We start from the raw sequence: 144,179 nt of genomic DNA, 5'->3' as shown, positions 1-144,179 counted from the left end.
ACAGTTGCAGGACAACATATACTTTCCAAAGTAACCTCATGTAAGATTTTGGTATGTCAAATTAGAGCCAAAAGGGTGTATAGATATATGATTTTTCTGTTTAGTTGTTTGGAAAAGTTGAGTGGAAATAATTGATCTTCTTCGCTGGAGGGCTAATTGGGCAACTAGGCGTAGAAGACTAAAAAGAGGGTTTTGCATAGAGACAAGTTCTTAGAACCACAAAAATAGTTGAAACACCTTATTTGGGAGTTTTATAAACATTCCATACCTTTGGAATCATTTGGAGAAGTGTTGGTTTGCATTTGACCTATCTAAGCCATTTGGGTGCTAGTAGGCCTAGGGGTTTGAACCTTGTATTTCCCTTATAAATATTAAAGGCTCATTTATCACACCCTTCCTCTGCATCAGGTGGTATCAGAGCTTCCATTAGTAGATCTTTAATTAGGAAAACCATTAAACTAGAACATGGCACCTAAAAACCAAATGGCCAATGAAATTGAAGAGTTGAAGGCAACCCTAGAAAAGAAGGAAAGAGAGAATAGAGAGTTAGAGGAAACCAAGGAAAGAGAAGAAAGATGAATGAGAAGGGAGAGACTTCAATTGTTAGGAAGGATAGAAGCCTTAGAGAAATAAAGAAGAGGCCCTGGAAGAGAAGAGAATCATGAAGAAAACAATGAAGGAGAAGAGCAAGCACATGGGAGACATAGGGATGAAGAAGACCCTAAGGAGAGGAGATTCATAAGGTTGATTAAGGAAGTAAAAGGTACTGGTATGAAGACACAAGTTGATTTACCAATCTACCAAGGCAAGATGGAGAGTGAAGAAGTGATTGGTTGGATAGAGGCACTTGAGAACTATTTTGATCTAGAGGATATAGATGGAGACAAGAAGGTGAAAATAGAAAAAGAAAGGCTAAGGGGAACAAACCTTACATGGTGGACAAGTATTCAAAATGAGAGAGAGAACAGGGGATTGAATAAAATCTCAGATTGGGAGAGGATGAAGACTATGGCAAGGAATCAATTTTTGCCATCAGACTTGGCAATCCAAATAAAGATGAGGAGGAACAACTTTAAACAAAGGGACTTAGATGTAATGTCCTATACTGAACAATTTCACACCCTGAGAATTAGGGGAGGTGCAGAAGATGAAGATGAGAAGGTGGCTAGATACATCAATGGCCTCAAGTATAATATTCAGGATGAGATAGGGTTGAATATGCCAAGAACCCTTGGAGAATGTTTTCAGTTAGCAGTAAGAGTAGAAGAGAAGTTGAAGAGGAAGAATGAAAGACAAGGAAACAATAGAGGAGGTGGATTCATGAGAGGAAGAGGAGGAATAACAAATCAGACTTGGGAAGAAAAGGATAAAGATAAGGGGACTACTTTAGAACCAAGAGGAGGATACAACCATAGAGGTGGAAGATTTGGAGTACGAAGAGGAAGTGGAACCTTTCAAGGCAAGTGTTTTATTTGTAATGAGGTAGGTCATCAATCCTTTAGGTGTCCTAAGTGGATTGAATCAGATAAAGGAAAAGAGAAAAGAGTGGGTTTGACACAAGAAGAAGAGAAGAAGGAAGATGGTGGACCAGTACTAGTTGTTGGCATTTGGCATTATAATAGACAATGGGAGATTGTTGGAATTTCAATAAGGATATTGAGAAGGTTGTTGATGATTATGGATATAACTGATTAAGGATGATTTACTGTCTTAATATTATTATTTTGTCATTGATGTCAAGAAATTGATTTTCTAATTCAGTATGATGTTGCCATATCTTGAGAAGTATGATTTGATGAGTATAAAGATGTTGGTAAAAGACACAGAAAGAATATGATGAATAAGGGGATGAATAAGGTATTCAATGGGCAACTATTACCGAGTCAAACAATGATGAGATCATGATGTTTAGATTGTTTTAACATCATACATATGTTGTAAATTGTAAAGTTAATACTATACTATGTTACCGAGCAAAGAACCTAGTCGGTAAACCCTAAGGAACCTAGTTGGTAAACCCTAAGGTTATCGCTATCGGTTAATGAAGGCAAAATGTCTACTGAGTAAAGTTTAGTATTCACCGAGTTATTACTGAGTTGTAACCGAGCTGTAATAGAATACGTTAAATGGTTACATGCATTATTTAATGAAGGAAGTTGATGAGATGGAATTGATTAAATGATTGGTATGCCGTACATGAAGTTTGTTAAAGAATCTATAGCAAAGGAAAATCGACATGAAGATCTACAGCGCAGATTGAACTGCATTACCCTAGCACAAGTTCCAAGAAATGTATACAAGTTCCAAGGTAGGGTAAAACATTTTTCAGATCGAAGGATACATTGAACCTAGACAAGTTTGAAGATCTGATGGCTAGGATTGATCATGGGAAGTGTGATCAAGGAGATTAAGCAGTTGGCGAATTGTTTATAAATAGGGAACTGTTGATAAACAATGTATGTGGGCAAATGTATGCACAGGGATGCTACATAGTGATTACTGAACATAGAAGCTTGAAGACCTATTTGAATAATAGAGTATAGAAGCCTAGCAAATGGACAAGATTAGTTCTATGTCTAGATTGTATTGAGCAAATAAGAATCTGCTTTAGCATTTTAGATGTGAAGTTGCAGATAGATTTTTATTACTGTTATTTTGTGAAAGTGACAGAAAATCTCTTAACCGGGTGGACTTAACAGTCTTATTTGTGAAACCCTCTAGCAAGGTGACATTCTGATTGAGTGTTTGAAATCCTTTAACAAGGTGAAGATCCTAACAGATCTGAGGGAAATCCCTTAACCGGGTCACATCTAGCAATGTGTTTGTAATCTTTAACAAGATTTGCTTTTAACCAAGCATACTCTAGAAGAGTATATTTCTTAGTGGGTCCAAAATCCCACAGTGGCTTTTCCCTATTTGGGTTTCCATGTTAAATCTAGTGTTATGAGTGATATGATGTTTATATGCTTTTGAGTTTGCATGTTTAGCAGTTCTGGTTATATTACTGAAGAATATGTTATCGAGGTTGAATCTGATGTTTTTATGGAAGATTAAGTTTGTATGATTCACCCCCCCCCTCTCATCTTGTTGGCTATTGGATCTGTACTTACATTAAGTATCAGAACTATCAATTGGTATCAGAGCTTTGGACTCTGGAAGAAAATTTTTAAAGGTACTTGAGGCAAAGATCCAAAGATGTATAAGAGGGATGCATCAAAGCTGAACAAGTCAAGTTTCTCTACATGGAAGAAAAGGATGAAGCTACACCTATCAGGAGTTGGAGAATATGTTGTATATTATCTGGAAAATGATTTCATCACACCGAGCACCTATCCATTAACTATGGAAGAAATAAAGGCAAAGCAAGAACATATCCAAGCAATGATTGAAATAACATATGCATTGACCGACTCAGAGTTTAATGATCTAGAAGGCTGCAATGATGCAAAGGCAATGTGGGACAAGCTCATATCTGTATATGGCGGTGATGAACATGTTCAAAGAGAAAACGTAGATAGTCTAAGAGGACAAATTGAATCTATGAGGATGAATAAAGGTGAGAACATAACCCAGTACAGTACAAGCCTAAAGGAGATTGCCAATCAAATCAAAGGAGCAGGTGGAACTATTGAAGAAAAGGATATTACAAGTAAGTTGTTAAGAACCCTTCTACCAGCTTATGCAATCCGAGTCTCTGCAATCAATGAATTGAGGTCTGTACCTAATATGCCAGTTTCTTTAGATGCTACTATTGGTAAGCTACATGCATTTGAGTTAAGTAACTTTGATAACAGTGGGTCATCGGTAAATAAAGTTGAATCTGCATTTAGTTATTTTCATCTTGATGAATCTAATGATTACAATAAAAGAAAATACAAGTACTCTGAAGGAGATCACAGTGGAGCAAGTGAAAGATTTCATAAGAACATGGAAGAAGTACACAAACTATATGAGGAAATCAGAAAGCAGGAAGAGTTTGAAGCACTATTAGCCAGAAGGTTGCTAAGAGGCAAAAGTAAGTATAAAGGAAAACTACCTTTGAAATGTTTCAATTGTCATAAAATAGGACATATGGCTTCTAACTGTCCTGACAAAGATTCTACTGAAAAGAGAGATTATCGAGATGACAGACAGAAAGATAATCATTACAGAGGACACCGAGACTTCAGAAGAAGAGATAGAAAGACATGCTTAATAGCCGATGAGAATTCCAATGATGATAAATCAAATGAAACTGATACAGAGGAAGTAGTTTATGTGGCTATCAAAGATGGATCAGATGAAGAAAGGTATGAAGAAAAAGCCCTAATATCTCACATAAATACTAATGATTCTTGGATCATAGATAGTGGATGCTCACATCATATGACAGGTGATAAACACAAGTTTGTTATGTTAGAAGATTATGATGGAGGCTATGTAAGATTTGGTAATGATGCACCATGTCCAGTAAGAGGTAAAGGATCTATAACACTTCTTAACAATGCAAGATGCAATGATGTTTATTGGGTTGAAGGTTTGAAATACAATTTGTTGAGTGTAGCACAGCTAAACAATATAGGTTACTGAATAGAATTTCATAAAGGAATTGTCAGAGTTCATGACAAGTGTGGAAAGTTAGCTGCTATCGGGACACAAACAAAAGGTAATACATTTCACCTTGACTCAACTCAGAACAAGTGTTTGTATGCAAAGATAGATGATACCTGGTTATGGCATAAAAGGTTTTGTCATATAAATTTTGATAATCTGGTCAAAATAAGTAAGAAGCACCAAGTAAGAGGTCTACTGAGTCTTGAAAAACCTGAGAATGCTATGTGTCGAGGATGCCAGATAGGTAAGATGACAAGATCAAGCTTTACAAGTAAGTCTTACACTTCTAAGGGAATTTTAGATCTTATGCACATTGATCCTTGTGGTCCTATGAAAGTTCAAATTTATTATGGTGATAAATATTTCATATTATTTGTGGATGACTATTCAAGGATGATGTCGGTAATGTTTCTAAAAGAAAAATCAGAAGCCTTTCAAATGTATAAATGGTACAAGGCAAGAGTTGAAAATGAATCAGGAAGACAACTGAAATGTCTTAGATCAGTTAGAGGAGGAGAGTTCACATCTGATGAGTTCAACTTATTCTGCAATGATCATGGTATTAAAAGACAAGTCTCTACACCGAGAACTCCACAACAAAATGGAATAGCTGAGAGAAGAAACAGATATATTGTGGATTGTACTAGAAGCCTGATGATTGAAAAGAAAGTACCAAAAACATTTTGGAGGGAAGCAATAAGCACAACAGTTTACACCCTGAACCGAGTACAACTGAAGAAAGGTACTTTGAAGACACCATATGAAATCTTGTATGACAAGAAACCTAATGTAAGTTATTTTAAAATCTTTGGAAGTAGATGCTATGTACACAAAGATGATAGAAATAGCAAGTTTGATCAGAAAAGTGAAGAAGGAACATTTCTAGGTTATTCTTCTAGAAGCAAAGCATTTAAATGTCTGATCAAATCATCTAACAAAATAGTAGAAAGTGCAAATGTGAAAATTGATGAATTTGCAGAAAGAAATGATGAAGGAAATTCCAAAGAACTAGAAGATTATGATGAATTTGTCTATGTTCAACCGACAAGTCCTACCAAAAAAATTGTTGAAGAAAATGAAGAGAATATCCAGTTACTGAGTGATGAAGAAGGTCATACAGAGCCTACCGAGCCTGTATTAGCCAAATATGTCAGAAGACATCATGCACCAAGTCAGATTATAGGAGATAAGGATGATCCAATGATGACAAGGAACAAACTGAGACAGAACACATGTCTAATATCTGAATTTGAACTGAGAATAGTGAAAGAGGCATTTAACAGTGAAGATTGGATAAATGCTATGACAAAAGAGATTGATCAAATCAAGAAGAATGACACATGGACACTAATCCCAAGACCGAAGGACAAAATGTAATCGGTACAAAGTGGATTTTCAGAAACAAGCTAAATGAAAAAGGTGAAGTCATTCAAAATAAAGAAAGACTAGTATGCAAAGGTTATGCTCAAGAAGAAGGAATTGATTATGGTGAAACTTTTGCACCTGTGGCTAGACTTGAAGGAGTAAGAACACTGTTGGCATATGCTACTTTCAAAAACTTCAAGGTATATCAAATGGATGTCAAATCTGCATTTCTGAATGGAATATTAGAAGAAGAAGTTTTTATTGAACAACCTGAAGGATTTGTTGAAGACAAGAGTAAAGATCAGGTATGTAAATTGAACAAAGCATTATATGGTCTGAAACAAGCACCTAGAGCATGGTATGAAAGATTGCACTCTTATTTGATTAAGATTCATTTTATAAGGACAAGTGAGAATAGTAATATGTGCATGAAGAATGATGAAAATGGAATACTGATCTCAGCCATATTTGTTGATGATATTATATATTGTGGAAATGATTCTTTATGCAAGAACTTTGGAAATGAAATGAGCAAAGAATTTGAGATATCATTAATCGGTGAGATAAAGTATTTTATAGGTTTATAGATACTGCAAATGAAAGATAAAATTTTCATTACTCAATCCAAGTACATAAAGGAAATCTTGAAGAAATTTGGAATGGAGGATTCAAAACCAATAAGTACTCCTATGACTACCAACTGTAAACTATCAAAGAATGATGAATCTGCATCTGTTGATGAGACACTTTACTGATCCATGATTGGAAAGTTGCAATATGTTGTTCATAGCAGGCGAGACATAGCACATGTAGTAGGTATAGTTGCAAGATTCTCTGCAGATCCTAAGGAAACACACATGATAGAAATCAAAAGAATTTTTAGATACTTGAAAGGCACTGAGGATTATGGCTTAGTATATTAGAAAGGAAATGATTTTGATTTAAAATTTTATAGTGATGTTGATTGGGCAGGCAACATTGATGATAGGAAAAGCACAAGTGGAGGAGCTTTCTTTTTAGGAGAAAGACTAGTGAGTTGGCTTAGCAAGAAACAAGGATGTGTTTCACAGTCAACAACAAAAGCTGAATACATTGCTGCAACATTGAATTGTACCAACATAGCATGGATCAAACAACTGTTGGAAGGTATAAATGAGAAAGTTACCGAGCCAGTAACTATATTCTGTGACAATACTAGTGCCATTAACATTTTGAAGAATCCTGTTATGCACTCTAAGACAAAGCACATCTCTATCAAATATCATTATCTTAGAGAAGAAGCTCAAGAGAAGAAAGTGGTGTTGGAGTATGTTAGCACAAAGGAACAAATAGCAGATATCTTCACCAAGCCACTACCAAGGGACACTTTTGAGTATCTCAGAAGTAAGTTAGGGGTCCTACCCCTATCTTCTACTCACTGACCGAGTTCAGTGAAAGCATCAGTTCGATGACTCTACAGAATATCTTTTAGGAGTTGATGTTGACTTACACACTTTAGGATGTTTCCTAAAGGTGTGTAGGAAATAGTGCAGGATACAATACAGGAAACAGGAATTGAAGACAAAATGCTCTGACCAAGACTAAGTTGACACATTACAGTTGGAATTCACTTCATACAGGAAGAAATTATGCTTTAGTTCTTTACTTTGGCATTGTTGTCAAAGGGGGAGAAGACTGAAGAAGATTGAAGAAAAAGGGGGAGAAGACTGGAGAAAAGAGGAGAAGTCTAATGTATGGGGGAGAATTCTGATGACAGGAAGAGAGCATTTCAGAATCTCACAAACAACTCATAGCAATCTGAATCAATTAGGTCAAATCAATTGGTTTTGCCATCAACGCCAAAGGGGGAGATTGTTGGCATTTGGCATTATAACAGACAATGGGAGATTGTTGGCATTTCAATAAGGATATTGAGAAGGTTGTTGATGATTATGGATATAACTAAGGATGATTTACTGTCTTAATATTATTATTTTGTCATTGATGTCAAGAAATTGATTTTCTAATTCAGTATGATGTTGCCATATCTTGAGAAGTATGATTTGATGAGTATAAAGATGTTGGTAAAAGACACAGAAAGAATACGATGAATAAGGGGATGAATAAGGTATTCAATGGGCAACTATTACCAAGTCAGACAATGATGAGATCATGATGTTTAGATTGTTTTAACATCATACATATGTTGTAAATTGTAAGGTTAATACTATACTATGTTACCGAGCAAAGAACCTAGTCGGTAAACCCTAAGGAACCTAGTCAGTAAACCCTAAGGTTATCGCTATCGGTTAATGAAGGAAGAATGTCTACCGAGTAAAGTTTAGTATTCACCGAGTTGTAACCGAGCTGTAACAGAATACATTAAATGGTTACATGCGTTATTTAATGAAGGAAGCTGATGAGCTGGAACTAATTAAATGATTGGTATGCCGTACATGAATTTTTTTAAAGAATCTATGGCAAAAGAAAATTGGCATGAAGATCTACAGTGCAGATTGAACCACATTACCCTAGCACAAGTTCCAAGAAATGTATGCAAGTTCCCAGGCAGGGTAAAACATTTTTCAGATCAAAGGATACATTGAACCTGGACAAGTTTGAAGATCTGATGGCTATGATTGATCATGGGAAGTGTGATCAAGGAGATTAAGCAGTTGGTGAATTGTTTATAAATAGGGAATTGTTGATAAACAATGTATGCGGGCAAATGTATGCACAGGGATGCTACATAGTGATTACCGAGCACAGAAGCTTGAAGACCTATTTGAATAACAAAGTATAGAAGCCCAACAGATGGACAATATTAGTTCTATGTCTAGATTGTATTGAGAAAATAAGAATCTGCTTTAGCATTTTAGATGTGAAGTTGTAGATAGATTTTTATTACTATTATTTTGTGAAAGTGACAGAAAATCTCTTAACTGAGTGGACTTAACAGTCTTATTTGTAAAACCCTCTAGCAAGGTGACATTCTAATTGAGTGTTTGAAATCCTTTAGCAAGGTCACTTCTAACAAGGTGAAGATCCTAACAGATTTGAGGGAAATCCCTTAACCAAGTCACATCTAGCAATGTGTTTGTAATCTTTAACAGGATTTGCTTTTAACTGACCATACTCTAGAAGAGTATATTTCTTAGTGGGTCTAAAGTCCCACAGTGGTTTTTCCCTATTTGGGTTTCCACGTTAAATCTGGTGTTATGAGTGATATGATGTTTATATGCTTTTGAGTTTGCATGTTTAGCAGTTTTGGTTATATTACTGAAGTATATGTTACCGAGGTTGAATCTGATGTTTTTATGGAAGATTAAGTTTGTATGATTCACCCCCCCCCTCTCATCTTGTTGGCTATTGGATCTATACTTACATTAAGTATCAGAACTATCACTAGCATATTCAAAGGCAGAGGGAGAATTCCTTATGGTGAGACAAGGTGAGAAAATACAAGAACCAAAGGTGAACATTTTAAGAACATATTGTTTGAGAAAGGGTAAATTATGTCAATTGATCATAGATTCTAGTTCACATAACAATTTGGTTTCAGTTTATATGGTGACTAAGCTAGGATTGACAATAGTAGATCATCCTAACCCTTACAAGGCCACTTGGATTGATCAAGTGTTGAATGTGGAGGTTAGACAGAGAGCTCTTGTTAATTTTTCAATTGGTCCCTATCATGATTAGGTAATGTGTGATATCATACCTATGAGTTGTGGACATATAATTTTGGGTAGACCATGGCAATGGGCAAGAAGAACTCTTCATGATGGTTACTCAAATGCCTACATTGGGCATAAGGGTGGACAAAGATATAAGTTATAACCTCTGGATCATAGGAGTAATGACAAGATAGTGATGTGTTTTGGAAGCAACATTCCATTGAATGTGCAGGGTAGAGATGAGTATAATACTAGTTAGGGGCAGCAAACCCAAGGTGCTAAAAATTTGGTTATGACAGAGCAGCAGATCAGTCCTAAAAGAGCAGTCGATTGGGACTTAGAATATGTTCAAATAGGCACTATCAAATGTCCATTAGAAGGTCAAATGAAGGGAGAATAGGTTTAGGTGGTGCACCAAATAACAAATAACAAACCACTATAGAATGGAAAAATCAAATGGGATAGCAAGGCAACAGTCTAATCCTAAAACAAGACCTAATAAATTTTGTTTTCTTTCTAATATTTTTGGCAAAGTGAGTGCAGGTGATGGAAGGAAAAAGATCACATTGGGTGACCAACCAATGAGGAGGCATTGGCCAATTGATGGAGGAAAACTCAAACCAAACTCTTGGGACAAGAGTTTTTTCATTATTGGGGACCATGGTGTAGGAGCACCTAGAAGACCAAAGAACTCAATGAAGCCATTAAAGAATTTTGAAGGTCATGGGAGTGAAGAACCAATCAATTATGATGTATTGAGGCACATTATGTCCTTTAATGATGAAAAATGTAATAAGTTTGTAATTTGTCCTAAAGGGCCTGGTAAGGACCTTAGGACCAACAAAAAGATGTAATAGAAATTTATGGTTTAGAGAGTCTAGAAGGATTCAAGATAGTTTAATAAGACATTTCATGACCTTGAGTATGAGTAGCTAGGATTTTTTGATCAAATAATGTCATTTTCCATACTTGACAAATTTGAATATTTGAAAGGCAACGGCTAGGTAGTTTTGGGGGGAAATTAGTTTTTAGGAGTTAAATGCTTTAATCAAGAGATGTAACTGATGCCCTCCTAAATGGCACAATTGTTAGTTCTTGATCAAACAACACAAAATCACAAGATGTTAGAGTTAATCAATCAAAAACTGAAACAATGATGAAGGCATTCCAAGAGAGATACTAAAAACATATACTAATGAATCTAACTAAAGAAGTAAGACAATGAGACATCTCCAACTGTCTCTTAGCATGAGATTAGCTTCTTCTCCCTTGTTCCTCTCCTCTCCAAGTTCCAAAATAGTGTAGCTCTCAGCAGCTTTTTGCACTATGGATGCTTATGGAGGATTGAGATTGTAGAATAGCTCCAAACATGAAATGAAAAGCTATTTTAATGCTAAAATGACAATATTTAACCAAAAAGACAAGATTTAGTTATGCTATGCTAAATGCTCTCTAAAATGGCTATAGTCTAAATGCATACAAGTTTTCAGGATCTGGATTATGAAGGAATGGGCTCTATTTATAGGAAAAATGGAGCAATGGATGGCCAGGATTGAATGGTTTAATCAAGGGTCAAGCTTGAAAGTTGGGAATCCATGTGCACAATTGACACCAATGAAATGGTGACAAGTGTCAACATAGGATTGGGTTGAAAGAAGAGGTTGGAGGCATTAAAGGCCTGAGAAGACCTCATGGTTATCTAAAGGCTAAGAGTCAAGCCTAAATTAGGATTACCCACTGAATTAGGAATTAATCCAAGGATAAACCTTTGTGCAAATGATTAAGAGATAATCATGGTCAAAGCATTAAATGCTTGATGAGACCTTTGTGGTTGGATAGAGGTTGAGTCAAACAAATGTTTTAACCATGTGGGAGGGTTGAATTAACCATTAATGGTTATTGGAGACTTTGTGGATTAAATGGTTGAAAGTTGGAAGCCTTTAATGGTTTTCAAAGACTTTGGGGTTTTTGGTGGTTGAAGGTTGAAAACCTTCAATGGTTATCCAAGACTTTGGGCCATTTGAGAAGTGACTCCATTTTGCTTAGGAATGTGACAATAATTAGGGGATGGATTAGGCTAATTAGGAAGGGTTTAGAAGAATCTAGAAGGGGATTAGATTTTGCAAGTGGATTTGGTGGGTGAGGGAAAATAGGATTTTATTTAAAATAAAAATTCATTTATTTCAAATATGTGTGCAAGTTGCATTTGTAGGAAAATGCAAGTGGGGTGGGGATAATGATTTAAATAAATGTTTTATTTAATTTATTTAAAAGAGGAATAGGGGGATTTAATTAAATAAATAGATTTTATTTATTTAATTGATTGTGAATTTGATTTAATGAATTAATTAAAATAAATTGAATAATTTATTTAATTAATAGAAGAATGTTTGGGGATGAATTAATTAAATATTAATTTAATTAACTGGTGGCTAGTGGATTTTTAATCGAATAAATACGAAATATTCATTTAATTAAAATGGACATATTTATGTGACTACATTTGCCCCTCTTTGAGACGGTGCAGTTTATCGCATCGTTTCAAAGAAAGAAAAATTGGTGTGAAGAAATGCCCCATTAAAATGTTAATTTAATGGGTGGTATGCCCCCTCGAGAGATGGGCCGAAAAATTTTGAAAAATCGGGCGATCTCTCGAAAAAGAATGAAAATTGGCAGGGTGGTGGAATAGAAGAAATTAGGTATACTGGGAAAAAATAGAAGAAATTGGGGGAAACATGGAGAAATGGGGGGCTCGGGAAGTTCACAGGGACCACGGCGATGAGCGGGGCGAAGTTATGGTGACGGCGGGGGGTATAAATGGGGTGAAAGGGGTGAAAATAGGATCATTTGTGACCGCGACCAGTTGAAAACGAGAGCTCTGACAGTGACATTTGGAAGAGCAAGGAGGAGCGACGATGCCGTTTCCGATCACCGAGCACCGATTTGAGCGAGTCCGCCGGTACCAGCGCCCAGCCGACTATGGACCAGCGGTACGCAAATTCAAAAACTCACTTTTTATGCATTTTTGGTATGTTTTTAGCTAAGTCCAAGTCAAGTCAGAGCAAGAGCGCTGGAACTAGGTTTTTAGCGCTTTTGCTCCATGAATTAGCGCTATTGTGCCGCAATAGCACTTTTGTAGGCTAGTTTTAGCGTTTTTGCATGTATTTAGCGCTTTTGTAGGCAAGTTTGAGCGCTTTTGATAAATTAGCGCTACGGTATAGTTAATTGAGCGCTATTGTCTTGTAATAGCGCTATTGTAGAGTGGTTTTAGCGCTTTTGTTTGTGTAGCGCTATTGTAGGGCTGTTTGAGCGCTATTGATGTTGTTGTAGCGCTATTGTTCAGAATGAGCACTATTGTAGATTAAATAGCGCTTTTGCCTTAGGATAACAAGATGCCCCAGTTTCGGACAAAACAAATCTCCTGATGCCTAGCTATGGATGGATGGTGAGGTGAAGTGGGAGTTGTTTTGAACCATAGCAGCCCGATGAGACTTAGGTCATTTGTGAGGATAAATGTCTGTTGAAGTCTAGGCGGCCATGATTGCTTACCTGTTGAGACCCGAAGATACTTGATCAAAGTATCTGATGATAGTCTAGGTTTAAACTTAAGAAAGTTTGATAACAAAACAACTGATGGTGTTGGGATGAACGTCTATGTGCAGGAGGATCTGCGTGTGTTGCAGTTACGCGAGCGCCACCCCGCGACACAGGGGTTGCGAGATCGTTTGACTCAAATACAGATAGATTGCATTGCGGCGACTGGGCTCTATGAGGTGATGCATATGCCCGTGATTCGGATGAATCACGGCCTGATTACAGCTTTAGCAGAGCGATGGCACAGTGAGACATGCACGTTCCATCTAGCTCAGGGCGAGATGACGGTGACTTTGGAGGACGTGTGGCGTATTCTTCGGATTCCGATTCGAGGGCAGCTGGTGACATATGATCGATCTTGGGGGACGGTGTCCTGTCAGCAGATATTTGATGAGGATGTATACATCGATGATGGCTCGATCGCATGGGAGGATATAGCGGCACTATATGAGCCCCTTCCAGCAGTATTGTCAGGGATCGTGGGAGGGCTTCTGTGTCCAGACAGGCGGTCACATGGATTGGCGGTCGGATGGGGACAGGTGATTGAGATGATGGTGACAGAGGGGACCCGATATGCCTGGGGGCCGTGCGTGCTAGCGCACATGTACCAGGAGTTACACGAGGTAGTGTACCGGGGGAGAGGTTCGCTTGCAGTAGGCATGACGCTGCTGCATGTGTGGGCATGGGAGCATCTACCAGTGACTCGACCAGTGAGTCTGAGATTCCGAGCCATGGACCAGCCCTATATGTTTATGTATAGTGGTATGATGAGCCAGCCCCACTTGGGGAAGCTAGAGTGGTGGCGGCGGGCATTGGATGACCTAGATGCAGTGATCTGGCGGCCATACTTAGAGTGTGAGCCATGGGATGATGATGCTGAGGCACTACCGTATTGTTTTATGACCCGATTCCTCATTGGGAGGACCTCTTATCACGTAGAGAGACAGGTGCCAGGACGGGTTATGAGGCAGTTTGGACGGTAGCAGGGTCTGCCGAGCGGATCGGGAGAGTATGCTCGAGTTATTCGAGAGCGGTATGCATGGGGTCTAGTGCTACCGTATGATCAGGCATTGGCAGAGTTCCGGACACTGCAGGCGAGGCCATGGGATCTACGACCGAGGGTCGTTGATGCAGGGGTTACAGCAGAGTATACCCAGTATCGGGCGGCGCACCCGATTCGACGGATATCAGATCCAGCGGAGCCGATCCCAGCATTCGAGGATGAGAGGGGACGGGGACGGAGAGGGGGTGGTGGTGGAGGAGGTGGTGGAGGAGGTGGAGGAGGAGGAGGAGGTGGTGGTGGGTTACCACTGCAGATATCACAGGGACCTTTGATGCAGGGAGGAGTGCAGCTGAGTGGGAGGGGGATGGAGAGAGAGATCCCGATGGATACAGGTGCAGGCGAGGGTGGTGCAGGGGAGTGTGGGGCAGAGGAGGGACCGAGTGGAGGGGGTGATACAGGTGCAGCAGCCATGGACATGGGGGAGGGAGCTACTGGGGATCTGCGGGAGCACATGATAGGTTATTTGCAGGCCCGGGTAGAGAGATTAGAGGCGGAGGTAGCAGCTAGAGATGTGCAGCTATTTGCACGTGAGTCAGAGCTGACAGTGGTGCTGCGGGAGAGAGATACAGCAGTGGAGAGATTGGCGGAGGTGCAGGAGAGAGTCCGAGCAGGAGCACAGGGTCCGTCAGGGGAGACTATGAGGCAGTTTGGGCGAGCACAGGCCGAGATAGAGTACTGGCGAGGTTTATATGAGCAGGTTGTGCCATTCAGTCAGCGAGCTCTCAGTTATACCCAGATGCGGCAGACGAGATCCGAGCGATCACAGAGGATGCAGAGTAGTGGGGGAGTGATGGGTCCTTTGAGGCGGGATAGATCAGGAGATGCAGGAGGGAGTGGGGGTTCGATGAGGCCTCCACGGAGAGATGGATCAGGTGGTGCTGGGACCAGTGGTGGAGTAGGTAGGGGTGGTGCTGGTATAGCATCTAGCCAGAGCGGCATCTGAGAGAGCATTTTTGCATACATGTATTGTATCATTGTCTATTTTTGGACTGTATCTTGGATGGCTCTTGGTAGCCGATTTTTGTAGACTTCATTGTACTCTGATTTATGAGATGATATATATGAGGAGATCCCATATTGTGATGATTATGCATGTGATGATGTATGGATGTTTATGCATGATGATGATTTATTACTTAGAGGTATATGTGTTCATGGATGCATTTGATGAGATGTTTGTTTTATGCATGTTTTTATGATGAGTTATGATGTGAGATACTGACATATGAATGCAGGTTTATATGTGTATGATATATGTTTTTATGACGAGTTATGATGTGAGATACTGACATATGAATGCAGGATGATATGATTTTATGATGAGTTATGTGATGCTTCATGTATGGAATGCTATGATGATATATGCTTATGCTTTGATGTATGAACAGGATGTGATGATGTTTCCTATTGCAATGTAATGATGAGATGATTTAATGCAATGGTTGAATAAATGATGTTATGTATAAATATTCTAGGATGATATATGCTTATGTTTTTGATGGATGAACAAGATTGTATGATGTTTCCTTTTGCGATGTAATGATGAGATGATTTATGTGATGATGTCAATGCAATGGTTAGATGAATGATTTTATGTATGGATATGCATCTAGATGTGTTTAGATGAATGTAATATGGATAAACAAAATGTTAAGTGAATGCATATGGATAAACAAAATGTTAAGTGAATGCATATGGATAAACAAATGTAAAGTACAAGTGTTTATTTGATGATATTAAAATGAATGCAGATGGATAAACAAATGTAAAGTACAAGTGTTTATATGATAATGTGTTTTAAATGCATACGTAAAATGGATATATGAAATGGTATGAACCAATGTTTTGTAAACAAATGGTCTTATGAATCTAAAATGCATTAAATATGAAAGTGGGATGATACTATAACTAATATTTGTAATAACTGTACCTTAATACAATTAAAAAGAGGATAATGAATGCGATGTGAAATGAATCCTAAAATGAACATAATAAGATGTTTATTAATGAATGAATGAATGCACTTTGTAACTAAATGGATAAATGGATGTGTGTAATAATAAGTTGATAAGATGATAATGGATAATTTACACTGGATGAAATGTTGAGTAAATGATTTAAAACAACCAAAGACAATTTGATCATGAATGAATCTAATTATTTATGATTGATGCAATGATGAAAATGATTTTTAATGAAAACGAATGTCAATAATGAACTAGATGCAATGTTTTAAGTTTAAAAATGACATGAATGGACATAATGCAAGATGTACCTAAATGCAATGATGATATTGTCATGAGGAATGCAAGGTTTTTTTTGCATGATGCACTGATGATGTATCAGAGTACTCGGTCGTGATTGTATCCAAGACCAGCTTAATTTTCTCATTTTTGCATATAAAACCTCTATATGAATAAGTGAACGGATGGGTGATATGCAACGGAATGCAATATATAAACAGATGAGATGAAATGACGATCCATAGTGCTCTATTTTCATCATTGAGCTTTAAAATGTTGGAAGAGAATACAAGCATCTTGACACAATGATTCAAGATGACCTGAGTATTTCTTTCATGGATTTTAATATAGCAAGTTAATACAAACGACTTGATATAAGGGTCAAGTCGACCAGAGTATTGCTTGCGGAACAGACAAGGATTATCTCCTTTCGTGCATGACTTGGATCGTCCTCCTTGATCTTAGGCTTGATCAGATCCTGAGACAAGTTCATACCGTACTAAAAAATAAAACCTTTATCCAATTTGGAGGAAGAGGAACCAAAGAATGAGCATTGTACCTGCAACCAAACAGTATATATACATAAAGAATAAAGAATAAGGATCCTTGGTAATGGTTCATGTCCATATGGTCGAGGTATACGCTGTAGTCAGCAAGCCGTAGTGATCTATGATTGCTTTTTGCATAAGATCACGTAGCGTAGTGAACTTCCCACGTAGACACCAGTAGTACATGCCCCAAAACTTCATCGGAACTAATGTGCAAACAAAACAAAACAATGCTGAAAAGATCCCGATATAGATAAACAAACGATTGTACTCACAAATCAACCAAGTATTTGATAGCTTAACATAATTTTCTTGTCAAAGAAAACGTCATCTTGTCTTTGTTTTGGTAAGGAAGGATGCATCCTTATTTAAAGACAGGTTTGGATTGTTAATGTCGATTGTGTGGTTTGATTGGTAAATGGTCAGTGTGTGAGTAGTTGTCAATCTTTATTTTGTATCTGATCGGATAGATATGTACAAGGTGTTGCCATGTTTTTGTGTGATTTTTGATGGGTTTTCCGATGTTTTTTGGATTTTGAATTGTTTTGAATGTTTTGTTTTTTTTTGTTTTTTGGTATTTTCTTCAGGACATTTTCTGAATGTTTTTGGTATTTTGAGAGTCATTTTTGAATGTTTTTGGTATTTTGAGAGTCTTTTTTGAATGTTTTTGGTATTTTGAGAGTCATTTTTGAATGTTTTTGGTATTTTCTGATGATTGCCTGAATGAAGAGCGTAATGATATATAAGACAATGTAGAATCCACTTCCATCACTAGGGTAAGGGTATTGCCCCCAGTTTGTAGACCTGACTATGAAAAGATGGGATGCTAGACGCATGGAGTACTTTCTTAATTGCAGATCAAATAACAAGTCATGGTTGGGATGGATGGATGTGTGTATGTATGAATGTGATCGCAATGAGCCTGAAAGATACTGGAGCCATTGCCTTTACGAGTGGTGCCTGTTTGCCAGGTTTTCACCATCGCACTTACCCAAGGTGCCACCGGAGTGGTTGTTCACCGTTTGGATGCATGATTTTTCTTTACTTTTTTTTTTTCGAATGTTTTGGTATTTTCTTTAGGACATTTTCTGAATGTTTTTGGTATTGTTCTAATATGCAGGGGAGCCTGATGCCTTGTACACCTTAGGTATAAAACCGTTTGAGGTGCATACTATTGATTGGATCTGGGAGTGGTTCTCCATCTGATGTAGCCAACTGATATGCCCCGGAACCAAATACAGCAGTGACAACATATGGGCCCAACCAATTTGATTCAAACTTGCCTTGATGTTCTCTGTTTGGTTGGTTGCGAGGATTTTCTCGAAGAACAAGATCACCTACCTCAAATGTACGAGATCTAACTCGGTGATTGTAGCTTCTACTCATGCGCTGCTGATAGGCTTTGAGGTGATTGTATGCAGCTTGTCGCTTCTCATCTAGTAACTCTAAGTCCTGAAGACGAGATACTCTGTATGCTTCATCATCGATGAGATTGTGCAATGAAACTCGTAAGGATGGTATCTCGACCTCAATAGGTAAGATAGCTTCAGCACCATAGACTAATGAATAAGGAGTTGCACCTGTAGGGGTTCGAATGCTAGTTTGATATGCCCATAATGCTGGATTCAATTGAACATGCCAATCACGACCGGCATCATTAACTATTTTCTTGAGGATCCTTAATATGTTTTTATTGGATGCTTCGGCCTGACCATTGCCTTGTGGGTAATAGGGAGTGGAAAAGCGGTGTTGGATATGAAATTTCTCACAAAGTTCACGGACATCCTGATTTTTGAAAGGAAGACCGTTATCTGTGACGATGGACATGGGTACACCATACCGGCAGATGATGTAGTTGAGGATGAATGAGGCGATCTGCTTGCCGGTGACTTGGGTAAGTGGAACAACTTCGATCCACTTGGTGAAATATTCGGTGGCGGTAATAATGAATTTATGGCCATTGGATGAAGATGGATGAATCTTACCCACAAGGTCAAGGCCCCATTGACAGAAAGGCCATGGTGTCGTGATTGGTTGCAGTTCCTGGGCCGGTGCATGTATCAGGTCGCCATGAACTTGACATTTCTTGCATTTCCTGACAAAGTAGTAGGAATCCTTTTCCATAGATGGCCAATAGTATCCAGCTCGCATGATCTTTTTGGCTAGTGATGGACCACTTGAGTGAGTCCCGCAAATTCCTTCATGTACCTCTTCCAAAGCCTTTGTTATCTCACCTTGTTCCAGACATCGAAGGAGAGTACCATCAAGACTACGTCGGTATAGGGTTTCGGCAATAATGGTATATCGAGCAGTTTGGCGAATGAAGGTTTTTCGTTGGTTATTTGATTGGTTGGGAGGAAGGGTACGATCGTGAAGATAGGTGTAGAACTCACCGTACCATGGGGATTCAGAACCAACAAGGCGACATATCATTTCAGATTCAGGGATATCATAAGCGGGGATCCAAAGCTGTTCTACCAAGAACTCGTAGCGTGTTGAATTTTGTGGAAGATCTAGGAGAGATGCGATAGTAGCCATAGCGTCAGCAGCTCGATTCTGATCTCTTGGTATCTGCTCAAAAGTGATAGTAGTAAATGATGTCTTTAGAGTGTCCACCATTTGCTTGTATGGCATGAGTTTATCATCTTTGGTCTGATACTCATCGGTTGCTTGTCGAATGACTAGTTGGGAATCGCCATATACTTGCAATTCTTTTAATTGCCATTGTATGGCTAATCTGAGTCCTATGATCAAGGCCTCATACTCTGCTATGTTGTTTGTGCATGGAAATGTGAGCCTGTAAGACTTCGGGATGCTATCACCTTGAGGTGTGATAAACAGAATGCCTGCCCCCGAGCCGTGCCTAGTGTATGAACCATCAAAGTATAATTTCCATGACTGTGCTTCTGTAATCATGAATATCTCTTCATCTGGGAAATTGGAAATGAGAGGATGATCACCTATGAGTGGTGCATCGGCCAACTGATCTGCAATGACCTGCCCTTTGATAGCTTTACGGTCCACATACTCAATGTCAAATTCACTTAGAATCATTACCCATTTGGCCAAGCGACCTGTCAATGCTGCTTTGCTGAGTAAATACTTGAGTGGATCAATCTTTGCGATGAGTTGTACCTTGTGTGTTAACAGATAGTGTCTTAATTTTGTGGCTGCTAAGATTACTGCTAGGCAAGCTCGCTCAATAGGTGTGTAATTGAGTTCATAGCCAATCAGTGTACGAGAGATGTAGTATATAGCACACTCTTTTCCTTCTGCATTATGTTGTGCCAGTAGTACACCCAGTGCTGTACTTGTTGCTGAGATATAGAGTAACAACGGTCTACTTGGATCTGGTGGCATCAACAATGGTGGATTCATGAGATAGTCTTTAAGTTCCTGAAATGCTTGCTGGCATTTGTCATCCCATTGAAAGCGGATGTTCTTGTGTAGCAGGTGTGTGAATGGGTGACACTTATCAGCCAATTGTGCAATGAATCTTCGGATGGATTGAAGCCGTCCTTGTAGTGTCCTTAGCTGACTGATATTCTTTGGAGGTGGCATGTCCATGATTGCCTTAACCTTTGCTGGATCGACCTCAATGCCTTTGCTTGAGACAATGTATCCTAGAAGCTTCCCGGAGGTCACTCCGAAGACACATTTCTTTGGGTTGAGTCGAACATGGTATTGTTCCAGTCTATCAAAGATTTGATCTAAGATGTGGAGATGTCCTTCTCTAGTAAGTGATTTTGCTAGTAAATCATCCACATAATCTTCCATCATAGTATGCATCATGTCATGGAAGATGGTGGTCATTGCTCTTTGATAGGTCGCTCCTGCATTCTTGAGACCAAAAGGCATTACATTCCAGCAGTATGTGCCCCATGGACATGTGAAGGCTGTCTTATGTTGGTCCTCTGGTGCGATCTTTATTTGATTGTATCCTGAAAAGCCATCCATGAGTGAAAGCATGGCATGTCCTGCTGTTAGATCCACTATGATGTCAATATTTGGAAGGGGGAAGTCATCCTTAGGACATGCTTTATTCAAATCTCTGAAGTCTTTACAAATTCGGATGCCCCCTTTTGGTTTGCCAACTGGTACAATGTTGGAGATCCATTCTGCATAATCAATTGGTCTAATGAAACCAACATCCAGGAGTTTCTTGAGTTCTGTTTTGACTAGCACGGCAATCTGAGGATGCATCTTACGAAGCTTCTGCTTGACCGGTTTGGCTCCTTCTGCTACTGTGAGATGATGCATAACTAAATCCGGGTCAAGCCCAGGCATGTCTGCATATGACCATGCAAAGTTGATCTGACGCTTCTAGAAGAACTCTATAAACTTAGGCTGTTCCTCTGGAGTGAGAAGAGATGCCAGATGTATGATATGAGGGTTTTTAGGAGTCCCTACATTGTATTCTTTAGTCTCCTCAATGAGAATCGTCGATCGTTCCTGTTGTGTACTAGTAGGAAGAATGTCAAACCCTTCATCCTCAGGCGCCTCAGAGAGGTTTTCACCATTGGATACGCTCTTTCTTTTTACTTTTGTCGGATCAAACAGTGCCACAGTGTGGTTTTCACTGGAAGATCCATGTTTTATTGTTATATTTTTGCAGCTGAAGGGTTTGGCATCCGCCCCGAAGTATGCTGCGCTATTAAGTTAAATGGCGAATCCAGCTTTGTGATCCCCGCTTGGTAGATTATCCCTTAATTCCAAAAAGTCAATGATAGCCTCATCGTTTTGGAAGAGGTCAAGACATGGGGGATTTGGTTGGTTCCATTCGATGAGTTCAGGGTGGATAATGGGCATTACTTCATCGATTAAGTTAAGTGCGGGAGATGTATCAGTGAGGGTTAAGACAGTGTGGCGAAGGTCGTTGATGGTACTCTCCCTGTCAGAATCAGGCGTAGGATGAGACGTAGGGTCTGTGGAAGATGTTTCCAGCTCAGGTACCCAAGTGGTCTTTATCTGTGCTTCTCCGTAAACAGGAATGTCTTTGCGTGGCGGAGGTGGTGATGTGTCTTCCTCATCTGAAGTGTTAAGTTGCACTGAATCGAACTCCCACTCATGTGAGTCGGTCTCTGAATCACTCTCCAGCATCCGATTGCTATACCATACTGGGATGTCTTTGGAGTTAAACACGGCAGGTGTGATTGGTTTATGTACCCTTGTAGTGATCGGTGCTGCAGGAATCGTGATGGGGTTTAATGGATTTGTCACTGGAAGTATCGGCAGTGTTGATTTAGTGACTTCTGTTGGAATGGCTGGTGCCATAGATGCTGCTACAGGTTCTGATACAGTTGCTGCTGCTATTGGTGTTATTGACGGGATTACTGATTCGTTTGGTGGGATGATTGGCATTGTAGATGGTTGTGGTGGGTTTGTGAGCCTCGATGGGGCAGTGGGGATAGTGTTTGATGGTGCTTTGATTATAAAAGGTGTCCTCTTTGTAGTAGGTGGGCAAAATGGTTTGCTGGGTTTTCCTTTGAATCTGAGTTTAGGAAGGACTTCTTTTTCAAAGCCTAGGCCTGTATTACCTTTGGGCTTGAACTCTGGCAACAGCGGTTCATGTCGTCCTTGTTTGCAGGATCCCAAAGCACTCTGACCATCATATCCCATTCTTTGCATAATGAGGAGGCCTTTGCCATATTGTTCCGTAGGAAGTGTAACTCGCGGTATGTCAGTGGTGATGGGATCTTTGTAGATCCAGTCCGCTAGGTCCTCATCTTGTGTCTCTTCCTCTTGACTCTTTCCAAGGATGAAAGGCGTTAAGGCACATGCAGGCGTGATTAGTGGTTGCTGGAGTAACTGCTGTGGTTTACCATGTGTTCTAGGAGAAGTGGGCATTTGTCCCACACAAAAGAGCTGACTTAAGTTGTATTCTCCAGGACCTTCCTCTGCGACTTTCATCTTAAGCTTTTCTTGCTTGGGTATAGGGGTGTTTGAACTGGCAAGAGAGGCGGGATTTACATATGATGTGGAGGAAATGGCTTCCCTATTATTAGGAACAGTAATCTCTGGTTGATGGCTGATATTATGGCAAAAAGCAAAGGGATTTGCATCACCCAGGATTGTGATCTCTGCACCATTATGTGGGAACTTGATACATTGATGGTAGGTAGATGGAACGGCTTGCATGGCATGTATCCAAGGTCTCCCTAATAATAGATTATATGGCAGAGGAAGGTCCAGAACCTGACAAGTGATGTGCTTTACCACGGGGCCTACTCGGATTGGTAGTACCACCGCTCCTTTGGATGAACGCTCTGCATCATCATAGGCCTTGATGGTGATCTTCTTGCGAGGATCCACTGATTCTATTGCATATCCCAATGCTGTGACCAACTGTAGTGTGCAAATGTTCAGGCCTGCTCCATTATCAATGAAGACTCGCTTGATCCTGTGTTGGTTGACAAAGCCTTCAATGTGGAGTGAGGCGTTATGAGGTTGTTGGAACGAAGAGTTGTCACTTTCAGAAAAAGTGAGACAAGGTGATGACTTTAGATTTCCAACCATGGCTTGAAATTGGTCCGTATTTAGGTTTGCAGGGACTGACGCCTCTTGGAGTGCTTGATCCAAGATAGTTTTATGAGAGGGTGACAGACGCAAAAGCTCCAAAATGGATATAAGTGCAGGGGTTTTGTCTAATTGTTCCACAAGATTGTACTGCTTTGGGATGGAGGTGGTGCCTTGTGGAGCTGCCTTTATGGTGACCTTGCCGCGACGCGTAACAACATTGCAATTGGAGTTGGGATTTTTGAAGGTTATAGTTGCAATTTGTTCATTGGCATCATACAGATGATTTACAGTGTAGTTATATGCAGCCTGCGTATAATCAGTGGTATCAGTGCCTCGTCGGGAAGTGGAAGGAATCCTTTGATCTTGTGATGGAAGTGGATTCTTGAACATCTGATGATCATTATTGGTTGTTTTTGGGTCATGCCCTTCAATTTCAATTTCTCCTCGATCAATAAGATCCTGAATGAGATCTTTCAATCGATGACAATTACTTGTCTTGTGTCCTCTTCCTTGATGGAATTCACAATGTTCAGTATCTCTCCACCATGCCGGTTTGACCTGAGGCTCATAGTTTGATAGCTTAGGTAGAGTGATCAAATTTTGAGAAATGAGTTGTCGCATCACTGTTTCAATGGGTTCCCCTAAGGGAGTGTATGTACGTTTTTGTTTTTGTGGACGGGGTCTTGGTTCATCATGAGATGTGATGCGACCTTGATTAGGAGGAACATTTGTGTTGTTTTGAGGTGGAGGATTTTGTCCTGCAAATCGAACCACAGGTTGTGCATTTTGGATAGTTCGAGCATCCACAACCCCATCATTGACGATATTCTTATTCTTGTTCCAGAAGTTCGGTTTATCACTATTGAAACGCGGGCGAGGACCATCTTTGGGTTCATTAAAGATTTTGATGAGTCCTTTTTTGATGAGTGCCCTTTCACATTTTATACCCTTGGTGATCATATCGTTAAAAGAATCGGTATCTTTGACATCCAGGTGAAATTCCATTTCTTCGTTTAAGTTGGAAATGAAAATTTCCACTAGTTCTCGTTCAGGTAACTGAAGAGAACGTCTGCTAGACATTTGGCGCCATCGTTGCAGGAATACTGAGAATAATTCACCTGGTTTTTGTTTGGTGTTGCATAGATCAGCCATGGTGATGTCGCGTTCAATATTATAAGAGTAATGAGATAGGAACTTCTGGATGAGTTCCTCAAATGTTCTAATGCCACCTGGTAGTCGGGAAAACCATGATGTGGTTGTTCCTCCCAAGATTTGGGGAAAAAGGCGCATTAAGTATGTGTCTTCATATGCGACTTTGAGACAAGCGGAATGAAATTCTCGGACATGATCGCGGGGATCTCCCTTTCCTCTATATTTTTTGAATTTTGGTGTTTCGAACCCGCGTGGAAAGGGTGGCATATAAAGATTCCTATCAAACGGATAGGGACAGATGTCGTTAAGTGAGAATTGACTGGTCTTAACACCACTATGAAGTTGTTGGGCGAGATTCTCAACTTGTTGCCGCAACATCTCCATTTCATTTGGAGGAGGAGGTGGTGGGTTACCTCGAGGGATGTTATATCTGATGTGATTTCTACCTCTTTCCTCCTCATGGCGACTTTGTCTTTCTGATGCTTGTCTTAATTGGGCAAGATCAAAGTCCGAGGGGAGTTTGGCTCCTTCTTGAGCGAGTCTTAAAAAGTGAGCATCCGCATTGCTCCTTAATATTTCATCAAATAATCTGTTAAAATGAGGGTTATGCTGAACCCTTTTGATTGTTGAAGGAGTGGGAGTACTTGGGTTTTCGTCATTCACATTTCCTCCAAGTGCTTCTTGAAATTCATTGAGGTTGTCCTCTTCTTCCTCAATTTCTATTTCTCGTTGCCTTGATCGTGATCGGGTTTGAGCCATTTTGTTTGCAAGTTTGTTTTTGAAGTTGATTGAAGATGATGATGAGTTGTTTGATGAAGGATGGATGTTTTAGTGGATTGGTGGTATGTAGGTCTCTAACACTCTAAAGGTAAATGTAACCGAAATTCTTTCTTTGAATTGCTTGTTTGTTTTGATAAGTTTTGATGTGATAAGGTGTAGAGAAATCTGAGATGTGTTACAGATTTTGACTACCTAGCAATGAGAGGATTCACTCATGAACTAGTTTTAACCTGCGTAGATGTGTCTCTTAGGATGAGCTTATCCTAGATGTAGAAACAATCTAAAAAGTGATGTGATGTGTTTGATTTCAAGCAATATCTAAAAGAGAACTTGGGACAAGAACCTCTTAATGTTTTGAGAGTTTTGGGATGAATTGATGATGAAGTGATGATGTATGAGTGGGATGATGGATGAAAATGTTTTCAACTTTCAATAAAAACTTTGTGTCACAAATGGGACAAACTCTTCTTCTTCCCTTTCAGGGGTTGGTGGCACTTCTCGAGCTGTGTTGTAGGTGATACAGATGTTTGGGAAGAAATTGGGATCAATCTTTCCTCCTTGATTTTTGTGATAACTCAGAGCTCTATATTGCATAAAAGCTCTACTGTTCAATGATTCTGAATCAAACTCGTTTGTTTTACCTTGAAGGTATAGACGCATGCGATGTAGAAAGACTCTATGTGAGACAAAGATTTGTCTATTGATATAGAAGAATTTCCTCCTTTTGATTAAAGCCTTTGAGCTCAATGGTCTCCTTTTCAAGGTGATATTCTGATGACACTTCTTCTTTCGCAAGATGTGAAGAATGGTCATAAAATGTGATTCTTTGTTTGTTTGTACCTTGTTTTTGGTATTTTTTGGTTGTGTTGATAGATGTTGGATGAATAACTTTGTTTTTGGGATTGATTTTCTGATTTTTCTTTGACAAGAAAACAAAGCAAGCACACAAACACAAAATTGTAGCCTCAAAGGCACAAATGAATATGGGTCTAGATCAACCCAATCCTTGGACTTGTTTCTGACCCTTCCTTTAGATTTATTTTAAGGTGTAATTCCAAAGCCTGAAGTCGGCTCAATTTGCTCTAGGTCTGTAAAATGAACACACTTCAAACACTCTTTATCCCTATGGTCAAATGGCCAGTTGTGATAAATTTAGCCCACATCTTGATATTTCTTCGACTTTGGTACTACATACCTTATGAATCCCGCCGTGGCAGGTAAGGATGTGATATACTAAGTCTTGCACGAGCATAACAAATAGATGATCCCTATGATGGGGGAGTCACCACTTTTATCAAGCCACAAGTGACTTTTCAAAAAGCTATGTTTCTACTCAAGGAAATATGTATGGTGAGTATCTTGGGAGCAAAACCATCTATGCTCTTGCACTAAATTATACCTCAAATATCCTCAATCAATAGAACAGGTGGGCTACTACTTAAAGGTCTTTAGTCATGTTCGATGGCTTTGGACATAAGTTCATTCTGCAGTGACTCACTTAAGAGCCTTGTAACTGGTGGTGGGGCCCATTTGTCCTTTCGGCCAGTTACACTGTAGGAACAGCTATACCCAAGGCTACAGCTTTCGCTCTCACCTGATTTCTATAGCGGCTCGAAGGATTTACCGCTCGAGGTCGTTCCCAAGAGTATCGATCCCTTGGTAGGCCTCTCTTAAAAAGATAAAATTTGAGTGTTACTAACACTTTTCTCTTGCACCTAGGACCACGAGAGCCAAGGGAGAGGATAGTGTGTGTTAGAGGTAGGACCACTCGACTGACTTTTGTGCACAAGCGTGCCAGATACGTAAAACACTTGTTCTTTTTAATCCAGCATTTGCAAATGTGATCTAACTATTTGGAGATGTTGCTCCAACAGCCATGGTGTTCATTTTTAGCTTCAAAGCAATATGTTTTGTAATCTAGAAGTTGAAAGTCCTGGTCAACTTAAAAAACACGATTGCATGAAGGAAAATTTGTTTTTGCCAAAAAAAATAAAGACAAGTGGATTGTTCCTTTTACTGCACCAAAAATTTGAAGTGTGGATTGTGATTTTTAAGTCCCAATTGATGCAAGAAATAAAGTTTGTTTGGTTGATTTTAAGCACCAAAACAAAATGTATCCCTAACTAGAAAACAATGAAACTATTTTTTTTTTTTTTTTTTTTTTTGGTGTTTTTAAGTTCTTTTTAAGCACTTAAAATAAATTTTTTTGTGATTTTTGTTGTGTTGTTTAACCTGCACAAAGAAAAGAACCAGTTAAGAAAATTAATGCTCACAGGGGGGGCTTCCACAAGCCTAATTTTTTGATTTTTCGGTTACAAGTCCATTTGGGTGACACTCTATCGCAATAGCGCTATTCTGTGTTTTTGCAGAAGCGCTGATTAATACAAAAGCGCTAGTCTGCGTGAGCAGAAGCGCTAATTTAAACAGTAGCGCTTAAAGAAAAGAAAATCCCGAGAAGACAAAAGCGCTAGAATTGTGTCAATAGCACTGAAACAGTGACAATAGCGCTGGAATGTTGTCAATAGCGCTGAAACATTTTCAATAGCGCTACTTTATGGTCAATAGCGCTAAAAGAAATTTTTCAATAGCACTAAAACGCGTTCAATAGCGCCGAAGCGCGACCTGTGTGGCAATTTCAACAAGAAAAAATGTTAATTTAAAAAATGAAGATCAGAAGGTTGCGTGTTCGATTCACGTCGGGTTCACCAAATGATGCCCTCCTAAATGGCACAATTGTTAGTTCTTGATCAAACAACACAAAATCACAAGATGTTAGAGTTAATCAATCAAAAACTGAAACAATGATGAAGGCATTCCAAGAGAGATACTAAAAACACATACTAATGAATCTAACTAAAGAAGTAAGACAATGAGACATCTCCAACTGTCTCTTAGCATGAGATTAGCTTCTTCTCCCTTGTTCCTCTCCTCTCCAAGTTCCAAAATAGTGTAGCTCTCAGCAGCTTTTTGCACTATGGATGCTTATGGAGGATTGAGATTGTAGAATAGCTCCAAACATGAAATGAAAAGCTATTTTAATGCTAAAATGACAATATTTAACCAAAAAGACAAGATTTAGTTATGCTATGCTAAATGCTCTCTAAAATGGCTATAGTCTAAATGCATACAAGTTTTCAGGATCTGGATTATGAAGGAATGGGCTCTATTTATAGGAAAAATGGAGCAATGGATGGCCAGGATTGAATGGTTTAATCAAGGGTCAAGCTTGAAAGTTGGGAATCCATGTGCACAATTGACACCAATGAAATGGTGACAAGTGTCAACACAGGATTGGGTTGAAAGAAGAGGTTGGAGGCATTAAAGGCCTGAGAAGACCTCATGGTTATCTAAAGGCTAAGAGTCAAGCCTAAATTAGGATTACCCACTGAATTAGGAATTAATCCAAGGATAAACCTTTGTGCAAATGATTAAGAGATAATCATGGTCAAAACATTAAATGCTTGATGAGACCTTTGTGGTTGGATAGAGGTTGAGTCAAACAAATGTTTTAACCATGTGGGAGGGTTGAATTAACCATTAATGGTTATTGGAGACTTTGTGGATTAAGTGGTTGAAAGTTGGAAGCCTTTAATGGTTTTCAAAGACTTTGGGGTTTTTGGTGGTTGAAGGTTGAAAACCTTCAATGGTTATCCAAGACTTTGGGCCATTTGAGAAGTGACTCCATTTTGCTTAGGAATGTGACAATAATTAGGGGATGGATTAGGCTAATTAGGAAGGGTTTAGAAGAATCTAGAAGGGGATTAGATTTTGCAAGTGGATTTGGTGGGTGAGGGAAAATAGGATTTTATTTAAAATAAAAATTCATTTATTTCAAATATGTGTGCAAGTTGCATTTGTAGGAAAATGCAAGTGGGGTGGGGATAATGATTTAAATAAATGTTTTATTTAATTTATTTAAAAGAGGAATAGGGGGATTTAATTAAATAAATAGATTTTATTTATTTAATTGATTGTGAATTTGATTTAATGAATTAATTAAAATAAATTGAATAATTTATTTAATTAATAGAAGAATGTTTGGGGATGAATTAATTAAATATTAATTTAATTAACTGGTGGCTAGTGGATTTTTAATCGAATAAATACGAAATATTCATTTAATTAAAATGGACAGATTTATGTGACTACAGTAACCAATAAAAATTAGTTGGTATAGTTAGGGGGAAGTTATAAATAGTTTATGCAATGCCTTGTACGATAGATCATGCTGGTGTACGGATTGGGACAAGCAATAACAACAAATTCTTGTTTTCTTGCAACTTTTTGGTGTTTTGACTTATGGTAACTTTGTCTTAAGTGTGTATTCAAATTCCTAATACATTGAAGAGACCTTGAACATATTATTTTCAGGGAAGATGCACTGATAATCCATTTGTCTCAGACTTTAGACCAGTTGCATTGACTGTCCTAACATATTTGTGTAATTTGGCATTTGATTTGGTTGATTTGCAATGAGAATGGTCATTCCATAAATGTAAAAGGCCTAATATTCATTGGATGGAACTCCTCTAACATGTACAATAAATTACTAATAGATTGATGTGCAGATTGGGTGGAGAACTGGGGTGATCACCAAAACAGTGAATGTTAAAGTGGAGAAAATGCTTGCTAAGGAGAAGCAGTAGCAAATCTGCCTTAAGGAGAGGTATATTTTATGATTGAAAGTGTCAATACATGTCCTATTGAAGGTGAATCCATCATCAGTTGGGTGGAATAGTGTTTGGAAGAGGGGTATGTGTGAAACACTACTTTTAAGGGTTTGAGGAAGGCTAAATTTGGGATCTTGCAATTAGGAAGGTTAAACCTTTAAACTAATTTCACTTTCCTTGGTTTTGAACCATATTAGATGAATTTTGAAATTTTGGGAGTCGGGGAGTTAAGATATCATAGACCTCCTTTGTAAATTTACCATTTTTGGAGTCTCAAAACAGTGCATAGTTGGAAGACAACATATACTTTCCAAAGTAACCTCATGTAATATTTTTGTATGTAAAAGTAGAACCAAAAGGGTGTCTGGATATATGATTTTTTTTTTATTTGTTTGGAAAATTTGAGTGGAAACAATTGATCTTCTTCGCTGGAGGGCTAATTGGGCAACTAGGCCTAGAAGATTAAAAAGAGCATTTTGCATAGAGACAAGTTTTTAGAACCACAAAACTAGTTGAAACACCTTATTTGTGAGTTTTATAAATATTCTATACCTTTGGAATCATTTGGAGAAGTGATGGTTTGCATTTGACCTATCTAAGCCATTTGGGTGCTAGTAGGCCTAGGGGTTTGAACCTTGTATTTCCCTTATAAATATTAAAGGCTCATTTATCACACCCTTCCACTGCATCAATGAAAATGTTTTTAAATAGTGGTCATATATCCGTATATCACCAACTGGGGCTCAAGGAAGAAGATATTCATAAAACAATTTTTAGAACCAGGTGTTGTTCTAAAAAATGAGCAAACCAAGTTCACCTGCAATATATCTATGAAATAGCCAACTTCATACAATGAATAACTTTAGGACCTGGACAACATAACAAGGATATCAATCCTTCTACTCTTTAGGCTTTGCAAAACCTATGTGGGTGTACCTTTGATGCATTGAATCAGACCCATTACACACATGACAACATCAACCAAAGCTGATAGATCTCATAATGCTTAGCAACTAGGAGGTTACTATAGATGGGCTAGATCTACATTGACATCTCAACTAAGTTGAATCATGAGATAGGTGGAACAAACTAAACCTACAAACATAAAAGTAAATGGATATTTGATTTTTAAAAAAACTCTGAGAACCCCAAGAATCTGCAAGACCAATGCCTTATCCAAGGGCATGGAGTCATACATCAAACTATAAATGAAAACCTCCATTGCAAATCCACCTTCGTCATTAAATATCCTTGCATTAATGCCTTACAAAAATACATTACTTAGCTCACTCACAAAATCATCAAATCTTGAAAATATATCCCATTACCTATGATTTATTACAAAGTTTAAATTCTACCTTGAAGAATTCCTGCAAATAATCACAACAATCTCCTTGAGATTGACAAAATCCAAATTCCTTGAGGATTTAATTTGTAACAAAGAAATATACATTCAGAGACAAATTTGTGTGAATTTATGCATGCCTTACATACATATAAATCTGCAACAAGAAACACTTACAACAAGAAAATATATTCCATTACTTGGAAAAAACTCACAATTGGAAACCAAGATTAAGGAGCCTTGCTTACAAAAATTTGGAACCCCTACAAATGAGAAGACCCCTGAATAGAAAGTCAGAGAGAAGAATATTAGATCTCATTGATGATCCTTGCAACTACCAAAACTTTTGCATTAACTACCCACACACTCGGCCTGCAGAAAATCATCGCTTTCTTACTGAAAGAAAATTCTGAGATCCCGAGGTAACTGCCCCAAAAATATTTGTCATGGGTTACACTTGACTACAGAAATGGATTCCTCAAATTGAGAGCTTTCCAACAATATATAATATGTCTATATTTGGGAAAAAATTCACCCTCAGGCGAATTAACTTCTCAGGCCCTTCCAACCAACCATTCATTAATTTCTCTTTTTTCACTATAGTCTGAAACTATATTTTAAACTTTGAACTTCCCGTGCAGATCTCTAACACATGTCACCTTTGGATTGGCTCATGAGTCCCTCTGGACCTATCCTGCCACCTGAGCACGGCTGGACTCACCACTTCCTTGTCTCTTCCTTGTGTCTTCCTGAATTGCTCTCCTGTCAGGTCCCACCACTTGGTCGCCAAGTCACGCTGATTATCCATCAAGCTACTTTCCATCATGACATAGCGACCACCGTTGGATCATCCATCCAATCGTCAGATCTTCCTTGACTTGCCCACTTGTTAATTCACCTAGGCTATTCTCTCTTCTAGCGGGACCGCCACGTGTCACTTCCTTATTTGCATTGATCCCACCTGGACCGCCACCTCAACTTCCACCTCACCAGTCGCTATGTTGTGGGGAATAACCATCAAGCACCTTCATCTCATGGTATAGCAATGCTCGTTGATTTGCTTTCAACCTGCTCGATCCTTAACACCTGAGCCACTCACTTTTTCCACACATGCTTTGTTGCCAAGTCGTGGGGGATAGCTGGCGGGCATCTTTCTATCACGGTATAGCGACTGCCATTAGATCTCTTTTCCTGGCCGTCAGATCTGCTCAACTTGCTCAGCATTTATCTCTTCGTTCATTCGTGCCACATGTCAATCTTCAGTGTGCCACCTGATCCACCTGAGCATGGCCTCATCTGCCACTTCAGCGCCACCGGACCCACCTTTTCACTTTGGTTTGTTCGGCATCAGTCTTTCGGCCAAACTTCCTCCTTCAGCGAGTCATTCACATGTCTCATCGAACCTGCAGTTTCATCGATGCCTTAATTTTATAAGCGAGATGACTTCAGATTTCTTTGATGTACCTTATGTCGATGGAACCAATACCTTCGGTGAAACCACTTAGAGATCCATCATGGCCAAGGTTTGTTCGATAAGTCATTTTGATGACATGCCACCTATTCTGTCACATGTCACTTCCTGATTATTTTCTGCGCATCTGGCTGGCCACCATCTAACCTGCCACGTGACCGCCACCTCACCATTCGCCAAGTCGTGATGATATCTAGCAAGCATCTTTCTCTCGCAACATAGCGATAGCCATTGGATCTCTACGATCTGCATCCGATTTGTCCAACTTTCTCGACCTTTAGCCTCTTCCTGCCAGTCGGTCACAAAATTTTGATGCCTTGAGATACGTGCACACGCGGGGGCCCGCCACTTCCTTAATCGACCACTTGCCAAAAGCCCATAAGCTTTGACACTAAGGATATATGTGGCTTTGTATTTAAATATTAAAACTCTCTCTGCACTGCCAATGTGGGATAAATGGTTCCTCATGCCTGGCGACAAAAACTGCTTGGAAGTTTCAAAATCCTTACTCTGTCTGCAACCACACAACCCCATCTAGCTCACGTTAGGGAAGATTTTGGTTCTACACTTTCCAATTGGCTTTGCTTGGATTTTCTTCCGTTGATCGGATTTGCTAAGTATCATGACCCACATGACAGGCACGTGAGGGAAGGGTACTGGCTTCATTTTACCCTTTTTTTAAAAAAATGGACCACAAGTATTAACTCAAATTTTTATGAGTTCCAATAGTGGCTCTAACTCGGGATGGTTGATTGCAAGATCAACACATGTATTCATAAACTATGGTAGAGCAGACCACCCAAAAATAGGATCACATCTCTTCTTCTTAAAAAACAAGGGCTCCTTATTGAAAACCATAGAACTGAAGCAAAGCAACTGTATAATAGAAAATATTTACATGTGGCCCCAGGCCATCAAAACTGAAATCAATGCTTACCTTTGTCAAACAAATGATTTTCATTTCCATAAACTGAAGGTAAGCCTGAAATTTCACTGTCATCTGCCTGATCACAAACTCTACAACTTCTCATCAACTCATCACATAAAAGACAATCAGCATCTTCATAATCATTCAATATTTGAAAACCAAACCCAACTTCAAAATGTTGATCATCAAATGACACATAACTATCATATTGCTTACAATCATTTCCTGACTGAAAATAAAAGTAACCCAACTCCCTCTGAAATGTAGGAACATCGGGCACATCTTGGCCACTAGTTTGCACAAAAGGAAAAAACTTATCCTTAATACTGTCTTGCAAGCTAGAGAGGAACATTTCCTCATAAAAGGACAACATTTCAATATCTTGTTGATCATAATTTCTATCATCACTTTGAAAACATGGAAATACATCACCAAGTAATGGTTCATTTGCCACTTCCAAACCTGAGAGGACCACTTCAGATCTATCTTTCCTTTTAACAATAGAATCTGTTGTTCACCAAAACTGGTTCACCCAAGTACACCTACAATCCTTCTATGAAATGGCCAATTGTAGTCTATGAAACACATCAAGACTTGGACATCATAACATAGGACCCTAATTGATCCTCCTGAACTTTAGGTTCTTCTAGACCTAGGGGGGACACCCTTTTGATGCATGAAATTAACTCATTACACACTTATGACAGCATCAAACAATAAGCAGATAGATCATTCCACAAACCCACCCAATTAGAAACACACTACAGATTGGCTAAATATATATAAGTCATAGATGAAACAGAGCTTGGAATGAAAAGAACACAACCCCTAAACACAAAGGGAAATATATTTTCTTTAAATGTATAAATCTGAAACTATCCCCAAATCTTTCAAAGACTAGTGCCTTGTTCATTGGGCATGGAGTCACACATAGAACTATAAATGCAAATCATAGCTACAAATTTGTTTCCCTTACAAAATATTCTTGCATCAATACCTCATATCAATGCATTACTTAATTCATTCACAAAATTATCAGATCTTGAATACATATTCCATTGTTTATGACTAATTATAGAATTTAAACTCTTCACCAAAGAATGCCTACAAACAACCACACAATCTCCTTGAGATGACAAATGCTAGCCTCCTTGAGGATTCAATTTATAATAATGAAATACATGCCTAGAGAAAATATTGTGTGAAATTTACTCATGCCTGACACAAGTAAGACCCGCAACTAGAAAAAACATCTCCAATACTACAATGTAACCTCTATACCCTGAACAAGAACCATATAGTTTTACAAACTTGGGTCAAGAAATTTAGAACTAGAAGCCATGATATCTGGAGCACTTCCTCCAGAATTCTGGAACCCTTACAATTGAGAAGAAATGAGAATATGAAGGAGAGTGAAAAAGATCAGATTTCATCAGAACAAGTCATGTGTCTTCTTTCCCTAACTAAATTTCATTTCCTTCCCATGGAAACTGGTCTCAAAATATCTTTTTTTTGTTGAAACAAACTTCATGATTGCATTCATCATTCCGAGAGCTTTCCATTGATATACAATACTTGCATATTTGGCCAAAAAACAACCCCTGGGCGAATTAATCTCTCAATGCACCTCTGTCATTTAAATTTTTGAATTTCTTCTATAGTTGAAACTATGTCATTAACTTTGATTTTTCATCCATTTTACTCCTGACGCCCTACTACATGGTAGCCTGCAATTCATTGACGGGGTCCACCAAGATGACACCTTACTGATTCTCCACTTGAACTACCACATCACCACCACCTATACGCCACTAGACTGCTCCGTCATTGCCACCTGTATGCCACTGGACTGCTCCATCATCTTTCACCATTTTGTGATGGTTAATCCTCGAGCAACTTTGGCTTGTGAAACAACATCGATTGTCGGATCTTGATGAACCTGCATGATCTTTACCATCCCCTTTTCGCACGTGCTTTTCGCCATTTCACGATGGTTATTCTTCAAGCAACTTTGGCTTGCAAAACTGTGTGCACCATCAATTTGCTGCAAACTTGCTCACTAGTTAATCCATTCTTTCTCTGCAAAATTTGCCTCGGGAACTGTGCACATGGGGGGTGGGATCCACCTAGTTGCCACTTGTCTCTTCAGTCACCTCGGGATTCGCACCTGCACTCGTGGAGTCCGCCTGGTCACCCAGCCAACACTTTGTATCAAAAGCCTTCAAGGTTTTGACACTATGGATGTGTGGAGTGTTGTATTTAAATATTAAAATTTTCCCCTCCATAGCCAATGTGGGATAATGCATTTTAGCCTGGGAATGCATTTTTGAAAATTTCTGAGAGTTTTCAATGCCTTGCACGCTGCCAATACATTTGTTTTAAGGTTATAAACAACCTTTCTTACCAGCCACGAAGGGAGATTGACCAAGTTTCTAATGTTTACCCCTGCCAAAGGAAACTTGCATTGAAGTTTAAAATTACTGCTCAACCACCTCGCAAAAGCTCACGGCAGGGAGGAGAAGGTTGCCAATTTGCAATTTACTGAAGTTTCCTTGGTGCTGCTCACACGTGGCGTGAAGGAGGTTGGCTTCAAGCCTACCAATTGCACTTTCTCAGAGGTTAAAATGCTTTTCCAACACCACACCACACTTAGCAACATCTACGACATAAGGAGGGGAAAATTTAAACAGTTTACAACTTAATTGAAAGTGTCAGCAGCCTTTTCAACATTTCACATGGATGCTTCTTCTCTGATATTGAACCCACGTATGTCTATGCCAAAGTCTTCGTAGGAAGCAAAAAACTCCTCCTCACTATAAACAATGGCTTTTGACCATCTGATTTATCTTTCAAGAAAGCATGCCATTCACTGAATTGGCTTGAAAATTTTCTACAACCTTTTCACCAACCATCACGTGGAGGGGAAATGCTGGTCTACAACTTGCATTTGCTGTTGGTGTTTAATTACCCTCATGCCATCTGCCACTTTGCCTTTAGTGAAGGTTTAATGCCTCCTTAGTTAACTGCCATGTGTGCCATGCACCTGCCATTTGCATTTGGCTTAAAGTTTATAATACCCTTTGACATGCCACGCTGCCTTCTTCAAAAACACCATGTTGCCTTCATTTGCTTGAAAGCTTCCATTGCCTTTTCGACATGGGGAAGAATGCCTAGCAAAAGTTGTGGATTTTGGCAATACATCTACCAATTTCATTTTGGCATAGAAAGTCGAAACCAGTGCCAATTATGGGCAATTACAACTTTGGCACATGGATTGCAAAGAGGATTTGCTGAAGTAATTTGACCGATTGGATTTGCCGGCAGCCTTGGTTAATCAATTTCACCAGCATCAAGTTTCAGATTCCATTCTTGTACAACCTCAAATACTATCTTTCCTTGATCATGAATACACCTTCTTGTTATATCTTGCTCAATGGTATTGCCTCCATGGGTTTGCTCCCACAAACAATGAATACCTTCTCCAATAGAACCTTGAAAAGGAACACACTGTGGACATTGAGCTCCCATTTTCAAAGGCAATTTGTTCATCTTTTCTCAGCAATTTGCCCATCAATAAGCACCTCAAAAGGATTTAGATTTTGAAGCTTAACAATCCCTGAGGCCACATTTCTATATATTCAACAAGAATTTATAGTAACATTACTATGCAATCCCATATCTTTATGCATCATGAAGTCATGTACTAAGAACATTTTCACCATAAAATTAATGCACGGGCACGAGCCAGGTCAAGCCCCAAAGTGGGTCCGACTAAAAAAAAATTGTTTTTATGCAACTGACCTTTGAAATGCCTCACGAACCTTAAACATACCTCTGGAATCGATCGACACCATTTTCGGATCATCAAACTGAGTTTTGCAACTTTCAGGCGCCTGCGCCACATTTTCGCATTTAATCGCAAAGATGTAATTTTCAAACTAGTCAAAACACCGTTTTGGACTTTGTAAACTGACAGGCGTGTATTCTGATATACAAGCATAAACTCTGCCAAGTCGTTTCTCAAGATGAATCCCGAGTGAGGAAATATCAATGGTCAAAGATGACCAACTGGCTTTGTCAGCACTGCGGACTTGATGAAGTCGATGTGCAGGCAACTCATGATGCCTTTCTTAAAAATATCAAACGATCTTCGTAGACCCTCAAATATGAGGCATAGGTACCTTGGAGTACAGATCAAATCTTAGAATTCTCAGTTTGACCAAAAGTCTGACTGGGTGCAAATAGTGCGCTCATGAAAATAGCCACTTTAACTGATATAGCAATGAAAGTATGGAACACTGAAAAAGATGGCTCAAGAAACCCTTTTGAAAACCGATCAAACGGATTGGCAGGAGATTGAAACTGGAAACATAGCTTTTAATTTATACTAGAAGTATCTCGAAACAAACATTTTGGCATGAAATTCACTGGGGCAACTTTTACAGATGCGCAAAGTAAGGCTCTGACTAGTTGTCGAAACAGGGACTTGTGCAAACAGTAACCTACAAACGGATTAAGCTTACCAAACTGAACAAATGGATTCATAAAGACTTGAAATTTTTCATGCTGACTCACATTTATGCATAGAATTCAATCCACTTTGAATTTCATCATGATGATCAATAGGGCAGAAGTTATAGGCACTCAAAGTAGGCCACTTAATAAAATCTGCATTTGCACCTATGATGCACTTTCAACTCACCCCTTGAAATGGGTACCTAATAAACTGATCCAAACTCAATTCTAAAAGTTGAAGAACACTTCATAGGTCAAATGAAAGGTATAGGACATATTTCCCAAGCCTTACCCTTTAAAAATCAACTGGCTCCATTTTATTCTCTCTCTAACTAGGCCATTCAAACTGACTCATTTTACGATCATTTGGAAATGTAGAGCAAAATTTTGAAATGGGCCTCTCAAATTCATTCAAATTTAATGATTCCCAACAGAATCCACACAATGCATATCAAATTTTGAATTCATATATGAATCCACATTATCACATATATCAACCTTATATGCATTTTCACCTTGTCTACTATTCAAATCAATCGTAGGGAGAGAATCAATATCATATGTGTAATACCTCACACCCTCAAGAATATCATCAGTATCAAAACATATACTGGTTGGGTATGAGAGATTGGGGACACTTCTGGATGCATACCTCTGAAGATTAGCAGCTAAGAGTTCTGAGATTTGTTCACTACTTAGTGAACCTTCTCCTTTATTTTCATTTTCCTCAGTTTCATCTTCTGTGCTGTAAACTTTGTCCCAATCTAATGTAGGTATCAAATCTTTTGTTCTCATCTCTTTGTGTACATTTATCTTGTCATTAGAGCAACTTGCATCTGCATCATTACCTTTATCATGCTGATCATAAAGTGCTGCAATATGTTGCAACATGGTTTCATAACCCTGGTTGCAAAAACTTTGTGGATTGAACTTAACAACAAGATGATCTATATTATTCAAATCTGAAACCTCAATAAGCTTATAATTATTTGAACAACTTATGCTTTCACAATTTTCTTCTTGCTCTAAATACACATCTACATTGTCATGCTAAGAATAAGAGTCACCTTCAGCATCATAAGAGATATCTCCACTCATGGATTCATCTCCGTCATTGTATTCAATATCATGTGCATTTTCAGATTTATTCATTTCAATCTCATTTATCCACTCTTTAATATGTGCAGCACTTTCTTCCCTCAAGGTTGAAGACCAACTGACTGAGTCAGGCTCATCAAGCACTAAGAATAATTGAATCCAAACAGACTCATGGGGTCTAACATCAACTGGGAGCTCATTTAATGCAGCAATAAATCTTTCATAAAAAACATATGATGATTCTTCATTCCTCTTCCCTACTTTCTTTCTTGGATCTTTTGAAGATGTATTTCAATCTCCCCTATCAATGTCTTTCAAATTTGACAAAGGATTTTTAGACCCAGGAACCACACCTAGATCCATCAAATCTGAAACATCTACTGAACCATTACAAGGACAATGCATCTTATTGTTTTACAAACTTTTTTGCAAAACACATGCAGTCGTTAACTTAAAAAACTTGACATACTTCTCCAATATTTTTGAGATTTTTTTTCCTTTCTATGGTGACCTTTTCAACTTATAAGGAACAAATAATTATTTCATGAATACTTTGAGGAATACATGGAGTAAATTTGTTGCCGCTGTCCACTTCATCTCTGATTGAAAAATTTGAAGAGCACCTCCAAATCTCAGGTTCATTCTTACAGAGTTGCCACCTCCCTAAAGAGGAATAAAATTTCAACCACTGATCTTCACTCTGAAACACCTTCAGATTTCTAGGTCTCACACAACAGAGTCACATAATATTTTTTTTTTTAAATTTCTCAGCAACAAAATCTCCAGAACACACACTTTCAAATCTGAAAACAACTTTCAGATGTCTAAACTTGTGAGACTCTTCCCCAAATGAATTTTGGCCAGACTCATGGGTTCCCCAACAGAGTCGCCACTTTTATTGGTGACTCGGATGGGATAATCTCAACTACATATTAAACAATTTTTTCTTAACCAGAGATTCTCAACAGTTCATTCAGTCCCCAACAGAGTCACCATTTTTGTTGTTCTAAAAAATGAGAAAAACAAGTTCACCTGCAATCTATCTATGAAATAGCCAACTTCATACAATGAATAAATTTAGGACTTGGACAACGTAACAAGCATATGAATCCTTCTACTCTTCAGGCTCTGCAAAACCTAGGTGGGTGTACCTTTGATGCATAAAATCAGACCCATTACACACATGACAACATCAACCAAAGCTGATAGATCTCATAAGGCTTAACAACTAGGAGGTTACTATAGATGGGCTAGATCTACATTGACATCTCAACTAAGTTGAAGCATGAGATAGGTGGAACAAACTAAACCTACAAACATAAAATTAAATGGTATTTGATTTTAAAAACTCTGAGAACCCCCAAAATCTGCAAGACCAGTGCCTTATCCAAGGGCATGGAGTCATACATCAAACTGTAAATGAAAACCTCCATTGCAAATCCACCTTCATCATTAAATAACCCTACATTAATGCCTTACAAAAATGCATTACTCAGCTCACTCACAAAATCATCAAATCTTGAAAATATATCCCATTACCTATGATTGATTACAGAGTTTAAATTCTACCTTGAAGAATACCTGCAAACAATCACAACAATCTCCTTGAGATTGACAAACTCTAGCCTCCTTGAGGATTTAATTTGTAACAAAGAAATATACATTCAAAGACAACTTTGTATGAATTTATGCATGCCTTACATACATATACATCTGCAACAAGAAACACTTACAACAAGAAAATATATTCCATTACTTGGAAAAGGATATTATATTACAAACTTGGAAAAAACTCAGAATTGGAAACCAAGATTAAGGAGCTTTTCTCACAAAAATCTGGAACCCCTACAAATGAGAAGACCCATGAATAAAAAGGGAGAGAGAAGAATATCGGATCTCATTGATGACCCTTGCAACTGCTAAAACTTCTGCATTAACTGCCCACACACTCGGCCTACAGAAAATCATCACTTTCTAACTGAAAAATAAATTTTGAGATCCCGAGGTAACTGCCCCAAAATTATTTGTCGTGGATTACACTTGACTGCATAAATGATTCCTTGGATCGAGATCTTTCCAACGATATATAATATGTCTATATTTGGGCAAAAATTAACCCTCGGGCTAATTAACCTCTTACGCCATTCCAACCAACCAGTCATTAATTTCTCTTTTTTAACTATAGTCTGAAACTATATTTTAAACTTTGAACTTCCCACGTAGATCTCTAACACATGTCACCTCTGGATTGGCTCATGAGTCCCTCTAGACTCCACCTGTCCTGCCACCTGAGCACGATCGAACCCACCACTTCTTTGTCTCTTCTTTGTCTCTTCCTGAATTGCTGTCCTGTCGGGTCCCACCACTTGGTCGCCAAGTTGCACCGATTAGCCATCAATCTACTTTCCATCGCAACATAGAAACCACTATTGGATCATCCATCCGACCATCAGATCTTCCTTGACTTTCCCACCCATTAATTTGCCTAGGCTACTCTCTCTTCTAGTGGGCCCACCACATGTCACTTCCTAATTTGCATTGAGCCTACCTGGACCGCCACCTCAATTACCACCTCGCCAGTCTCTATGTCGCAGGGAATAACTATTGAGCACCTTCATCTCGCATTATAGTGATGGTTGTTGATCTGCTTTCAACCTGCTCGATCCTTAACACCTAAGCCACTCACTTTTTCCGCACGTGCTTTGTCGCCAAGTCACGGGGATAGCTGGCAGGCATCTTTCTATCGCGGTATAGCGATTGCCATTAGATCTCTTTGCCCGACTGTCAGATCTACTCAACTTGCTCAGCCTTTACCTCTTCGTCCATCCATGCCATGTGTCAATCTCCAGTTTGCCACCTAATCCACCTGAGCATGCCTCATCCGCCACTTCAACGCCACCGGATCCACCTTTTCACTTTGGTTTGTTTGGCATCAGTCTTTCGGCCAAACTTCCTCCTTCGACAAGCCGTTCACATGTCTCATTGAACTTGTAGTTTCATCGATGCCCTAATTTTATCGGTGGGAGCAATTTAGATTTCTTTGATGTACCTTATGTCGATGGAACCGATGTCTTTGGCGAAACCACTTAGAGATCCATCACGGCCAAGGTTTGTTCAATAAGTCATTTTGATGACATGCCACCTGTTCAGCCATGTGTCACTTCTTGAATTGTCTGTGCATTCAGTTGGCCACCATATAACCTACCACGTGACCGCCACCTCACCAATCACCAAGTCACGATGATATTTGGCAAGCATCTTTCTCTCGCAACATAGTGATAGCTATTGGATCTCTATGATCTGCATCTGATCTTCCCGACTTGCTCGACCTTTAGCCTCTTCTTGCCAGCCGGTCACAAAATTTGGACACCTTGAGATGTGCACGCACGCGGAGGCCCACCACTTCCTTAATTGGTCACTTGCCAAAAGCCTGTAATCTTTGACACTAAGGATATATGCGGCTTTGTATTTAAATATTAAAACTCTCTCTGCACTGCCAATGTGGGATAAATGGCTCCTCATGCCTAGTGACAGAAACTGCTTGGAAGTTTTGAAACCCTTACTCTATCTGCAACCAAGCGACCCCATCTAGCTCATGTCAGGGAAGATTTTTGTTCTACACTTGCCAATTGCCTTTTCTTATATTTTCTTCTGTTGATCGGATTTTCTATGAGTATCATGGCCCACATGACAGGCATGTGAGGGAAGTCTACTCGCTTCATTTTACCTTTTTTTTTAAAAATGGACCACAAGAATTAACTCAAATTTTTATGAGTTCCAACACCAGGTATGTGTATTATGAATTTATGGACATACCTTTTTAGATTGACCAATGCCATAGCTACATTTATGAATTTAATGAATAGTGTGTTTGGGGACTATCTAGACAAGTTTGCCTTGGTTTTCTTAGATGATATACTTATTTATTCCAAGAATGAGGAAGAACATGTTCAACATCTTAGAGAGCAAAAACTATATGCAAATCTCTCAAAATGCTATTTCTTTCAGAATGAGGTTAACTATTTGGGTCATATTATATCTGTTGAGTGGATTATAGTGGATCCACCAGAGATTAAAGCAATCAAGGAATGGCCCGCTCTGAGGAATGTGCATAAGGTTGGGAGCTTTATGGGATAAGAAAGTTATTATAGGAAGTTTCAGGCAAACTTTTCTAGAATTGCATAGCCTATTACCTCTCTTCAAATGATAGGTAAGAACTTCAAATGGACTGAGAAGTGCCAAAAAATAATTTGAGCTATTGAAATAATTGTTGACTATAACTCCGTTTTTAAAAGTTCCTGATCCAGGACATATTGTAGTAATAATTGATGCATCGGGAGAAGGTTTAGGAGGAGTACTCATGCAAGAGGGACGAGTTATAGCCTTTGCATCTCATAAAATCATGACATGAGAAAAATAATGCTCACCAAGATCTAGAACTAGCAGTTATGGTACATTCCTTGTAGATGTGGTGGCATTGCCTGCTAGGGAAAAAAAAATGAGTTGAAGACTGACCATCATGGTCTTAAGTATTTATTTATCTGGCCTCATCTTATTACTCAACAAAGGAGATGGTTAGAGCTGATTTTTTACTCTGACTTTGAGAGCAATTATATTATGAGGAAGGAAAGTAGAGTGGCAAATTCCCTAAGCGAAGGTGGAACATCTCATCTATGGTCTCTATTCATCTGGCCTTTGGGAGTTAGGTTATCCACAACTCTTAAGGTGATGAGTATAATGAGAAAGATAAGTAATCACTCTCAGTCACTCCTCTAGAGCCTAGATATGATGGATTTAGTTTTGATTTAGATGGATTGCTCAGGTATAAGGGGAGGATGTATGTTTTGATTAATTAAAAACTAGTTTTTGAAAGGAACCCGGAACCTTGTTACAAAGAAGGAGAAAGATAAAGCATAAAAGAGGCATAAAACAATAGTGCCTGATCACCCACACATAGAATAGTTCCTAGTCAAAACAAAAAGGGAACACAAGACAAAGGACGCAACACTAGACAACTAAAGGAAAGCACAAAGACAACACAGGGACAACTAAATGTTTCTCATAAGTTCTTCAGCATGAACCACCATCTGCTTCATATTGATCGCATAATTTTTCATTTCTTCCAGAACTTTTTCCTTGATATCAACCTGTTTCTGAGTGTTGGCCCTTGTTCTTTTTTCGTGACCCTTCTTCTCCATCTGATCCTTATCATCCTCCTTGCCTTTAATCTGTTCAAATTTGTTAATTAGGATGTTAACATGGTCAACAGTGGCCTTAAGTATCTGGAATTTTTGCTTGGCAATCCTCTTCACAGTAAGCTCCATCCTATCCACTCTGTTGACCAGATTGTTCAAGGTAGTTTCCAGGCCCTTGGCATCTTTGTTCCCTTCAAGCTCCTTCACCTTGTTTTCCATTTCCATAATTTTACTAACCATAGCCTCAATTGCTTCAGCCTTGTTAATAACAACCATTAATTCTTTTACGTTTTCAGAGAGAGGCTTCTCGCCCATAGTAGCCTTTTTTATCACATTGAGGTCAGTCTTCAAGTCATTAATCTCTTTCACCATTTTGCTAATGACATCACAAAAACCATTGATGTTGTCATTACAAATGTCACCATGACATTCATTTTGATTTCCCATGTTGTTCTCCTAACCCTCATTCTGCATTCTCTGTGTGCTCAGGTTCTCCTCATGATCACCATCCATCATTTCATCTTCCTCATTTTGAGGATGTATGTTATGAACTCAGGAGAGTAAAGAAATACTATATGAGAGAAAATTCACATTGCACCATATTCAAGACATCCTAGGGTGAAAAAAATCCTAACCAATGCCAAGCTGCTATATTTATAGAAAGGAAGGAAGCCAATTGCAACAAGATATGTGAGAGGGTGTCTAGAATGCCAGAGGGTGAAGGTGGAACATCGACACTTGGCAAGACTCTTATATAACAAAGAGATTATCGAAAGGAAGTGGCAAGTCATCTCTATGAATTTTGTGCAAGGACTTCCCATGTCAAGAAACAAACATAAATCTATTTTGGTTGTGGTGGATAGGTTCACCAAGGTAGCACATTTTTCCCATAAACTTGACTAATAAGTCATTTTTTATATCTCATAAGTTTGTCCAGGAGGTGTTCAAATTACAAAGAGTCCCTGAGAAGATAATCTCAGATAGATATTCTCATATAACATCAAGGTTTTACCAAGCCTTATTTACCTCTCAAGGGAGTCAACTTAACATAAGCTCAACATATCACCTAGAGATCGATGGACAAATAGAGAGAGTTAATCAAGTCATGGAGGATTTGTTAAGGGTTTACTGCATGGAACAACAGTTGAAGTAGGAGGATTAATTTTCATTTGTGGAATTTGCTCCATTTGAAGCATTATACAGAAGGAAATTCCAAACTTCTATAAGATGGGATAAGATAGAAGATAGGATTAGTATATTGGTTCAGACATGCTAGCAAAAATAAAAGAATAGATAAAATTAATTAAGAAAATATTAGTAGAAGTGAATGATAGGTAAAAGAGTTATGTTGATGCTAAGCGTATTCCAAGATGGTTCTTGATAGGGGAAAAAATGTCATTGAGAGTTAAACCCCACAAGAGCTCTAGAAATTTTGGAAAGTCCTCCAAACTGGCACATCTATATGTAGTCCCTTTCAAAGTTCTCAAAGTGGTTAACCTGGTTGCTTACATGATTACTTAGCCACCAACTCTAGCCCAATTACATAATGTTTGTCATGTTTGATATTTTAAAGAAAAGTACATTAATTAGTCGGTTTAAATGCATCTTGGATTGGAATGCATGGTAGGTGTAGGAATCCAGGGGTGGTCACAATCGAGCCTCTCAGAGTGCTCGACATGCATAAGCTTCACTTGTGTAATCGATAGATTTAACAATGTAAGGACTAGTGGGACCAATACTCTGAAGATAGTGCTACCTAGAAGCAATTTGATGAGATCCATTTGAAGTTTCCCCATTTGTCTTCATAATGTTGCATGTTGAGAAAAGACCGAGTTTAAATTTTATACTATACTTTATAAACTTGTTATATTGACTCCAGAGGATGTATGGCACATCCTCCGCATTCTGAAACAAGGAGAGAGGGTGATATACAATCCCTCAATAGGTAGAGATGCCTTGTGTAGACCTTTTGAGTGTGAGCTAGATGAATTAGAGGTTGTAGAGCATGAGGTTGTTAGACAGTTCAGATAACCGGAAGACAATTGAGAGGGGGGGTGAATCAGTTGTCATAGATTACAGGAACCATTATCAATTTAAACTTTAATACTGGAACCCAAAACATTAATACCAGAATAGCAGATAAACCAATTAAGAATAAACAATAATCACATAATAGAATCCATCCACATAACACCAAGATTTGTATGTGGAAAACTCGGTAAAGGGAAAAACCATGGTGGGAAGCCTACCCACAGTCAGATAATATTTTTGTAGTAAGTATGTGAATTACAATGAAGGGGCCTCCACTTGCAGGAAGACCAACAACCTAGAGCGTATTTCTCACCACAAAAAGAGCCTCATTGACTACATACAAATCTAGACTACAATCCAGAGAAGTGTTGAACTGCAAAAGATAGCATTTCCTATGCTTGAGTACAGTTCCGGTTAAGCTTAATATCGGAGGACTAAATCCTCTTACATAAACCCAATTTGATCTCCAATGATTGACCAACTCCTCTGCCTGAATGATATTACATTATTCGCACATTACATTCCTTGACCATGACCTCTTACATTAACCATGATGACCTACAATGAGATCTTACATCTATTTATACAAGACCCTCGACCATAAACAATCTGGTCAGCCACCAGACAATAAAACAATTACATTATTAAAAACCATGTTGGCCTTAGACCAAACAAATAATATCAACACATAAGACATACCGAAAATACATCAATAGGTCCTTTCCACACATTACATTACAGCCAATCCATAACTTAGATCAACCGAGACCCAATATAGGTCCATACACTTCAACAATGATCTACAACCACCAAGTCTCGAACATGATCACCAACAACATCTTGAAACTCCATCAGAAGCTGCACCAACACCACTTATGCAATTCATCAAAGATCTCTATCAGAAGCTCTACAAGTGAAACCCTCGTTGGAACCAAAAACCAATCTTCTAAGCAAGCAGGATAACATTCAATCTCTACACCAAAACCAACTAACCAAATATGAGTATAATTATCTTGAACAAGCCAATTCCATCATTAGACTATACCGGAGCCTCTCGGATCATGTCGGATCCAAGTTAACCAAAAACCACTCAACCTACTGGGACTGGAAGGGTGTTGGTTAAGCATCCAAATAGCGAAGGGTGCCGGTAAAGCATCCAAATAGCTAGTGTTGACATCAATGACAAAACATCAATGCAACACATAATCAATTCCACCAAATGGCAAATAATATCCCCCTTTGGCTTTGATGGAAATACTAGATGTGAAAAACATCTAAGTACCAATAAATGCCAAATAAGTCTCCCCCTGTGGAAGACAGCCAACAAACTCCCACATATAGCTCTGAATATCAATATCACCCCCCCGTTTTACTTTCTTTTTCACATCAATATCACTCCCCCTTTGACATCAATGCCAGAAATCTGACATATATATCAAAGAAAAAACATAAGTCTCTAAATCACAAAGCTGACTACTCCCCCTGAGCAGTATCATCCCACATCAGTGTCGAAATGAATAGTATCTCTCATAGTGTATGTCAGACAGATGCCAAGCCACATCAATTAAGTCTCTATTGGAGGGGCAGAAACTCCCAATCTGTCTCTCAAGTACTCAAATGATTCTTTGGACAAAGGTTTAGTGAAAATGTCTGCAATCTGTTCTTTATTGTTCATATAAACTAGTCTAACTTCATTTGCTTCCACCTTCTCCTTTAAAAAGTTATACTTGATAGATATGTGCTTTGTTTTGGAATGAATTATCGAATTCTTTGATATATCAATAGCAACAGAGTTATCACAATGAATAACTACCGGTGCAACACAATCCACCTTTATATCCTTCACCATTTTCTTCATCCATAAAACTTGTGTACAGTTAGTAGCAACAACAACATACTCAGCTTTAGCAGTAGATAAAGAAGTACATGACTGTTTCTTGCTGATCCATGAAACCAACTTATTTCCAAGAAAGAAAGCTCCACCGAGAGTACTTTTTCGTTCATCAACATCTCTAGCCCAGTCAGCATCTGTATATGCACATAAAGTAAAGTTATCATCCTTAGGGTACCATAAATCATATTCTGATGTACCTTGCAAGTATCTAAAAATCCTTTTCACCACCATCTCATTATTTTCTCTAGGATCACTCTGAAATCTTGAAACAATACAAACAACATTCATAATGTCAGGCCTAGTTTGAGTCAAATAAAGAAGACCTCCAATCATAGATTTGTATCTTGTAGGATTTATCAGTGCAGAAACATCTTTTCTTGTCAACTTCTCACTTGTAACCATAGGAGTACTTACCGGTTTAGAGTCTCCCATACCAAATTTCTTCAACAATTCCTTAGAATATTTAATTTGATAGATAAAAATACCTTTGTCAGTTTGAGTAATCTACAAACCTAAGAAAAATTTCATCTCACCAATCATAGACATCTCAAATTATTTCTCCACATTCTTAGAAAATTCTATGCATAACTTATCTTCACCTCCAAAAATAATGTCATCAACAAATACTTCAACAGTCAGTATATCATCATCAGTGATTTTATAATATAAATTACTATTAGCACTGCCTTTAGTAAAACCAAGCTTCAAAAGATATTTATTCTACCTTGCATACCAAGCTCTAGGTGCTTGTTTCAGTCCATATAAAGCTTTCCTTAACGTGCAAACCATATATGTATCATCTAATAGTGAAAAACCATCAAGTTTCTCAATATAAACTACCTCATCAAGATCCCCATTCATAAATGCACATTTTACATCCATCTGATAAACCTTGTAGTTTTTATAAGTAGCATAGGCAAGAAATAATCTCACAGCTTCAATCCTAGCTACAGGTGCAAAAGTCTCTCCATAATCAATTCCTTCCTTCTGAGAATATCCTTTACAAACCAATCTATCCTTATTCCTTATAAATTGACCATCCTCATTCAGTTTATTCCTAAAAACCCATGTAGTTAAAATAACATTTTTATTTTTAGGCTGGGGAACCAAGGTCCATGTGTTATTTTTCTCAATCTGATCTAATTCTTCTTCCATAGCTTTCAACCAATGTTCATCTTTACATGCCTCAATTACTGATACAGGTTCAATTTGTGAAATTAAACAACCTCATTAGTTTCCACTCTTCTTCTTGTCATCACTCCATTCCTCTTATCACCAATGATTTGATCTTCTAAATGATTCAATCTCACATACCTAGGAGTCTTCTGACTTTCTATTCCTCTTCCTCGTTCTTCAGTCACTTTAGAATTCTCTGATGTTGCTGGAGTAACTGGTTCAACTCTATTCCGGTAAAGGTGCTACAGGTTCAAATATAATCATTTCCACTACCGATTCCTTCTCATAAACTCTAATTTGACTTTTGTTTAGCTCATCTACTTTGACATTTTCACTCTCCACAATTATCTGCAATCTCTTGTTATAACATCTATATGCTTTGATTTCATTAGAATAACCAATAAATTTTCTTCATCACATCTAGGATCAAATTTCCCAATAATATCATCTCTCCTGATATAAGATTTACTACCAAAAATTCTGAAATAATTTAACTGTATGTGTATTGCCAAACCATAATTCATAAGGTGTCTTGCCAATTTCTCCTTTGATATGTACTTTGTTGAATGTATAAACTGCTGCACTCACTGCTTCTCTCTAGTAGATATGAGGTAGAATAGCTTCCATCATCATTGTTCTAGCAAAATGAAAGGTAGTTCTATTCTCCCTTTCCACAACTCCATTCTGCTGAGGTATCTAGGGAGTAGAAAATTGTCTTCTTATACCATGCTTGTCACAAAAGTTATTAAACTCACCAGATGTGAATTCACCAGCATGATTTGATCTCAAACATTTAATCTTCAATCCTATCTTAGTTTCCACTTTAGCCTTAAAGATTTTAAACTTTTCAAATGCTTCATATTTTTCTCTTAGAAAAGTAACCCACATCATTCTAGAATAATCATCAATGATTAGCATGAAATATCTATCACCTTGAAAACTTTTAACTCTAGTAGGGCCACACAAATAAGTATGAATAAGATCAAGAACATCATTTGATTTATCTTGTATACTCCTAAAAGAGGTTTTGACCTGTTTACCCATTTGACATTCTTTACATACTGGATTATAGGGCTTCATAATCTTAGTATATCCCTAACAGTCTTAGTTGAACTAATCTTCACAATGCAATTAAAATTCACATGACACAACCTTTTATACCATAGCCAACTCTCATCAATCTTTGTAATCAAATATGTCTTCTCACCAAATTTTAAGTGAAATATATTACCTTTTGTCTGTGTACTAGTTGTAATCTCTAAGCCAGATCTGTTAACAATTTTGCATTTCCCATCCTTGAATTGTAATTGAAATCCCTTGTCTACCAATTGTCCTACACTCAAAAGATTATGCCTCAAACCTTCAACAGAATAAACATTGTCAATATTGTCCTTATCATTGAATGATATAGTTTATTTTCCTTTGATCATACATGCCTTGTCATCTCCAAATCTAACTAGACCACCATCAAATTCTTGCAAAGATAGAAACTTCCCTTATCTCGAGTCATATGACATGAACAACCACTATCAATTACCCATTCATCCTTGTCTTCAATTTTAGCAGTAAGTGCCTTCTCTTTAGGTATATTCTCTTCCAGTGCTGGATCATCTTCCTTGATAGCCAGGAATACCCATTCCTTCCCATTGTTGGATCTACTAGTAGATTCTTCTATTGGTTCATCATCTGAATCAATAATGACTTCCTCATCCGCTATGTAGCATGATTTGTCTCTATTTTTCTTGTATTTATACTTATTTTGATATCCAGGGTTAAGCTTAAATGATCTTCTAATTCTTTCTTCAAATCTTGAATTCCTTTCAGGAAATCGATGCAAAACGACCAATCTTATTACATGCAAAACATTTAAAAGGTTCTTTTCCTTCATACTTACTTCCTATCAGTCCTTTAGGTACTCTTCTAGCAAATAGTGCTTCAATTTGGTCAAACTCATCATCTTCTCTCTTCATATCTTCCAACTCCTTTGCATATAAAGCTTTCTAGTCTTGCTTACCAGTTGTAGATGTAGATGCATGAAAAGCAGGTTCAGTCTTCACATCTCTAGAAGGTCCAAATTCCTCAAGCTCAAAATCAGATAGTTTCCCAACCAAAACATCTTTGTTGATAGATGTATTAGCCATTTTTATCAACTCATAAATAGCAGTAGCCTTCATTTTGTAAGCTAGTGGTAGGGCTCTTAGGACTTTAGAAACAATTTCATGTTCGCTCAAAGTTCCACCACCACATTGAATTCCCATAACAATCTCATTTACCCTTTCAATGAATGCAGTAATCATTTCATCTTCTTCCATCTTCAGGTTTTCATATCTCACCTGGTAACCATCAAGTTTAGCAATCTTCACTATAGGGTCACCTTCATTAAGAGTCTCCAACTTATCCCATATAGCCTTTCCAGATGATTTGTCCATTAATATCATTATTTGCTGATCAGAAAGTGCACACAAGAGGGCTTCTCTTGCTCTACAATTATTCTCAAGCTTCTTGTCCAGGTTTTCCAGAGGAGGATTGCTAGATCCTAGATTATTGGGTGTGACACCATTTTGTGTGATCTCTCAAATCTCCTTGACAAGACATCTCAGATGAGTCTCCATCTGAATCTTCCATATTGTGTAATTTGTTCCATCAAGCCTCAGAATATCCCTTCAAAAGATAGCTCCAGAAGAACTGGATGAATTTGAACTGCTAGTCACCATCCTCAAGTAGTTAATCTTTCTGCAAAGAGGACCAAATCTCTGATACCAATTGTTAGACAACTTAGATAATCGAAAGATAACTAAGAGGGGGTTGGGGTGAATTAGGTGTCACAGATTACAGGAACCATTAGCAATTTAAACTTTAATACCGAAACCCAAAACCTTAATACCAAAATAGCACATAAACCAATTAAGCATAAACAATAATCACATAATAAAAACCATCCACATAACACCAAGATTTGTACGTCAAAAACTCGGTAAAGGAAAAAACCACAGTGGGAAGCCTACCCATAGTCAGATAATACTACAGTAAATATGTGAATTACAATGAAGGGGCCTACAATTGCAGGAAGGCCAATATTCTAGAGCACATTGCTCATCACAAAAGGAGACTCACTGACTACATACAAATCCAGACTACAATCCGAAGAAGTGTTGAACTGCAAAAGATAGCATCTCCTATGCTTGAGTATAGTTCTGGTTAAGCTCAATACCGGAGGACTAAATCCTCTTACATAAACCCAATTCAATCTCCAATGATCGACCAACTCCTATGCTTGAATGATATTACATTATTTGGATATTACATTCCTTTATCATGACCTCTTACATTAACCATGATGATCTACAATGAGATCGTACATCTATTTATACAAGACCCTCAACCATAAACATTCAGGTCATCCACCAAATAATAAAGCAATCACATAATTACAAACCATGTCGGCCCTAGACCAAACAAATAATATCAACACATAAGACATCTTGGAAATACATCAATAGGTCCTATCTACACGTTACATTAAAGTTAGTCCATAACTTAGATCAACCAGGACCCAACATAAGTCCATATGCTTCAGCAATGATCTCCAACCACCAAGTCTCAAACACAATTACCAACAGCATCCTGAAACTCCATTAGAAGCTGCACCAACACCACTTATGCAATTCATAAAAGATCTTTATCAAAATATCTATAGATGAAACCTTCATTGGAACCAGAAACCAATCTTCTAAGAAAGCAAGATAGCATTTGATCTCCAGACCAAAACCAACTGACCAAATATGAGTATAAGTATCATGAACAAGACAATTCCATCATCAGACTATATCAGAGCCTATTGAATCATGTCGGATCCAAGTTAACCAAAAACCACTCAACCCACCAGGACCAGAAGGGTTCTGGTAAAGAATCCAAATAGTGAAGGGTGTCGGTAAAGCATCCAAATAGCTAGTATTGACATCAATGACAAAACATCAATGCAACACATAATCAATTCCACCAAATGGCCAATAGAGGTCTGATGGGATACGATGGTAATAGAGTTTGAGAGATTATATGTTGTGATTACAGTAGTGATAATGGGCTTAGTGATGCCAGATAGGCAAGGACATGGGTTCCCTATTGGATGGGGGAGAGCTCTTGAGGGTATGTGCACAAAGAGAATAGTTTTCACATGGGAACCATGTATGCTCTAGATGCTATACTTTTAGTTATACCATATTGCATATATAGGAGCACAAACACTCAGTTGTGGAATGACATTGCTCCAGGCATGGGCTTTCAAGCACATCATAGTGTTTAGGTGGATTCTAGATAAACAGGCCATCTCAGATAGATCATATTATATTGCTATAGAGGGGCAATAACTCAAGGTTCATATGGATAAGCATTGTATTGGTGCCATGATTTGGATAGGCTCAAAGAGTTCATATGGAGATCATATAGAGATTGCCACAAATGGCTAGAGGATGCAGAGCATTTGTCGTACTATCAACATGAGAGATATTTGATAGGGTGGTCAATGAACTACCAAAGAGTGATAGAGATACAATTGGCAAAGAGGTTCAGATGATAGTTTGGTGAGAAACATGATGTGCTCATAGGTACAACATACTTCACTCAGTCAATCAAAGAGGTTAGACGGTGGGGTAGAATAGTACAACCTCACATAGCTTATTTAGAGTTTGCACAGCTACAACCCAAATAGTGGGGATGGGATTCAGATATCATAGATGCAGGTAAAATAACAGAGTATGATAGATAGTTTGCACAACAATGACTGATACCACTTACTGATCCAAAGGTTCCTATACCTAGGTCACAATGAGAGTTCCTGAGGGAGAAGGGGATGGATGAGGAGGGAGAGGACGAAAAGGATGAGGATGAGGAGGATGAGGAGGATGAGGATGATGAGGAGGATGATGAGGGAGATGATGATGGAGATTATGGAGTCAGGAGTCACATGCATATGTAAATTGATCAGGTAGAGGATGAGCCATTACAGGATGTAGCTATTGGGGATGACATACATCAGATCAGGGATCTAGGGACATACAGGGCCATAGTGAGGAGTTAATGAGAGTTGATCATAGAACTAGAGTGATAGATATCAAACCTTCAAATAGAGAGAGATCAGTTTAGGATTGAGTGAGAATAGTTCAGGACTAGGCGAGAGAAGTGGGTAGTAGACAAAGATAGATTCATAGCTAAGAGGGGTAGATATACAACAAAGGTAGCTAGTCTGGTAGCTTCTCAAGACACAATGATATCCTAGGCTCAGAGAGTAGAAGTGGCCTTGCAGGATTTCATTATCTCCATCAAAGACACCAATATTCTAGACATGGGTCAATATGATATTTGATTCAGCAGAGAAGGTGAATTACTAGAGGTCATTATATGAGGGTGTAGTTCCACTAGAGTAGAGAGCACCATCTTATCGATCATGGTCGGGGATAGAGAGAAGATCACACTCCCAGAGGACACAAAGTAGCAGGGGAGTGATTGGGCTAGAAGGACCACTACAGGCAGGACCAGGGATGGGAGGAGCTTCATCTTTAGGATAGGATAGAGTTCAAGAGGACAGAGGGAGTACCCTATGATAGGGACATACTTGCCCATTGTGACATAGACACTTTTTGTTTATCATATACTTAGCCCGTGGGCCATACTAGACTTAGACAGTTTGATTTTGTACTCTGATACTTTTGATATAGATATATGATATGAAAATATGGTTATAATATGCATTGTGTTTATTTTCCAAATGGTGTCATGTATGAATGTGTTATATACACATCATATGATGTAATGCATGAAACATGCACTAATTTTTGTGTTTTTTTCTTTATGGAATGCAATGAGTAATGATGATATGCAACTATTTTAATTTTTTATGGTTTTATGAGATGCAATAAATGATTATGATGTGCAAACGTGCTAACCAATGAATGCAGGATGCAAAATGTTTTTGACTATACGAGAGTACTAGAGAAAACTGACTGTAAGGACTAATGGAAGAAATGTTAGTAAGAGGAAATTTGATGAGTAACAATTAGTAAAGAAGAAAAACTTACTTTCACAAATGCAAAATAGTAGGTAAGAACCTTTATTTAATGTGGCAAAATAGATGCAATACACAATGGAAATGAAGGCTAGGGCGATAATAAAATCCCTTTGCATAAAATAGAAATGTCAAAAACAAGGAATGATTCAACCATCCAAAGACATTTGGTGTGTCAAGGGTTGAGGTATGTGAGACAACCATGAGGGGAATGTGCCAACAAAGACACACAAGACATACATGCCCCAAAATTCGATGAAACACTTCACAAATAGAAGGAAAAAACAAACAAGGACCATGAGCTATCTGAGCCACTACAAATCACAAAGTGACATCATTGAGCGACATAGGAACATAGTCAAAGATAAATCAATGAAAAGATAAGACTCACAAATCAATTCAAGGAGCCATTTTGATCTTGTGGTCAAAAGTGAGAATGTTGATAAAAGATGGTAGGACATGTTGGCCTTATGCAGGAATTGATTATGTGTTGTCATTGATGTTAACACTATCCCTGTTGGTTGCTGACCTATTCTGGTTTTACTTGGTTTTGGCTAAGGTTTTCAAAGATTATGATATGGTATGATCAGAGTATTGGATTTAGTTTTGGATGGTTATTTAGGATGATTATATGCTTGTCATATTTAGTTGGTTCATGATTTGGTGCTCTGGAAGCTATCTTTTATGTTCTGGTTTGTGGGTTGATATTCTTGGTACCAGTTGGTGATATTTGATGAAATGGCTAAGTGGTTTTAGTCTGGGTTCTAGAAATAGTTCATAACATGATGAAGGTGTTCTTGATCATTTCCTAATTGTTTGGTGGCTTTGCATTGGCCGACGTGATTATTTGGTGATCCTATCTAGGTCCGGTTGGTTATTCTATGTTTTTGACATTGAGGGTTTCTACTAGTTGGAGTAACATGCTATATTTAGTCTTGACAGAATCTCTGATGGTTATAATTGTTTGAGAATTTGAGTTAGGTCCATTCTATGTAATGTAAATCATAATATCGGTGCAGTGGTATTGTGTGATGTAATTTATGCAATTATGAGTTATGGGTTTAGGGTTTAGCTGACCTTGTTTATCAAGGTTGATGATCTGTATATATAGGTGATATATTCATGTAATTTTTATGGTATGGTTATGTCTTCTTTATCAAAGAGTATTTATGTGCGAACAAGGTTATATCATTCAGCGAAGGTTTGAGGAGAGTTTGGTATTGCAGGCCAGACATCCATACTTAACTAGAACTCTATCAAGCATTAGGAGATGTTATTTCCATAGTTCCATTTCCTTCGGATTGTAGTCTGATGTTTATGTAAGTTAGTGAAACTTCCCTTTTGTGGTGAGCAGTGCACTCTAGGTGGTTGGCCTGATTGCAAGTGCAATCCCCATTGTAATATTTCACATACTACTAGAGAAGTATTATCTGACTGTGGGTAGGGTTTCCCACCATGGTTTTTCCCTTAACTGGGTTTTCCACGTCAAAAATATTGGTGTTGTGTGTTCTGTACTTTCATGCTTTATCTTTCACTATGTTGTTTTCTTTTTGCTTCGGTAGAAAGTTTAAAATCTACAATAATGGTTTAACTTGTGGAAAAATGATTCACTCCCCCTCTTAGTTTTCCTCCAGTTCATTCTAATAATTGGTATCAGAGCAAGGTCCTCTCTGTAGAATCTTAACCGCTTAAGAAGATCCGATGGCATCAAGTTCTACATTTAATCCCTACCGGAAGGAGAGTCCCAGATTTGATAGTACAAATTACAAATTATGGAAGGAGAGAATGAAGATTCATCTGAGATATCTTGGATCAGAATTTTGGGAGATAACAGAAAAAGCTTATACACCTCATGATCCTAGTTTTGGAACTCCGACACCTGCTGATGAGCAGAAGAATGTTGATAATGATGTCAGAGAAAAAGAAGCATTATTAAGTGCCCTATCTCATGAGAAATTGTTGAATGTCATAGAACTGGAAAATGCTAAGAAGATTTGGTTGAAGCTTGAAACTCTATATGAAGGTGACCAAGTAGTAAAAGATTGCAAAACTTGAAGGTTTTCAGGTGAGATATGAAAATTTGAAGATGGAAGAAGATGAGAAGATAATTTCTTTCATGGATAGACTGAATGAGATTGTCATGGGAATCAATTGTTGCAATGGAATAGTTAATGAAGATGAGACTATTTCAAAAATTATGAGAGTTCTTCCACTAGCTTACAAGATGAAGCCTACTAAAATAAATGAACTCTAGACAATGGCAAATACCTCTATTACCAAAGATACATTACTCGGGAAATTGACTGCTTTTGAACTTGAAGAGCTTGGAGATCAGAATGCTACTAAAACAAAGACTACATTTAAAGCATCTGCCTCTGGTAAGTAGAAGATAGATTGGAAGGAGTTATCTGCTAAGGAGTTGGAATAAATTGAAAGAGAAGATAAAGAACTTGAAGAATTGGAAGCCCTAATTGCCAGAAGAATCCCTAAAGGACCGGTTGGAAGTAAGTATGAAGGAAAAGTCCCCTTTAAATATTTTTCATGTAATAAGATTGGTCATTTTGCTTCTAGATGTCCTAAAAGAGATGCAAGGAATCATGAAAGATTTATGAGGAATTATAAACCTAATCCAGAATATCAGATCAAACCTAGATATATAAGTAATAAGGATAAAACATGTTATTATGTTGGTGATGATGATTTTGGTATTACTGATGATTCTGATGATGATGAACCTATAAGTGGATCCGTTAATGGAAGCTCAGGTAAATATTGGGTCTTTATTTCTATCAAGGATGAATCTCTGAAACTCGTCAATGATACAACTTATACTAAGGAGAAAGCTCTAGCTGCTAAAATTGAAGAGAAAGATGAATGGGTTATAGAAAGTTGTTTCTCACATCACATGATCGGTGATAAGAGGAAATTCCTAAGTCTGCAAGAATTTGATGGTGGACTAGTCAGATTTGGAGATAATAAGGAATGCAGAATCAAAGGCCAAGGAACAATATCCTTGGATAATAAGACTAATACTGAAAATGTTTATTATGTTGAAGGTTTGAAGCATAATCTCTTGAGTGTAGGTCAGATGGTGGATAGAGGATTTCATTTGCAATTCAAAGATGGAAAATGCAACATTATCAATAGATCTAGATTGGAAATTGCATCGGAAACATAGACTAGAGGGAATATCTTTCATTTGAACTCTAATCAGAAGGTTTTCTTGATTGCTCAAATTGATGAAAATTGGCTTTGGTATAAGAGGATGTGTCACATGAATTTTAATTGCATAGTAATGATCATTTCAATGCACGTTGTTAGATATTTTCCCAAAGATCATCAAGCCTCATAATTCGATATGTAGAGAATGTCAAATGGGTAAGCAAGTTAGAACATCTTTCAGAAGCATACATGATAGATCTAATGAAATTCTTGATCTTATTCATACTATTCTATGTGGACCGGCAAGGACTAAAAGTTTTCAAGGAGATAGACACTTTATGTTTCTTATTGATGGTTATTTGAAAATGATGGTTGCATTTTTGAAAGAAAAATCATAAGCTCTTGAGAAATTCAAAATTTTCAAAGCTATGGTTGACACAAAAATAGGATTGAAGATAAAATGCTCAAGATCATATCAAGGTGGTGAATTTACATCTAGTGAGTTCAACAATTTTTGTGAGATGCATGGAATCAGAAGATAATTATATGAACCTAGAACTCCACAACAGAATGGAGTAGTGGAAAGAAAGAACATAACTATCTTAGATGTTGCAAGGACAATGATGATGGAAGACAAATTACCTGATATTTATTGGAGAGAAGTTGTCAATATTGCGGTATACACTTTCAATAGAATACACATAAAAGGTGATACCAGTAAGACTCCTTATGAATTATGGTATGGTCATACTCCTACTGTCAGGTATTTCAAAAATTTTGGAAGTAAATGCTATATCAGAAGAGATGATGCATTATGGAAATTTGATCGTAGAAGTGATGAAGGAATATTTTTGGGTTATTGTACTAAGAGAAAATCATATAGATGTTATAACAAAAGATTGCAAAGGATAATGGAAAGCATAAATGTCAAAGTGGATGAGAAAAGAAATAGTTAGATCAGATCATATGACTATGGACCAGAAGATGAAATTGTCAGATCAGATTTGGTTGTGCAGGAATCCATTCAGAGAATTGATCCAATTGCTCTAGTAACATCAAAAAATTCCACAGTAACTATTGTAAAGCATAAAGAGTCAGAAAGTTAAGATAATCCAAAGACTCCCAGGTATGTAAAGCTGAATCATTCTGAAGATCATATCATTGGAGATAAGAAGAAAGGTGTGATGACAAGAAGAAGATTAGATGTTGAAGAGGTATATTTAATTTCTCAAATTGATCCGGAATCATTTATTGAAGCATGTAAAGATGAGAATTGGATGAAAGCAATGGAAGAGGAATTGAATCAGATAGAAAAGAATAACACATGGGAATTGGTTCCTAGGCCTGGATAAAAATGTTATTGGAACTAAATGGGTTTTCAAGAAAAAATTAAATGAGGAAGGTCAAGTTGTAAGAAACAAAGCCAGATTGGTTTTTAAAGGATACTCATAGCAAGAAGGAGTTGATTATGATGAAATTGTTGGTATTTTGATGATGTTTAGTTGTGATTATCATTGATGGGCACACACTTATTTTATGTATGAGTTATTCTCAACCGGTAATATGTGTTGTGTTGTTCACATCGGTATTATATTCCATTGTATGTATAGTCTTTATTTGTTGAAGACTATCGGTGTTTTGAAGAAGAAGCTTACTCGTCATAGCGGTATGAAGACCTCAAGTAGAACGAAGACCCCTAGCGGCAGTTAATATTTTGATCAGAACATTATGTTCCTATTTTCCAGTCTTATTCGTTAAACCAGTAATTGATATACTATGCCAAACTAGTATAATTGTAAAGTGTGATGAGTTATCATCCACTGACACTTTAGTTGTGATTCTATGTCGTGTTACCAAATATGTCTAGATGCACTATACCTAGGAAATTGTAGTCTAATCTTATTGGACTGACATGAAATTAGATTCCTATATGAGGACATCATGTCTAGGGTTTTGAAGGATTGATGTGTGCGAGTATTGTAGATAAGATTAGGTATGTGCAAAAAAGGTATCTCACTATAGAGATTGTGAGTGCAAAGGTTAGAAGACTGAAGTAATGCTACAATGCATTAACAAAGAACTATCGAGGATCTAATCAAGAATTTTGTGCTACTTTCTAGATCATTCACTTGTTGATTACTAATCTCTTCGACAAGTCTGACACCCTTAATCAGGTAGGCCCAACCAAGCCTATTGTATATCCTCTAACAAGGTGGTTCACAATTGTGGATCTGAAATCCTTTAACAGGGTAGTCTTTAACAGGACTTATCTCCTAACAGAGATCTGGATTCCTAACAGGATCTGTTCTGGTGAAGAACATTGTAAGGCCTTAACCAGTCTGGTTACTATTTTGCAGATAGTTGACTTGTGAGTTTTACTCACCATGGTTTTTCCCATTTGGGTTTCCACGTCAAAATATCTTGTGTTATGGTGATTGTGCTTTTGTGGGTGAATTCTCTATTTGCTATTTGTCTTGTTTATGTTTTAACTGGTTTGTTGTTTAAACTACTACACCAGTTTGCTGGAAAATTATTTAAGAATTTGATTAAGTTTTTAGGCATAGTAATTCACCCCCCCTCTTAGTATTCATCAATTGGTATCACAGCCAACCTTTCTATAAGTCCAACCACTTGGAAGGAGATATGGGGGAATACAGCATAAGGGAACTCACTCACCATCTTACTGAGTCTAAGAGAGCCTATGATGAACTCAAAATCAAGTATAAAGCCTCTTTAGCCAAGAGAAAAAACTTGCTGAGCAATTGATGGAATTTACTGAAAATAGCTCTTTCGATGAAGCAAACATGGAGGTCCTAGTCAGAGAAGTGGAGAAACTAAATGAATTCAAAACTAACCTAAGGAGGGATTTGGAAGGACTGACTATCAAGATAAGTCGAAAGCTAGAAAACAAAAGAAAAGTTGAAGATTTAGTGAAGGACAAGGAGCATGAGATCTCTAAGTTGAAACAAGAGATTGGTACCATCATCACTCATTTGCAAGAGGGTAATGAAGAGAAAGAAGAAATACAAGCAGACCTCAATGCTTCTATCTCTCAAAATGAAACCTTGATGAAAACCAATGATGCTCTTTCCAAGGAACTTGCTGAGTCAAAGGAGATACTTGCAAAGTTCAACTAGAGTGCTGCTAAACTGGAACAAAAGATGGAATCAGTGAAAGGATACCACTGGACTTGGTTTCTCTGCATATGAAGAAGGTGAAACCTCTGGAGCCAAGAGTGATGCACCAAAGGAGCAATCAGCACCTAAGAACAATAGCAAGAGCAAGGGTAAGTCAAAGTTTAAACCTGTATGCTTCAACTGTTACAAGGAAGGACATACTGCCAATGTATGTAGGAGCAAGGCTTACAATAATTTTCCTTACATACAAAATAATGTGGCTAGAACTGGTAGATTTAATGGTCACTGTTATACATGCATCAAGTTTGGGCATAGAGATTTTGAGTGCAGGTCAGTTATGAACAACTCTAGAAGTTATGCACCAAGATCTAAAGGAGTTGCCTCAGAACCTCCTATGAACCAGAACCCAAACCGGTACAAAACCTATGACCATGGCCAAATGGTTATGAAGCGGCAAACAGTTGGAGACCAACCTATTTGATCTGTCGTGGTAGCAGTCACATTGTTGCAACATGCAGAAGGAATAATGGAAATGTGAACATCGGACCATAGAGAACACCTGGAATGGTATGCTATCATTGCAAAATACTGGGACACACTGCCAGAGCATGTAGACTGAGAAAGAATCCATCGGGAGATATACCAATTGACCCAAAAGGGAAGATTGATGTTGAAACCATTCAGGTGGATATGGATAAAACTTGGGAAAAGAAATCTGAAGAGAAGCCACAAGATGTACCAATTTTCACACCTAGTGTGGAGACCTCTGAACTCACAAACTGAGCTTTGAAAAGCTTAGGAGGAACATATTGCTAAAAATGTTTCAAATCCCTAGAGTATATCGGTAAAGTGCCTTTATTGGTATTGGTTACCTGTCAACTGATAGAAGAAACGAAGTGGTAAAAGGTAAAGTTAGGGTTTGTGCCCTAATGGTGATGCATTTATTATAGTAGGTAGGAGCTTATTTAAAAGTGACTTTCGTCATTATTTTTACTTACCTATTTTCAAAGAAGAATTTTTCTAGCTTCAGCAGAGCAACAAGAGCGATTTATCTTGCATTCGAAAGAATTCAGAAAGAAATCTTGTACAAGATTTTGTAGCCATTTCAAGCTATCAGTGTGGAAGTCAGATCGGTAAAGTAATCTCCTAAAGAAGTGTGTTGTGCTCAACATCAGCAAATCCTAGTTCTAAGTGTGAAGGTATTTCTTGTTGAAACATTCTTATCATTTGGAATCTTCTAGATATGGCTTATGCATCTAAAATCCCTTCTAGTTCTACTGAACCTTAGGAATCACCTGAGTTTCTTAAAAGGAAGATGAAATATAATGCCCTATCTCAAATTCTCCCCAGAGTCATTGTCAAAGGGGATGTTTCAAGATATATTGATTGCAAACTAGAAGACCTAGGGTTTCTAGTGATTCACTCCCAGCTGAGTCTATTCTGTGGAGATGATAAGAAGATTAAACCTATATACAACATAATTGAGAAGAAGAATTTACACAATGCAGTATATTTTCTCAAAGAATTTACAGAAGAACACATTAGGATTATTCTAAGTAGGATTCATGGTGATAAGATGTACCTTGAGCGAACCCATGATATTACACCAGAGGCAATTCATGTCGTGATCGGTTTCTGCAATGTTGGGGAAGTCCCTATTCTTCGCAAGATCACCAAAACCAAAATGACAGAGCTCATTGGTTCTGTGAGTGACCAATGGGCAATGACTGTTAACACCATAAAAGATTACTTGGTGAAGTATGTGTGCATGGTAATTGGGTATAGAGTACTCTATGCTAGTAGAATTAATTATGTTCCTACAGTTGTGGTGCATGTCGCTTATAGGATGATCAAGGAGAATGCAGAATGTGACTTATGTACCTGCATGCAGAAACAACTCATGGAGAACCTAAAGTTGATCAAAGTAGACAAAACCTTGAGGTTTAAGTTTGGTCAACTGCTTGTCGGTTTATTTTTCTATTTTCAAGGATATTTTCCTAGATTTGGTGATGTTCAATGGTCGAGTGACCTACCGGTTTCTACAAAAATAAAGGAGAGCCTGCAAGTAGTGGGAACTACATATCCGGAGACTCTGAACAGGTATTTTGATGAGTTCAGACTAAAGATGAACCAGAGAATGAGAATATCTAGTGATCTAGTTAAAAAATATGAAGATGACATTTGTTTCACAATCAAAATAGATCATTGCATAATGCAAGCGATTGAGCCCAGAGAAGATGAAGTTGAGCCTATGGGCTATGAAGTGGTAAATGATATAGTAATAGGGTATGCCTCTACCCTACCTACTTCACCACTAGATCCCAAGAAGAAGAGGACCGATACTTACTTCGAGAGGATCAAACCTTTTGAGGTATCAAAGCAGAAAAAGAGTAAAGCAGTGCCATCGGCATCAACATCGGTTACATCTGCTGCTAGCCCTAAAGTGACCAAGAGGTCACCAGCTAAAAAGAAACCAGAGGCTATTCCTCCAAAGGTATTCGAAAGGAAGAGAAAAACCAAGAATAACTCACCAGATTCAGAAGGCACTAAACCAAAGGTAGAAATGAAGAAGACAAGGCAATCAAGCAAGAAGAAGAAGTCAACCGGTAATGTACCAGCAACCTCTGCATTGGTAAATATAGATATTTCCTCTTACAAGCCTATGACACATTGTCAAAGGACCATAAAGAATATTAGAAGGAAATTTCTTGATGATTTAAAAGAATATTTTGATGATTTCAATGATAGTGAAAAGGAGGATGTTGAAAAAGAACTTATTAAATATTTATGTAATAATGATCGGTCACCTACCAATATTAAATCAGTTACTTCTAAATCTTTGTATGATTCTTTGGACAATAAATGGTGCAGTGCAATTGAAAAGGAACAAAAAATCAAGGAGAAAATTTTTGCTCAATATTTTCCAGATGCCTCAAATTCAGAATTGTTTGAGATTATTGATAAGTACAATGGCATCTTCTTCATGTGAAGAAGAAGACTTCAACTACTCAGAGGAAAAACTTCTAAAGTGGAAAAAGACACCCATCTACAGGTTAAGGCAGCTGTCAAAATGCAAAAAGAATTTGAAGCTAATCAGCAGGCTGAGCAAGAGTCTGACCTATCCATAGCCAAACTGAATGAAATCTTCGACAATCTCAGTGAAAGAATAGTAGAACAAAATGACCCCATTGATGTTGATGCACTAGATATTGAGGATACCACTCCAGATAAGGAGAAAGCTGAAAAGGATAGAGTGGAGAAAGGAAAAGATGAGAACGCAACAAAAGAGAAACTAGAGAAAGAAAAACAAGAGAAAGAGCAAGCGGAGAAAGTGAGACAAGAGAAGGAGAAGAAGAAGGAAAAAGAGAAGAAGAGGAAGGAAGAAGAGAAGAAGAAGGAGGAAGCAAAGAAGAAAAAGGAAGAGGATGAAAAGAGGGAAGAAGAGAAAAAGAAAGAAGAAGAGAGGAGGAGAGTGGAAGAGGAGAAAGAGAAGGCCGCCAAGGTAGCCTAGGAAAAAGAAGAAGAGGAGAAGAAAAGACAAGAGGAGATCAAGGCAAAGGAAGGAGGATAGACACCTAAGGCAACCGAAGATCAAGCCAAGCAAGTTGATCTCAGTGGTCCCACTGATTTGACTCTTGCCTATCTAACTTAATCGGTTGATGAAAGTGGGCTACTAAGGAGCATTCAACTAGCGTAGGTCAGATTAGAAGAACTGAGGAAAAAGAAAGAACATGATGTCATTTAGTTTGTTGTTGACACTCTTTCCAATCTAATCCCCGGTACTAACCTTCCCAGTTCTGATTCCTCATTGGCTAAGCTAAAACTTCTTTGCACAGTAGTAGATGATCAAGTGCAATCTTTAGAAGATGTTGCCCAGATTTCTGCAAAGAAGAAGCATGAAAAAGATTTGAAAGTTTCATTAGTAAAACAAATGGATGTAGACAGAGAAAAACTGCTTAAGCAAAAGGATGATATAAGTTTAGCTATGGGTGAAGGTAACCTACTCTTGAGCAAAATTTGCCAACCTCACCTATTTTGTGAAGATGCTCTGAAATAGAAGAGTCAACTCCAATCGGAGTTACAGAAGTATATCGGCAACTTCAAATTGCCATATGATCTCTTCACAGTGTATGGACAAACTGTTCATACTCACCAACATCAAATTGCAAAGCTTGACTTAGAGATCTGCAATCAGACTTGAGATCTATAGAAGCTCCAGTTGCTTCTATTACCAAAATTGTAGGTTCTTCAAAAGTGCTTCCTGAACTTGGAAGCTATTACTATAACACAGAAGTTGAGAACTATTGATGCATTAGAAGAATTAGCCTTCCAGATGAAGACAATGAGTGAAATTGCTGCCTCACTTCTTGATTCATGGTCTTCAGACATGAAGAATTTTATACAAAACTTTAAATCTCTTTTTGAGAAGTTTTACTCTTTATTGTCATGAACATATACTCTATTTTTATATTATGCAAAAAGGGAATATTTTGCATTACTTTGTCATTGTTGGCAAAGGGGGAGTAGTATAAAATTTTATGGGGAGTAGTATTGAAAATTTCATGCACATACTTGTAATTTTTGCAAAGGGAGTAGTGTATATGCTTAGGGGGAGTAATTTTGATTATGGCATCTTTTTTTTAAGCACTTAGATGTAAAAATTTTCCTAAGTGTTTCCATCAATGCCAAAGGGGGAGATTGTTGATATTTTGATGATGTTTAGTTGTGAATGTCATTGATGGACACACACTTATTTTTTTCATGAGTTATTCTCAGCCGATAATATGTGTTGTGTGGTTCACACCGGTATTATATGCCATCATATGTATAGTGTTTATTTGTTGAAGACTATTAGTGTTTTGAAGAAGAAGCTTACCGGTCATAGCGGTAGGAAGACCTCAAGTGGTATGAAGACCTCAAGTGGAACGAAGACCCCTAGTGGTAGTTAATCTTTTGATCAGAACATTACGTTCCAATTTTCTAGACTTATTCGTTAAACCAGTAATCGATATACTGTGCCAAACTGGTATAATTGTAGTGTGATGAGTTATCATCCACCAACACTTTAGCGATGATTCTGTGTCATCTTACCAAATATGTCTAGATGCACTATACCTAGGAAATTGTAGTCTAATCTTATTGGACCGACATGAAATCAGATTCCTATATGAGGACATCATGTCTAGGGTTTTGAAGGATTGATGTGTGTGAATATTGTAGAGAAGATTAGGTCTGTGCGAAAAAGGTATCTCACTATAGAGATTGTGAGTGCAAAGGTTAGAAGACTGAAGTAATGTTGCAATGCATTAACAGAGAACTATCAAGGATCTAATCAAGCATTTTGTGCTACTTTCTAGATTATTCACTTGTTGATTACTAATCTCTTCGCTAAGTCTGAAACCCTTAACCGAGTAGGCCTAGCCAAGCCTATTGCAAATCCTCTAACAAGGTGGTTCACAGTTGTGGATCTGAAATCCTTTAACCAGGTAGTATTTAACATGACTTATCTCCTAACAGAGATCTAGATTCCTAATAGGATTTGTACTGGTGAAGAACATTGTAAGGCCTTAACCAGTCTGACCTTAACTGGTCTGGTTACTATTCTACAGATAGTTGACTTATGAGTTTTACTCATCGTGGTTTTTCCCATTTGGGTTTCCACATCAAAATATCTTGTGTTATGGTGATTGTGCTTTTGTGGGTGAATGATCTATTTTCTATTTGGCTTGTTTATGTTTTAACCGGTTTGTTGTTTAAACTACTACACTAGTCTGCTGGAAAATTGTTTAAGAATTTGATTAAGTTTTTAGGCATACTAATTCACCGCCCCCTCTTAGTATTCATTAGAAAATTATGCTCTAGTTGCAATAATTGAGGCAGATCAACTATTTCTTGCCTATGCTGCACATAAGAACTACAAGGTATATCAAATAGATGTCAAATGTGCATTTCTAAATGGAGATCTTGAAGAAGATGTCTACATTGAGCAACTTGATGGATTTTATTTATTAGAGGACAAGGACATGGTTTGCAAATTGAGGAAACCCTTTTAATGGATTGAAACTGTTGGCAATTTGGAGGAATTGATTATGTGTTGCATTGATATTTGTCATTGACGTCAACACTATATTGTTTAATTGTCTATCGAGTTCTGATAGAGTGGTTGGATTGTGATTTTAATATAGAGACTATATTTATTATTCTTGGATATGTTCAGATTGGTGGAATTGGTTTGGTTTGGTTATTCATGTCATTCATGTGTGTGTCATGTTTAGTTGGTTTGGGATTTGGTGATCTAGAAGCTATCATATGTTCTAGTATGCTTGTTGGTTACTGGTAAGGGTTTTACTGGCAGAGCTTTGTTTAAGATCTTTTGATGGATTCAATAAGTGGTATTGGTGCGACTTCTAGAAGGTTTTTGGGATGCTGAAGGTGTGTGGGGAAAAAGTGCGACTAGGTTAACATGCCCTAATCCTACCTTTTGACACACATTACGGAATACGAAAGAGCCTAGAGATATCGCACAATTGGCTACTTCTTTTGGTGAAAGAGAGAGCCACGGGATATCTATTAGGATTTCTATTCCCTTGTTGAAATTGTAAGATCAAGTAATGCAAGTTCAAACCCTAATCCCAAAATGCAAGTATGAGCTAATAACAAGATTGCAGAATTGAGATTAAACAATGAACAGCTATAAATACAAGGATGAAATAAGAATGCAGATGTGTACCCGGAGTCAAAATCGGACTGAAAATGTTCGGGACGCTGGCGCGGGCGCCACTGTCCTGAAAACTGCACTGGAAACTGCTGTTCTGCACTCTGGAACACTGTCGGAAAGCTGTCTGAAAGCTGTTTATCCGGAGGACCAGGGCGCCCAGCGCCTCTGTCCCAGGGACCAGGGCGCCCAGCGCCTCTGTCCCAGGGACCAGGGCACCCAGTGCCCCTGTCCTGGCAGGACCAGGGTGCCCAGTGCCCCTATCCCAGTCTTCTGCTCTGCAATTTGATACAGAGTGTTGTCTCGACCTTCTCTCTCTGGATCTGTATCCCGCGGCGTCCTCTAAATCCCGAAACCTACAATGATATCTGAAAAAGGGTGTATGGGTGGCTATATAGGGTTTTGCCTTAGTCAAACCCCCGCTTCGGTGATTTCCACCTCCACGAATAGCCAAGTTGTTTTGTAAAATGTATTGTGTGTGCAGACCTAGTGTGTGTGCAAGGTCCTAAAATGCAAGAAAGCAAACTAGAGCAACCTAGAAAGTAAACCCTAATTGCTTGTAAATGATAACGTAAATGCTCTAAATCAAGATGCAAAGTGATCTAAAGCATGAATAAATGATGTATTGAAGCTTATGTAAAGACATGAAAACAACATGAAATCATACCCAACCCTCAAGGGAGGAGTACAAGCCAATCTTCAGTCGGTAATCTCCTATTGTTCTTCAATGTCTTCCAAGCCCTAAATGGATGAATGGAATTGATAAATGCTTGATAGAGGGATGTTGTAAGATGTTGAAGTCTTCAAAGATCTGCTCTTTCGTTGCATATGAAGTTCCTGAAAACAAAAATCGGATCCTTTCAAATGAAGAAAGAGAGCTCTTATGTATGAAACCCTAGGTCGCAATTTCATCTTTTGGCCGACCTAGAGATTGAATATCCTGCCAATTTCTTGGGGTTAAGCTTTATTTTATGATTGGATCGCGCTCCTAAAGTTTCGAGAAAAATGTCTGGGACCATGTGCACTCCGGGCGCCATGGTCCCGACAACTTTTCACCAAATTTTCAGGACCGTCAGATATGATGATTTTAGAGAGAATCTCGAAGTTACAGCTGATTTCGAGATGTTTTGACCCCCGAAATTAAGCCCCCAAGCTCAGAATAGGGCCTAATTAGGGTTTTTGATTAAGTGATGTATTGGAGGAATAAAATGAAAGGGGCACACTTTAATGAAAGGGCCCAACTTTGTGATGTGGAAAATGGTGAAATAGAACCTTTAGACCTAATTAATTCGATTAATTAAGTGCTAAAGGGGAAATGCCATGCAAAGTGCAACTGCGCCAAGGCAGGTGCTAAACTAGGTGTTAAATTGTACTGCTTTAGCAAGTGCGTACAATTTATGATGCTACACTTAGCCCCCACTTTAGCGGTCATATGAGTACTAAATGCATATGCAAGCTAAAGTACAGAAAGTAAACATTATTTGAAAAAGGATATATCCATAAGTTGTCAGACGAAGCCCCCAACGGCATCTGCAGTACACAGTTAGGAACCGCACCCTACAAAACACACGTTAGATCACAAAAATCACCTAATGCTTACTAAGGAAAGTGATGAAATTTGTGAGTAGCTGTATGCCCCCCCCTGTTTCGACTTGCTTATTAGGGAGGTGAAACAGGGTAGCATGTTTACTTACGACAAATTGTGTAAGAGAGTATTGATGAGGGATGTTCACTGAAAAGGCTTCATCAGAGCACTTTTTGGAACATCCCAAGAGTAGGGGAATGAAAATACAATTCCTATGCAACAAACGGTTCGAAAATCGCATCTCCCAAACTCAAGTTATGATGAAATGAGTGAAAGAGGAAAATTAGGGTTTTGAAAATAAAGGTAAAGGAATGAACGTATATACCTTGAAAGAGACACTTGCATTTGTCACTTTGTTGATTCTGAGTACTGTTCATTGCAGCGGAGCCCACATAGCTATCATCATGCCTTCACGATGACCGGAGCATCCCACGAGGGTTGAGATCCTGCGCCAGGCCATGATTGACGACGAGCCACTGGACGAGGTGAGTTGACTGAACTTTGACTTTTGATTTTCTACATTTTGACTATTCTGTGATCGTATGCGGGCCCTGAAGGCTGACCCGAGGCCCACCCAGGGCGCCATGGTCCCTGTGGGGCACCGTGATCCCCCCAGGGCGCCATGGTCCCTGACAAGGGTGCCATGGTCCCTGATAGGGCACCATGGTCCCTGACAGGGCGCCATGGTCCCTGACAGGACACTATGGTCCCCAATTAGGGCTTGGCGAGGGGTTTCAGGACTAGCACATGATGTTCGACAGTTTGCATTAGCGATTTTGATGATTGAGTACTGATTACGGTTATGTTTTTGTGTTGTAGGGCCTTCCGTACATGAGAGAGCATACAGCGGGACATATTCTTCGCAGTTTACGAGATCAGATTCCGCGGCTTACTTAGTCAGAGAGAGACACACTGTCGATAGTAGGATTATGGTATGTGATCCTCATGCCAGCCATTCGGTTCCATCCTGCGATGCTGATGGCATTGATGGAGCGATGGGATCCTAACACATGCACATTTCATCTTCCAGTAGGGGAGCTGACGGTCACACTCGAGGATGTGTACCGTATACTTCATCTTCCTATCAGAGGAGCGACTGTTACATACGCGACTGATCGGTCAGCAGAGGATCATCAGAGAGAGCAGGTGTATTGCATAGGGAGAGTCATGCCGAGCGAGACGAGAGGTCGCATCATGGTCAGCTGGCTCTTACATCCTACAGGGGAGGTACCCCTTCTGAGATGCCTTATGATAGCCATCATAGCACTAGCTGTCTGCCCTAATGGGTGAGGGACACACATGCATGGGGGTCTCACATGGTGTATCAGAGCGATGGAGAGACACAGGAGAGTGTATGCTTGGGGTTGGAGTATGCTTGCACATCTCTATCACGACCTTGAGGAGTACGTATTTGGACAGGGGTTCAGTTTGATGACATGCACACTTTTGCAGGTGTGGATTTTAGAGCACTTCACATGCACCAGGCCCGTCGGCTTTTCGCTGAGTACAGCGAGCGAGCGACCTAGGGTGTTCGCTTATCCACTTACCAGCGAGTGGAGATTTGGAGATTTGTTATATTGGAGAGTGATTTTTGATAGACTGACAGCCGAGGTGACAGTGTGGAGACCTTACCTACGGATGCACAGATGGGATGGGATGGAGAGACAGTTAGCATGCCTACAGAGGAACCGCCTACTGCAGGGATGATATGCACACATCATAGTCCCTTTCTACTTCGACTGAGTACAGAGGCAGTTCGGGCTAGAGCAGTGTGTTCCAGCCGATGTGCCCATCTATACTCGACACTCGCGGGTCCTTCCCAAACCTAGAGCAGTAGCGAGACCGACGATAGATGACATCGAGACTACAGACTTAGAGGGATCTGATCAGGATGTAGTCATTGACTACTCTGCAGAGCCTGGAGCACAGCACAGGTACGTCTCATGGTTTATGAGATCATATCCAGATTTTATCTTTCCACCAGATCATCCGATAGGCTATCTAGGCCCATGGAGACATGGAGACCAAGACGAGGACTAGGGATCCAGGTCAGAGGAGCCAGAGGAGGGAGAGGGTCATGAGGAGGCGGGAGATCCTGATCCACCTATAGGCGATCAGCCCAGTGCTGAGGAGGAGGAGGAGGATACAAATAGAGAGGAGGACGAGGGAGATGCAGGTGATGATGCAGATGAGGATGAGGATGAGGATGATGAGGAGGACGACGAGGAGGAGGATAGAGATGATGAGGAGGAGTCGGATGCAGCTCCCCACCATTCAGGAGACGATACCATAGCTCTGGATCCACCTCTTATTCCCCAACAGGGGGAACATGAGGCGATACGGAGACCTGTTCCTAGTACTATCCAGCCCACACCCATCGTGCACAGATTATTCGAGCGAGGGGAGCCTAGCGGTGCCCAGGCACAGATGCTACCATATCATGATCCCTACTGGCGTGAGGGAGATCCAGGTATAGTAGTTTTATATTGATTGATTAATGTTTTGATGATATAGAATGGTACTAACAAAAAATCTATTCTACTGCCATAGCTAATGTGCAGGAGTGGCGTTCCTTAATTCAGCAGGCAATGACAGACATTTCCATGATAGCACAGATCCCCAGTTCCTCATAGATTGCCTATAGGCCTCAGGGGAACGCGGGTCGGCATGAGGACTTGTTTTCCCCATTCCGAGTACAGGTAGATATATGGAGGGAGAGAGAGAGAGTCCTATCAGAGGACCTCCAGCAGGCATGGCGAGATCTAGCAGCGGCTCAGGCCAAGGCTACCACCTATCGCGCGATCCTTATGGATAGGGATCGTAGGAGTTCCTCTCGGAGTCACTCACGGTCTGTATCTCGCTATACACCCATGGGTCCACCTTCACGGCCAGATCAGGAGGGAGCGTCCAGTCGACACTCTCCAGCCACCAGTCCTAGGGATAGGAGATGATTTTATGATGTAGGAGAGGTCACATTTTGGATATACAGTGACCTATATTTGTATACGATCCACACATATATATATGTATATATACATGCTTCTCTTTTGTCTCAAATGTGTTATCTTTAATGCTTAAAACAATGTATATTTTGTTTTGATTAAATCTAATACATCTGGTAAATGTACATGTATGTTCAGAATTTAATTTCCATGTGATTGATTTCTCAATGCTCCATGATTAAATTGATACATGTGTGACTTTATTAAATATGTAATCAAGTACTACATTGATGATAGGGAAGAGATATGCATTAAGTCTAAGAATCATATAACTAATGTGATTTAAATTTGAATTTAAACACAACATGATACGATTCTACTTAACACCTAAAGACACTGTATAATATGCTAGCATAATGGGAATGTAAATCTTTCACAATTTACATAAATGAATTCAAGACAAACCATAAAGTAAGAAGACACGTTTGTCAGGAATGAAGCAATATAGATTAAACAACATAACATTTAATTCTATTTTGCTTTAATTAAGAGACACTAACATATTATCCAATGTTTGAAGAATTGAAAAGAAGATAGATGAAGAACGAAGAATTAAGAATAATATCTACGCAAGTGCATAGCATTGATAGGTTCTTTAAGAGGCATACCATCTACATCCGCTATTTTGTAAGCACCTGATCCATAATCCTCAATAACGATATATGGTCCAAGCCAATTAGGACTAAATTTTCCCTTTTCTGCAGGTAAGGCATTCACATTACGCTGATTCTCATAAAGGACTAAGTCACCTACTGAGAAGGAACGTTGAATGACCCTATCATTATAGCTTCGTTGTAGGGTTTTGTGATACGCTTGAATATGCTCAAGAGCATTTATATGCTGTTCATCAAGCATCTCAAGCTATTGAAGTCGTTGTTCTCTATAAGAGTCATCATCTACTATACCTTTGAGAGAAACCCTAAGTGATGGAATCTCTAATTCTAAGGGCATAATAGCATCAGCACCATAAACAAGATTATAAGGAGTAGTTCCCGTAGCAATTCGTACACTCGTTCGGTAGGCCCAAAGAGCATAGATTAGCTGGTTACTCCAATCCTTACCATGCTTATTCATGGTTTTGTGAAGAATTTGTTCAATTATCTTATTGGATGATTCGGCTTGACCATTTGACTGAGGATAGTATGGTGTAGAAAATCGATGTTTGATATGATACTTCTCGAGGAATTTCTTCACGTCCTTGTTCTTAAATGATGTCCCATTATCTGAGATTATAGTAGAAGGTATCCCGAATCGAGAAATGATGTTTTCTAGAAGAAATTGACAAATCACTTCAGCAGTGGTAGAGCGAAGGGGAATAGCTTCTACCCACTTCGTAAAGTAATCTGTTGCGGTTATAATGAAGGTGTGTCCCTAAGATGAAGGAGGAGAGATTTTACCAATAAGATCCAAACCCCATGCGAAAAAAGGCCAAGAAGCTACTTGAGAACGGAGTTCTTGGGCAGGAGCATGAATTAGATTATTGTGTTGTTGACATTGATGACATTTTTTAACAAATGAAAAGGAATCCTTCTGCATAGTTTGCCAATAGTATCCCATACGAAGCAATCTATGAACCAAGGATTTGCCCCCAAAATGCCCCCCACAGGCACTTGAATGTGCCTCTTCAAGAGCAACAGGGATTTCTGACTTGTTAAGACAACGAAGGAGAAGACCATCATAACCCCTTCGGTAAAGGACATTAGAAAGAATGATATACCTAGCAGATAGCTTGCGGATTCTAGCCCTAGTGTTCCTATTAGTGGAATCAGGAAAGGTACCATTGGTCAAATATCTTACGATATGCGAGTACCATTCATCTGAGTCTATAAAATCACAACATGTTACCAAGCTAGAATCATCTACAATAGCTGGAGAAATAAGGTTGTGAATAACAAATTTAAGATCAACCACAGGGTCCTCTAAAGATACAAGAGAAGCCACACATGCCATTGCATCCGCATGTCGATTATCTTTTCGAGGAACAGGTTCCATGGTATAAGAATCAAATTTCTGTAATAAAGAGATGGCAAGATCTTTATATTGTGATAATTTGTCTTGTTTTGCTTGATATATTCTTGTTACTTGTCTTATAATCAATTGCGAATCTCCATAGATATGTATGTGTTTTATGTTCAGAGCTAAGGCTGCTTTTATTCCCGCTATAAGAGCCTCATACTCAGCAATGTTATTAGTACACAGGAAATTTAGACGATAGGATAAGGGAATGGGTTTCTTTATAGGAGAAATCAGAACAACGCCTGCCCCTGATCCTGTATGACACTTAGAGCCATCAAAGTATAACTCCCAAGTTTCATCTTTCTCTATAGAAAGAATGAAGTCGTCAGGAAAGGACTCAGGGTTAGGGAAGGAGAAAGGTGAAGGGGCCTCAACTAAGTGATCGGTCAACGCTTGTCCTTTAATTGCTCTTTGTGAAAAAAATTTAAGGTCAAACTCAGTTAACATCATAACCCACTTAGCTGGACGTCTTGATAAATCAGTTTTAGAGAAAAGATGCTTCAAAGGATCAAACTTTACCATGACATGGACTTCTGAATTTAAAAGACAATGTCTCAAATTCTGAGTCGCAAATACCAAGGCCAAGCATTGTCTTTCTATCGCAAAATATTGGGTCTCATAATCGAGTAAGGTACGACTTATGTAATAAACTGGACATTCCTTACCATCTTTATCATGTTGTGCCAACAATGCTATGAGAGCATGAGAGGAAGCAGTTGTATACAGAAGGAAGGGTTTAGAAGGTTCAGCAGGTTGAAGAATAGGAGGACTAGCCAAATACACTTTTAAATCTTCAAATGCTTGCTGACAATCCTCATTCCATTGAAAAGTGATATCCTTTTTAAGAAGTTGAGTAAAAGGAAAGGTACGATCTGCAAGCTGAGACACAAACCTATGAATAGCTTGAATCTTTCCTTGTAAGCTTTTAAGTTGAGACACATTTCTAGGAGGTGGCATGTTGACAATAGCATCTATTTTCTTAGTATCCACCTCAATCCCACGATGCGAAACTATGAACCCTAATAGTTTTCCACTATCCACACCAAAAACACATTTGCGGGGATTCAAGCGCATGTGATATTTATGAATTCTTTCAAAGATTTGACGAAGGATTTTAACATGATCCATGCGAAGAAAGGATTTGGCCAAAATATCATCAACATAATCCTCTAAAATCTTATGCATATAATCATGAAAGATAAGGGTCATCGCTCGTTGATAAGTTGCACTAGCGTTTTTAAGTCCAAAAGGCATCATTATCCAACAAAACGTACCCCAAGGAGTGGTGAAAGCAGTTTTGAATTGATCTTGAGGGTTAATAAAAATTTGATTGTAGTCTGAAAAACCATCCATGAAGGATAACAAGGCATGTCCTGCCGTAGAATCAACTATCATGTCAATGTTTGGAAGAGGGAAATCATCTTTTAAAGAAGCCTTATTTAGATCCTGAAAGTCAGTACACATTCTTATTTTGTTGTCTGGTTTAGCCACAGCGACAATATTTGAAATCCATGGGGAATAGTCAATAGGGCGGATAAATCCAGCCTCCAATAATTTTTCAATCTCAGCCTTAACAAGCAAAGCCACCTTAGGATTCATTTTTTGAATCTTTTGTTTCACGGGCTTAGTATCAGGAACTAAGACAATATTATGAGTAACGATCTTAGGATCTATACCAGGCATGTCAGAATATGCCCAAGCAAAGATCTCAGGGAATTCATGCAATAGTTCTTCATATTGTTTCTGTTCCTCTTCATCCAAACATTTTCCAATTTTAATGACTTTCTCTTTATTGCAAGGGTCCATCTTAACATCAGTGGTGTCACTTATGAGAAGATTACTTTGTTGAGGAGTATCCTTTAACTGAGGGAATTCTTTCACAATCTCATCATTATCAATCTCTTTTCCAAAATAGGCTTCAGTGTTCAAACAATAAGGGAGTCCCCTATTGTGATGATAACGAGGAAGAGTGTCATAGGCTCCCAAGAACTCAGCTAAAGCATCGTCGGTAGGGAAGACATCCAAAGCACAGGCACACGAAGGATTCCCATCAATATACTCAGGATGTTGTATTGATAAAGATGTAGAGATAGCATTAACACTAATGCATGGTCTTTTAGAAGCTTTAGTACGTTTGCAGGGATTAAAGCCAAGTCCAAAGGCATAATTGTGAAAATTAGTCTCTAGAGGAACTCTTATCCCTTGTTCATGAGCACCACAACCTTCTCCATGATACCCATGCTTAGCAAAAATGCGAAAACCACGACCATAACGATTAGCCATTTCAGGAAGAGAAGGTGGTTTTTCATAGGACAAAGAATCAAACTCTTCATAATTAGAGATGTGAGGAGAAGAAGTTTGAGAGGCGGCCACAAAATTATTACTCATAGATTCAAGTAAGGTTGATTGATTTTTAGTTTCTTCTTTCTTTTCAACTTTATGATTTTCAGCTTCTTCCTTCTTTTCAACTTTAATTTCTCTAGAAGGAACCTTATATTCACCCACAAAGGTAGGATTAAAATCAAGGGATCCCCAATCGTCATCTTCGAGGATCTTCCCAGGATCAAAATCCTTCTTATGTGTAGTTTCAAGTCGAGAAGAATCTTCTCCAAGAGCTCCAGACTCATCCAAAGAATTTTGATCATCGGAGAGCAAGGATTCACCGATAGGTATCTTATTTAAAGATTCATCACTAGATGAGGACGGCTTAGAAGAACCCCCCTTAGAAGTGGATGTTTGCAAACAAGCTTGAAAATTAGTATCACCTATCAAGGTATATGTCTTATTGTTATAAATAAATTTAACTTGTCTATGCAATGTAGAAGGGACAACTTGCATACTGTGAATCCAAGGTCTCCCCAGTAGCAAGTTGTACGTTAGATTTCCCGACATAACATGGATAGGTGTAGGCAAAGTAACAGGCCCCACTGTGATGGGTAAGGTGATAGTACCTAATGAAGTTTTAGCCACATTATCAAAGCCTCGAATAGGACAAGAGTCCGGTTCAATTAAGGATGTATCCACATTCATCTTATGCAAAAGATTAATGCTACACACATTAAGACCAGAGCCATTATCTACTAGTGTTCGCCTTATAGCCGTGTCTTTCATGATAAACACAATCATCAAGGGATCATATTGATGTTGGATTTCACTAGTAGGCAACTCATCTTGGGTAAACACAATTTGAGCTTTAGGATTCAGCACAGAGTTAACCAAAGATGCTATATTACTAGATGTATTCGGTGGAGGAGCATTCAAATCTTTCAAGGCATCTTGTAACATTCCATGATGAGCGGAAGAAGTTTGAATCAAATCCCAAAGGGATATCTTAGCAGGGGTAGCTTTAAGTTGTTCTATGAGATCATATTCCTTTCCAAGAACTTGTGAAATACGTGGAGCTTGAGGAAGAATCGGTTGAGGATTCGGAAGGGAAACTAGGATAACAGGAGGAGGACTAGGCTGCCTATTATTTCTAGTATGATAAGTATGGGCAACCGCATGATAACTCTCTCTATTTATTTGCTTAGCATAACTATAAGGACTTATAGGTTTTCTTCCTTGCATAGTGATGATTGGTTTATTCGGAGTACGAAAGGAATCATGATCATACCCTCCTTGGACAATAAGGAGAGGTGACTTAGAAACTTGAAAGGTGGGAGAAGGATAAGCTCCTTGGACTTCAAAGAGAGGCTTTTTATGCTCATTCAAGTTTATCATGTTAACTAATTTAGAAATTTTGTTCTTGTTTAAAGATTTCGATAAAGCCACAAAGTCATCAAGAGCATCATCCAACAAAGCATGATCATATCTATTGAAAGGTTTATCTTTTGATTCAAAAGGAGACATCTCCTCATAGAGGGGATTGGTGAAAACAACCATGTTACTAGATTTAGTGGAAGAGTTGATAGGAATGTACCCTTGAGAGGACTCATTCAACTTATCTTTCTCATCACAACGAAATGGCATAGTAACAAGGTTTATGAGTTTTTGGTAAAATGAAGGTTTGGCATCTTTAGGGTTTAAAAACTCATCTAAAGCTTCATCTAATTCGTCTTGGCTATACTCATAATAATCATCAAAAGCATGAACATTTTGCAAATAAAAATCTGACATTTTGAAAAGATTACACAAAACTTAAACACCCAATGCAAAGAAACACACTTGTTTTTTTCTTTTTCTTTTTAATGAAAGTGAAATGAAAACACACTAAATCTAGATCTAGATCTAACAAATGCAATGCAAGAGGAAGCAATGATAGATTCACGTCGGGTTCACCAAAATGTGTGGGGAAAAAGTGCGACTAGGTTAACATGCCCTAATCCTACCTTTTGACACACATTACGGAATACGAAAGAGCCTAGAGATATCGCACAATTGGCTACTTCTTTTGGTGAAAGAGAGAGCCACGGGATATCTATTAGGATTTCTATTCCCTTGTTGAAATTGTAAGATCAAGTAATGCAAGTTCAAACCCTAATCCCAAAATGCAAGTATGAGCTAATAACAAGATTACAGAATTGAGATTAAACAATGAACAACTATAAATACAAGGATGAAATAAGAATGCAGATGTGTACCCAGAGTCAAAATCAGACTGAAAATGTTCGGGATGGGGGCGCGGGCGCCACTGTCCTGAAAACTGCACCGGAAACTACTGTTCTGCACTCTGGAACACTGTTGGAAAGCTGTCTGGAAGCTGTCTGTCCGGAGGACCAGGGCACCCAGCGCCTCTGTCCCAGGGACCAGGGCGCCCAGCGCCCCTGTCCTGGTAGGACCAGGGCACCTAGCACCCCTGTCCTAGTCTTCTGCTCTGCAATTTGATATAGAGTGCTGTCTCGACCTTCTCTCTCTGGATCTGTATCCCGTGGCGTCGTCTGAATCCCGAAACCTGCAATGATATCTGAAAAAGGGTGTATGGGCGGCTATATAGGGTTTTGCCTTAGTCAAACCCCCGATTCGGTGATTTCCACCTCCACGAATAGCCAAGTTGTTTTGTAAAATGTATTGTGTGTGCAGACCTAGTGTGTGTGCAAGGTCCTAAAATGCAAGAAAGCAAACTAGAGCAACCTAGAAAGTAAACCCTAATTGCTTGTAAATGATAACGTAAATGCTCTAAATCAAGATGCAAAGTGATCTAAAGAATGAATAAATGATGTATTGAAGCTTATGTAAAGACATGAAAACAACATGAAATCATACCCAACCCTCAAGGGAGGAGTACAAGCCAATCTTCAGTCGGTAATCTCCTATTGTTCTTCAATGTCTTCCAAGCCCTAAATGGATGAATGGAATTGATAAATGCTTGATAGAGGGATGTTGTAAGATGTTGAAGTCTTCAAAGATCTGCTCTTTTGCTGCATATGAAGTTCCTAAAAACAAAAATCAGATCCTTTCAAATGAAGAAAGAGAGCTCTTATGTATGAAACCCTAGGTCGCAATTTCGTCTTTTGGCCGACCTAGAGATTGAATATCCCACCAATTTCTTGGGGTTAAGCTTTATTTTATGATTGGATCGCGCTCCTAAAATTTTGGGGAAAATGTCTGGGACCGTGTGCACTCCGAGCGCCATGGTCCCGACAACTTTTCACCAAATTTTTAGGACCGTCAGATATGATGATTTTAGAGAGAATCCCGAAGTTACAGGTGATTTTGAGATGTTTTGACCCCCGAAATTAAGCCCCCAAGCTCAGAATAGGGCCTAATTAGGGTTTTTGATTAAGTGATGTATTGGAGGAATAAAATGAAAGGGGCACGCTTTAATGAAAGGGCCCAACTTTGTGATGTGGAAAATGGTGAAATAGAACCTTTAGACCTAATTAATTCAATTAATTAAGTGCTAAAGGGGAAATGCCATGCAAAGTGGAACTGCGCCAAGGCAGGTGCTAAACTAGGTGTTAAATTGTACTGCTTTAGCAAGTGCGTACAATTTATGACGCTACAGAAGGTTATTTTATTCATGTTCCAATTGATTGGTGGTGTTTCATTTTGCATTGAACCTAATTCTATTCTGTTAGGTTATGGACCGGTTTATGTAATGTGTTGGTGGATGATTTTGATGCATTACCAGTTGGATTTATTGTTTGGTTAATGTTGTTTCGGTCTTAGGCTGGCTTGGATTATCATTGGTTTGTAGGTTTATGTAATGAATTTATTGTATTATCTTTTAGGTGGCTCACATAATTGTTTAGGTCCAAGGTTGGTATAAATATGATGTAAGATCTCTTTTGTAGATCATGATCATGGGTTATGGGATTATCTACATGTGAATAAAGTTATAATCATATGCAAAGGTTTTGTATGCTTAGAGTTGTTAATCCTATGAGGATCCAGTTAATACTGAGAGGGGGGCTGAATCAATATTAACACCAATTGAAACTTTAAACCAAAATCAAACTTATATCAGATCTGAAATCATTTATCAAATATCTCAACTTCTTTTATCAGATCTAACAACCTCTTTATCAGATTTGCTAACACATTAATCAGATCATTTACCACATCCATCAATACTTTCACCACTTAAGCAGACATATAAATTTGATCATTTACCAACTCATTATACTCATCTATCAGATCAAACCTCTAATAAAATATCATAACTAGTGTACTTAAAAATAGTGCATGAAATGTAACATAAACAAGAACATCACATGAAAAGAATTCCACACATGAACACCATAATTTTTGACATGGAAACCCAAATAGGGAAAACCACAGTGGGATTTGGTACCCACAAATATTTGTACTCTTTTGAAGTACTCTATGTTTGGAGCTTAGCCCTTTTAGGAGCTTACAATACACCCTATTAAGAGTCACCCGGTTAAGGGATTTGCCTAACAACCCAGTTAGGAGCTTGATGATCTATTAGTTTCAACCTCATGAGAGGATTTACCACTCTTTTTGAGAGTTTCCCTATTAGGGGACTTAAATGTTTAAGGTCTATTAGGACCTACCTGGTTAAGGGATTTAAGCTGCTGCAACTATTTTGGAACAATAATGAAAAAGTGATCTGTTACTTGCACTTCTCATCTTGATAGATCAGATCTAGTTATGCTCAATAGTCTACAACTCTCAAGAAGATCTCATACTACTCTTGGATGGCTCAACACATTCTCTTAAGACCACCAACACAATAAACATCAATTGTGCCATCCTAAATAGCCATCTCAACTAGGTCAGCCACTAAACCCTAATTACATCATGAAGCTACAATACAAATCATAAGAGATCATCTCAGATCAATATATAGATCATTACATCAAATTACAATGCAATATTAACTATTGGTTGATCAAAACCCATCACGAAAATCTGATCTGTACCAAAGTTAAAACCTCAAAACACACCACTAAGCGTTTCGTTGTTTCCAAAGAAATTCTTCCTTGAATCGTGCCAAAACAAAATTCAAATATTTCACATGGGTTGTGTCATGTTACCATCTTCATGTAGACTCAACATTGATCACCGCCATAATAAAAATCATTACCGGTTTGATCATTTCTTCACTGGTCCTTAAACCCTACTAAAAACTTAGCAAAACTTCATCAGAAATTTGAAACAAGACTTCCAGTAGTCATCATAAGTTTTTGTTGGCATTTTCATGAAGATTGCATTGATGAACCTAAGTGTTGTCATTGATGTCAATTATAACCAGTAATGGAGTTGTACTACAACTGGTAGTTGAGCAGTGAAGGAAACTGGTATGACTATTGAAGCAGAGAGATCAACCGGTAACCCTACCTGTTGATATGCCAAACCCTGACCGATGGAGCTTGGTGAATCAGTTGTGTTGATCTATGATCATATGGTGATCAAAGATGATTATGCCACATATGCATGTTGCACATGATGAGTTTCAAGTGGTTTTTGGCACGTAGAGATAACAATTTTATCTTGGGAATGAGCGAGAACATTGCATGAAGTGGAAACCACATGATAAGTTACAGGATTCGATGTACAGTGATCAAGGAGCGGTTGAGGTTGTCTTGAACAATGTGCTAATGATTACTATGTGATCTAACAATCATTTTTGAATTGATTTGTTTGTAATCTCTATGAGATCTTAGGTTTTGTGATGTGTTACTAACCTATTGTTTTTCTTATAAGGTCAATGAGTTGTTTTGTAATAGTGTTGGAAATTTTGGTTAAGTGTCAGTGTGATTGATTACCAAACCAGAAGGAGTATCTGCAGAATCTTTGAAGGTAGATAGGAGCATGAAAAGGATCTGATCAAGAAGAGTAGTGCTATTTACCAGATCAACAAAACCCTGTTCTTCTCTAACAATTACAACAGTTAAATCCCTTAACCGGGTAAGATTTAACAGGATTGGTGTTTTCTAAATCCTCTAACTAGGTGATCCATTAGCTTGGATTTCAAATCCTCTATCAAGGTTACTCCTAATAGGGTATTGCCTTTAACTGGGTAATTATAGTCAATCCCTTAACCAGGTGCTCCTTAACCGGATTTGTTCCTAACAGGACATTTTTGTAAATCTTCGAACAAGGCTTGGCTCCTAATAGGGCGAACTTCAGAAGAGTTCAAAATACTTGTGGGTATTCATGCCCACCATGGTTTTTCCCATTTTAGTTTCCACGTCAAAAATTATTGTGTCAAGTGGTGAATGGTTTTTGTGATTATGTTTTGATATGGTTAGTTTGTTTAACTGGTAAATCCACTTAGATATGTTAAGATGACTTGATGTGATCTCAAAAGTGCTTTTAATAATATTAGTAAAGTGGTTTGATGTTTTGGTTAAATGATTTGAGAGTTTCAGATCTGTTACACTGTTATTGTGTTATGTAAGTCAACCGGTAAACTTTATAGTGCAGATGCAGTTTATAGTTCAGTGTTTGAACTAGTTAGTTCAAAGATTGATTTATGAGTTGGGTTTTGAGTTTGGTGAAAGTTTAGTTTGTTTTCTATCCACTGATTCACCCCCACCTTAGTAGTTGTCCGGATCCTTATTGATTCATCGTATCATCAATTGGTATTAGAGCATTTCAGGTCCTCTAGTGTCTAAGCCTAACAACTTGAGGTAAAGATCTAGGAGAACATGATGAAGAAAGAAGGTCCAAAGTTCAATAGGGAAAACTAAAGGATATGGAGTGATAGGATGAAGATCTATGTCAAAATCTTAGGAAGTCAATATTGGGAACATGTGTTGCCAAATATACCTTGCCTAGTGGGATTCTATCTAATGAACAAAAGTAGGAGCAACAGGAGAATAATCAGGCATTGGAGGCCATTATCAGTTCCTTGTCTGATTCAGAGTGTGTTGATGTCCATGGTTTGGAGACTGCTTATGATGTGTGGAAGAAACTTGAGGATATCTATAGCGGTGATGAGCATGTGAATATTTCCAAAGACGAAAGTCTGAGAGGTAAATTTCATGACATGCGGATGGCTGAAGGTGAGAATATTCAATAGTATAGTCAAAAGATCAAGGAGATAGTCAGTGAGATCAAAAGTGTTGGTGGTAAAGTGAAGGATACCATAGTGGTTAGCAAGGTGTTTAAAACTCTTCTACCAGTCTATGCTATCTGAGTTGCAGCCATTCAAGAACTAAAGTCTATTGATAAAACAAAGGTAACTCTTGACTCCATCATTGGTAAACTAACTGCATTTGAATTAAATGGTTATGATGGTAGTGCTTAGAAATCCAAGTCTGCATTTAGAGCTTCAGTTTCTAATCCACTAGTTAGGAAAAGAAGAGAAGCCAGTCACAGTTATGAGTCCAGATCTAGTAGAGAAGTTGATTATAAAGACAGTCTAATTGAGCTTGAAGCATTGTTGGCCAAGCGGTTACCCAGAGGTACTGGTAAGTACAGAGGCAAATTACCTTTGAAATGTTTTGCATGTAACTGGATTGGACATATTGCAACTAACTGTCCTAATGGAGAAAATGAGCATAAACGTGAGAAGAATAAGAAGTACAAAGGAAAAGGTAAAAGAGATTGCCTCATTGCAGTTGATGGTGGAATCACAGATGAGGAAACTAAGGGAGATGCTAATGAAGACATTATCTTTGTTTCCATTAAAGAGGAGAAATTAGATCAGAAGGCATTAGTTTCTTGCATGGATAGTTCTGATGAATAGATTACAGACAGTGGTTGTTCACACTACATGACCGTTGATCAAAGTAAGTTTCTTACTTTGAAGGAATTTGATGGAGGTGTTGTGAGATTTGGAAATGATTCACCCTGCATGGTAAAAGGAAAGGGAACCATTTCTCTTAATGGAAAGAGCGGTGCAAATGATGTCTACTAGATTGAAGGATTGAAGAACAATCTTTTGAGAGTTGCTCAACTCAATGATAGAGTTTATCCATTGGAATTCAAAAATGGAATGTGCAAAATCTATGGGAGTAAAGGTGAATTGATTGCAACCAACAAGTAGACAAAAGGTAACCTATTTCACCTGAATCCTAAAGTCAACAACTATTTAATTGCTAAAGTATATGATAGTTGGCTTTGGCATTAGAGATTTTGTCATGTAAATTTTGATAACATTGTCAAAGTCAGTAAGTCCAAGTCAGTAAGAGGTTTGCCATAGTTGGACAAACTGGTGAATGCTCTATGTATGGAATATTAGTTAGGGAAGATGGCATCCTCAACTTTTAAGAGAAAATCTTTCTTAGCAGAACATTTGCTAGATTTGGTTCATACAAACCTCTGTGGACCAATAAGGACTAGAAGTATTCAAAGTGATCGATATTTTATGATTTTCATTGATGATTTCTGAATAATGATGTGGGTCACACTCTTGAAGGACAAAACATAATCCTTTGGCAAGTTTAAGGCATTCAAGGCCTTAACTGAAAAGGAAAGTGGTAATAAGATAAAGTTCTTAAGAACTAATCAAGGTGGTGAATTTACTTTAGAGGAATTCACTAGATATTGTGAAGATAATGGAATTAAGAGGCAACTTTCTGCACCTAGGACACCATAGCAAAATAGTATTGTAGAGAGGAACAAGTGGTTAGTTGTTGAAGCTACTAGAAATATGCTAATACAAGGAGGCATTGCTAAGAGTTTTTGGAGAGAAGATGTCAACACAGCTGTCTACACAATGAACTAGATATTGGTTAAAAGAGGTATGGTAGGTCACCTAATGTCATTTATTTTAATATTTTTGGTAGTAAGTGTTTTATCAAGAGAGGTGACTATGTTGGTAAGTTTGATACTAAGAGTGATGAAGGCATATTTCTTGGTTACTCCACCAAGAAAAAGTCCTACAAATGTTACAACAACTGGACACAAAAGATCATTGAAAGTGTTGATGTCCAAGTGGATGAGTGCCTTGAAGATATAGGAGAAACTAGTGAGGAGAAGAAGAAATATGAACCTTACATTCTGATTTTGGAACCAGAACCGGTGAAGCTAGACGTTGGTGAAATGAATGTTGCAGTACCAGTTCAACCGAAACATGTAGATTCTGGAGAAGATGAAGATAGTGAGGAAGAAGAACTTAAAGACAATAATCATATTATTCCAAGGTATGTTAAAATCAATCATAATCCTGATCGGATTATTGGAGATAAAGATGTTGGAGTGTTAACCAGAAGAAGAATTAGAGAGAATTCTTGTATGATCTCCACTATTGAGCCTAAAATAGCAAAGGAAGCCTTTGGAGATGATCACTGGATCAAGGCTATGAAAGAAGAGCTTGACCAGATTGAGAAGAACAATACATGGACCCTAGTACCCAAACTTGTGAACAAAAATGTAATAGGTACTAAAAGGGTATTCAGAAATAAACTGAATGAAGATGGAGTAGCAGTCAGAAACAAAGCCAAATTGGTATGTAAAGGTTATGCACATGAAGAAGGAGAAGACTATCGCGAGACATTTGCACCAGTTGCTAGATTGGATGGTGTTAGGAATCTACTTGCATTCACAGCATATAGGGGATTCAAAGTATATCAGATGGATGTGAAGTCAACATTTCTAAATGGAATACTAGAAGAGGAAGTTTATATTGAATAGCCAGATGGCTATGCTTTGACTGATGCAAAGGATATGGTGTGAAAACTACACAAGGCACTATATGGTTTGAAGCAAGCACCAAGAGCATGGTATGAAAGACTACATTCACACCTAATGAAGTTAGTAATATATATCTCAAGACTGAAGGAGATAAGATATTGGTTAGTGAGGTATTTGTGGATGATATCATTTTTAGAGGCAATGATGACATGAGTGATGACTTTGAAAATGAGATGAAAAGTGAATTTGAGATGTATCTCATAGGAGAGATAAAATTCTTTATAGGTTTGCAAATTCAACATATGAAGAATGGTATTTTTATCACACGGTCCAAATATGTGAAAGAGGTATTGTAGACATTTGGAATGGGAGATTGTAAACTAGTTGGGACACCAATGGTTACAAGTTGTAAACTATCTAAGGAGGATGATGTCACATCTGTTGATGAAAAGGAGTATTGGTCTATGATAGGGAAACTTCATTATCTTGTTCACAATAGACCGGATATTGCCTCATGTAGTTGGATTAGTTTCCAGATTTCAAAATAATCTGAAGGAAACACACATGGTATCCACTAAAAGGATATTCAGATATTTGAAAGGTACTATTGATTATGGATTATGATATCCATATGCAGGTAACCTTGATTTGAAATTTTTATACAGATGTAGACTGGGTAGGAAATCTTGATGATAGGAAGAGTACAACTGGAGGTGCATTCTTTCTCGGAGGAAGGTGTTAGACACTTCAGATAACCCAAAGACAACTGAGAGGGAGGGGGTGAATCAATTGTCATAGATTACATGAACATTCAGAAATTAAAACTTTAATACTGGAACCCAAAACATTAATACCAGAATAGCAGTTAATCCAATTAAGAATAAACAGTAATCACAGAATAAAATCCATCCACATAACACCAATATTTGTACATGGAAAACTCGGTAAAGAGAAAACCCACGGTGGGAAGCCTACCCACAGTCACATAATACTTTTGTAGTAAGTATGTGAATTACAATGAAGGGGCCTGCACTTGCAGGAAGGCCAATAGCCTAGAGCACACTGCTCATCACAAAAGGAGCCTCATTGACTACAAATAAATCTAGATAACAATTTGGAGAAGTGTTGAACTATAAAAGATAGCATCTCCTATGCCAAAGTACAGTTCCCTCTCCTTATCCTATTCTCTCTCTCTCCCTCTCTCCCTTCTCTTAATCCTATTCTCACCCTCTCTCCCTTCTCTTTCTTTCCCTCTCTCTCTCTCTCCCTCTCTCTCTCTCTCTATCTCTCTACCCACTTCCTATTTGGTTCCTAGTTCTACATAAACCCTATGGGTTATGTAGAACTAAGGCCAAAACTTCTAGTTCTACATAACCCGTACGAGTTATGTAGAACTAAGGCCAAAACTTGCCGTTCTACATAACCCATACGGGTTATGTAGAACTAGGGCCAAAACTTGTAGTTCTACATAACCCGTACAAGTTATGAGAAATTGTGAACATTCACATTAAAGGTTTCCATAACCCATATGAGTTATGGGAAAAACTTAATATATTTTAGTCACAACAGCCTAAAAACCAGCATTGCAAGTTGTTTGAAGGCCCTACTACTTTTGCACATGATTTTCTGGGACAGTAACAATCAGGTTTTCATATTTTTTTGTCACTTTTGCTTTGAAATGATTGACGTGTCTCGTATATTGGATTGTTTTTAAAGTTATTTTATCATTGTTACTTTAGATTATAACAAAATTATGATCATTTGTTGTTTTTTTCTTTGAACATGATTGATTTATCTTGTATTTTGGTTTTTTTTTAAGTTATTTTATTATTGTTACTTTAGATTAGAACAAAATGATGATCATTTGTTGTTTTTTTTCTATTTGATTGTGGATTGTCATCATGATGTTATGTGTAGGACAATGGGAAAGAACAAGAGAGGAACACATGAACAAAGAGAGGCAACAAAGGGAGTGTATGAGGAGATTGCGTGAAGGTACGTCATCTAATGCACCTAATGAAAGTGATGAATATTCAACAATTGAAATTGATATGATGAATGCACCAAATCAAAATGATCAACATACACCAATTCAAATGCATATGATGAATTCACCTAATGAATGCAATTAACATACACCATTTGAAAATGATTTGATGAATGCATATGTTGATGAAATTGAAGAAGATATACCATTTGAATTTGATGTGATCAAAGCACATAATGCACCTAATGAAAATAAAGAGCATGCACCAATATTAACACCTCTTAGATAGAAATAACTAAATTTCCTAATAGATATTGATGAAAATATTGTGAAGCCAATGAATGATAAAATTTCCGAAAGAACTTGTAGAAGAATGGTTAGACGATTTGGAATTGTAGAAGTCTAAAAATGGTCAACGCTTGCAGAGTCATACTTTAACATCTGTGCATTGCCTTATTTTAGGGTTCTTGCATCGCATTAACATTTCTTCTATGTTGTGCACTTGGTCTTTATCATTTGAAAGCATCGAGTCATTCTTCTTCATTCCTCATTTTTCTCACTTTCGAATTTGGTCTTGTCAATAACAATCTTCAGTCATGATTTTGGTTGATCTTATCCTGTCGCATCAATGTGCGTGCTCATTTTTCATATTTTGGACATCGTCAATCCTAATCAATGATAGAATTAGGGTTTTGTCCTCTTGTCAATCTTGTCATCTTGCGATTGATTCATCATCGATCCTTGTTCTTGTCAATCTTGTCATCTTGCGATCGATTCATCATCGATCCTCATCCTTGTCAATCTTGTCATTTTGCAATCGATTCATCATTGATCCTTGTCCTGGTGAATCTTGTCATTTTGCGATCGATTTGTCATTGATCATTGACCTTTTCAATCATGTCAATTTAGATCAATTAGTCATTGTTCCTCGTCAATTGGCGCCTATCAATTTGATCTCTTTATCAATCTTGGTCAATTTGTCAACCAATCTCAATCATTTATCAGCATTGGTCCTTTGTCAGTTAGAATCATGATCAAATCGAATCGATATCAATTATCTTTTGTCAAGACCTAATTGTCATCCTTGTATTTCTAATTCATCTTCTAGGGTTTCATGATTTATTCATTTAACCTTGTTTGTCATTTCTCTCTCTAGGTTAAATAGTTTATTTATCCTAAGTCTTCTTGTCACAATTAAATATTTATTTAATTGGCTAACTAATTCCTCCTCTCTTTGTGAATTAATTAATGAATGAAAAATTATTAATTAATTTACCTAATTTTCCAATTTACTAATTTCTCCTAATTCCTAATTTTCTAATTTTCATCAATTTTCTAATTTCTAATTCATCTAATTTTCAATTTTCTCCTAATTTTCTCCTAATTTCATGGGAATGACATAGCAAATTTGTCATAATTTGTCATAATTGTCAATCAATCAATTTTGACATAGCAATTTGTCATAATTGTCAATCAATCAATTTCTCATAGAAAGTGTCAATTTGTCATAATTTGTCATATTTGTCATTCTTGATTTGAAATTTCCATTCGAATCAAATTCATGCTAATCTTGTCTTTTCTCCAATTTGTCTATAAATTGGATGAATTTCTTCAATCAAAAGGTCGAATCAGTCACACTTCTAGTACCCTTATGCTATCGTCTCGTCTTGTCAATCTTGCTTTCACATTATACTTACGCACTTGAAGGTGAGATCCACAAAACAAAGCTATTTGAAGGAGAAAGAAGGACAATGGAGAATCATGGAGGAGACATTCACATTTGCGTTGGTTTGCATTTGAATTGAATGTTTCATTTCCATTTCTCTATTGAGTGTTTTTAGGATTCTTGTCATTGCAATTGAGTTTTCGTGATTGAGCTAGGCTAATGTTTATATTGCTTTGATGATTTCCACATTTCCTATCTATAGGAATAAATATTTTGAAAACCTAAATCAAAGTGGAAGATGCCAATTAGTTGTTAAAAAGATTAAAAATCTGAAATGTAGAGAGACAATGAAAATTTTGGGGTTAAGAATGTTAGGTCCTGGGAAGGACAACTGAGAGAGGGGGGGGGGGTGAATCAGTTGTGAACCAGTTAAATTGTAATCCAAATGCAAGTTATTCCAATTTAAACTTAATGATGGTAAACCAAACTTAAGTGTCGGTAAAATAGATTAACAACTATATCTATATCAGTATAACTTAATGCATGAAACATAAAGATAAACAATATCCACAATACATGACACAAATATTTTAATGTGGAAACCCGGTAAGGGAAAAAACATGTTGGGAAATCTTACCCACAATCAAATGATACTACTGCAAATAGTATGTGTATACAAATGGGGTCTGCACATGCAGAAAGGCCAACTGCTTAGAACTCACTGCTCAATCGTAAAATAGGAGTCACACTGACTACTTAATTGGATGGTTAAAGCCAATGATAATGTACTGCTCAAAATAGCATCTCCAATGCTGGATTCAATACTGGTTAAGCTCTGAACATGAGTGTCAAAACACCTTCATAACATTCCTTTAACCTTCAAATAATGTTTGCATGATTCACACAAGGATCTTCTTATTTTCTCTCTTCAATATTAGAATACACTCATACCATAACCATATCACCGATCTTCAATAAGATCTTACAATCATTTATACAAAACCTAAGACCAAATGTGTAGGTTAGTTCACTACAGATATTACAATTAAATCAATTACAAATAAGTCTTGATATGATACAACATGTTAGCTCAATACATTTACCACAATATCCAATCAATCAACAATCTCCATAACGTGTCATGTTGATCTAGAGTACCGGTCCATAACCTATACCTATCTGTCAGTAAAGGCAAATCTGTCAACCCGATTAGACCAATAAGAAAAAAACCAAATCCAAACTTCCAATCCATGTCTTCGACATAACAAAATGAGTGCCAAGTTATCATCGCTACCGGTGAACCATATAACCTATTGGTGAATACATACCGATGACTGTGCATAAGCCACTAATCATATCAGTGAACCATATTGCTGATTCAATAGTAAACCAATATAACCATAGTACTAAGAAGATAAGTGTTGACATCAATGCCAAAACCAATGCAACACATGATGATGTCATCCATAATACCAACAATCTCCCCCTTTGGAATTGATGGCAACACTGGATGAAAAACATCTAAGTGCCAAAAATAGAATGCTACAAATAGTAAACCAATCAATCTCCCAAAGATAGATCAATACAAAGTTTCTTATAGAACCAAAACCAAAATACATATATCAAAGAGTATATCTTTTCCCCAATGAATAATCTCTCCCCCAATGAATAATGTTTTTTCATAGATATCTCTCCCCCTTTGACATCAAATGCCAAAGTAGTTAAGAATTCAAAACTTAACATTCTGCCAACTACTCCCCTTGAGAAGTAGCTCTCCTTCATCAAAGCCGGAAAAATATTTTTCTGTTAGTTCCTGCCGGTTTGATGCCAATCTTCAACATCTAAGTCTTTGCTGGAGGGGAAATTACCCCAAGCTGCTCTTTGAGATATTCAAATGTTTCCTTAGGGAAAGGCTTTGTAAAGATATCTACAATTTTCTCTTTAGTATTCACATAAACCAATTTCACTTCATTTGCTTCAACATTCTCTTTCAAAAAATTGTACTTAATAGAAACATGTTTTGTCTTAGAGTGAAATATCGAATTCTTTGATATATCAATTGTTGTTGAATTATCACAATAAATGATTATTGGTTCTTTGCATTTTACCTTTATATCCTTCAACATTTGCTTGATCCATAATACCTGAGCACAATTAGTTGTTGCTGCAACATATTCCGATTCTGTTGTTAATAATGATGTACAAGTATGCTTCTTACTTATCCATGAAATCAATCTACTACCAAGAAAGAATGCACTGCCAGTGGTACTCTTTCTATCATCTACATCTCCTGCCCAATTTGCATCGGTGTATGCACATACATCAAAATTTTGATCTTTAGGATACCATAAACCAAGATTTGTTGTGCCTTGTAGGTACCAAAAAATCCTTTTAACTGTTGATTCATGATTTTCTTTAGGATTGCTTTGAAATCTTGATACAATACATACTGCATTCATTATATCAAGTCTTATTTGTGTTAAATACAGTAAACCTCCAATCATAGATTTGTACCTTATCAGATTAATAGGAGCTGAATCATCCTTCAATGTCAATTTATCAATTGTAGTCATAGGAGTACTTACCGGTTTCGAATTTTCCATACCATATTTCTCCAAAAGTTCCTTCAAGTACTTTGTTTGACATATGAATATACCTTTATCTGTTTGTGAAATTTGCAAACCTCGAAATTTTTTTATCTCTCCAATCATAGACATTTCAAATTCTTTTTGTATTTGATTAGCAAAGTCCTTACATAATCCATCTTCAACTCCAAAAATGATATCATCTACAAAGACTTTAATAACCAAAATATCATCATTGGTAACTTTGTAATACAAATTGCTATCAGCGTTACCTTTTTTTGTAACCAAGCTTCAAAAGATATTTATCCAATCTAGCATACCAAGCTCTGGGAGCTTGCTTCAATCCATATAAACCTTTCCTTAACCTGCAAACCATATCCTTATTATCTGTCAAAGAAAATCCATCAGGCTGTTCAATGTAAACTTCCTCCTCAAGATCTCCATTCAAAAATGCACATTTTACATCTATCTGATAAAATTTATAGTTCTTATGAGCTACAAATGCAAGAAATAGTCTAACATCCTCAATTCTAGCTACCGATGCAAAGGTTTAATTATCATCAATTCCTTCTTTCTGTGAATAACCTTTACAAACTAAGTTTTCTTTGCTTCTGATTACTTCTCCATCTTCATTAAGTTTATTCCTATATACCCATTTAGTTCCAATTACATTTTTGTCTTTAGGCTGGGGAACCAATGTCTAAGTGTTGTTCTTTTCAATTTTTTCTAATTCATCTTCCATTGATTTTATCCAATGTTCATCCTTATATGCTTCAATAATAGATGCCGGTTCAACTTGAGAAATTAAACATACCTCTTCATTTGCTAGTCTTCCTCTAGTCATAACACCTTGATTCTTGTTTTCAATTATCTGATTCTCTGAATGATTCAATCTTACATACTTGGGTTTGTTCTGATTTACATTCATAGGCTGCTATTCTTCAGTCAATGTTGAGTTTTCTGATGATGCCGGTGTGACTGGGTCATCATTATGTACTAGTGCAATCTATGTCGACTGATATATTATCATTTCAATTGTCAGTTCTATAGATCTTGAATCTCCTCTAAATTGTTCATCTATCTTCACATTAGTACTCTCAATGATTTTATGTAACCTTTTATTATAACATCTATATGCCTTGCTTTTACATGAATAACCAATAAATATTCCTTCATCAGTTCTAGGATCAAACTTGCCAATATACTCATCTCTTCTAATATTACATTTGCTTCCAAATATTCTAAAGTACTTAAGAGTAGGAATATGACCAAACCATAGTTCATAAGGGGTCTTACCGGTTTCACTTTTGATGTGAACTCTGTTGAAAGTATAAATCGTTGTATTCACTGCTTCTCTCCAATACACATGAGGTATATTTTCTTCCATTAACATTGTTCTTGCTACATCCAGAATAGTTTTGTTCTTCCTTTCTACAACTCCAATCTGCTAGGGTGTTCGGGGTGCTGATAGTTGTCTTTTGATTCCATTCACTTCACACAATGCATTAAATTCCCTAGATGTAAATTCTCCTCCTTGATCTAATCTCAAAAATTTGATTTTCTTGCCAGTTTCATTCTCTACCATTGCTTTGAATATCTTGAATCTTCCAAAAGCTTCTGATTTCTCCTTGAGAAAAGTAACCCAACACATTCTAGAATAATCATCAATTATTAGCATAAAGTATCTATCTCCTTGTAGACTTCTTGTTCTTGCTGGACCACATAAACCAGTATGAATTAAATCAAGAATATTATTGGACTTCTTTGTAATTCTCTTAAATGTTGTTCTAACTTGCTTTCCCATTTGACATTCCTTATATACCTGATTATGAGGTTTCACAATCCTAGGTAAATCCCTTACTACCTTAGTTGAACTAATCTTTAAAATGCAATCAAAATATACATGACAGAGTCTTTTATGCCATAACCAACTTTCATCAATGTGTGCAATCAAATATGTTTTATCACTAGTATTCAAGTGAAATATATCACCTTTAGTCTGATTACCAGTTGCAATCTCCAATCTAGTTCGGTTAATGATTTTGCATTTCCCATTCTTGAATTGTAACTAGAATCCTTTTTCCACTAACTGACCAACACTCAAAAAATTATGCTTTAAACCTTCTACATAATAAATATTGTCAGTATTATTCTTACCATCCAAAGATATAATGCCTTTTCCTTTGATTAAACAAGCTTTATCATCTCCAAACCTTACTAGACCTCCATGCATTTCTTGAAAAGATAAGAATTTACTTTTATCACTAGTCATATGATGCGAGTATCCACTATCTATAATCCATTCATTTTTTTCTTCAATTTTTGCTGCCAGTGCTTGCTCTACCGGTTTGACAATAGGTGTCAGTTGATCTTCTTTTATTGCAACAAAATCCCATCCGTTATCTGCTGGATCTTCATTTGAGGCATTTGTAACACCTTCATCTGCATAGTAGCATGACTTATCTTTGTTTTTATTGAATCTATATCTCTGATATTCAGGGTTAGGCTTATATGATCTTTTTGCTTCTTCCCTTAGTCTTGCATGTCTATCAGGACATCTAGATGCCATATGACTGACTTTATTGCAATTAAAACATTTGAAAGGTGCTTTACCTTCATACTTACTTTCAGCTAGACCTTTAGGCATTTTCCTTGCAAATAGTGCTTCAAGCTCTTCAAGTTCTTTTGCATAAAGTGCTTTCCAATCAGTTTTGTCAGATGATGATGATGCTTTGAAAGCTAAATCAGTCTTTACAATAGCAATAGGACAAAACTCCTCAAGCTCAAATGCTAAAAGTTTTCCAACCAAAGTATCTCTAGAGACTAAAGTATTAGGCACTGTTCTCATTTCATTAATAGCAGTCACTTTCATTTTGTAAGCCAATGGCAATGCTCTTATAGCTTTAGACACAATTTCATCTTCACTTAAGGATCCTCCACAACATTGTATTCTTGAAACAATTTCATTAACTCTTTCCATAAATGCAGAAATTCTTTCATCTTCTTCCATTTTTAAATTTTCATACCTGACCCGGTAACATTCCAATTTTGCAATCTTGACAGTGGTATCTCCTTCATTCAGTGTTTCTAGCTTATCCCAAATAACTTTAGTAGTAGATCGAGATGATAATCCCATGATTTGCTGATCTGATAATGCGCTCAGAAGTGCTTGTCTTGCTTTGCAATCATTGTCCATGTCCTTAGCCAATGTTGGTGGATGAGGTTGATTTGGAATAGGAGCAACATAGCCATTCTTTGTAACATCCCATATATCTCTTCCAATGTAGTTCAGATGTGTTTCCATTCTGATCTTCCATATGCCATAGTTAGTTCCATCAAGCTTCAGACTATCCTTCTTGAAAACTTTTGTTTCCATAGGATCTACTCAAGTTGTTAGGCTTTTGCAAAAATAGAACTTGGCTTTGATACCAATTGTTAGGTCCCGAGAAGGACAACTGAGAGGGGGGGTGAATCAGTTGTGAACTGGTTATCAATAAATTATAATCCAAATGCAAGTTATTCCATTTTAAACTTAATGTTGGTAAACCAAACTTAAGGTCTGGTAAAATAGATTAACAACTATAGCAATACCGGTATGACTTAATGCATCAAACATAAAGAGAAACAATATCCACAACACATGACACACAGATTTTGATGTGGAAACCCAGTAAGGAAAAAACCATGGTGGGAAACCTTACCCACAATCAGATGATACTACTACAGATAGTATGTGTATACAAATGGGGTATGCACATGCAGAAATGCCAACTACCTAGAGCTCACTGCTCAATCACAAAATAGGAGTCACATTGACTACACAATTGGATGGTTAAATCCAATGATAATTTACTGCTCAAAATAGCATCTCCAATGTTGGATTCGGTACCGGTTCAGCTCTGAACATGAGTGTCAAAACACCTTCATAACCTTTCTTTAACCTTCAAATAATGTTTGTGTGATTTGCATAAGCGTCTGCTTATTTTCGCTCTTCAATATTTGAATACACTCATACCATAACCATATCACCGATCTTCAATAGGATCTTACAATCATTTATACAAAACCTAAGACCAAATGTATAGCTCGGCTCACTACAGATATTACAATTAAATCAATTACAAATAAGTCTTGATGCGATACAACATTTTGTCTCAATACATTTACCACAATATCCAATCAATAAACAATCTCCATAACATGTCGTGCTGATCTGGAGTACCGGTCCATAACCTAGACCTATCTGTCGGTAAAGGCAAATCTGTCAACCTGATTAGACGAATAAGAAAAACACCAAATCCAAACTTCCAATCCATGTCTTCAACATAACCAAATGAGCGCCAAGTTATCATCGTTGTCGGTGAACCATATAACTTGCTGGTGAACACATACCGATGACTGTGCATAAGCCACCAATCATACCTATGAACCATATTGTCGGTTCAATAGTAAACCAATATAACCATAGTACCAAAATGACAATGTAGACATCCAAGAAGATAAGTGTTGACATCAATGAAAAAATTAATGCAACACATGACAAAGTCATCCATAATACCAACAAAGAACATCCAAAAATAATAGTGAAAGAACCATTGTGAGAAATCTTTTTGATGCGTACCAAGCCATTGGTTCAAAATCACGCACTAAAGATGCTAATGTTACTCATTGTGTCCTCACATCAACCATAATGGGAAAGAAAATGAAAAACTCCCATTTAATAAGCAAAACAAAAAATTCATTAAGGATAAGTAGAACCACATTACACTATGCCTTAGAGAGGTGAGAGAAAATCGAGGATCCTAACAATAATTCTCTTTGGGCTTTTTTGGGTAGACTCCCACGTAAGGACAAGGTTGTTGTTGATGCACTAAGAACATTAATTGAGAAATATTGGCATGACAACACAAGGGTTTCACCCAACCAAAGAGATGTTGTTAGAAGGCGAATTAGAATTAGTAATCGTGAGCCACATCCAAAACACTATTTAGATACAACTCAAACACAATTTTATGAAAGGTTTCTTCAAAGCTTTCCTCAGATTAAAATTAGTCAAATATTTTTTGAGAGGAAAAAACCATTTTATGTTAAGATTAATCATGCACATACTACATGTTGTTGTAGGGTCCATGTTGAATTTTCCATGCATTATGATAATTATCGCTATATATGTTGAACTTTGCACACTAACATTGTTTTGCAGGAATGTGGTCTACAAGCATCTCCTAAGTCACCAAGAGAATTTATTTCAAGTGTATTATGTAGATGAGATGATGGGTGCATTTACTATAAGGTGATGTGTTTGAGATGTTTTTGTCCTACATGTGGCAGTTTGCAACAGTTGCATAGATGCCTACATCTAGATAGCACACATGAAATTTGTAAGGAACCAGTTTCTATTGGAAAATACAAGTCAGTCACATATGGTGTTAAAGATGGAAAAGAATTAAAGAGGTGTGAGTTAGTGAAAAGGGATATATGCGTAGCTGATTTTATGAAGATGTTTCAAGAGAAACTAGTGTATGAGTACATAAGTCACACACATAGAGCTAGGTGGTTAGATGAGCAATTCAATTTTTGTAAGGACACTGTCCCCCTCAGTACTATTGTCTTTGTTGTTGATTTTTCTGATAATTATACACTAAAGCCGCAAAATGAAGTACAATATATGTATTACCACTCTACACAAGTTACAATTTTTGTACACATAGCAATCATGCATGCACATGATAGCACCAAGGAAGACTAAAAGGTTATAAGATAATATCACTTCTATATTAGTGATGATCGTACTCATTCCTCAAATGTTGTGCAAGGATTCTTTACAGTCTTCTATGATAGTTTAAGGGAAAGAGATATAAGATACAACCAACACTTAATATGGTCAGACAATTGCACCGCACAATTCAAGAATGCAAGGATGTTCTACGGGTTGACTAGGATGCATGTGACAAATGGTGTGCAACATTTTTGGAATTTCATTGAGGCAGGGCATGGAAAGGGAGAGCATGATGGTGCGGGAGCATGTGTGAAAAGAGCTCTTACTAGAGAGGAATTGAAGTATGAAGGTGGTGCAATGTTAATAGATGTTGAAACAATTGTGCAATGGTGTAACTCTACAATGGGACCAGGTAATGCAGGTAAGTCTATGGTTTCTAGGTATTTTTGGTTTATACATGAATATAACATTGAAAACTCTCTAGATTGTTGTACACTTCCGGATCAAGTGACATGCATTTATTTAGAAGTTCAAATGCAACATCACTAGTTATTTATACTAGACAGATTGCATGCCTTTTCTCTTCGTGTATGCATTTTGTGTGGGATGAATGTGAATCAAAAGAGTGGGTTGACCAATGGTCTTGTAGACCTTTGCAAACCCTATATACATATCAAATTCCTAGAGCACTACAAATAAACCAGATTGAAGCATCAGTGGATTTTGACCACGTATCAGACATAGTTGAACTAAGTAAAGGGTTGCAATTTGCTACAATTTTAAGCTCAATTTATTAGTATTAACTTATATCCTTCTATTAAATGTAGGTCATGTATATGTAGTTATTGTAGATGAGAACAATGAAGAAGGAACATATTACTTTTTGTGTCATTGTATTGAGGCCAAAAAGAAATTGACTTCTATAGTGGTTGATGGAGAGGGTATTAAGTACCCAATAGGATCCATTTTTGTGATAGTGACATGGCTTAGAAGGTACCATTGTTGTGTCGAGTTGTATTGAGACCTCTTAAACTCATTTATTTAGCAGTCGTTGTATTGATTTTGGCATTAACTTATCCTTCTATAAAATGCAAGTACCCTATCAAAAATTCTAATGCCTGGTTGTTTGAGGACTTTGAGACACATAGACATATTCCTCATTACTCAAACCTTCTTGTTGCAACAAATATTCATTTGATTAAATATCGTGGTAGACCTCTTAACAAGAATTTGTGGAAAGTATGTGAATCTGACCACGAGGCAATACTTGAGACACTAAGTGTAGTGTCCACCCTTGATTTGACTTATTTTGACTAGATTTGACTTTTATATTATGCTTGATAGACTTATCTAGACTATATTTTGATGATTTGGATGATGATTACTCATGTGCTTCAGTGACTTATGATTGATGTTAGACACTATTGGACATATGCTATTTTGATTATCTATATAGATGTTGGTACTATCATGCTTGATTATGTGATTTGATGATATATGTACTCGATGGATTTTATATGCTCACTATGTGATGGATTATTGATAGATTAAATTTATCATGGTTTTGATGATGATTATGATTACGCTAACCCTACTTCATGATTATATATGATCAGATGTTTATGAAATGTGTTTGACTATTGTTTGACTGTCTTCGTGATAGAGATGATTCCACATCACTCATTGCGAGCGAGATGTGTCGTCGTGATTATGTATATGCAGATACCAGACATCGACTCCAGCTAGCTTCATAGGTTTGAGCGTGTCTTTAGTTCCAATGGCTTATGTGGTTCAGAGATGGCACGAGTTCCCCTCACATACTCTAGGTCTAAGTTGTTCACCATGAGTAGTTAGCGTCTTGGCATAATTCGCCATGTCAGTTAGTAAGCTTGGTCTTTTGGTATTGTGAGTTCAGTTTATGCTGGTTGATTTACTTGATTTTGTTAGAGTAATAATGTGGCTCTTGATGTGTAGTTTTATATTTGGTAATGTTTATTTTAATGTATTTAATTTATAAGTTTTGAGTATTTAATTATTTGGTATTTATATTTATTTGATAATTAACGTTTATTGATTTATGACTATTTAATATTTGATAAGCTTTATTGTTGTTTAATATTAATTTAATATTTGTGATTTAATATTTAATGGTATTTGATTATTTAATTATTTATTTGACCTTCTATCATTTGATATTTATTTGATATCTTACATTTATTTGGTTCTTTAATTTATTTTATTAGCTTTTGGGTTATTTTATTTTAATCCCCATTTGGATTATTTATTTACAGCTTATATTTATTTAATAGTTTGACTTTTATTCCTAAGTGGGGTGTATGAACACATTAAATTAAATAAAGAAATAAAACAAACCCGCTTAGCTGGATAAGAATATTTTATTTACTTTACCTACCCTTCACTCTCATTGGTTAAATTCAAAATGGGTGAATAAATTATATTATATGGTGGGTTGGTAAAATATACTCCAAAATGGAATATTTTGATTGGTCAAGATTGAGGCTAGGGTTTTGGATTATTGTTGCTTTTTATTTTCATTCCCATGAGGTTTTTTCAGGTTGGTTGGCTCTTCTTTGGAAATTTCCCCAGCAAGTTTTCTTCTTGGTTTTGGATTTCTTCTCTCTTGGTTTTTGGCTGGATCTTGGATTGGATTTGGTTTGGCTTGTGGGAGCTCTTCTTCAGCTTTAATCCATTACTTCAAGTTGCAGGTTGGAGTTCTTCACTTTGCATTTTGGCTTTCAATGGCTTCTTTGTGTATGCATTATGTCTGCATTGTTTTGGGTCTGGGTTGAAATATTACTTTACTCTATAGTTTTATTATTGTTGAAGGTTAATATTTGGTAGGGAAACTTTATGTTATGAGAGTTTTTATATAGTTGTTGGGAGATATATATTTAGTTTTCCTATGTATGGCATTTCTCAGCTCTGTGAAAATTGTTTGGAAGATCTTTGATTGATTAATCCTTGTTTGGATGAGAGTAGACTGGTTTTTCCTTTGTGAGTCCTTCAGTTGTGATTGTTTGGTATTGTCTTCATTGGATTCTCTATGAGTTTTGCAGTGGTTCTGTTTCTTTTATGCCATGAAGATATTTGATTAAATCTTGGTTTATAGTCTGAGATATTTCGATGTGTTTATACCTATGTATTCCTTGTTTCTGGGTGTCTCTTTTCATATGTTTTTCAAGCCCTTTTGTAAAGTCTGGATTTTATTATTTTACCCAAGAGTTTTCTAATTTTTCCATAAGTCTTGTGCAAAAGCGCTACTTTTGCAAAAGCATTGTCTTAATGTGCAAAAACATTGTTCTGTATTGCATTTGCACTACTCTACATAGCATAAGCGTTGTCTCAGGATACATATGCACGATTATGGAAACATAAGCATTGTTCTTCTTGATAGAAGCGTTGATCTTCTTGACAGAAGCATTGTTCTTCTTGGCAAAAGCATTGTCCTACAGGGCAAAAGCGCTAACTTGGCTGTGTTTTGTATTTTCTTAGTTTTGGTAATTTTTGAGGTATTTTCCTGAATTGATTTTTGTACCAGAGGCTTTATTTGAGGTCTATTAATATTTCCCAGTTTTGTGTTGATAAGTTTTGATGCATTTTGATGGTTTCGAGTATATTTGATTCTCTACACCATTGTGTATATTTTAGACTCTCTTCCATGTGGATAGGCCATGGATGATTTAGATGATTACTATGTTGTTTTGGACTAGCAAGTGAGTAGGCCTTGCTATGATGTTATCTTTTATTTGATGGCTTGATATGCCTTTGTTTATTGCTATCCAAGAGGCTCATTTTTCTATATTGATGTTGTTGTAGCCTTGCTTATGTTGTAAGAGTATGTGTGGAAGTTGTTGGCTGCATTGAGTATTATTTTCATGTAATTGTGTTGGTTGAGCCTCTTGTGATTTATTGTTGGGCCATGTTAGGAGGAGTGGGCTTCCTTGTGATGACCAGGGTCACGAGAGATAGGCTTGCATGAGGTTCCTTGTAAGGATGCATGAAGTCTAGACCACCAGGGCACATTGGAGTTTTCTGTGATTTGTAAATAAGTGATAACCTAATAATTGATGGGTTGGGTAGTTAGATTAATTAATAAGATGATAAATTGATTTGTGCCTCATGACTTAGTCCTAGGGAGGATGTTTTAGGATAAGCATGAGAAGGTCGTGAAGACGGTAAGCTAATCTCCCTTAGTCTCTCATAGGTTGAGATGGCTCCACATGTCCATCAAGCTATTGCATTGTGCCTTATGTTATTATGTTTTGAGGATGACATGTGATGACACTCCACTCCTACACATGTTTCTCCTTCATGATTTATTGTTTATGCTTATTGGATGTATTTATGTCTTGATGAGTTTTACGCCTCTGGGAGTTTATTCTTGTTGTATGTGTGAGTTCTTGCTTGAGAGTCCTTGTGTGGTTAGTCTCCTTGGTTATAGGTGTCAGTTTAGGTTTAGAGTATGTGATGGGACCTTGTGTCATCTCCTAGCATGGGGGTTGGTTCCATTGGTTCCACATGGTCAGGAGGTTGGTGCTTTTTAGCCATTGGGATGTTCTCTTGGATTCTTCTTACGTGGATGTGGATTCTTCTTCACGATGTACTATGTATGTACCTTGTAGTAGATTTATGTAATGGATAAGATATAATGCATGTAATGTAACATTCTTGTATATAGTAGATGGATTCTTGTAGTAGAAAGAGCTATGCTCATGATGTATTTAATGTACTCGTATTTGTAAGATGAATTGTAGTTGGAAATTGGAATTTAGGCATATTGTATTTGTACTATTGTAGAGATGTGATCTTATGAATCATGGAAATAAGTGGATTATAGTTGGAATAGAATGGAATTTCATTATGGATTAGTTGTATTATTTCATGGAATGTTTAGAGGCTAGTTAGAATGTTAAATAATCTTGAAAGAGGAATATTCATAGATTAATAAGTGAATATGTTAGAAGATGTTAATTGGGTCTAGTAAATAGGAATGATTCACATAGATGCATTGGTAGAAAGGAAATTATGTATATCATGAGGAATAAGTAATGTTGTAGTTTGCATATCTCATGGTTAAAGAGTTAGAATATGATGCATTAATGAAGGTGAAATATACCTATTGTGTGTGTAGTATGTCATTGTGGAAAAGAATTAAGTAATAATGTTAAAGTAGCCTAGAGAAAGATTATTCATGTTGTGTTATTTATGCTTGCGTTATTTGATGAAATGAGCAATGATGTATGTTCATATTGGTTAATTGATTAATGAATGTAAATAGATGGAGATGTTATATGTTGCGTTAGTTGTTATTAGATGTTAATTAAGAAAAAAATTATCTCCGTTTGTATATTATTGTTTAGTTTCTTTAGGGTATTTTGGCAGGCATTACACTAAGGGTTAGAGCTGATCCAGAAGGTTCACTTGATTGATTTTGGGCCATCTAGAAGAATAATTCTACAATATGGTAGAATAATTTTGACAATTTTGCATATATCTTTTGCAAAACATTGTAACTTCGCTTTTTTGGATGTGCTATACATGCATATGATTTGCAATATGCATATGAGCTATAATGTGCATATGTAGATGCCAAATTTTGTATATAAAAACATCAATGAGTTGCAATGTGCATATCTAGATGCTAAATTTTGTATAAAAAAACAATAATGAGTTGTAATGTGCATATCTAGATGCTAATTTTTGTATAAAAAAAAAATGAGTTGTAATTTGCATATTTAGATGCAAAATTTTGTAAATATAAATATTAATGAGCTTGATTGTTTATATTGGATGCCAAATTTTATATATAAAAGTGCCCATGGGGCTGATTTGCAAATTTTGAGAGCCCAAATTTGTACCATTTGATTATAAATTTTTACTATTTGATTATAAATAACTGTGTCTAATTCTGACATATGTTAAATAACTTGCAAATGGGTATCTGAATATGCAATTTTTTTTCCAAGTGTTTTGGGAAAGTTTTGAGTTATTATTGAATTACCCAATTTGAATGGCTAGTAGGAAAAAGCCTCCTAAGGGCAATTTTGTGTATTAGGAAGTGAACCAGTCAACTTGGGCATGTGAAACCTTGTGTTAGGGTTTCATAGGTGTGTTAAACCCCTGAGTTATGTTTGGTTAAGCCGTTGAAGTTAAAAAACCCCATTTGAGTGTTTGGTGATGCCTTGAGAGTGCATTGAGACGAGATGTGAAAGGGTGAGAAACCTAGTATTGGATGATTGGATTTTGACTAGTGAAAAACCCAACCATCAGAATGCACTCATGTAGATGGTTCATTCCCATGATAAGCAGAACGAAAGATGCACTATTTTTCCACCTTTCACTGACGATTTTTGATGCGACGGAAAAAATATCACCACAAGAAAACAGAATAGAGTTGTCTGAAACTGAGAGAGACCTTTTTAGGCAACAACAAAACAAACCCTTTGGTTCAAATGGATCATCCATAAGTGCCATGGTCTCTGAGTTACGCGATATCAAAGTTTGACCATTTTTTCCACTTTGAACGCTCAAGGGAAAACGTCTCTACGAGGTGGTTTAGAATGATCAGACGTCTTAGGGAGCAAGACAAGGGCACACCTAGCATAAAACCGGCCACCTAGATGCCCTCACATTGATGATTCATTCCTAGGATGAGCAGAATGAAAGATGCACTATTTTGCCACCTCTCACTGATGGTTTTTTACGGTTTTTGATGTGACAGAAAAAATCTCACCACAAGAAAATGAAATCGAGTTGTCCGAAACCGACAAAAGATTTTTTAGGTAGAGAAAACACGACCCCATAGGTTCACACAGATTGTCCATAAGTGCCACCATCTCCGAGTTACATGACGTCAAAGTTTGACCTTTTTTGTTAGAGTAATTGAGTCTTTACTTGATTAATTATATGACATTTGTTTAATTAATTAAGTTCCCCTTTATCTTTTTAAACTTAAGCTAACATTAGGTGCATAATAATTAATTCTTTTACTAATTATTATATGCAAGCCCAAGGTTTTCCCTTTTAGGGTTTCTTGACCTATTAGAGGTTGAATATTTTCTTTATTATCATTATTCTATTAAACATTTTTGTGAATATAGAGCTCTCATATTTTTGAGCATTTTTTGTGTATTTGGTTTTTCTTTGTTGCTTCCTTGCTTCTCCTTGTAACATGTTTATTCAGCTTGCAGAGATCATTTGGGCTCCTATGGTGTTGTATTTCTCAACTCTTACATGGTATCAGAGATTCAGATCTGCAGCTACCTGTTCTATTTTTTATTTTTTTGCATTGGAAGTCGATCTAGTTTTTTTGAGAAGTTTTTTTGTGCACCTAGGGATAGGCCTTTTTTCTGAGCACTTTGGGCCTAAATGGACCTCACCATCATGCTCAGAAGGCCCAAAAACCCCTATGGTCATATAAAACTTGACCACTTTCGACACTTGAGCCTCTTGGGGTATATTTTTTTTTCTATACCATGATGTATGATCCTGGCACATAGTTCGAGAAATTATTATTTTAAGAAAAAAAAAATTGTCTTTTTATGGCATGCAAGCCAAAATTTGATTTTTTGAAAAAAATCAAAAACAAAAATAAAAAAATCAAATTTTTTTTGGGGTTTTGGTTCTCTCGCCGACCCCCACCGGCCACCGCAGCCCCGCCAACCTCCGCTCGCCGACCACCGAAGCCCCACCGCTGCCCAGCTTTGTCACTTTGCTGTTCCACCACCGGAGCGCCGCCCATGGGCCACCTCTACCCGGACCTGCCACTAGACCACCTCCCTCTTGCCTTTTTAGGGGGGGTTGGTTTTTTCTTCATAACTTGAGCATACAGAGTCATTTTTTCAAAAAAAAAAGGCATCGGAAAGTTGGTTACAATTCGGACCTCATGGTATTGGAATTTGTTTTCCAATTTTTCTATTTGACTTTAACTTTTTCCAGTCAAAGTGGGGTCACTTTTCTGCACTTTCGGGGCCATAGAATGGGCAAACAGACTTCGTTTTTCGAAAAAGAATAGGCGTTGGAAAACTCTCAGCATGATCTATTCAAATATGTGATCTTGTTTCTTAGTTTTTTCATCAGATACATGATATTTAAGTTTGAAGTTTTTTTTCTTATGCACTGCTTCCTTCTCACCAGTATGTACTAGGGTTTGGGTTTATCTCTTGTGGGGGGGTGGTTTTTTCTCTCTTTCTATCATTTATCTCATAAATATAGAACACCAAAACTCTCAAAACCAAGAAACCCTTCTACATCTTTTGTCTATTCTGAAAGATCACATAATAATAAAAACACAAGCAGGTACAGCTGCAGGGTTTCATGGCAGATCCTTCAGTTGAGTTGTTGACATCACACAACTATCACACCTGGAAGCCTCACATCATGACATTTGTGGTCATATTTGGATGAGGTTCAACCTCTATTGCAGCATCCTTATGAGCTTCTTCAACACAAAAACAAGATGGATGAAGCCATGGGTTTGCTCTCATTACATGTTTTTGACAGTCTTCTATTTCACATTGATGCTTTGCTCACTCCTCGAGCTATGTGGTTGAAATTTGAGACTCTCTTTGAGAGAGTTAATGAGATTCCAGGCATTATAGATTGAGGCAGAGTTGGTTTCCTTGTCACCTGATTCCTTTCTCACCATTGAGGATTTTTTGAACAAATTCAAGACTACCAGATCTGTTCTCTAGGGGTGTGGAAAGATCAAGACAAACCCAGAGTGCATTCACTTGATCCTTTCAAAGCTTCGAGGTCTCTTTCAGTTTTTTGCCTCTTCTTTCTACTACACCATGGATGGCTTGGGTGCTCGTTTCACCATGCCTACCTTTGATGTATTTTGTGAGTGTTTGTCTCGTGAGAAGTCTCACCTTTCTCAGCTGGACATGCTCTCAGGGTCCAAGAACAAAGCCTTTTTTTCTCAGTCCTCTAAGGAGAAGCAAAAGTAGAAACCGAAGCCAAAGAAGAATTTTGTAGGCAGTGAGCATTCCTCCAAGCCACCTCCTAAGTTTGATTCTAAACCACCATTTCCTCCAAAACATGGGAAATATTCATAGTCTGGTGATTTTTCCTCCAAGACTAAGAAGAAATCAGGAGATACTTGCAGTTTTTGTGGCAAGGAAGGATATCCAGTTTCTAGGTGTTGGAAACGCTTAGAGGCTTTAGAGGAAGCCATGCAGTAGCATCACATCTCCTCACCCTAGGCGTCTTCTCCTTCCACAGGGAAAGGTCATGCTTGAGCTTCGACCTATGGGTCCACTTGGATTTTAGATTCTAGTGCTTCTCACCATATGACTCACACTTAGCAGTTGGTTACTTCTCTTGCCTCTTGTGGTACTTCACAAATTGCAGTGGGTGACTCTGTTCAGCTTTCAGTCTTAGGTTCAGGTTTTATCTCTTTGGATGGGGGTACTCTACAGGATGTTTTGGTTGTCCCTGACATCTCGATGAACCTCCTGTCCATTTATTAGATTTGCCATTTTGGCTTTGGTAAGACAGTTGAGCTCTCACCACACAATGTGGTTATTCGGGACCTCCATGACTTTGATTTGGTTGTGGCTATTGGGAGTGTTGATACTGCATCTCACCTTTATAGATTTGATGGATTTGAGTCCTCTGTGGGTGTAGGTTCATCTCTTATAGAACATGTAGATTTAGTGAGTAAGCTTTGGCATGAGTGCTTGGGCCATGTCAATTACATATATCTTGAGCAGATGAGTACACAAGCACTTGTTCTTGGGCTTCCACCGATTTCTTGCATCAATGGTGTTTGTCATGGTTGCGTGCTTGGCAACCATCACAGGGATCCCTTTCCAAAGGGAAGAGCCACTCGTGCTTTGGCAACTTTGGAGTTGATTCATAGTGACCTCATGTCATTCCCACTCCTTTTTTTGGGGCCAAGTATGTACTCACATTTACTGATGACTTCTCTAGACACACATGGGTGTACTTTATTAAGTGCAAATCTGATGTCTTTGATTCATTTTGAATCTTCAAGACATTTGTAGAGAAGCAGTCTGGTTGTTCTATTAGGATGATACGTACAGATAATGGGGGGGAGTATGTGAATCAGGCTTTCAGAGATTTTTGCACTGAGCATGGTTTACAGTATCAGTTTACTATTCCCTACACCCCTCAACAAAATGGTGTCACTGAGTGAAAGAATAGAACTTTATGGGAGATGGTGAATTGTATGATTCAGTCCAAGTCCATGGCTTCATCTTTTTGGGCTAAGGTAGTCAATTGTGCCAACTACATTCAGAATCCAATGCCTCACAAGGTGATTCAACATATGACTCTTGAGGAGGCTTGGTCTCATGACAAGCCTGATCTTTTTTTTTTTTGAGTATTTGGCAATGAGGCATGGGCATTTATTCCTGATTCTTAGAGGAAAGAAATGGAGTGGAAGAGTTGACCCCTCATTTTTTTTGGCTACTATGAGGATGTTAAGGCATACAGGTTGTTTGATCCTAATTTTAGAGAGGTCCTGTTTCGACGGGATGTTCAGTTTGATGAGCCCCTCCCCACAGTGGATACCCTATCTCCAGTGCCTACCCCTCTACCTACTCCCATTGCATCTCTTCAGGATTATTTTGAGGATGATTATGATGATGTTGTTGATGATCCACCATCCCCACCTCCACCTGCTCCACCTTAGATTCCCAAGTGGGCTCGCTTTACTGTTGAGGTGGCAAGCTTTATGGCCGGTGATCCTTCAGATAATCGTCGCACCCATTCTCATACTATGGGTTCTAGTATTTTGAGTCATGCCATTTTAGATGATCCTTAGAAGTTTTCCAAGGCTACAGGACACTGTGAGTGGGATTATGCTATGGAGGAGTATTCTTCTTTGATGAGGAATAATACTTGGGATCTATGTCCTCTTCCTAAGGGTAGAAAGATGGTTTGGTGTTGTTGGTTGTATCACACTAAGTATGTTGTTGATGGTTTGATTGATAAGTACAAAGCATGTTTTGTTGCGAAGGGTTTCTCATGGATTGAGGGTATTGATTACTCCAAGACATTTTCCCCTATCGCCAAGATGAACTCTATTCACTTTGTACTCTCTCTTGCAGCTTCTAGGGGATGGCCCATTTTTCAAATGGATGTGAAGAGTGCCTTCTTGCATGGAGACAGGAAATCTATATGGAGCAGCCTCAGGGATTTGTGCAAGACAGTTCTTTAATTTGGAGACTTCAACATTCATTGTATGGTCTCAAACAAGCCCCTCAGGCTTGGTATGAGAAGATGGACTCCTTCTTGATCTCTACTGGTTTCACAAGCTATCATTTCGATCACACAGTGTACATTCAACTTCTTGAGGGCGAGATCCTGATTCTTGTGTTATATGTTGATGATCTCCTCATCATAGGAAGATCATCATCTATGATTCAGCAAGCTTTGATGGACCAGTTTGAGATGACAGATCTTAGTCTTCTGCACTATTTTCTTGGTCTTCAGGTGATTCAATATTTTGATGGGATCTTCATTTACTAGCAGAAGTATGCTCTTGACATGCTTCAATGATTTGGCATGCTTGATTGCAAGCCTTCTCCCACTCCAGTTAGGGGTTGTTTTGATTACTACTTGCTCCACTCCTTCAGTAGATTCTATTCTTTACAAACAGTTGGTTGACAGTTTGTTGTACCTGACACACACTCGTCCTGATCTTTCCTTTGCGGCTGACCTTGTCTCTTGATTCTCTTATGATCCTCATGAGAGTCATTGGCTATTGGTATCTTGGTATGGTTTTGTCATTGATGTCAACACCTACTAAACACTTATCAACTCTGGCACTTTGGAGAATCGACAACATTCACCGGTATCTGGTACACCGATAGGATATAATGATCACTGGCACTTTGAATGATATGGAAAATACATGGTTATGTCAAAGACATCATTTGGACACTTTGTCTGGAAGGTTTGTTAATTTGCATATTTGTTGTTACCGGCAAATAGGTCCAGGTTGCACCGATAGGTTTATCATTTTCAGATCAGCATGCCATGCTATGAAGATGACTTATTGTTGTTTTAAATGCATTAAGCCGACATGGTGAATCCATTATTGCATCGGGTATTAATTGATTTGTAAATTAATTTTATTGTATTATCCTTTAGAGCCGACATACTAAAATTGGTCTTAGGGTATGGTATAAGTGTAAGATCTTATTTGTAAGTTCAGATGTGGTATGAGGAAAAGGATAGTGTGAAGATATATGCAAGAATATGCAAAGCTATACACGCAGACATCATTTGAAGATTGAAGGAGGGTTTTTGTGAAGACAATCAGAACTACACCGGTACTGAATCCAGCATATGAAGATGTTATTTTGAGCAGTACATTCTTATTGGATTTAACCATCCAATTGTGGTCAATGTGACTCCTATTTGTGTTTGAGCAGTGAGCTCTAGGTGCTTGGCCTTTCTGCATGTGCAGACCCCATTTGTATACACTTACTATCTGCAGTAGTATCATCTGAATGTGGGTAAGGTTTCCCATCATGGTTTTTCCCCTTACAGGGTTTCCACATACAAATATTGGTGTTATGTGTTGTGGATGACTTTGTCTTTGTTTCATGCATTAATATTTACCGGTATTACAATTATCTGATAAAACTATCCACCGGTATAAAAGACTATTTCACCGGTATTAAGCAGAAAGTTGATTAAGTTGTTTTTGGTTTAAATTTATTAGACAACTGATTCACCCCCCCCCCTCTTAGTTCTCTCTGGGACCTAACAATTGGTATCAGAGCCTAGTTCTCTTTTGTAGAAGTTTAACAACTTGAGGAGATCCAATGTCTACTAACTATTTCAGGAAGGACAGTCCTAAACTTGATGGAACCAACTATGGCATATGGAAGATCAGAATGGAGACACATCTAAATTGCATTGGAAAGGACATCTAGGATATTACAAAGAATGGTTATACTACTCCTACTCCTAGTTAGCCTAATCCACCTACCTTGGGAAAAGATGAATAAAATGATTGCAAAGCAAGAGAAGCACTTTTGAGCGCATTAACAGATCAGCAAATCATGGGAATATCAGATAGGTCTACTACTAAAGCTATTTGGGATCATTTGGAAACACTGGATGAAGGAGATTCCATAGTCAAAATTGCAAAACTTGAAAGCTTCCGGGTCAGGTATGAACATCTGAAAATGGAAGAAGATGAAAGGATTTCTGCTTTTATGGAAAGAGCTAATGAAATTGTTTTGGGTATTAAATGTTGTGGAGGAACCTTAAGTGAGGATGAAATTGTTTCAAAAGTTTTAAGAGGATTTCCACTGGCATATAAAATGAAAGTCACTGCTATAAATGAGTTAAGAACAATGCCTAATACATCAGTAACTAGGGATGCATTGATTGGAAAACTTTCAGCTTTTGAAATTGAAGAATTTGGTCCTGCTGTTGCTATAAAGATAGATTTAGCCTTTAAAGCATCTACATCACCTGCACCATAATTTGACAAATCATATTGGAAAGCCTTTTATGCAAGAGAACTTGAAGAAAGTAGGAAATAAAATGAAGAACTTGAAGAAATTGAAGCACTATTTGCAAGGAAAATTCCTAAAGGTCTAGTTGGAAGTAATTATGAAGGTAAAGCACACTTTAAATGTTTTAATTGTAATAAGATTGGTCATATGGCCTCAAGATGTCCTGATAGACATGCTAGACTAAGAGAAGAAGCTAGAAGAATGTACAAACCTAACCCTAAATATCAGAGATATAGATTTAAGAAGAATAAAGACAAATCTTGTTATCTTGGTGATGAAGGAGTGACTGATGTTTCTGATGAGGATCCGACAGACAATGGATGGGTTTTTGTTGCTATAACAGAAGATCTATCGACACCTATAGTCCAACTGATAGAGCAGGCCTTGGCAGCTAAAATTGAAGTAAAGGATGAGTGGATCATTGATTCAGGATGCTCACATCATATGACAAGAGATAAAGGTAAATTCTTGAACTTTCAAGAATACAATGGAGGCTTAGTGAGATTTGGAGATGATAAAGCTTGTTTGATCAAAGGTAAGGGTACAATATCTCTTGATGGTAAGAATAATACTGACAATGTCTACTATGTTGAAGGTTTAAAGCATAATCTTTTGAGTGTTGGTCAATTAGTTGAGAAAGGATTTCAGTTACAATTCAAAAATGGAAAATGCAAAATCATGAATAGAACTGGTTTGGAAATTGCAACCGGTAATCAAACTAGAGGTAATATATTTCATTTGAATAATAGTGAAAAGACGTGCTTGATTGCACATATTGATTAAAGTTGGCTATGGCATAAGAGACTCTGTCATGTAAACTTTGATTGCATGGTGAAAATTAGTACTACTAAGGCAGTTAGAGATTTACCTAAAATTGTTAAACCTCACAATATAGTATGTAAGGAATGTCAATTTGGAAAACAAGTTAGAGCTAGTTTCAAAAGTATTCCAGAAAAATCCAATAATGCTCTTGATTTAATTCATACTGATTTATGTGGTCTGGCTAGAACTAAAAGCTTACAAGGTGATAGATATTTCATGCTAATCATTGATGTTTATTCTAGAATGTGTTGGGTTACTTTTCTTAGAGAAAAATCATAAGCACTTGGAAAGTTCAAACTATTCAAAGCAATGGTAGAAAATGAAACCGGTAAGAAAATCAAATGTCTAAGATCAAATCAAGGAGGAGAATTTTCATCTAAGGAATTTAATACATTCTGTGAAGTGAATGGAATTAGAAGATAGCTATCAGCACCTCGGACACCACAGCAGAATGGAGTTGTTGAAAGGAAAAATAGAACTATCTTGGATGCAGCAAGAAGTATGTTATCAGAAGAAAACCTACCACATGTATATTGGAGAGAGGCAGTAAGTAAAGCCGTCTATACATTCAACAAAGTTCATATCAAAGGTGAAACTGGTAAGATCCCTCATAAACTATGGTTTGGTATTACTCCTACTCTTAAATATTTCAGAATATTTGGAAGCAAATGTTATATCAAAAGAGATGAGTATATTGGCAAATTTGATCCTAGAAGTGATGAAAGAATATTTCTTGGTTATTCATCTAAGAGTAAAGAATATAGATGTTTTAACAAAAGATTGCAGAAAATTGTTGAGAGTACAAATGTGAAGATTGATGAACAATTCAGAGGAACTTCAAGGTATATAGACTCTGAACCAGCAACAGAAATTTTGACAAATGAACCTAAACTAAACCCACCGGTACAGAATGAAGATCTAGTTACCCCGGTATCATTTGAAAATTCCACTATAACTGAGGAACAACAGCAAACAAAGACACCCCAGTATGTAAGGCTGAATCATTCTAAAGATCAGATAATTGGAAACAAGTATAAAGGAGTTATGACAAGAGGAAGATTGGCAAATGAAGAGGTATGTCTTATTTCTCAAATTGAACCATCATTAGTTAATGAGGCATGTGAAGATAAATATTGGATTAAAGCTATGGAAGAAGAATTAGAACAAATTGAGAAGAATAACACTTGGACATTAGTTCCCTGACCTAAAGAGAAAAATGTAATTGGAACCAAATGGGTATTCAGAAACAAACTTAATGAAGATGTCAAGGTAATCAGAAATAAAGCAAGACTAGTGTGTAAGGGATATTCTTAGAAAGAAGGAATTGATTATAATGAAACCTTTGCACTGGTAGCTAGAATTGAGGCAGTTAGATTTTTTTTGGCTTTTGCAGCACACAAGAACTACAAAGTATATCAAATGGATATTAAATGTGCATTTCTGAATGAAGATCTTGAAGAAGAAGTTTACATTAAACAACCAGATGGATTTTCCTTGTCAAAAAACAAAGATATGATTTGTAGGTTAAGAAAAGCTTTGTATGGATTGAAACAAGCTCCAAGAGCTTGGTATGCAAGATTGGATAAGTATCTTTTGAAGATTGGTTTTTCTAAAAGTAATGCTGACAACAACTTATATTATAAAGTGACTAATGATGACATCTTGGTTATAGAAGTTTTTGTTGATGATATAATCTTTGGAGGAGAAGATGGATTATGTAAAGAATTTTCTATTAAAATGCAGCAAGAATTTGAAATGTCTATGATTGGAGAAATAAAATTCTTTTTAGGATTGCAGATTTCACAGACTAATAAAGGTACATTCTTGAGTCAATCCAAATAATTAAAGGAGTTACTAAAGAAATTTGGGATGGAGAACTCTAAACCGGTAAGCACACCTATGACTACAAATGACAAACTATCACTAAGGGATGAATCTACACCTGTTAATCCAACTAGATACAAATCTATGATAGGAGGTTTACTGTATTTGACACAAACCAGACCTGATATTATGAATGCAGTATGTATTGTTTCAAGATTTCAGAGTAATCCTAGAGAAAATCATGAATCAGCAGTAAAAAGGATTTTTCGGTACTTACAAGGCACTATAATTCTTGGATTATGGTATCCTAGAGATGAAAACTTTGAATTATGTGCATACACAGATGCAAATTGGGCAGGAGATGTGGATGATAGAAAAAGCACCACCGGCGGAGCATTCTTTCTTGGAAGCAGACTAGTTTCTTGGTTGAGTAAGAAACAAAGTTATACATCTTTATCAACAACAAAATCATAATATGTTGCAATAACAACTAACTGTACATAGGTACTATGGCTTAAGTAAATGTTGAAAGACATAAAGGTAAAATGCAAGGAACCTATTACTATCTATTGTGATAACACTGCATCAATTGATATATCTAAGAATCTGGTATTACATTCTAAAACCAAACATGTTTCTATCAAACTTAATTTTCTAAGGGAAAATGTTGAAGCAAAGGAAATAAAACTGGTTTATGTGAATACTAAAGAGAAGATTGTAGATATCCTCACTAAACCTCTACCTGAGAAGACTTTTGAATATCTCAGAGACCAGCTTGGGGTCATACCCCCACCGGTAGAGACTTAGGAAGTTGATGATTGTCATCAACCGACAGAATTAATAGAGAAATCTTTTATTTTGGCTATGATGAGGAAGCTACTTCTTAGGGGGAGTAGTTGGTATATTGAATTGGTTGGTATTTATTTTATTTTGCCATTTGATGTCAAAGGGGGAGAGATTGGTATGGAAAAACACAAGGAAAACACATGTTGCTCCCAAGGGGAGAGATTGTTATTTGGGAGAGATTATTACTCTCTGTATCTGTATTTTGATTTCTGGTTATGATCTCTTTTTGGGAGATTGTTGGTTTTTGGTATTTGGCATTTTTGTTTTGGCACTTTGATGGTTTTTCCATCTTGTGTTGCCATCAATGCCAAAGGGGGAGATTGTTGGTATTTTGGTATGGTTTTGTCATTGATGTCAACGCCTACTAAACACTTATCAACTCTAGCACTTTGGAGAATCAGCAACATTCACCAACAAGCAAATGACTTATGAACAGTCACCGATATCTGGTACACTGACCAGATATAATGATCACTGACACATGGAATGATATGGAAAATACATAGTTATGTCAAAGACATTGTTTGGACACATTGTCTTGAAGGTTTGTTAATTGGCATATTCGTATTTACATATTTGATGTTACCGGCAAATAGGTCCAGGTTACACTGGCAGGTTTATCTTTTCTAGATTAGCATGGCACGCTATGAAGATGACTTATTGTTGTTGTAAATGCATTAAGCCGACATGGTGAATCTGTTATTGCATTGGGTATTAATTGATTTGTAAATTAATTTTATTGTATTATCCTTTAGAGCCGACCTACTAAAATTGGTCTTAGGGTATGGTATAAATGTAAGACCTTATTTGTAAGTTTGGATGTGGTATGAGGAAAAGGATAGTGTGAAGATATATGCGAGAATAAGCAGAGCTATACACGTAGACATCATTTGAAGGTTGAAGGAGGTTTTTTGTGAAGACAATCAGAACTACACTGGTATTGAATCTAGCATATGAAGATGCTATTTTGAGAAATATATTCTTATTGGATTTAACCATCCAATTGTAGTCAGTGTGACTCCTATTTGTGTTTGAGCAGTGAGCTCTAGGCGATTGGCCTTTCTGCATGTGCAAACCCCATTTGTATACATTTACTATTTGCAGTAGTATCATCTGATTGTGGGAAAGATTTCCCACCATGGTTTTTCCCCTTACAGGGTTTCCACGTACAAATATTGGTGTTATGTGTTGTGGATGACTTTGTCTTTGTTTCATGCATTAATATTTACCGGTGTTACAATTATCTGATAAAACTGTCCATTGGTATAAAAGACTGTTTCACCGGTATTAAGTAGAAAGTTGATTAAGTTGTTTTTGGTTTAAATTTATTAGACAACTGATTCACCCCCCCCCCTCTCAGTTGTCTCTGGGACCTAACATTGGCAAGCTGCCGAACTTATTTTGTGGTACATTCAGGGCTCTATTTCTGATGGCATTCACTACACATCAGGGAAACCTCACATTGTTGGCTACACTGACTCAGATTGTGTTGGTGATTTCAATGATCAGAAGTCTACTTTTGGCTTTGTTTTTTGTCTTGGCTCTAGTCCTATCACATGGTCTTGTAAGAAGCAGAGTGCTCATGCATTATCATCTGTAGAGGTTGACGACAAAGCTGATGTGCTCGCTAGTCAGGAGATCTTATGGCTTCAATTGTTGATGATTGAGTTTGGTTTTCCTCCCACTAGTCCCACTATTCTTTGGTGTGACAATCAGAGTGCTATTCACATTTCTCACAACCGGGTAGAGCATCAGTGGATGAAGTACATTGAGCTTCACATGTATTTCATCCGCCAGTTGATTTAGGATGGTTCTTTCATTCTAGAGTACATTCCTACTGCTGAGCAGGTTGCATACATCTTCATGAAACCTTTTGAATCATCGCGCTATCTTCAGTTACGCTCTATGCTTGGGGTGAAGGAATTTGTCCTTGGGGGGTCTTTATGAGGCCTTCCTTCATATTTCTTTCAGCATGTTCTTTTATCTCTTTTTGGAGAGGAGTTTTTTCCACTAGGTTTCCTCCTTTTTTCTCTTTTTCATAGAGATTTCATTGTATTTAGGCACCTGATCAGGCCTTGTTGCTGGGACCCATCTTTTCTGCTTTCAGTAGTTGTTCTAGGTTTTAGCTTCTCACTAAGTCTAGATTAAGGGGGGGTGTTACAATAATCGGGTCTTTACTTGATTAATTAAATGATATTTGTTTAATTAATTAAGTTCCCCTTTATCTCTTTTACATTTAAGCTAACATTAGGTGCATAATAATTAATTCTTTTATTAATTATTATGTGCAAGCATAGAGTTTTCCCTTTTAGGGTTTCTTGATCTATTAGAGGTTGAATGTTTTCTTTTGTATCATTATTCTATTACACATTTTTGTAAATATAGAGCTCTCATCTTTTTGAGCATTTTCTGTGTATTTGGTTTTTCTCTATTGCTTCCTTGCTTCTCCTTGTGATAGGTTTATTCAGCTTGCAGAGATCATTTGGGCTCCTGTGGTGTTGTATTTCTCAACTCTCACATTTTTTCCACTTTGAGCACTCAAGGGAAAATGTCGCTATGAGGTGGCTCAGAACAATTAGATGTCTTGGGGAGTGATACAAGGGCACACCTAGCATAAACCCAACCAACTATATGCAATCACGCTAACGATTTGTTCCCATGATGAGCAAAATGAAAGATGCATTATTTTGCCACCTCATTGACAGTTTTTTACTGTTTTTGATGCGATAGAAAAAATATCACCACAAGAAAATAGAATCGAGTTGTCCAAAACTGAGAGGATTTTTTAGGAAGTGACAACATGACCCCATAGGTTCACATGTATTGTCCATAAGTGCCACGGTTTCCGAGTTATGCGATGTCAAAGTTTGACCATTTTTTCCACTTTGAGTGCTCAAGGGAAAACGTTGCTACGAGGTGGCTCGGAATGATCAGACATCTTGGGGAGAAAGAAAAGGGAACACCTAGTGTAAAACTAACCACCCAGACATTCTCGCACTGATGGTTTGTTCTCACGACGAGCAGAACGAAAGATGCACTATTTTGCCACCTCTCACTAACGATTTTTGATAGTTTTTGAAGAGATAGAAAAAATATCACCACAAGAAAATGGAATAGAGTTGTATGAAACCAAGAGAGTAATTTTTAGGTAGAAAAAACATGACCCCATAGGTTTACATGGATGATCCATAAGTGCTATGGTCTTCAAGTTACGCGATGTCAAAGTTTGACCGTTTTCTTTACTTTGAGTGCTCAAGGGAAAATGTCACCACAAGGTGGCTCAGAATGATCGGATGACTTAGGGAGTGAGACAAGGGAAAACCTAGCATAAAAATCACCACCTAGATTCTCTCACACTAATGGTTCATTCCCATGATGAGCAGAATGAAAGATGGACTATTTTGCCACCTCTCACTGATAGTTTTTGATGCAACAGAAAAAATTTCACCACAAGAAAACAAAATCCAGTTGTCTGAAACCAAGAGAAGCTTTTTTAGGAAGTGACAAGATGAACCCATAGGTTCACATAGATCATCCATAAGTGCCATGGTCTCTGAGTTACGCGACATCAAACTTTGACTATTTTTCCACTTTGAGCGCTCAAGGGAAAACATCACAACGAGGTGGCTCGGAATGATCAGACGTCTTGGGGAGAGAGACAAGGGCATACCTAGCATAAAAACAACCACCTAGATGCACTCATGCTAATGGTTCATTCCCATGCCGAGCAGAATGAAAGATGCACTATTTTTTCACCTGTCACTGATAGTTTTTGACATTTTTTTACGAAAGAAGAGATAATTGGTTTGATTTGATGTTAAAATGATTGCTTCAACTCTTCTTTTATAGGAGATTTAGACGAATAGGTGTGTCTCTTACCCTAAGGCTGACTTTTTATGGAATAAAATTTAAATGAAAACCTTACCTAAGCTGACTCATCCTTAGATAAATTTCAAATCTTCTTTTTGCACTCAAATCTTGTCTTAATTGATTCTTGAAATGATGAACTTTGCTCCATAAGAATGAGTTTATGAAATAATAACTTCACTCCAATCTCTTCATGCATGAAGGACTCAAAGAAAATTGACTCAATCAAAATACACAATATCAACATTACCATTGTCGGTACTTGGGTATACAGAATATGAGAAATAGATAGTTTAAAAGTATACGCCATATGAGTTACAAGTAATGAACAAATTGGATCACATTTCAAGACATATACACAATGAACAAGTTTGATCACATTTTAATAGAAAATTACTAAGTTTCAAGAATATCAAGTTTCATATATATCAATGAACAAGTTGGATCTAATATCAAGTTTCATATATATCAAAATGAACAATAATCATGTACATATAAAAAAATGGCATAGATGCCAAATCAATAATAGTTACAAAAATGTGGCATGTGCCATGTCTATCGAAGTCGATATATACATATAAAAATGTCGAATATCTAAAAAAATTGGTCCTTCAATGACCACAACTATAACTATATGTCTCTATCGGTATCTATGACTATGGTGGATCATCAAAATCGAGCCTCTTCAAAGTAGTACGTGGCTCTGTAGGTGGCTACACAAGGACAATTCAAATGTCAAATCAAATATATTTTCTCAATATAACATCAAAATAACTAAATACTGAACTCTAAATTATTTGATGTTGAAATGTTGATTACCTCATCTCTGTCTTCTGCAATTGGGTGAGGGTGAGGATCCGTGGGATGTCCTGAAGGGGTCTGTAATTGGTAAAAAAACATTAATACATATTAATAACATATATTGCAAATAACATATAATAACTAAAAATGAATAGACTAAAAAACTAAAGCATATTGGAGCCTCAGATGGATGTGTTGTGGTCATAGGAGGAAAAGTCACAGATGAATCAACTATGATCATTTCCTATATCCATGGTAAGTGATCCAAAAGGAGTTAACTAGAGGGTTTCAACTTTGTTGTGCACATAGTGAAAAGGAGTTGATCTAAGATAGACATACCTTATCCCTTGCTTGTGTTGGATCCCATATTATACATGTAGGACTTCTACTGAAATGGAATGGTAGAATATCATTAGGAATTTTGGAAGGGGCATGTAATAGGTTAAAGACAATTATACAAGTTAATAACCCAAAGTTGTTGACAAACTAGATAGAAAAAATATTTTTAACATATGTAGAACAAATGCACACCAAAGCCTTGTATAGTTCTTATGTAACCTTAGGAGGCCTAGTCCAATCTGATGCAGCTATTAACATTTCCTATATGAAAAATGATAACATATGATGTAAACATAAAAGGATTTAGTTATTTCGAACAAACAAGAATGCAATCCAAAGTGAATATGATGATATCACCTCTTCCCCCTGTTGAACCTCATTAACATTAGGTGCATTCATTAATTCTGTAAACCCCATATGTTTCTGTATATAGAACAAATAAATTAAGTGCATTTATCAATATCTACATATACATGTTTAATCATAATACATTTCAACAAATGAATATAAATTGTACTGAATTACATTATGTCGTTTGGGTGTCCGAGAGGATATCTTTTTCTGCCTCAGAGTGCTAGAGGATGGCTTTCTCACACGAGATGTCCTCGAGGCAGGTGAGGTAAACTAACAGAAAAAAAATAACATAAGGGAAAAGAGAATGTGTTTAATATATCACTTAAGTCAAAAATATATAAATCTAAATGGTAATGCATAGCTATCTTGGCCAAAGTCAATGGCCAAAAGAGTGATATCATCAAGTTGGGACTTCTCAGCCCCTGATAAGCCCTATAAAACACCAAGTAATGATACATATAATTAACAAAATATCTTTTGAAACCAATATATTATTATATTTTTAACAAATTTAAAAAATCTTTACCTCTGGTGGTGAAACTATTCATGACCGTGGAGTCAACTGAAAAGTATGTGGTGTACTCCCACCACTTGGTGCACCCTGCAATGCATTTTATTTATGTCACTTTAAATTGTTCTAAAAATAACAATTTATTTCTTTTTATAAGATTTATTCACTTAATTGATAACATGTCATAAACAGAATTAAACGCGACTGTGTCAGATAGAGAGGGTACAACATATTGATTAGGTTGTTGATGAGGGACACATCCTCTGCAGTGGAAGCATGGAATATACTCCTACAACATGTACACGAATGAGATGTCAAACCATCCTCATCTGCATCAGTGTCTACACTAGAAAATACACCCTGATAGATGGGGCACATATGCTAAATGGGTTGGCTCGTGCCAAATGATGCATGAGGTGACGCTGATGAAGGAGGTGCCACTGATGAAGGAGGTGTTGCTGATGAAGGAGGTGCTACTAATGAAGGAGGTGTTTCTAATGAAGGAGGTGTCACAAGTGCTGGTACATCCTTTGCTCCGACCTACTATGTGCCATGCTGAACAATAACATCAGTCAATGATGTAGCTGCCTAAAGAGTCTATAATTCCATAGACTCCTTCAAGTATATAGGGACAATGACATGAACCATGGGTTTAGGAGCTGTATGCCTTCTATGTTGTGGCTCTACCACCCTATGGGCCCCAGGTCTATCCTATGTAGAGCCTCTCCATCTACCCTGAAATTGTCGGATGTCAAAGTAATTCAACTTCTCGCTGAGGATAAACTCACAATACAAGCTTTCTCAAAATATATAGAGGTACCTCCCAATTATTACAAGGTGGTTGGGAAAAGACCATATAACACCTTTCCCAAAAAGATTCTTTTAGCCTAGCATGAACACATCAATGTATAGGAAATCGAGTCATATTTAGTTCTGGGTTATTACAGGTAACAGGATCGATGAAAAGAGCACATATGTCAGCTTTAACTATGCCCTTTTTTTTCACTTGATCATATGACAACCCATCCACATAAAATGTTCGACATCTATCCCTCCATGAACCTAATTTGCACTATTGGCCATTGTTTCTAGTGTTCTGGCAAGGGTTGAGTGGTTCTCAATCCTAGAGGACCTTAACCTATTACATGAAGGGTTTTGGGGTGGCGGTGGTTGTTGACGAGCAATATTTTGAGGATTTTGTGGTTGTGGAGCAACGTCTTGAGGGTTTTCTTGTTTCTCATATGCAATGTTTATAAGGTTTACTTATGTTGCTTGTGCAGGAGGAGGTATTTGTTATTTATTTCATTTTTGGGGATTTCTTGAAGAATCTAACATCAAATTAATAAAAACAAAACTTAAATCAATTAAAAAACCCTACTTCAATTAAAATACAAACCAAAATAATCAAACAAATCTTACCTGTTTGATGGGGTGTCATTGTTGAAAATTGCTCTCAATGCTAGGAAAATCCAAAATAATTACAAACCCATGTGGGTTCTATGGATTTTTGGCTTTCTCTTGCTGATGTTCCATGGGTTTTGGCATTGAGAATGGCCAAAACCTATGGCCTACATTTTGTTGGTATTTTGGATGTGTTGCATTGGTTTTTTCATTGATGTCAACACTTGTTAACACTTGTCAACACTTATCAGCACTTGGAGATTCTTGATTATGTTCACCAACATGTTTAGTGATTTATGCACAGTCACCGGTATCTGGTTCACCGACAGGTTATATTGTTCACTGGCACTTGGTTATGTTGAAGACATTATTTGATCACTTGGTTTTGGCGATTTGGTTATTGGTCTATTTGGGTTTTCATATTTTCTATTACCGGAAAATAGGTCCAAGTTATGCATTGGCAAGCATATCTATTCCAGATCAGCAAAACACATTATGAAGATGATTTATTATTATTGTAAATGCATTGAGCCAACATGATGCATCGCATAATGATTTGTTTGTAAATGATTTTATTGTAATATCTTTAGTGAGCTGACCTACTCAATTGGTCTTAGGTTATGGTATAAATGTAAGATCTCATTTGTGAGATTGGTATGTGATTGGAAAAAGGATTGTAATAAGGTATATGTCAAACTAAGCAGAGCTATACATGTAGACATCATTTCAAGATTGAAGGAAGGTATTGAGAAGGCATATTAGAGCTAAACAGGTACTGAATCTAGTATATGAAGATGCTATTTTGAGCAGTACGTTGTCATTGGATTTTACCATCCAATTGTAGTCAGTGTGACTCCCATTTTGTGATTGAGTAGTGAGCTCTAGGCAGCTGGCCTTTCTACATGTGCAGACTCCATATTGTACACACATACTTTTTGCAGTAGTATCATCTGATTGTGGGTAAGGCTTCCCACCATGTTTTTTCCCCTCACAGGGTTTCCACGTACAAATATCTATGTTATGTGTTGTGGATGTTATTTTCTTTCTATTTCATGCATTAAGCTTTACCGGTACTGCAATTAACTGTTAAAACTGTCTACTGGCATAAAGTTTGGTTTATCGGCATTAAGCATTAAGTTTTGGTTAAGTTAATTTTGGTTTGAATTTATTAGACAACTGATTCATCCCCCCCTCTCAGTTGTCTCCAAGACCTAACAATTGGTATCAGAGCCTAGTGCTCTTTTTGTAGAAGTTTAACAACTTGAGGAGATCCAATGTCTTGTAACTATTTCAAGAAGGACAGTCTGAAAATTGATGGAACTAACTATGGAATATGGAAGATAAGGATGGAGACACATTTGAATTGCATTGGAAAGGACATATAGGATGTTACAAAGAATGGTTATATTGCTCCTACTCAAGGTCAACCTAATCCACCAACCTTGGCTAAAGATGATGAAAATGATTGCAAAGCAAGAGAAGCACTTTTGAGCACATTGTCAGATCAGCAAATCATGGGATTATCATATAGATCTACTGCTAAAGATATTTGGGAAAAATTGGAAACATTGAATGAAGGAGATTCCACAGTCAAAATTGCAAAACTAGAATGCTTCCGGGCCAAGTATGGAAATCTAAAAATGGAAGAAGATGAAAGGATTTTTGCTTTTATGGAAAGAGTAAATGAAATTGTTTTGGGTATACAATGTTGTGGAGGAACCTTAAGTGAAGATGAAATTGTTTCTAAAGTTTTAAGAGTATTGCCACTGGTATATAAAATGAAATTTATTGCTATAAATGAATTGAGAACAATGCCTAATGCATCAGTATCTAGAGACACTTTGGTTGGAAAACTTTTAGCTTTTGAACTTGAGGAATTTGGTCCTATTGCTACAATAAAGACAGATCTAGCTTTTAAAGCATCATCATCATCTGTAGCATCAACATCATCTGAGAAATCTGATTGGAATGCCTTTTATGCAAGAGAAATTGAAGTAATCAGAAAGGAGAATGAAGAAATGGAAGAACTTGAATCACTATTTGCAAGGAAAATGCCTTAAGGTCTAGTTGGAAGTAAGTATGAAGGTAAAGCACCATTTAAATGTTTTAACTGCAATAAGATTGGTCATATGGCTTCTAGGTGTCATGATAGACATGCAAGATTCAGAGAAGAAGCTAAAAGAACATATAAGCCTAACCTTGATTATCAGAGTTTCAAATTCAAGAAGAATAGAGACAAATCTTGTTATTATGTTGATGAAGGAGTTACTGATGATTTTGATGAGGAACTGATAGACAATGGATGGGATTTTGTTGCTATAAAAAAGATCAACCATCACCTATTGTTCAACCAGTAGAGCAGGCCCTGGTAGCTAAAATTGAAGATAAGGATGAATGGATCATTGATTCAGGATGTTCACATCATATGACTGGTGATAAGAGTAAATTCTTAACCTTTCAGGAATACAATGGAGGTCTAGTGAGATTTGGAGATGATAAAGCTTGTTTGATAAAAAGAAAAGGAACTATATCTTTTAATGGTAAGCACAATACTGATAATGTTTACTATGTTGAAGGTTTGAAGCATAATCTTTTGAGTGTTGGTCAATTAGTTGAAAAAGGATTTTAGTTATAATTCAAGAATGGTAAATGCAAAATCTTAAATAGAACTGGTTTGGAAATTTTAACCGGTAATCAGACTAGAGGTAATATCTTTCATTTCAATAACAATGAGAAAGCATGTTTGATTGCACATATTGATGAAAGTTGGTTATGGAATAAGAGATTTTGTCATGTAAACTTTGATTGCATTGTGAAAATCAGTAAAACTAAGGCGGTAAGAGATTTACCTAAGATTGTTAAACCTCTCAATCTGGTATGTAAGGAATGTAAATTTGGAAAACAAGTTAGAGCATCTTTTAAGAGTATACTAGATAAATCCAATAATGCTCTTGATTTAATTTATACTGATTTATGTGGTCTAGCAAGAACTAGAAGTATACAAGGAGATAGATATTTTATGCTAATCATTGATGACTATTCTAGAATGTGTTGGGTTACTTTTCTCAGGGAGAAATCTGAAGCATTTGGGAAATTCAAACTATTCAAGGTGATGGTAGAGAATGAAATCAACAAGAAAATCAAATGTTTGAGATTAGATCAAGGAGGTGAGTTCACATCTAAGGAATTTCATACATTTTGTGAAGGGAATGGGATTAGAAGATAGTTATCAGCACCCCAGACACCCCAGCAGAATGGAGTTGTGGAAAGAAAAAATAGAACTATTTTGGATGCAGCTAGAAGTATGATATCAGAAGCAAATCTACCTCATATGTATCAGAGAGAAGCAGTGAATACAACAATTTACACATTCAATAGAGTTCACATCAAAGGTGAAACTGGTAAGACCCCTCATGAACTATGGTCTGGTAATACTCCTACTCTAAAATATTTCAGAATATTTGGAAGTAAATGCTATATTAGAAGAGATGAGTATATTGGCAAATTTGATCCTAGAAGTGATGAAAGAATATTTCTTGGTTATTCATCTAAGAGAAAGGTATATAGATGTTTTAACAAGAGATTTTAGAAATGTTTTTGAGAGTGAAAATGTGAATATTGATGAACAGTTTAGAGGAAATTCAAGGTCAATGGACTCTGAACTGACAATAGAGATAATCACAAATGAACCTACTATGAGTACACTGGTACAAAATGTTGATCTAGTTACACCAGCATCATCTGAGGATTCAACAGTCACTGAAGAACAAGTAAAAGCACCCAGGTATGTAAGATTGAATCACTCTGAAGATCAGATAATTGGAAATAAATATTAAGGAGTTATGACTAGAGGAAGATTGGCAAATGAAGAGGTATGTCTTATTTCTCAAATTGAACCTACATAAATTAATGAGGCATGTGAAGATAAATATTGGATTAAAGCTATGGAAGATGAATTGGAACAAATTGAAAGGAATAACACTTGGTCATTAGTTCCCCGGCCTAAAGACAAAAATGTAATTAGAACTAAATGGGTTTTTAGAAATAAAATTAATGAAGATGGCAAGGTAATCAGAAACAAAGCAAGATTAGTGTGTAAGGGATATTCACAGAAAGAAGGAATTAATTACAATAAAACCTTTGCACCGGTAGCTATAATTGAGGTAGTTAGACTATTATTGGCTTTTGCAGCTCACAAGAACTATAAAGTATATCAAATGGATGCTAAATGTGCATTTCTGAATGGAGATCTTGAAGAAGAAGTTTATTTTGAAAAACCTGATAGATTTTCTTTGACAAATGATAAAGATATGGTTTGCAGGTTAAGGAAATCTTTATATGGATTAAAGCAAGCTCCTAGAGCTTGGTATGCTAGATTGGACAAATATATTTTGAAGCTTGGATACACTAAAGGTAATGCTGATAGCAATCTATATTACAAAGTGACTAATGATGACATCTTGGTTATTGAAGTTTTTGTTGATGATATAATATTTGGAAGAGAAGATGGATTATGTAAAGACTTTTCTAATAAAATGCAGCAAGAATTTGAAATGTCTATGATTGGGGAGATAAAATTCTTTTTAGGATTGTAGATTTCACAGACTGATAAAGGTATATTCTTATGTCAATCTAAGTACTTGAAGGAATTACTAAAGAAATTTGGCATGGAGAACTCTAAATTGGTAAACACACCTATGACTACAACTGATAAACTATCTTTGAATGATGAATCAACACTTGTTAATCTGACTAGATACAAGTCTATGATAGGAGGTTTACTATATTTGACACAAAAAATTCCTGATATTATGAATGTAGTATGTATTGTTTCAATATTTCAAAGTAATCCTAAAGAAAATCATCAATCAACAGTGAAAAGGATTTTCCGGTACCTACAAGGCACTACAAATCTTGGCTTATGGTATCCTAGAGATGAAAACTTTGATTTATGTGCGTACACAAATGCAAATTAGGTAGGAGATGTAGATGACAGAAAAAGCACCACTGGCAGAGCATTTTTTCTTGGTAGCAGATTAATTTCATGGTTGAGCAAGAAACAAAGTTGTACATTACTATAACAGAAGAATCATAATATGTTGCAGCAGCAACTAATTGTACACAGGTATTATGGATCAAGCAAATGTTGAAGTACATAAAGATAAAATGCAAGGAACCTATAATTATTTACTATGATAATATGACAGCAATTGATATATCTAAGAATCTGGTATTTCACTCTAAGACTAAACATGTTTCTATCAAATTCAATTTTCTAAAAGAGAATGTTGAAGAAAAAGAAGTGTAATTGGTTAATGTGAATACTAAAGAGCAGATTGCATATATTTTTACCAAGTCTTTGCCTAAGGAGACTTTTGAATATCTTAGAGAGAAGCTTAGAGTTCTACCCCCACCGTTAGAGACTTAGACAATTGATGTTTGTCATCAGCCAACAAAATTAACATGGAAATCTTTTTTCGGCTTTGATGAGGAGAGCTACTTCTCAGGGGGAGTAGTTGGATAGATTGGTTAATTGGTATTTTGTAATAAGTTCTATGAACTATTTGTATTTGATTTTGTATTTCTTTGGAATTTGATGTCAAAGGGGGAGAGATATTATGGAAAAACACATTATCTTTTGGGGAGAGATTATTCCTAGGGAGAGATATTATGTATTTTGATTTCTGGTTAATGATCTCTTTGGAAGATTGTTGGTTTTTGGTTTTTGGCATTTCTATTTTGGCACTTTGATGGTTTTTCCATCTTGTGTTGTCATCAATGCTAAAGGGGGAGATTGTTGGTATTTTAGATGTGTTGCATTGGTTTTGTCATTGATGTCAACACTTGTCAACACTTATCAACACTTGAAGATCCTTGATTATGTTCACCGGCATGTTCACTGATTTATGCACATTCACTGGTATCTGGTTCACCAGAAGGTTATATTGTTCACCAGCACTTGGTTATGTCGAAGACATTATTTGATCACTTGGTTTTGGTGATTTGGTTATTGGTCTATTCGGGTTTGAATATTTGCTGTTATCGGCAAATAGGTCCAGGTTATGCATCGACAAGCATATCTATTCCAGATCAGCATGACACGTTATGAAGATGATTTATTATTATTGTAAATGCATTGAGCCAACATGATGCATCACATAATGATTTGTTTGTAAATAATTTTATTGTAATATCTTTAGTGAGCCGACCTATTCAATTGGTTTTAGGTAATGGTATAAATGTAAGATCTCATTTGTGAGATTGGTATGTGATTGGAAAAAGGATTGTAATAAGGTATATGTGAAAATAAGCAGAGCTATACATGCAGACATCATTTGTAGATTGAAGGAAGGTATTGAGAAGGCATATCAGAGATAAACCGGTATTGAATCCAGCATATGAAGATGCTATTTTGAGCAGTACATTATCATTGGATTTAACCATCCAATTATAGTTAGTGTGACTCCCATTTTGTGATTGAGTAGTGAGCTCTAGGCAGCCGGCCTTTCTGCATGTACAGACTCCATATTGTATACACATACTATCTGCAGTAGTATCATCTGATTGTGGGTAAGGCTTCCCATCATGGTTTTTCCCCTTATAGGGTTTCCACGTAAAAATATCTATGTAATGTGTTGTGGATGTTATTGTCTTTCTGTTTCATGCATTAATCTTTACCGGTACTGCAATTAACTATTAAAACTATCTACCGACATAAAGTTTGGTTTACCGGCATTAAGCATTAAGTTTTGGTTAAGCTAATTTTGGTTTGAATTTATTAGACAATTGATTCATCCCCCCATGTTAGTTGTCTCCGAGACCTAACAGATTTCAATATTTCATTTACATTTACTTGCAAGTACTTTCTTTCATCATTTGGTTAATTCCATAACTGGGGTTTGACCTGAAGGCAAACCCCCAATCCCAACCCCTTTTCCTCTCTTTTATATGTGTAGGTTGTAGGTGTACAACTGTGTTTGCAGATTCGAACTCCATTTGCAAAGGCAGAAAAACCCTTTTCATTTCACGGATTTTTTGGAGGACCATAGACGCTTTCAGCACGGTCCCAACAACTTTTCCTCAAATTCACAGGGCTTCTTCATCTCGACATATTATAGAGAGATCCAGGTGCAAAGCTTCATCTCATGCTTCTATCTCAAGTTATAATCAGTTCTTTTCTACTTTTTCACTTAGTCATACAACACATAATTCAATCATTTTCCATTCTAAAAGAGGGGTTAGCTTGTCAGTTCTATCTCATTATCAGTTCATTTAGTATTCAATCTATTCCCTAAGAGATTGGATCTATTAAATTTCTGCCCCCTTTTAAATGTAATGGGGATAAAGTGTTTGAAGGGAAAGCCACAGTGAAACTTTTATCTCTCCTTGGAGGGAAGAAAAGATTTCCTCTTGATCTCTCCATCATTGACATTTTTCACCATTACAATAGTAGTACGTAAAAATATTACAATGGGGAATGCACATGCATTCAGGCACACTACCTAGAGCTCACTGGTCAAAAGATATTTTTCTAGAAGTCTACAACCTTTAGGGAACTCTTACTAACTTACAATAAAATTCAGACTACAATCCAAAAGAAGTGAACTGAAAGAATAGCATCTCCAAATGCCTGATTACAGTTCCGGTTAAGTACAATTATCTGCCCTGCAACACCAATTTCACCACAAACTCAACACCAAAGGATAAATCACTTGTTCGCACACAAACCTCTCTCTGATAATGCAAACACACCATCAACACCCAAAATACATGAATAACTCACCTATATATATAATTCATCAACCTTGATAACAAGGTTGGCTAAACCCTCAACCCTCAATTACAAAATTACATCACATGATACAAAGATCGACCACCAAACCAATATAATGATTTACATGACATAACATGGTCGTAATTCAAATTCCTAAATGATCAACTCCACTGAAAATCATGTGGAGATCAACCGCAACATGGTACACCACCAGGAAAACTGCATAACATAAAAATCATCACCAGTTGATGCAAACCACCAAAAAATTGCACAACAATCAATGTGGATTACCAAAACAAATAGGACACAACTAGGAAGCACCAACAAGAATGTTAGAATCAACCAGAACAACTGCACCAACACCACTTTTTAAATCTTCATCTGTCAATGTCTACAAGCTCAAGAACACAACCAATCAACAACAGTCACAAAGAAAGATAACTTGCAGAGCACCAAATCACGAACCATCTGAAATGGAGATACACAAGATCAACCAAAAAAAATCCCAAAAGCTCACCACCTAATTTGATCACACCAGAATATACCAAAGGAAATAGAAACCTCTGCACAACTGTGATCAGCAAAACCAAACTACAAAACTGGATCAAAAAATATTCCCAATCACACCAGAATAAATCACAGGAATATATTGACATCAATGACAAAAACATATCCTAGTAGTAACAATGAACAATAATATCCAACAATCTCCCCCTTTGGCATTGATGGCAACATATGAATGTGAAAAATAGTCAATGCAAAGAAAAAAGATATCTCCTACAAAATCCCCCTAAGATCAAGAATTAGAAAGAAGTTTTTCACATGAACTCTCTCCCCCTTTGACAATAAATCCAAAGATCTCAAAATAGAAAAATAAACTCTTCAAAATAAAAACATGAATCTCTCTCCCCAAAATACAGACTACTCCAACAGAGGAGCAACACCAACTCACCAATCCATATTGAAGAATAAAGCTCTAAAATCCATCAGATTGATGCAACTCAATGTATTTAGTTCTCATCAAGAGGGGTGGATACCCCTAACTTGTCTCTCAAATAGACAAATGTATCTGCAGGCAAAGGTTTAGTGAAAATATCATCTATTTGTTACTTTGTAGATACATACTCCAGCTTCACTTTCTCTTCACTAACTTTCTCTCTCAAGTAATGATATTTGATTGACACATGTTTAGTCTTTGAATGTTTCATAGGATTCTTTGACATGTTGCTAGGAGCAACAATGTACTCAGCTTCACCAATAGATAAGGACACTGAATCTTGTTTCTTACTAGCCTATGAAACCAACTTCTTACCCAAAAATAATGCTTCACCGATACTTCTCTTCCAGTCATCTACATCACCAGCCCAATCAGCATCAGTGTAGGCACACAACATGAAATCATCATTCCTCAAGTACCATAAACCATAGTCCATAGTTCCCTTTAGATATTTGAATATCCTCTTAACAACATTAACATGACTCTCTTTCGGATTAGCTTGATATCTAGCAGCCATACACACAACATGCATAATGTCTAGTCTAGTCCATGTAAGATATAGTAGTCCACCAACCATAGATCTATATAAAATTTGATTAGATTTAGGAGATTCATCATTCTTGGATAATTTACAACCAATCACCATAGGAGTTCCAACCGGTTTGGATTCATCTAATCCAAACTTCTTCAACAATTCCTTCACATACTTAGTTTAAGATATGAATATTTTATCACTATTTAAAAAATGGATATTCTTGTTCCATAATTGGCTAAAAGTCTACAAAATTTGAGTCTGATTATGGCCTTATTGCTTCTTTGTTCTTGATCTAGAAGAGGGTTTAAGGTTTTTGTTTCTAACCCTTCCAGTTTTTGTGAAAAACCCTTTATGATTCTATTCATGCGTTACTTTATGTCACTTAAAGAAGGGTCGGTCTGTCATAAGAAGTTTCTCCCCATTAGTTATTTCCCTAGGCGATCCCTTAATATTTCAAATTTATGCACCCTTCCTTTACCTTGTTCTAATGTTTGTTGGGCTCAGTAAATATTGTGCAACTCTTTGTTGATCAAGCAATTGTCATTGCTTCATTAAGCGAAGTTGCTAGCAAGTTAGTCATCACAAAATAGCAAAAGGAATAGGTGGGCCTAACTAGGTGGATTGACCATCGGATAAAAGAATTGCATCTCGATTGTGATCCAATGGCTCACGTTGATTCGCTAGCCCGAGATGCACATGGTATATGTTCTGCAAAACAACAAAAACATGTGGCAGGTCCCAAAGACAAGTGGCTTTCCTTGGTTAAAAGGTGATCGAGTTGGAAAAGGATCAACAACTCGCATTGATTTGCGGTCGGGAGATGCACGTGTTCTACCTTTCACAAAATAGCGAAAAGGTGGTGGGTCCCACTAAGGTGGCCGTCAAAGTGGTAGGTCCAGGTGGCGATGACAAAGTAGTGATGGGGTGCTCAGTTGGCGGTCCGCGGTGGGCCCGGGCGAGGTGGTCATAGAAAGGATAAACAACGGGCAAGTTCCTAAGATCTAACGGCCCGTGTGGATTCGCGAAGACAAGATAATCGCAAGATAGTCATTGTGAAATGGTGAAAGAGGCCAGTGTGCCCAAAAGACAGGCAGGGCATGAAGTTGAAAGTCGATCAAGTATGATTTGATCAGACGGTTGTCGTAGCTTTGTGGCCTCAAGTCAAACTGAGATTAGTCTCTGCGAAATGGCGAAAGACAGGTGGAAATCACACAAAGGCATGACGTGGCAGGACAAATGGTGTGTTTCATAGAGTAAAAGGTAGTTGAGGGCCCGCCTAGGTGCAACCGGAAGTTATGTGGAGAATAGTGAAGCAAAACACATGGTGGATTCAGAATGGAACCTGAAGGAACTTCCTGAGCTAATGGTCGACTGCCATGTGGCATTTGTTAATCAGTGACTAGGTAGAGTAAGTGATTTCTGAATAAAGGGCCCACCTAAAAGGTTTGATTCTTGTTAAAAGATATTCATCTTGTGGTCGATCCAACGGTCCTCATAGTTTCATGGCTCGAAGATGCCTGCAGCTTATTCTCTGCGAAATGGCAAAAACCATTAGCCATCAAGGCGAGGCGTGGGTAGTTAGTGAGACTGACATTCCTTGTTGGAGTTAAAGACCGAATGGTTAGAGCTTGATCTAATGGTTGGCATGGCTTCGTGATGGAAAAGTGCACAAGTGTTAAAGCCTGCGAAGTAGCGAAAAGAAGGTAGGGCCCAACATTAACAAAGAGAGATCAGACAGAGATAAAGGCAGTGTAAGTTCTCGTAATCCAATGACCAACGTTGCTTTGTGAAAGAAAAGTACAAAGGTTTTATGTTCTACGAAATAGCGAAAGAGAAAAATAGAGGAAAGACTCAGAGAAGTTATGACCCATTGGAGCCCGTTTTGAATTTGATTTTGTGAATTCAATTCTGAAATGATAATCGAAGCATGCAGAGTTAATTTCTAAAAATTCAATGCCAACTTGCCATATTAGAGTCCACATCAACTTGATTGTTAGCATTGTTTCATCAAAGTTTGTTACAGAGCAATTGGTGCGAAGCGATTCTTTTTAGGCGAATAACATTTTTTTGTGCTTTCCTTGATAATTCTGGTCTGTTTTCTGTCATTGTTATGTGAATTGTTTTCATTTGAGGTCTGGGCTAGTTTCAATTGGTATAGTTGCTTTTTCAAGATGGCACCAAGAAGGGAGTTGATAGGAAAAGTGAATTATCAGGATAGGAACATTTGTGATGATTTTTTAGAACAGTTAACCATGTCTACCAATGTTGGGGCTAAGGCTAAAGAATCAGTACCAAAGAACCCTCGTCTGAGAATTGGAGATGGCTTGTATGACAAAGGCAATTGATTAAGGGACCCTAAAATTGGGGTATGAGGTTTACGACTATTCAAGGTAGGTTTTGGGCAGAGACATTCCCCAGCCCCTTTGAACAAAATATGGGAATTGGATGTGGGGAAGCTTGTGGTCCCTGGTGTATTCATGGTTGTAGATTTGTTGACCTAATTGCACAAAATTATGTCCCTATAGCAAGATGCATCAGGAATGTGAAGGGATCAGCCCTGATTGAAATAAAAGATGATGAATTCAGAAACGTGTTTAAACTCAGTGAGGCTTCCAATTTGTTAGAGCTTATTAACTTTGAGTTATTAGCCCAGATCTACAATGCACAAAGGGATCATCTTAGGAGTGGCCCATTGAAAGAGTTCTTTGTTAAGATAGGGGGTTAACAGTTGTAGGGCCCAACACAATGGAACCATTCTCCCTCAATTTATTTACTCTGAGAGCTAAGGGTATGTACTAGGCACTATGTCAGATCTTTGGAGAGGATGATAAGAGAAACATGCCAACCCATTACATGTTAATGATTGCACAAATTCTAAACCCCTCCCTAGCAATAACATTTGATTATTCCCCATACCTTATTGATGCAATTCATGCAAGGCTAGTAGGGATAAAAAATGGTAAGGTAGATAAGTCATTTGGATAGTACTTCCTGCTAATGCATATGTTTTTGTTCAAACGTGCTGACTATTTTGCAAAGGAAATGGACTTGGTTAAGGTAAGGGATAAGGAAGAGATGTTGGTCCAACTTTGGAGCACTATTTTATCTTGGGATAGAGAAGATGCTAGTTTTCTGAAGTTTGATAGATGCTTTGCATCTAAGATTAGAATTCTTTTATGCATAGAAAACCCTAGGATTCCTAAGGCTCTTTTGGAATTCCTCAGACCTAAAGAGTTTGCAGAGGGCATTAAGATTGTTCACAATTGGGGAGACATGTATTTGTACCCTGTTTCTACTATTTTCAGAGTATATGGTTTCCTTATCTACTGCCCTATCAGGTCCCATTGAAGATAGGAATTGCAGAAGTATTGAGACAAATTGGAGGAGTACAAGAGGTAGAGCTGACCAATAGGGGTAAGGGGACCATTTTCCCAACTATCACCATGGCCCACCATTTTGTAATCACCAAAGGTGGCTGGAAATATTTTGAGGAATTCTTTAAGCCATTTAGGCTATCACCTGTAGTTTCAAGATGTGCAGACCCTGAGGAATTTTTCAATGGCATGTTTAGAAAGAGGGCAGTGTGTAAAGGTAGGCCTCATCAATTTCAGTTCCCTAAAGATTTAATTAGGAATGAATTCAGCTTAGATGAGCAGGAACTAAGGAAGGAGAAGTGGGTTGCATATAAGAAGGCACTTGATTTTATCCATCAATTTGATAGTAGCTATGACCATCTTTCTAGCTTCAACCCTTTTGAGGAGAAAATCAAATTCTTGATTCTCTCTTTTGAAGAACTCATGCAGACCTTAAAAGAAAAAAGAGAGGCTATAATGCAAAATGATCCTGATAGGGTTAAGTTGGTCCTGGCTAAGCCTAGTTTTGCTAAGGCTATCCCACCTGGTGACTATGTAATGCATAAGAAGTTAAAGTACATTGTGATGATGCTAGTGATAGGTGAGCCTTCCACTTCAAGAGGGAAAAGAGCAATTGAAGATGTCATTGACATCCAAGATTCCCCTAAAAGGAAAAGAGTGGGAAAGGAAGTTGAAACTGATGAACCTCAATATTCTCCATCTCAGTCCCCTATCCACATAGGAGATGAGAAAGTGGTGGCTAAACAATTATTATAGTTAGGGAGTCTCGGTGAGATTGCTTATACCTATGAGGAGACCCAAGAAGGGATGCCAGAGGAGCCACCTAGTGCTAAAATGAACTTGACTTATGGTGAGCTAAAGGGAAAATAATTAGACCTTACTATTAAGCAAGCCAATGAGGAATTCTTGGCTGATAGTAATTTTGTTACAATAGGGGCTTTTATGCAATTTGTGTTGAAGCAAAACATGGAACAATTCAAGGTTAGATGTGAGCAGAGGAAGAGTGAACAACCTCTTAGAGATGCAACTCAGGTGGAAGAAGAAATAAAGAAAGAAATGATGGAAGAGTTTAAGACTATCACCCCTGACAAATGAAGAGAGATGGTGTCTAAAGCTAGTGTGTTAATCCTCCCTGAATGGGATATAGCTGCTGCTTTAGTTCTTGAAGTAGTGAGGAAGGAGACAAAGCCAATGGAAGGAGTGACTTTCAGCAAGGATAATGTTGCTTTAGTCATGTGGTCACTAAAAAAGGATGAGAACAAAAGGAGGAAAAGTGCATCTGATTCTAGTCTCTTAGGAGGCATGATTGTTAAGAGAGTCCAAGATACAGGGGTAGTGGAAGCTACAAGCACAATTTTGGAAACTGCAAAGTTTAGTGTGGTAGTAGCAGAGAAAGAGGCAAAAGAAAGAGCTAATCTCCAATTGAAATTGGAGACAATCTTAAAGGCTTACAATGAGGCCAAAGAAGGAATAGCCAATAGGGACAACATTATTACTAGACTTCAGAGTCAATTGGCAAGTCAACACCATCTAGGTGAATCCTCTACACTCATGATAGCCTCCTCTCTAGTAAGACCCCCTTCTGCTAGTCCCATTATAGAATATCCCCCTTCTCCTATGCCTTCTAGTTTCCAACCAGCTTAAACTATCCAACATGAGTTAGAAAAGTTGAAACAAGCTCAAGCCTTGTTTGCAAACAAGTATGAAGAAAAGGTGAAAGTCACAATCTTGAAGTTTGTTGATTCAGTCAAGGCCTCCATTGTATACATTAATATGAAGAGGATTCTGGATGTTTTGATCAAAATCATAGAGGATGAAGCCATTTTGGAACCAATCCTTAATAAGTGGGTGCCTAGAGGTAAGGAGTTGGAGCTCATGTGTTCATCCCATGCAAATGTAGAGGAGAATGACATTCTAAGGTCCACTAGTGAGTTTATAAAAGAGATGAATATTCTCTTAGAGGAAAGGGCAGGTGTAAAAAGAAACGCCCAGCTATCTAGAAAACAATATTCAGATCACAAGTTTGAATTGTTTCCAGGGGGATTTGTAGGTCCAATTCAGTTAAAAGAGGAGAAGACCTAGCTAGAAGAGCTGGACCACAAGTTGTCTTTAAGGGTTAATGAAATTATTAACACTTATGACACATCCTTATTTGTCCAAACAATTGAAGAAATTGAAAAGGTAAAATCTCATTACGGTTTCATAGAAATAGAAATTGGGCAATTAAGAGTCACTTGGAAAAGGCTAGAAGAGATGAAACAGAAGGTTGTCAGCTTTGCTTGGCCCAGTGATGATGTTTTTTCAAGAATGGAAGGATAAATATGTCAGATAGAAAGAAGATGCTCTAGAGTAGTTAGAAGAGGTTGCAACAAAACAAAAGGTAGAAGAGGCCGTAGATGTTGAAAAGGACTTGTAAATATTTCTTGGAGACTATTGCGGTTTGTAACTAACTTTCTTAGGAATGTCCGAAGCTTGTATGCATCCATAATATTATAAATGGATACCAAGACTAGTAAGGGAGGGATCACAAGAATTTGTAAGTAAACTCTACAGAAATATATCTCGATTTTTCTAAGTTTACAAAGAATATTCTGAGTTTTGTAAGATTTTTCAAAATGAATATCAATATATAGACCATAAACTTTTGAGCCTAGAATTTGTGTTGCCTTCTGGTGTGCTTTCAATAATTTATTGGTTTCATTTGGGTAATCTAGGGTTATTCAATTGAACATGGATTGTAATGCAGTCTTCATAGATATGTTTCTTAGCTTTCCTCTTTAGGAGGGGAATTAAATACGCATGAAATATCTCTATCAGTAGGATATTTTGTTGGAGACTTAGAATTTGATGAATGCTATTTAGTCTAACAAGGAAGGACTCTTATATATGTCAGGCATGTATGGGGTTGATAGAAGCCAAAGTGATGAGATGTATAGAGATGTTTAATTGTGAAATCCTTGTTTAATTTAGATGACTTTGTAGCCTGGATAAGGTATTGGTATTAATTGTAGTTTCTCTTTCTGCATCTCTTGAAGATCAATACTGAAATGGGCATAAGCTTTTCTTTATTTTTTCTGTTTATGTTGAGGCGATATGATCCACTAGTTTTTGGACACTGGTTTACTGTGGATCTCGTTTAAAAGTGTGAAATTATTCACAGAAGGTATACCTACCTGAACTTTAGATAAGTTCAAAGTGTATATGGTTCTTGAAACCTTGTCATATGTTTCTCTAAGGTTCTTTTTTCCTTGATCTCTTTATTTGTAGATAGAGTTGTTATTTTCTTACAAGGGATAATAGGGGAATCATAATTTGAGAACAACAGAATATACCTTTCTTGTTTGTGTAATCTGCAAACCTAAGAAGAATTTCATCTCACCAATCATAAACATCTCAAATTATTTTTGCAGTTCACCAACAAACTTCATGCTCAAGTCATCATCACCACCAAAGATAATATCATCAACAAAGACTTCAACAATTAGGATGTTATCATTTTATATCTCAAAGTATTCAGCAACACCCTTAATAAATCCCAATTTCAACAAGTATTTATCTAATTTAGCATACCAGGATCTAGGAGCTTGTTTCAATCCATAAAGATCTTTCTTCAACTTACATACCATGTCTCCATCATCTAACAGTGAAAATCATGTTGGCAATTGACACTCATTCGATTTCTTATGTTATCATTGATGGAAATATTGGCAACATATTTTGGCTAACCGGCACCGATAGACACTTTATTGGCATAAAGGATTTCAAAGGTAACCTGCAAACTAGGTACTGGTATGGGAAGCTGACATCACTTGGAGATCCGACAAAGGATAGTACCAGCAAAGCATTTTATAATTCATATGTATTTGTAATAAGTCAACATGTGTTATCATTTTGTATGTAAGCTGACATATGGCATAAATGTTTGTAAGGGTATATAAGTCAGTCTATTAGGTCATTTAAGATATAACATTCGAGATAAGATCTAACATGCAAAGTTTATGTATGCAAGATCATTTGTATGCAAAATCAATATTCTGTAATGATCTATAGATGATTTCTAAGGTACTCATAAGGTGTATGTTATTTTGGCAAGGGTTTAGGGTTTAAGAATCAGAATAGTCAAAGCCTTAACCAGAACTCAATCAGGCATATCAGATGCATTATATGAGTTCAATTTTGTTGTTTTGTATCAGAAAGTGATTGTAGTGAGTGAGACTCTTTATGATGAGCATTGTGCTCTAGGCAGTGTGCCTTCCTGCATGTGCAGGCCCCTATTATATGTAATATCTCTTCATATGGCCAGTGAACTGATATTGTGGGTCACAAATCCCACTGTGTTTTTTCCTCATTGAGGTTTTCCACTCATAAACTCTCTATGTTATGGTGTTCATTTATGTGCTTGCATTATTTTTTTTTAGTTACATGTATTTATGTTTATTGGTTGATGAATGAATGTTTTGTTAAGGATAAAATCTTATATTCCGATAGAACACTAATTCACCCCCCTCCTCTTAGTGTTCTTGGATTCCAGCAATTGGTGTTAGAGCCTTGTGCCTCGGAAGAAGCCTAACAACTTGAGGAAGATCCTGAATCTGGAATCCATGGAGATGTGTTTAAGGCAGCAGCTTCAAGTTGCTCTTGAATATTTTGAAGTTGAAAATATTAAGAACATAAAGCTGGAAGATGAAATTAGATCTGCAAAAGAGTTCATTATCACTCTGCAAGAAAAGTTATCTAGTGCTCAAGCCAAAAGGAAGGAACTGTGGGAACAAATGTAAGATCAAGATGATGAAGAAAAGGACACTCTGAAGAACCTATTTTAGAAGATGAGTCAAGAAAATGAAGTTATGAAGAATGAAACACAAGCCCTAACTATGAGGATGGCAAAAAAAATTGAAGGCAGAAAGAAAAAGGAAGAAGACCTTGCTAGATCATTGAAGGGCATATCTGAAGAATGCATCAGGTTAGCTCATGAAAATGATGTGTTAAGAACAAAATTAGTGCAATTCCAAAACAATGAACAATAACTTGAAAGACAAATGACAATCCTAAGAGATGATCTGACTATTGCAAATGAGTATAAGGACAAATTCAAGGCTAGTTCAACACAACTTAATGAATTATTGGAGAGTCAAAGATAGAATAAAGACTCTAGAGGACTTGGATTTGAATAAGGTCAGGGCTCTGGTACTGCAAATGAAGATCAGACATCCAAAAGGATAATGATCAGAACAACCAGAACCAGAAGACACTGGTAAGACAATTCAATGCTCACAAATTTAATGGTAGATGATTTGTTTGTAATAAATTTGGTCATATGGCTAGACAATGTATAAGTAGAGACAATCAGAATTATAACTTTGTCCCTGGTCAATATTTCAAATGCAATAAGTATGGACATAAGATAGAAGATTGCATAGTGAATGTAAAATATCATGCATGTGGAAAATTTGGACACATGACTAATCAGTTCAGGTCAAGCAATTATTCTGGATATAGAAAAACAATTCAAATGAACAATGTTACATGCTATGCATGCAACAAGATTGGACACATAGCCAAGTTTTGTAGAAGATAAAAAATCCACCGGTTAGAAATGACAAATCAAATGATAAAGGAAAGAAAAATACCAATAAGATCTGACATGATCATACCAAGAGATGGGTCAGGAAGTCAGATGATCAATCGAGATGTGAAACTTTTTCGGTTACTCAACTGATAGAGCAGAATGTTCCTGCACCGGTAAGAAGTTCATCTGGCAACTGAGGCAAATGCCTTAGGGGTAGAAAAATTTCATGGAAATCCTCCATATTTCCTAGGAAAGAGATCTGGAAGGAAGTTCCAGACTTCTAAGAAGTTTATTTGACATATATATGTTGAATCAAGATCCAGTATGCCTCACCAGAAGGCATTTATGTCGATGGCAAATTAGATTTTTTTGAAGGATAAAAGGAAGAATTCACTTCAATATGTTCACATTGAATTCAAAGCAATACAAAGTGAGTCAGAGGCAATTCAGAGTGATCAGAAGCAACCATTAGTGATTTCAATTACATTCAAAGGAGATATCTAGGGTTTATCACCAGTGACTATTTCCAAGTATTTTTCATAATTTAATCATTTTAAATGGAGGTTGCTTCTTCTTCTATCCCTATTTTTGTTGTAAATCCCACTGTAGTAGAGGTTAAGGACCATCTGAGACCAATATTCAAGAGATGCCCACATATTGCAACTCTGGATGATTTGGTCGATGCTTTTTCAAGGGTTTCTGAAGGCATGGTTTATGTTCAAGATGTCAAAGCTTACATCCACTATAATCTAGAGGATTTGGGAACAACTGAGATAAAGTAAATGTACATATTAGAACTATTGAACAACTTCGGAATCATCAAGCCCAAATTCAAGCATATTGTAGACCTAGGGTTAACCGGAATCTTGGATATTCTAGAATTTGAGGATGAGATAATCTGGTACGTGTTGAGTAGAGTTCAGGGTGAATTTATTTTGTTTGATATACCCCATAATATCACCAAGGAAGCAATTAGGGCCATCATTGACTTACCTCAAATAGGTCAAAAACCAAAGAAGAAGATATCAAATGATCATATCAACAAGCTCATAGGTGCAACCTCTGATAATCAGTCAATGAGAGTTAGTACCATTACTGATAAGGATGTCAAATTCATTAGTATTGTTGTCCTCAAAATTTGATTCCCTTCAATGTCCTTAAGGTAATATGGTCTAAATTGGGTGCAGAGAAAACATCAAAGATAAGGAAATTCCAGAGACAACATATGACAAGGTTTGATTAAACCTTCTACACTTCGGGCTTCCTTAGAGCCCAGGCGGGTATACCTTTGTGAATTAACTTCACACTTTTAAACAATAAACCCACAGCAAACCAGTCCAGAAAACCAGTGGATTCATTCACCTTGAAATCAATTGAAAACAATGAATAGAAACTGTACTTAACTTCAGCATTTTTGATCAACAAAGTATGCAATAAACAACCTCGATTAACACCAGTGCCTTATCCAAGGTTACAGAGTCACCTAAATTCAAATAAAACTTCTGAAACAATATATCTTTATGCTTCTCGTCAGCTTGCTTTCCACTAATCCTGATATATGCCTAGCAAATACAAGAATTCAATCATTCTAGACTAAGCTATGGTCCTCAAAATTCAAAGTTCCTTCCAAAGAATTTACTGGTAGGAGTGATCCCGTGTATTTAATTTCCCTTCTAAAGAGAAAAGCTAACAAACACTTATACTGAGATTGCTTTGCAATTCCATTCAAACTAAACAACCCTGGATTATTCAGAATAAAGACAGTAAATAAATTTGTGAACAAACTTGAAGACAACACATAACTTTTACTCAAAACCGATGGCCTGTATATTGGTATTCATTTCAAAGAGTATTACAATAAATTCTGATTCTCCATTAGACTTAGAAAAGCTCAGGTAAATTTCTGCAGTGTTTTCTTACAAAACTTTGTGATCACTTTCCCTCTAGTCCTGGTATCCATTTATAACAACATGGATGCACAAAGCTTCAGACTTCTCGAGGAGAGTTTGTTACAATTATTTCCAAAATTGATGAGGTTACAATTTTTACGTGAAACAGTTATGCACTCTTTTCAGCCTCTGCAGTCTGTTCAACAGGTTGTTCAGTTGCAACCTCTTCTGGCTTTTCAGGGGCGCTCTCCAACTACTCCAGATCATGGGTGGAATATTTAACTCCCCACTCAT

The sequence above is a fragment of the Cryptomeria japonica genome, chromosome 3 (assembly GCF_030272615.1).
Source record: "Cryptomeria japonica chromosome 3, Sugi_1.0, whole genome shotgun sequence".
In the NCBI taxonomy this organism is placed as follows: domain Eukaryota; kingdom Viridiplantae; phylum Streptophyta; class Pinopsida; order Cupressales; family Cupressaceae; genus Cryptomeria; species Cryptomeria japonica.
The sequence above is the reverse complement of the archived record's forward strand: the minus strand, read 5'-3'. Positions refer to the sequence as shown.